At 38.7% G+C, this 111,252-nt stretch overlaps 1 protein-coding gene across 1 annotated transcript; it reads right to left on the reverse strand.

Moving 5' to 3' along the window:
* Positions 1-1,954: 1,954 nt before the first annotated feature.
* Positions 1,955-89,331, reverse strand: pasi2 (Protein). Its single transcript, XM_067135118.2, has 6 exons — positions 89,271-89,331; positions 88,543-88,755; positions 80,568-80,697; positions 70,472-70,566; positions 44,129-44,365; positions 1,955-2,746 (listed from the first exon to the last, which is right to left on the reverse strand). Exons 2-6 carry the CDS (start codon positions 88,738-88,740, stop codon positions 2,639-2,641), a joined length of 768 nt encoding a protein of 255 aa, XP_066991219.1. The 5' UTR covers positions 88,741-88,755; positions 89,271-89,331; the 3' UTR covers positions 1,955-2,638.
* Positions 89,332-111,252: the final 21,921 nt, after the last annotated feature.

Consider the following 111,252-nt stretch of genomic DNA (forward strand, 5'->3'; position numbering starts at 1 on the left):
GTAATGGTAATTTTTGATGCCTACATACTCTATAGTTTGAACACCGACAAACCCCTTGAACATGAGGAATTTATGGTTAGTATTGTTGAAGGTCTCGTAGATGAAGAAACTCTTCAAAACATTCCACCTGGACCTTCAGGAGAAATGGGACATCAGCTGGTACGCCTCCCAAGGAAGAAACTGCGGTTGTACCCTGTCTATTCGACTGCAGAGAAAAGTCACGTACCCACTTCTGGTGCCCAGGATGTAATTGTGGTGTCCATAAACAGTACTACCATCAATTAAAACAGTTTTGGAGGCCTATGAAAGCAGGAAGAAAGAGGAGCCACCCTGAAGGTAGCGAGGATGAATCTGACTAAGTAGACTCACGTTTTGGTGCGATGTGCTTGTGTTATTTCAGTTCTATTTTACTTTACAATACTTCAATGTAGTGAAACCTTTCTACATATTTTTAATCAGCATAAAATTGTGAAAATTTTGTATATAATAAAATCTTCATATAATGTTACTTTTTACGTACACGTTGCCCAGAACTTTCGGATTATTTTGGAATACTTAGCGTGTGTTGAATACTTCGCCCATACTGCTTCAGAATACTAAATTAGTAAGTTTAATTTCCTACTACAGTAATCGTTGTCCTTTTCTGAATAAAATGACATGTTATACATGAAAATAAATTGAAAAACAACATTTTTATGAATTTTTTAAAAGTTGCTTGCAAAACTCGCCTAAATGCTTGCCGCTTGAAGGTAAACCGCTTGCCGGTTCCAGGGTTAAAAGGAAGCAGCTCTGTAGTTAGCTTATGAAAATAAAGCAAGGAACAATGTTCCCCATAGATTAAAAGAGAGAAAGAATTCAGACAGAAAAAATTTGTGAAGGAAAAAAAGTGTACTGATCACAAATTTAATACAGATAAGTCAGACATTTCCATGGTTCCAAACTTAGAGCCAAACGTAATATCCCCTAAAGGAAAAACTTGTGGGTAATGTCAAGCCAGGAGAAAAGTGTTATATTTTAACGGTAATTGTTATATGAATTCCATTGCAACTTATTTTCCCCCTACAATGATTCCTCACAGGAAAATGATGAAACCAGATTGTTACAAAGAGGCACCGGCAGGTATTTTAGTAATGGTTTCACATTCTGGGTTTGTTAACTCAGAACTCTTCCTGTCATGGGTGAAACACTACCATAAGTTTGTAAAAACAACCAAAGAAGATACAGTTCTTCTTATAATGGATAAGCATGTGTCCAAATGCACAGTGGAAGCTGTAATGTTCGGAAGAGAAAATTCTGTAATGCTTCTTTCTTTGTTGACTCATGTGAGTCACAAGTTATAGCCCACTGATGCAGTCTTTTTTAGGCTCTGTGAAACAGAGCTGTGCCACAAAGTCTGATGAGTGAATTGTGACCCATCCAATCACTCAATATGATGTAGCCAAAATGTTCATATCTGGTTATGAAAAGGTAGTGAATACAGAAAAATGCTCAGAAGCTTTCAAAGTGACAGGGATCTATTCTTTTAACCAAACATCTATTCAGATGAAGATATTGTACTGTCAGAGGTCACTCACCAATCCAAGGTGACCCCACAGGGCATCTGCAAAACCCTTCAAATTGAAGAATTAAAAACAGACTCCATAGTCTTCTCTACTAATGAAGGCTCTACATTCTGAATTCTGCCATTAATGATTTCCAATTTGCCTAAGGCTAGGGACATATGAAAGTGCAAAAGGGCAGGGGAGAAGTCAGAGATAATGTTAAGTCACTGTACAAGATCTCCCTGATCAGTCCATTTGCACAATTGCACCTTTCAGTCTGTCATACATACAAGTTAAATATAAATATTACACTATAACATACCTGAAAAAAAAAAACACATTAAAAAAGGAATACAAATTCACACTATTAAATAAAGGAGGACATGTTTCATTCTTGAAAGGATATCAACCACAATTGTGAAAAACTGAGCTAGAGAGTAACTAGAATTGAAAGCCACAGTACAGAACAAATTTCACGTTCAACTACAGCTTATGCACAGCATATTTTCTGTACAGTTTGTGATGAACACTACAAAAAGCCAAGTACTGAGGACTGGATTCAGCCATGGGACCTCCAGTTTTACATGGAATACAAACCACAGGTACGCGAGTATCCCATTCGAACTGTGACCGTCTTGGTGAGAAGCCATGACAAAGCTATTTGGCTATCATGCCCCCAGGCATGATCAGTGTATTAATTACGACGGTCAGGGTGACTTCAAGCACAAAATGTGTAGATGTGCACTCCTACAGTCCCAGTGTGCAATCTAAGTGATGATACCAGTAAGTGTGTGTCTTATATTATCATTATTCCATTTTTCAGATGTAACAATTTCAGTTATCTTACATGCTTTAAGTTTCCTCATGTGTTTCCATTGTTTCTACTACTTAAGGCAACTATGCTAAGTGCATACTCTTGGGTCCCTTTACATTACAGATGTATAATTATAGAACAATTTCACAATATTAAGATTTCAGCGCTTGAAAAAATATATTAAATATAATAATGTTTGGTCTCAAAAAATAATACTTCATATGAAAGAGATTCATACAGCTAAATAATCTTAAAACCTGAAAACAATGGAGGACCCTCGTCTTTAGTTCCCCATCACAGGAGCCGTTGAGACAGTGCTGTGTGGAGTAGTGGGTCTGGAGCCCGCCAATGAGTGTGTAGTAGAAGCATTTAGGGATGCCAGAGTTCCCATCTGGAAAGAAAGGCAAACAAGAGTCAATTCCAAACAATTGCAATTGTAATATTTCTAAATATTTTTTTGAATATTTCATATTAGAAAGATACAACACATCAGAGATCATTCACACTGAGAGACACAAGGTCCATAAGTATAGTGACCTTAGTCTCTAAAAACAGCAACAATAACCTTCACCTAAAAAAGCCATAATTACAGGATTAGTAGATTAGTATTATTATTCTTCCTGGCCTTTTCTCTAATTTCTTGGGGTGGGCACTAGATGTGGATTAAGCCCAATTTGATCCTTTCCTGACGCCAGCCCTGTGTGTGGGGAGGGAGAGGATGTATTCAGTATTGGATGTTTCTGTGGTGGTTAGTACAGTGATGTGTTGTAAGCAAATGAAGCTGTGTAGTAAGAGGAACACTAATGCCCAGCCCCCGAACCAGAGAAATTAACCAGACATGACCAAAATTCCAGTCCTACTGGAAAATGAACCTAGTGCCATCTGGACCAATGGCCAGTATGCTGACTCTTCAGCCAAGGAGACAGATGAGATTAGTAGATCAGTGAAGAGGTTATATTCTTCTGAAACTCTACAGTAGATATGATGTAATATTCTGTGAGTATACAGTACACTCATGTAACTTAAAAAACCTTTCAGTCTGTCATACATACAAGTTAAACATAAATATTACACTATAACATACCTGAAAAAAAAAACACATTAAAAAAGGAATACAAATTCACACTATTAAATAAAGGAGGACATGTTTCATTCTTGAAAGGATATCATCAGATTGTATCAAATCACACTCAAATATTTAGAATATTTATGTTTATTTCTGTTTCTGTTTAACACTTAGGGACTTGAAATCTGGAACTTATCTTAATGATGTCTTCCTTTGTCTCTATTCCAGCATTTACTGCAAAGTTTTTGGAAAACCGTTGCTCAGTCCTTGGTGTGGTTCCAAATGGTTGCAGTCCATTGACCTACTTTCATCACGTTATGCCCCTTTCCTTGGCTACGTCAATGACACACACTGTCTTTATTTTTAATGCTTCCTTCAATATTACCGTTATTATTATTTCCTCGTATTTCAATTATTTTTGTAAACTATGCAAGGGTTCTTAATGAGCATCTAATGGGCTGCCTAATATACTGGTAATATTTGTTATTTTATTATTGCTTATTTGACTCTTTTGGAACAGTACATTTGAGTTCATTTAGATTAATATACCATTATCATCATTTGAATTGTTTTTGAAAATTATTTAGGGATAGTCTAACAAGCTTTTTTAATGGGTTGGTAAAGTTTCCTTTAATTTTCCATTATGTAATTTACATTTACATGAACAGCTTTCATGGAACTATATTTGTAGTTTTTATTATTATTATTAACATATATTCTAACAAGCTTTCTAATGGTTTGTTTAGTTTTCCTTTAATTTTTGTCATGTAATTTATGTTTACATGAATGGCTTTTGTGGAGCTATATTGATAGTCTTTATTATTATTATTATTATTATTATTATTATTATTATTATTATTATTATTATTAAGGATAGTCTAATGAGCTTTTTAATGGACTGTTTAGTTTTCCTTTAATTTTCCATTATGTAATTTACGTTTACGGTAACAGCTACCGTGAATATATTCGTAGTTTTTATTATCATCATCTTTTTTTCCCTTGTTTAATAATGTGTTCTTTACAGGTATGTTGTAGACTTATAGTGTAACATTTATATTTAACTTGTGTGCTTGACAGACTGAAAAGCTTACAAGTTACATTTAACTGAGTCATCATTGGAAAGTATGGCTTCCTTCTTAACGAAACATACTCTCATGAGCAATTAAATTAGATACGAGGACGGTTTGAAAAGTTCTCGGAATCACCACTAAATGTCAGTGCTAGAGCAACGAGGTTCCCGCGCAATAATCACACATCCTTTGTGAGTGAACACATGGCACGTCAGTGCTCTAGCTGCAGGAGTGTGGTAGTGACGACTCTTTGTTGTTGTTCCCGCATCGTGATTTGTGACAATGGAAAAAAGTGAGATTTGAGCAGTGATTACATACTTTGTAAAGAAAGGTATGAAAGCAAAGGAAATTCATGCCGACTTTCAGAACACACTGGGGGACTCTGCTTCTTCATTTTCAACTGTTGCCAAGTGGACCAGCGAGTTTAAATTTGGTCGGGAGAGCTTGGATGATGATCCGCGTAGTGGACGGCCAAAAAGTGTTACAACCCCAGAATTTATCGCAAAAGTGCATAAAATGGTCATGGAGGATCGTCGACAAAGTGCGGGAGATTGCTGAAGCTGCAGGGATGTCTTCTGAATGGGTATATTATATTTTAACTGAAGAATTGGGTATGAAAAATTATCCGCAAGATGGGTGCCGCGGCTCTTGACATTGGACAATAAACGCACCAGATTGGAAATGTCCGAACAAAGTCTGGCCCGTTTTCAGCGCAACCAACAAGATTTTTTGCGCCGGTTTGTGACTATAGATGAAACTTGGGTCCACTACTATACCCCAAGAACAAAACAGCAGTCAAAGCAGCGGAAACATGCTGATTCACCACCACCAAAGAAAGCAAAGGCAGTGCATTCGGCCGAAAAGGTCATGGCCTCAGTTTTCTGGGATGCAAAAGGCATTCTGCTGATAGATTATCTTCCTACTGGCCAAACATTATGGGGCAATACTATGCAAACCTCCTAGACCAACTACAGGAAAAGATATGCGAAACAAGGCCTGGTTTGGCAAGGAAAAAGGTCATCTTTCATCAGGACAACGCTCCGTCGCACACAAGTGTTATTGCCATGGCAAAACTTCATGAACTGGGGTACAAATTGTTGCCACATCCACCTTATTCACCTGATTTGGCACCAGCAGACTCTCATCTATTCCACAAGCTGAAAATTTTCCTCGGTGGACGGAGATTTGCTACAAGGGAAGAACTGACAGCCGAATTGGAGAAGTATTTTGCAGGCCTGGAGGAATCTCATTTTCGAGATGGGATCAAGGCATTGGAACATCGCTGGACCAAATGCATTAGTCTACAGGGAGACTATGTTGAAAAATAAAAGCAATTCCACCGAGGTAAGATACTTAATTCTAGTACATTCTGAGAACTTTTCAAACCACCTACGTATAGCAGCCATAGTGGGGAAATGGTACTGTACTCAGCCCGTTGAATTTAATAAGAGCGTGGCATGTCACAGTGGGGACATCAGACCGTGTACGTGCTTTATGAGTAATAGATGACTGCAGGATGGGTAAGACACAAGATGTCAGCTCATTTGATCGCTGCCAGATTGCCGGTGCCAGGGGTATCAACAACTTCATTTCCAAAGTCGTTCAGGCACTGGGCTTCCCAGGGCCACTGTAACAAGAGTGTACCGCGAGTATGTAGATTCGGGCAAACCCACTACCGCCACGGTCAACTGTCATGGTGTACAATATATTGATGACAGGGGTTGCTGTCAGCTAGCTTGGATCGTAAAAGTCAATAGACTGGCCACACGGCAACAGATTACTTGTCAATTCAATGCTGGACGACGACACGTAAGCAGCCATACCAGCCAGAACCATCTCCTCGCCATGGAGTAAAGAGGGTGTGTGTGCTCAAAACCCATCACAAGGTATGACGACAGACGTGGGTAACGGAATACCACCATTGGACGGGCGCTCGAAGCATAAAAAAAGGTCACCTGGTCATACGAGTCACGTACCAGTTGGTACAACGCCCTGCAAGCAACCTGTACCTACAACAAAACAATGCTCCAGCCCATCGCTCTTGAATTATGGCTGACTGATTCGACAAGCACTTCAAGAATGTGAAGATGCCTGCCTGGCTCCTCAAGGAGCCCCGATATGAATCCAACTCAGCACATTTGGGATGCTGTCGAGAGGGATATACGTACCATGGACCCTGCTCCTACAAATCTTCATACCGGGTGAGTTGGCCGTGCGGTTAGGAGCGCGCAGCTGTGAGCTCGCATCCAGGAGATAGTGGGTTCGAACCTCACTGTCGGCAGCCCTGAAGATGGTTTTCCATGATTTCCCATTTTCACGTCAAGCAAAGCTGCCTCCTTCCCATTCCTAGCCCTTTCCTGTCCCATCGTCGCCACTAAGACCTATCTGTGTTGGTGCGACGTAAAGCAAATAGCAAAACAAAAAAAAATCTTCATGGATTATGGGAGTATGGCTCCCTAACGCTTCCGGTGTCTTGTTGGGTCCGTACCACACCAAATCGCTACAGTCATATAGGTGAAAGGGAGTGCTATATGTTACTAGGCAGGTATCTCTAATTTAATGGCTCATGAGTGTAATTTATACATTAGTTCATTTACCTAGGGTCATTAACCAAGCCCAATAGGTGAGTCATTCCATGTCAATTCAATAGTAGACCACCACCTCCTCCTCCTATCACAAGAAATAATACATTTGTGTCTTTAAGGGCCATTTTCTCCAAATCGAGTTAAACCTGGTATAAATTAAACCTGTTTAACTTAAATACCTAGTTTAAATCTGCATCCATTTTCTCCACCAATTTCTGACATTTGTTTCGTTTAAACGACAGATCACCAGTTTAAACTAATGATGTCAAATCTGCACTAGCGGTGGCTGCACTGAAAGAATAGTCGAAGGCATGATCGATTGGAATTGGCTAATCAGAGCCAAGTAATTCAACGACCGACATTTTTGTATTAATACTGTATCAGTTGTTTGTGGCGAATTAATGCTATCATACACAGTGAATTACAGAAGTAGTTCTGCGGGATATTAGTTTTACTGATAAATAAATTGTTTACATTTGTGCGAAGTGCTGTGTGGTATAATTTTACCCATTGTTGTCTACAATTTCTTTGAAATAACTTTTATTTCTTATTTTTCTCTAACATGCTTTACCACAAACAAGCACTGTGGTCCTCGTGTTTTTTTATGTCCATATCTTACGGAACACAAGGAAATAATGAAATATAAAAATCCTGGTCTTTTAGCAATATTTCTTTCCTCAAAAAAATCAAAATTTATGTGAATTTCAAGTAAACAAATTTCAAGCATGCTCGGGATCTCCTATTCAAATCCATCACCCTCGTCCGGGATCAATCTCACAAACATCGGATCCAGCAGACAGACCACTAAGAATGTGTTATCTGGAGATGTATTACTTAATTCCATACTTGTTTTCCATAACCTAGTTTGTCGTATATAGTACTGTATGCATAATATTGAAAGTTAGGAATGTCAATGTTCCATATTGAACTGGGATTACAATGAATTAAATATATATTTTAGATCCACCTTTTCAATACAATAATAGTTTTTGATCTGAATTATATCACAGGTCGTTCACCAAAGAATGGTACTAGTTCCGACACTAATTCTGTGTCATCATCAGCTAATGATGTGAAGGTGTAAATTACAAATAGCCAAAATCAATATAAAACACATGACAAGAACTATACAATAATGACTGATAAGTTAAAAATAAACTTAAAAATATGGCACAAAGACTTATAATGTAAATATGGTGCAATAGACCAGGGCGCAAAATTCTATAAAATCTTGAGTGAAGAACAAGGTACAAGGTGTACACTTATGTACATGTGATTGGTAATCCTGCTTAAAGGATACAAGTCTTTAAAATGTTTTTATCTTGTGCCTTGTTAAGAGGGAAGCGTAAAACATATCATCTATGTGAAGAATATATCACGTTTTGTAAAAGTTGTGGTATTCAACAGTGTTGTTAAAGTCTAAAATCACTCGGTTCCAGAGGAAACGACGTGATCATGTGAAGATCTTACTTTACAAGAGCCATGGTGGAGTCCCAGTTCGATATGGAACAAGAAAGGCCTAATAAGAAACGAAAGCCAAATTAGGTACGATAGATTAAATGCAAGGAAAGAAAAGAAAGGAAGTTATCAAACTCACCTTGTGCAGCATGTTGGGGTAGTTGATGAGTAGAGTGGGACTGGACTTCTGGAAGTCTGTGAGAGTGGAAGGAGAAACAGCAGAAAGGAGAGAGATTAGGGAGGGAAGCAGCAGCAGGGGAGTGGGATTACGGCGGAACAGAGGGGTGGGGTAGTGGGGATAACTGACGTGGATGGGTACTGCGCATAACGTGAAAAATCGAGCTCATGTTTGGAGATCTAACACTTTTAAAAAGATTGATGAGAAAATCAAAAAGATTATTAGGCTTCTCCAAAATTTCATTTAGATTAAAATTGGGGTTAAAGTACTGATCGAGATGAATAAAGCAATTTTTGATTGTTAAAGAGAGGCCCCTTATTAGCTGTTTTAAGGATTTCTAAGTCATGTTCTATGTCAGTAAAGTTGTGATTAGAGTCACTTTTGACCTACCGCCGAAAACCGATTATATTTTGAGGCGTTAAATGTTCCAATATCTGATCGTAAAACTGCGCCCAGTCTGTCCCGCTTACGAAGAATTGCAGTCATTGCACTTGAATCTGTAGACTCCAGATTTTGAAATAATTAATGGAATTATTTACCGAGAGGGAATTGTGTACAACTTCTGAATTCTTGTTGCTGGTTCTGAAGGTTATTTTTACGTTACGCTTTCTGAAAACATTAGTAATTTTGTAAACATCTTCCTTAAAAGTAAAAGTGGAAAAAGTAGCGGCTTTGGATTTTTCTTTAGTAAGTGTGGTCTTCAGGTGGTGTCCAAATTTATCGATTATCTGTTCAATGAAGGCTTTATTATAACCACTGAATTTAGCAACTGCATGTATAGTATTAAGTTCGTTACTCAAGTCTTTCTTTGACATAGGTAAAGGCGCGATAAACTAAACCATTGTAGGTTGCACGTTTGTGTGCTTGTGGATGTGTGGAGTCCTGACGGATAGTAGTACTGTAACTGTTTGTGTAGGTTTCCCAAAAATTTTGTAAGATAAGAAGAAAGGAATTAATAATACAACCTCCACCCTTCAGGCTCTTAATAACATCGATCCCCATATTAAGTTCACTCTCGAGTCCGAAACGGATAGTGTAATCAATTTTTTAGATTTGACCATTCAAAGACAACCTTCCTTCTTATCTTAAGTAGTTCACTGTGTGGAGCACCCATGTGAATTGACTGTGTTGGCCAGAAACCTTGTGTTTGTATCCAACTGCATGAGGCGGCTGAGTATGCGAGGCGAAGGTGAAAGATGGGTTGTCAATCATGATTAATGCCTTCCAGGTAATATCTGAGAGCAAGACTATCTACGGTGAGAACAAATACTTTGTAAATCAACAGCAATTAGTGGAGTGTAGGCATTCATGATCGTGTGTGCGCACGTATGCACTAATTGGGTCATCCTGATATGAATTAGATCGATAAAACAGACAAGGTTTTATTTATAACAGTCTGTTTCCTCAGTTATTACTAATTCTAAATAATGTTAAATAACAAATCTTAACACAGTGTCCCACCCCATTTTTCACTCAGGCTTTTTTAGAGCGATTTCAAATCATTTTGAATAAGACTTTCGTGAACAAATTCAAACACCATTACCATATTCTGAAAGAATGAGGATCAATGGTGTTTTAGGAGGTAGGAATTGTCAACACCAATATTTATATTTTCTAAATATATTTGAAAAAAATGTCAAACACTGATTAGAAAAAAAATATGCATTTTAAGAGTGATCGGAATAATAGATCATTTCTTCTACAGCATATATAATTTGAACAATTTTTGGTATTTGTGGCACATTTATGAATAAATACATAATATGAATAACATGAAAACACATAGAAAATAGTTACTTCCACTTCTATCAAGATGGCACAAGGATGTCTTGCCACATGATACCATGTCCTATATACTGTATTGTAATAATTCTGTAACTACAGTAGTTAACAAACGGTGACACAAATCAACGTCAAGTAGAAAAGACCAATGAACGTATCTAATATAACCCAAACAAGAGTTCTGGTGGTACACGCAAACTTACAATACAGGAAACATTTCTCTGATCTACTCGGGCACAGAGTGCACAAGCATTTTACATGGCCGGAGTCAGAATCAGTGTTGGGTTTAAAATAAAAATACTGCTGTTTCAAACACTTTTTGTCTTATGTATAATTTTTGTTCAGATTCGAAATAATAATAAGAAGAAAAAGGATTAAGTTTATTGAGTTACCCTAACACACTAGCTGCGTAATTTCTACATTAATGTGAACATACTTAAATTAGTATTCATAATTTATAAAACTCTAAAAGACATTTATCTCAAATCAGACATCAGATTTGTTGTCACTCGAATAAATTTTTTTTTTTTGCTATGGGCTTTACGTCGCACCGACACAGATAGGTCTTATGGCGACGATGGGATACGGAAGGCCTAGGAGTGGGAAGGAAGCGGCCGTGGCCTTAATTAAGGTACAGCCCCAGCATTTGCCTGGTGTGAAAATGGGAAACCACGGAAAACCATCTTCAGGGCTGCCGATAGTGGGATTCGAACCTACTATCTCCCGGATGCAAGCTCACAACCGCGCGCCTCTACGCGCACGGCCAACTCGCCCGGTGAATAAAATTTTAAAATCCAAAGACAGACTAGAGTTTTACAGGAAGAACAAAACCATTATAGCATGTTTTCTGAGTTGTTGCTGGTGTACATAGTTTTTACTTCAGTTGTAACTGAATACAAGCAATAAGCATAAAAGATGTTCACAAGTGTACGAATAATTTTTGTGCTGCTTTGATTTGAGCTCTGTGTAGATGAAAAATAATTCTTTAGTAGTCACCTTAACATCAGGAGGCACAGGACATTAGACTGAATCGTCTCATACTCTTCCTCTCATTCCGATTAAAGTGGTAAGTTATTCTGCAATCAACATCCGCAGGTAGTCAGAAAACAAAATAGTTTATCTCATAATATCCCCTTCTTTTAATAGTCGTTTCATCTACATTTTTTCTGCATTTCCTTCTCTTTTTTTGGTATTTCATTCTTGGTTTACAACTGACGAATCCACTCTCACAGAGAAACCATGGAATAACAGAAGATTGTACTCATAGCATCACCATTACCCATCATGTTGTTTTTCGTACCAGTATATGTAAACAAATTGGTGTCAACCTGGTTATTTTTATTAAATGTTTCTATAAACAGGATGTCACTTACACAGAATTCCACAACTTCAAAGTTACGATAAAAATATTCTTGAAATGCATTTCCTTCAATTTACATACCTGTTTATGTAAATACTAGCAGAACTAGCCAGTTGTTTAATATGTCAATGATTTAAATCTCAGTAGTTGACGTGCTTGGTCTCAAGACAATGGCTGGCAATGTCATTTTGTTCTTGGAATTACTTCAATACCAAATGACATAAAAGATTCTTAGTTTTAATAATAATAATAATAATAATAATAATAATAATAATAATAATAATAATAATTCCCACGCGAACCATGTGACCTTGCCGCGGCGCGCAGGCTTGTGCGCCCCAGTGAAGCAGGTAGCCGAGCCGCAGGTGCAACCATATCAGAAGAGTATTAACATAAAGAAATAAAGAAATGAACTGGATTAAAGCCACTATATATATATATTTATTAATAATAAAGCCAAGCTTTCGGCCAAATTGCATTGCCCTTCATCAGGGCGTGTGAAGTTTTGCCTCCGACAGTGAGCAAAGAAATTATCTGAAGGAACACGGAAGTCATGCCCGTACTCAAGGATCGTGGCGCTGTGCTGTGGTGGTTGGGAGGGAAGTTACTGATGCACCGCCCTCTGTCGACAGTTTCGAGTGCGTCCCGCTGTGCCATGGTGGTGTTATGCATGTATTTCTGCAGTACAGGTCTCCATGTATTTGATAACTTGAAGCCGTCTTCCCTGTTGATGTTATTTGGGCGCAGCTCTATCTCTATGGCTTCCCTCACAAGACGAGCATAGAAGTCTTTTACAGGCGCGATGACCTTCGCCTGGTCAAAGAGGATTTCATGGTCTGTACTGTAGAAATGTTCTGCTATGGCGCACTGGCTTATAGCGTTCTCCGTGGAGGATGAAAGAGTGACATTCTTTACCGATCTGATGTGCTCTTTCACCCTGGTGCTAACAAGCCTTTTTGTCATGCCAACATATGAACAACCACAACCACATGGAATTTCATATACGCCCGGTGTTTCAAGACGTGGCTTCTCTTTTACTGGTCAAAACAGGGATTTGAGCTTCCGGTCTGCGGTGAAAACTGGAATTATATTGTACTTCTTAAGAATGCGCCCTATTCTGTCAGTTATACCTGCCACGTAAGGAAGGAATACTTTTTTCTTTTTGCTGTAGTCCTGGTTGGTGCTATTCAAGTTAGGCTCCTTGATCTTCACAGCTCGTGTTATGTCTCCAGATGTATAGCCGTTTTTCTTCATGGATGTTGTCAGTTCTCTCATTGCACTCGAGCAGTTATCATCGTCTGCAACAATATAATTCCAGTTTTCACCGCAGACCGGAAGCTCAAATCCCTGTTTCGACCAGTAAAAGAGAAGCCACGTCTTGAAACACCGGGCGTATATGAAATTCCATGTGGTTGTGGTTGTTCATATGTTGGCATGACAAAAAGGCTTGTTAGCACCAGGGTGAAAGAGCACATCAGATCGGTAAAGAATGTCACTCTTTCATCCTCCACGGAGAACGCTATAAGCCAGTGCGCCATAGCAGAACATTTCTACAGTACAGACCATGAAATCCTCTTTGACCAGGCGAAGGTCATCGCGCCTGTAAAAGACTTCTATGCTCGTCTTGTGAGGGAAGCCATAGAGATAGAGCTGCGCCCAAATAACATCAACAGGGAAGACGGCTTCAAGTTATCAAATACATGGAGACCTGTACTGCAGAAATACATGCATAACACCACCATGGCACAGCGGGACGCACTCGAAACTGTCGACAGAGGGCGGTGCATCAGTAACTTCCCTCCCAACCACCACAGCACAGCGCCACGATCCTTGAGTACGGGCATGACTTCCGTGTTCCTTCAGATAATTTCTTTGCTCACTGTCGGAGGCAAAACTTCACATGCCCTGATGAAGGCCAATGCAATTTGGCCGAAAGCTTGGCTTTATTATTAATAAATATATATATAGTGGCTTTAATCCAGTTCATTTCTTTATTTCTTTATGTTAATACAATGAGCCACAAAAACATGCGTTCATTAATTATATCAGAAGAGTATCTGTCGAGAGACCAGACTAACGAATGGTTCACTGAATGGGGGGGTAGCAGCCTTTTGGAAGTTACAAGGACTGCAGTCTAGATGATTGACTAATATGGCTCTGTAATAATACTTAATGTGGCTTAACAGAGTTGAAAATGCTACACAGCTAAAAGCAAAGGGTAACTACAGCCAAAACTAACTCCCAAAGGCATTCAGCTCCCTCTGTATGAATGATGTACTGATGATGGCTTCCTCCCCGGTAAAATATTACATTACATTATCATTATAGACTGTTATGCCTTTCAGCATTCAGTCTGCAAGCCTCTGTGAATTTACTAAACGTCGCCAGAATCCTCGATTTGCAACTAGTGTTGTGGCCTCATTTAGTTCTATACCTCATATCTTTAAATCGTTAGAAACCGAGTCTAACCATCGTCGTCTTGGTCTCCCTCTACTTCTCTTACCCTCCATAGCAGAGTCCATTATTCTCCTAGGTAACCTATCCTCCTCCATTCGCCTCATATGACCCCACCACCGAAGCCAGTTTATGCGTACAGCTTCATCCATCGAGTTCATTCCTAAATTAGCCTTTATCTCCTCCTACCGAGTACCCTCCTGCCATTGTTCCCACCTGTTTGTACCAGCAATCATTCTCGCTACTTTCATGTCTGTTACTTCTAACTTATGAATAAGATATCCTGAGTCCACCCAGCTTTCGCTCCCGTAAAGCAAAGTTGGTCTGAAAACAGACCGATGTAAAGATAGTTTCGTCTGGGAGCTGACTTCCTTCTTACAGAATACTGCTGATCGCAACTGCGAGCTCACTGCATTAGCTTTACTACACCTTGATTCAATTTCACTTACTATATTACCATCCTGGGAGAACACACAACCTAAATACTTGAAATTATCGACCTGTTCTAGCTTTGTATCACCAATCTGACATTCAATTCTGTTGAATTTCTTACCTACCGACATCAATTTAGTCTTCGAGAGGCTAATTTTCATAACACACTCATTGCACCTATTTTCAAGTTCCAAGATATTAGACTGCAGGCTTTCGGCACAGTCTGCCATTAAGACCAAGTCGTCAGCATAGGCCAGACTGCTTACTACATTTCCACCTAACTGAATCCCTCCCTGCCATTTTATACCTTTCAGCAGATGATCCATGTAAGCTACGAACAGCAAAGGTGAAAGATTACAGCCTTGTCTAACTCCTGTAAGTACCCTGAACCAAGAACTCATTCTACCATCAATTCTCACTGAAGCCCAATTGTCAACATAAATGCCTTTGATTGATTTTAATAATCTACCTTTAATTCCATAGCCCCCCAGTATAGCGAACATCTTTTCCCTCAGTACCCTGTCATATGCTTTCTCTAGATCTACGAAACATAAACCCAACTGCCTATTCCTCTCGTAGCAATTTTTAATTACCTGGCACATACTGAAAATCTGATCCTGACAGCCTCTCTGTGGTCTGAAACCACACTGGTTTTCATCCAACTTCCTCTGAACGACTGACCGCACCCTCCCTTCCAAGATGCCAGTGAATACTTGGCCTGGTATACTAATCAATGAGATACCTCTATAGTTGTTGCAATCCTTCCTGTTCCCTTGCTTATAGATAGGTGCAATTACTGCTTTTGCCCAAACTGAAGGTACCTTACCAACACTCCATGATAATTTTACTACTCTATGAAGCCATTTCATCCCTGCATTCCCACTATACTTCACCATTTCAGGTCTAATTTCATCTATTCCTGCTGCTTTATGACAACAGAGTTTATTTACCATCCTTTCCATTTCCTCAAGCATAATTTTTCCTCCTCCCCGCGAGCTTGGCTGTTCGCAACACCACCAGGAAGATTTCCTTTTACGCTGAGAAGATGTTCAAAATATTCCTTCCACCTCTCCAGTGATTCCCTGGGATCTATTATGAGTTCACCTGAATTACTCAAAACACTGTTCATTTCATTTTTCCCTCCCTTCCTAAGATTCTTTATTACTGTCCAGAAAGGTTTCCCTGTTGCTTGACCTAGCCTTTCCAGGTTATTACTAAAATCTTCCCACGATTTCATTTTGGATTCAACAACTATTTGTTTCGCTCGTTTCTTTCATCTACGTACAAATCCCTGTCTGCCTCAGCCCTTGTTTGGAGCCATTTCTGATAAGCCTTCTTTTTACGTTTACACTGCTCTCACTTCAACATTCCACCAAGATGTTCGCCTTTTCCCATCTTTACACACAGTTGTTCCTAGGCATTCCCTTGCTGTTTCTACTACAGCATCCCTGTATGCCACCCATTCACTTTCTACATCCTGAACCTGCTTACTGTCTACTGTTCAAAACTTCTCACTAATCATATCCATGTACTTCTGTCTAATTTCCTCGTCCTGGAGATTTCCTACCCTTATTCGTTTGCAGACAGATTTCACTTTCTCTACCCTAGGCATAGAGAAACTTAGTTCACTACAGATCAGATAGTGGTCTGTATCATCGAAAAATCTCCGGAAAAATATTCCAAAGGTAAAATAATTCCTCATTCGGATCTCCAGGTGGGGACTACATGAGAGGAGGAAATCATCAGGAAGATGGATACCGACATTCTGCATGTCAGAGCATGGAATGCTAGAAGTTTAAATCATCGTGGTAGGTTAGAGAATCTGAAAAGGGAGATGGATAGACTAAAGTTAGATGTAGCTGGTATAACTGAAGTATGTTGGGAAGAAGAGCAGGATTTTTGGTCAGGCAACTACAGAATTATCAACACAAAATCAAACAGAGGAAATGCAGTTGATTTAATAATGAATAAGAAAATAGGGTAGTGGGTAAGCTACTACGAAAGGATTATTGTTGTCATGACAGACACTAAGCTATGCTTACTAGTTCAACAGAAGATGAAAAAATCAAAAGAATATAACTGAAATGAAATGTCATATGGCTTTTAGTGCCGGGAGTGTTTGAGGACATGTTCGGCTCACCAAGTGCAGGTCTTTTTTTATTTGACACCCGTAGGCGACCTGAACGTCATGATGAGGATGAAATGATGATGAAAACGACACATACACCCAGCCCCTGTACCAGAGAAATTAACCAATGACGGTTAAAATTCCCGACCCTGCCGGGAATTGAACCCGGGGCCTCTGTGACCAAAGACCAGCACGCTAACCATTTAGCCATGGAAATGGACAAGAATATAACTTATATGAAGAGATGGAAGATTTAATACAATATGTAAAAGGTGATGAGAATCTAATTCTGATGGGAGAATGGAATGCAGTGGTAGGCAAAGGATGAGAGGGCAATACAGTAGGAGAATTTGGATGGGAAAGAAGAAACTGGCTAGTTCAATTCTGCATTGATTACGATTTAGGCCTTGCTAATACTTGGGTCAAACACCACAAACGATGGCTTGGATTTACTCGAAGGCATCAAATAGACTTCATTATGATAAGGCAGAGATTCAGAAAAAAGGTGTTGGATTCCAAGACTTTCCCAGGAGCAGACATGGACTCTGACCACAACTTGTTGGTCATGAAATGCCATCTGAAGTTGAAGAAAATGAAGAAATGCAGATGGGATATCGACAAGTTGAAAAGAAAAAGTGCGAGGAATTGTTCAAGGAACATATTGCACAAGGACTAAATGAAAAGGCTGAAGAAGTCAGTAGGGCTGCTAAAGAAAGGTCAGGAAGAAAGGAAATATCAACGGAATCAATGGATAACTCAGGAGATACTAGACCTGACTGACGAACGACATAAGTACAAGAATGAAAAAAAAAAAGAAAAATGAGGAGGGCACAAACGAATACAGGTGATTAAAGAATGAAGTAGACAAAAAGTGAAGGAGAGCTAAGGAAGATGATGCTTGTTGTTTTAAGGGGCCTAACATCGAAAGTCATCGGCCCCTAGCTAAGGAAGAAAGGCTGAAAGAGAAGTGCAAGGATGTGGAAGGTTGCATGGTCCTAGCTGCGTACAGAAAAATCAAGGAAACCTTTGGAGAAAGGAAAACTAGATGTATGATTATTACAAGCTCAGATGGAAAACCACTTCTAGGAAAAGACAAGGCAAAAAGATGGCAGGAACATATTCACCAGTTGTATCAAGGTATAGAAGCAGATGATGTGGTTCTGGAACAAGAAGAGGCTGTTGATGCTTACGAAATGGGAGACCCAATTTTGGCGTCAGAATTCGACAGAGCTTTGTGAGACCTAAATAGGAACAAGGCACCAGGAACTGATGATGTACCCTCAGAATTACTGAGTGCCTTAGGAGAAACTGACATGGTGAGGTTATTCCACTTAGTATGTAAGATGTATGATACAGGAGAAGTGCCAACCGATTTTGGGCAGAATGTTGTTATACCTATTCCCAAGAAAGCCGGTGCTGACTAGTGTGAAAACTACCGCACCATTAGTTTAGAATCTCACGCCTGCAAAATTTCAACCCATATTATTTACAGAAGAATGGGAAGGCAAATTAAAACCGAGTTGGGACTTCAGAAGAAATCTAGAAAAATGTGAAGCAATCTTAACTTTATGTCTGAGCTTAGAGGACCGAATTAGGAAAGTCAAGCCCATGTACATGGCATTCGTAGATCTAGAAAAAGGCATTCGATAATGTTGATTGGACCAAGTTATTTGAGATTTTGAAGATGATCGGGATCAGACACCAAGAAAGAAGGATTATCTACAATCTGTCCTCGAGCTAGAGGAATTAACAAATGCAGTTAAAATCTCCAGCCCGGCCGAAAATCAAACCTAAGGCGACTGCCCTAAATGCAGATCGGTGAATAATTTATTTTATTGAATAATTTTACATGTATTGGTCTTCAACCAGTCTAAAATATGTTAAAAAAAAAGATCAAACGAAACAAACAACCTTTAATTTATAAACCGTATTTACTGACATAACTCTTGCCCTGGCTTATTTCACACACCCCACTTTCTCAAGGATGAAAAGGGGGAAAAATTATTCCTGGAGTATTTCACGCTTCCTATCTATATACAGTAGAACCTCAATAATTCGAAATCGGTTAATTCAAAATACCGCCTAATTAGAAGAAGCTCTCATTCCCGGAAACATGATGTACGGTTTTACCTGCTATTTAAATTGTTTAATTTGAAATACGGATAATTCGTAATTCGAAGAACGTCGATCCCATTACTGAAATTCACATGTTTAATTCAAAACAGCCTTTACATTTTAAAAATAGTATTTTACAGAGTAAATTCAAAATTTATCCGCGCCATCATAGAATCCGTCTTCTGGAACGTGCAGGGGTAGCTTTCTGCGCTTTCACTCACTTTGGTGTGTCTACAGTGTGCTTCATATATGCTAAGTTTGAGTGAAATCATAATTCTGTTGTATTCAGTGTTTTAAGGAACACCTCAATTACACGTAGCAGGCAGTGTGCGGAGAAGCAGAATCCAAGAACACTGGCAATGCTGACAGTTGGCAACAAAAAAAAGCATGCCTCATATAATCAATTCGTACGCACCGAACAATATTACCAATGCTGATGAAACTGCATTGTTTTTATTTTAACGTCGAGCCAAAACGGACTTGTGGTTTTAAAGGAGAGAAGTGCCAGCTGGGAAATTATACAAGGAGGGGTCATTGTACCATGTTGCAATGCTCACAGAAGTGAGAGAATTCCTCCCCTCGTCATAGAAAAGTTTGATAAGCCACGATGTTTTAAGGGCATCTGGTACTTTCCGTGCAAGTACAAGGCATCTAAAAAATGCAAACAGTACAGTATTCCAAGAGATAAAGCATATGCACAGGGGCACCAGCATAATTTGTCCTCCTCTTTCAATAGTGTGTTTCTTTCCTTTCGTTGCATGAGGTTATGTTTGCCAGTGATTTATCCAAGTGTATTATTTGAATAATGTAAATGCACCTTGTTGGATACATTCTGGAAATAGTTTACTCCAAGGTATTTGAAAGGTTCAAACTGTGAATCAAGGTGATTGCATGCATTAATGGGTCTTAGAATACTTTGTGACGTGGCAAGGGTTGGCATTTCTAAATTACAAGAGAAGTGCAATAGCGGAAAATAGTACAAGGATAGAGTCACTGTACTGTGTTGTAATGCAGACAGAAGCGAGAGACTTTCTCCCCTCGTCATAGGGAAGTTCGCCATGATGTTTTAAGGGCATCTGGTACTTTCCGTGCAAGTACAGGATGTCTAAAATGAATACAGTACAGTAATAAGGGCAGCAGGTACTTTCCGTGCAAGTACAGGGTATCTAAAATGCATACAGTACAGTAATTCAATGAATAAAGCACCTGTACAGGGGAGCCAGCATAGATTTCTCTTCTTTGAATCATGTTTTTTTTCCCCTTTCGTTGCGTGAAGTTATGTTTATCAGTGAGTTATCCAAGTGCATTATTTGAATACTGTAAAGGCACCTTGTTGGATATGTTTTGGAAATAGTTATTTTTCCATGGCATTTGAAAGGTTTAAACTGTGAATCGAGGTTAATTGCATGAAGTAACTGAGTGTTAAATATTTTGTGACACAGCAAGGGTTGGCATTTCTGAATTACGACTTGGCGGTTAATTCAAAATCACATAATTCGAAGTCCGATTTTTGCATCCCAACGACTTTCAAAAGCATAATTGGTACCAGTTATAGATTTCTATGCCACCTTTAATCCATTTGCATTCTATTTAAATACCGTCGTAGAAGTTCACTGAGAAAACACATTTAAATCCCGCACTACAGCAGTCGTCTGCATAGTATTACTTAAAAAATCATACAAAACTAACCAGTAAAGATTCATTTCTGAAAATTTGCTTGCATATTAACGACGGAATAAGCTTACCAATGCCGCTTTTCTAGTACATCTGCTGAGTGTGTACACCTCAAAACATTATTCTTCTAAGTGAAGTGCTACACCACCTTTTGCACTGCCAGCAAATTTCACTTCTCTTACCCCGGCTGTAGCACACAACACGCCTTTCCGTGACTTTTGTTTTCTTCTCTGTTGAGAGAATATGCATGGGAAAGTGGGCCCATGATTTAGCTGGTAATCTGGTAGGGATGGTGCTCGCTGAAGGTCGACCTCGAACAGAGTACTCCGGCAACTGAACAGTTTCATGTAGCTGCTTTGCAATGCTAGTTCTGAAGTCAGTGTAGCTCGTCTTTCTGTTAGCAGTGATATTGTGATACACAGTGAAGGAATTGAAAATGCATATGTCTAGGAGGTAAAAGAATATTTTTCTATATCCTTTTACTGTGCGTGACATGACAGGGAACACAGAGCTGTCACCTGATCCTGAAGGTCAACCCCACCCATTCCCTTCTGGTATTCAAGGCCACACTTGGGCTTTATCACTTCCTCCCTAGGCGTTTGTCCTCTCTTTCGTCTGAGTCTGCCTGTCCCTGTCATGTCAGCTGATTTGTGTTTAGTGGTGAGAAAGCAAACATCCTTGTTATCTTTCCACTTCACACATATACTGTTGGCAGCCCATATCTCTTACTCTCCACGTTTGAGTTTAGTTTTATTGATATTGCGAGGTATCTCTTTTCGGTTCTGTCTAACAGAAGAGTTAAACTAATGTGTTATTAAGGTCCATTCTATTGTAATCGCAGTTCAATACGGATCTATCATAATGAAACTTCTGTCTAACAGTTCCAATTTCATTTGTCTTCTTGTCATGCAGCCTTTTGAATAAATCTGGGGAGGAATACCAGTTAGCTAAAAACAATGTATGCACTCGGCCTAACAATGGTTCACACATATTGAGCACAACGTTTGTACTTGCTGGCAGACTTGGATCCGTTACATCATCAACTACATAAATTTTGAAGGCTAAACAGTAGCCAGAACTAGATTCGCAAATTTTGTAAATTTTTATTCCAAACCTTGAACGTTCAGACCTATTGCGCTGGACATATGATAGACAGCCTCTGAACTTCATTAGACTTTCATCTAGAGCAATGTCTTGTGAAGGTAAATATAATTCAGAAAATTTGGAACAGAAATGTTGTATTATAGGTCTAATCTTTCTGAGTTTGTCACTACTATCAACTCGTTCACTGTCAACAAAATGTAACAATCGTGAAATTATAATGAATCTTCGCCTGCTCATGGCTTCACAAATAATGGGAGTGTCTATACACCTGTTTTTACTCCAGTATAACTGAATTCTTGATTTTCGCACTTGTGACATTCGTATAACTAACGCAAAATATGCCCCAATTTTGTTGGGTGTAGTTTCAAACCATTTGTCATCATCTTTCACTTTATTTCTGTCAGGATTGCTCAACTCTCTTGCTGCATAAGCATTTGTCTCGTCAGATATTTTGTCAAACAAAGGGTTCATGTATTCACAAAAAACTGCAAGTTCTAATAGTGGCTACGTATCAAACTCTTTTAATAAGTTATCACTAACCCCGCTGTATTCACTAAACGTATGTACAACAGGGATATTGTCACTTTTTGTCCAGTTCCAGTCATTCAAGTTAGTCTGCGCCGAGGTACGAACTCGTTTCAAAAGACTTGGCCCACCGTCGTCATTTGTATCACTTTCCGTGGTGTCATCACCACTATTACACACATCACTCGAACTGATACCTTCAGGGTCTATATCATCGTCACAAACATCACTGTCTCTATAATCACTCTCTAAAACACTATCTATTAGCTTTCGTATTCCATCTTCATCTTCATCAACACCAACACATCTACTCGACGCCACAATTGCAACTGATGTGAGCAAAAAAATATGAACGAAGATTCTTTTATCTCTTGTTCCAGAAGTGTGTGATAACCTGGAGCATGGGAAATAACCGAAGCCTCATGTCCAAACTTCAGCTCAGAAGTTATACAAGTGGCATCTGCGAGTTAGTAACTGAACTACAGGTATTGATATACAGCAGTGCATCGCCGCGATCTGAGCTTGTCATTGGATTCATATGCCACGAATAACTTTTGCAAGCTAGGGTCGTCAAATTATGTGATTGGGTTAAAAGTAAAATACAGTAAACCTCACACGGTCATGACTTTTGTACTTTCTTAAAGAAAAATATGTTTCTGTCAACGAAGTTATTGTCTCATCGCCATGATGACATTAATACACAGCTATATATATCGGCAGGATTTGGAACTACGTACATTCTGACTTCTGTTGCCTTCCAACTGGTACCAGATATTACTTATAAGAATAATGCAACGTTAACCATCGTAAGGTTTAGTGAAAAGTGCTATCTTTCAGTAAAATAAATCTATCATTCTTTCCATTTTGGGGTATGGAAACACATTAACTCCATCGATAAGCAGGAAACCGAACAGTTTGTCTGTGGTTGTGGTCGTTAAAGTGTTAAATTTATGGTGTTACACCATGGTTATCTGGTTCAAATCCCACTGGTTGAAATTTCTTTTTACCATCAGAATGTTAGCCAGAAGGGAGGTGGTGGTATACTATTTCTAAGCAGTAGATTGCGTGCCAAAAGCCTGGATTATATTCCAAACCTCTCTACAGTCCTCATATGGAGTGAGGAGATCTCTCTTGTCTATTTATATATATATATAATACTTAATTCTGTTCATCATTCACAGCAATACTGAGACAATGAGAATGATTCAACAGTTGAAACTGGTACCAGTTATAGATTTCTATGTCTTCTTTACAAGAAAAATACAATGAACCTCTCATGACCACGACTTTTGTACTTTTTTAAAGAAAAATTGGTTTCTGTCAGCAAAGTTATTCTTGCATTGCCATGACGAAGTTGGTACACAGCTATAAATATCGGCATGTTGTTGAACTGCGTCAGGCTTTCCACATATACATTGAGAAAACAATAACATTTGACAGACTTACACTGGTACAAGGTATGGGTTACAAGAACAATACAAGAATGACCATAATTCTTGAACTATTTAGTGAAAAATACTCTCTTTCAGTGAATTGAATGAATAATTTTCTTCCATTCTGGAGTATATCTATAAGCAGACAATACAGCAGTCAGTCTGGTGGCCGTGAGCATGAAAGCACGAAGTTATTGTCTCAGACCGTCCTTCAACGGTTCTTGTCCCATTCGTCAAGAATATTTTTACCATCAGAATGTTGGCTAGGAGGGTAGGGGAGGTGATGGTATACAATTTCTAATCACTAGATTGCGAGCCAAAAGCCTGGATTAAATTACAAACCCGTACAAAGTGCTCATATGGAGTGAGGGCATATGGCGCTGTTGATGGTGATTCGTCCATCGGATGGAGATGTAACTCGTTCAGTAGACCCCCCTTGGTGCTCTTCGACAAGAGTAGGCTCTACACCAGCACCAGCCTTCACCCTCCCCATTCCTACCATCATATATCACGTTATTCATTTCAATCCTCGATCATCAAAGGCTGTATGAATTTTGTGTGTTAAATCAATTGTTTTTAAATGCTATGCACTAAAACTCTACAAGGAAGACGAAAAGAGTAAACAAAGGCATAATTGGCTAAGATAAAATACAATAGAAGTTCGTTATAGCGAGAATCACAACCGCGAAAAATTTACTTGTTCTAGTGGATTGTCGTTATACCCGATTTTTGTATGAAAGTTGGAAAAAAATCCATACACGTTAAAATCGGTATGAAATGGCAATCAGTTTGTTCAAAACTTGCATTTCCATGGATGATATCCACACTACAACTTACTTGTTTGTTATTTTTCGAGGAAAGTGTTTAATTTCATTCTGAAAAATTATAGTACCGTATTTCTCCGAATCCAAGACGAACCCCACTTTTTCCTTCAAAAAATTTTAATCGGGCTCAAAAAGTGCTTTATAAAAGGCTTTATGAAAGGCTTTGTTGTACAGTATGCATTATTAGATGCTGAAAATTAGCTTTCGTTATGCCATACTTTTTTTGCGGCTGCACAATTATTCTTTATTTCCGTGGGTTTAATGACCGTTAATTTAAAATTGGCATCATAATACCGAAGAGAACGAATGGTATACACAGGTGTTAAATCTATTCTTGGATTAAAGCACTTTCTCCCTGAAGCTGAGTCCGTCTGATATTTTTCATGAATGATATTTTCTGTCTAGCTTCCGTAAATTCAATCTCGTTCCATTGCACAAACCAGCTTTATTAACTTCATTAACATTATGGAGTCGCTGATGTACGTTGAAAATTTGCCAGCAATACCTATTCCATGCGTCTCTACAATACGACGATCAATCAGGAAAATATTCTTGCTGTTTATAAAACTGTTACTTTTACTCAGCGTCAGATATAACCAGCTACCGCTACACGCACATCTCGCTTGCCAGGTTCGGCCAATTTCAGCGGCTGGTGATGTATAGGCCTAATCGTGGATGTTGAAGGTCAACGAACGAGTTTACTGTGCTATGGTATGGCCATTCTAACCTTGAGCTTTTCACATAACTCACAATTGCATCTTCGACTTATTTAAAGCGTCCTTGTTACGGACAACTGAATGCAATTTTGTACAGTACGCATTCTTTTAGCTACCTTTGTCATCAGGTTAACGTCAAATATTGGCTTTAGTTAGGCTTATGCCGTATTTTCTAGTAGCTGCACAATTATTCTACATTTCTGAGTGTTTAATAACCATTAAATTAAAATTGGCATCATAATACCGACAAGAACCCGTTGATAATTTGCTGGCAATACCTGTTCCACATATCTTTACAATACTACTATCCATCACGAAAATGTTTCTGCTGTCTATAAAACTTAATTTTACTAAGCGTCAGGTACAGTAGAGAAGTTGATGGATCAATAAAAACCACCTTTCCAACACAAAGTAATCCTTTATATTTAGGATAAAACCATTAACAGATATTAAAATTAGGACATGTTTCGCTCATACTTTGTGAGCATCATCAGCCAGAATAACCTAATTCAAGGTAGGTCAAGGCCCTGATCCCAATACATATAACGTAAAAACTTCTAATAATACAATGATAAAACTAATTACAACAATTTAAAAATGATCAGTAAAAATATAATATGTCTATTAAAACATTTAGTGACCATTAAAATATCTTGAAGTGTAGGTGAATGATAAGAAATGTTATTGGTGCGTTGCTGTGAATGATTGTTATTATGGAACAATGAACGTAAACCTCACACGATGACATTAAACTTGTTTATACTGTAGTTGTGAACACTTTTACACCATAAGAGTGAACTATTGTGGACTGCTATCTTGTTACAGGTGTCTTAAAATCACATGTGTTGGTTGAAAAACAAATTGCACGGATGGATAAAACATCGCCTGATCAGCGTAATATGGCTTTAAGAGACTCCCTCATGTTATATTTCATCGTAGTGTTACTCAATATATACTGTTCGAAGGTTAAAAATGAAATATAACACGAGCCAGTGGCGTTCATTACTGTTAGGCCACGAATGCAAGACAACCCTTGATTTTTGCATGCGATTCTGAGAAAAAAACGTCATTTTGGATTCAGGGAAATACCCTATCACTCCCGAGGCTTCTGTGGCAAACATTTCAGTTTTCATCTTCAAACAGCGTCACCTAACCTAACCGTATATGTATCGTGAAAACATATTTCACACGCATGTAGAGAAATTATAACCTCCTCGCTAAAAATTTACTTGGGAATAGCCTTTCCGAAATTTAACTAGACGCGAGAAAGTATGAACTGTCCTCTGAAATCAATGATGTACTCTGCCTTTTCTTGAGGTGTATCACATTCTTACCGTACTTAATTTCAGTATATAACATTAAAATTAAGAGATCGTTTTCTTCAGCCTTTATTTTTAATGAGTTAACAACTGCTATCGGCCACGTTATTTACGCAATTATTACGAAAACGTGTTATTCTCTTTGATTTTGAATTTTCTTTAGAGAACAGCAATCGACGGACATTACTAATCGACTCTAATATCGCTTTTGAATGTCGACGAGAGAGCTCGCAAATGCACACAGCGAGAAAACTATACCATAAAAATGGGTTAACTTCGGCCACTTTTTCGTATATTTTTAAAAATAAAATGTGAAATATTCCCTCTAATTTTCTGAAAAATACAATATAAATTCTGCCATGTTTGTTCTTCATTTTTAAATATGAACATAATTCTCATCATAATTCAGTAATGAATAATGATTATCGAAAGAGTGGCCGGAGTTACCCCGTGTTTTGGGGTAACTTCGGCCGCCAAAAACATAACTCAAGAAATGTTTTCTTCGATGTAGTGTTACTTCGGCCACCATGAATATTTTTTAAAAACCTGCAAACCTATTAAAAAAAAACCTGTATCAACAATCACAAACAAATTAAAACTATTTATGCTGAAAAAGACGTATAGTGATCAAATTCACTTTTTCCCAAAAGAAGAAACTATTTTATTTAGCCTAAGCATACAAGCATTGTATGATATTACAAATTACATGTTGCAATGCGTAAATATTTGTAATGGTACAAAATATAATAAATAAAAGGTACTGAAATCATAAAGCCCAATTGTATGGAGAGAAAAGGTGGTCGGAAAAGAAGCAATCTTGTAGACTGTTCTCATAATACACTGTCTTATAAATTAGAAAATATCTGGGCTGGCGTCAAGTTCTTAAATGTGTATCGTCCATATCAACTGATATCCATCTATTTATCATTGAAAATGCAAACTGTCTTTCCCCTCCCTGTCGGGATAAACTTCCCCATTTATTGTTATTGTACCAAGCTCGAAAGCTGCAGTCGCTTAAGTGCGGCCAGTATCCAGTATTCGGGAGATGATAGGTTCGAACCCCACTGTCGGCAGCCCTGAAAATGGTTTTCCATAGTTTCCCATTTTCACACCAGGCAAATGCTGGGGCTGTACCTTAATTAAGGCCACGGTCGCTTCCTTCCCACTCCTAGCCCTTCCCTGTCCCATCGTCGCCATAAGACCTATCTGTGCCGGTGCGACGTAAAGCAACTAGCAAAACAAAAACAAAATTGTTATTGTGCCTTTATTAATTTCTTCTAAAGCGTTCTTGAAGTAAACAGGATTGTAATTACAATATCCACGCCCGCGCACTGTTTTCCTGTTCATTCTTGGTATGGCCGAAGTTACCCCGGAAGAGGAGAACTTTTATCGCAAAACTATTCCCTGAAAAACCTTTTTGATTAAAATGCATCAAACTGTGTTGATCAGTTACCAGAAAAACTTATATTTTGACCCCATAAACCACTGGAATGGAGAATCGAATGCTGGGGCTAGAGAACAGTTTGTTTTCTGCTGTTACCAGACAAGACAATAGTCGGGGCTGCGAAAAAAGTCGATTGACTCAACAATGAGCCCGCCAATGTTATTTGGACTACCGAGTGTATTGTATGTGCATTTTAGTTGTTGCAATTGGTTCATCTTTTCCAGTATAGAAGGTAGGAGGAAATAAGTGTTGCTATTCGTCAGTGGCCGAAGTTTCCCTGTATGGCCGAAGTTACCCCACTTTACGGTACCGTACCGAAGACGATCGATCACATTTTGTGTCAAACGTTTCAGTTTTCTTATTCAAACAGTCACCTATCATAACTTAACCGTACTATACGTATGATGAATCAAGTGCCAGTAGAGAAATGATAACCTTCTTGCTATAAATGTACATGATAATAGCCTTTCCGTAATTTAACCAGGCGCGAGAAAATATAAACTAACGTCTGAAATCAATTATGCACTCAGCCATATCTTGAGGTGTATCCCATTCTACTAAACTGCAGTATTTAGCATTAAAATTAAGTGATCGTTTAGTCAGCCCTTACTTTTAACAAGTTAACAACTGTTATCGAACATGTTATTTACACATTTATTACGAAAACATGTTCCCTTTCATTTTGAATTTTCTTTATGGAACGTCAGTCGACGGGTATTACTTATCGTCTCCGCCGTCACCTTCAAATGTCTACGAGAGAACTCGCTAGCGGACAAAGCGAGGAAACGATACCGAAGGTTATCGATCGCATGCAATATAATAGCTGGGGTGCATAAATATCGGTAATGGAAAAATCACACGTGCTCAGTCGCTCGTAATAATGGATGGGTCAGTGATAGGACTCTCGCTGTAACCGAAGGATAATACACAGTTTAATAAAGGAATTTTGAAGGGACAGACAGCAATTGTCATCTCTGTGATATGCCGTACTTGCTATAGCGGGCTCCTACGGTATGTGAATAGCCTTTCCGAAATATAACTAGACGCAAGAAAATATGAACTATCCTCTGAAATCAGTGATGTACTCAGTCATATCTTGGGGTGTATCACATTCTTACTTAATTTCAGTATATAAAATTAAAATTAAGCGATCGTTTACTTCAGCCTTTATTTTCAATGAGTTAAACACTGCTATCGGCCAGGTTATTTACACATTTATTACGAAAACATACTATCCTCTTTCATTTCGAATTTTCTTTAGACAACAGCAGTCGACGGGTATTACGAATCGACTCTGACATCGTCTTCGAATGTCGACGAGAGAGATCGCTAGTGGAAATAGCAAGGAAACGATACCAAAGGTAATCGATCATATGTAATATAATCGCTGGGGTGCATAAATACCGGTAACGGAAAAAAACGTGCACGCTTAATCACTCGTAACAACGGATGCATCAGTGATAGGGCTCTTGCTGTAACTGAAGGATAATACACAGTTTTATATAGAAATTTTGAAGGGACAGCAAATAATTGCCATTTTAAAGGGGTTCTCGTTATATGCCATATTCGCTATAGTGGACTTCTACTGTATGCCGTTAGAGAGACAAAAAATTAAAGCTTAAACGAAGCGTTTGGTGAAAAATGAATTGAGTAAAGTTACAAGAAAGACAGAGATATGACTATAAATTCGCAGGGATCTACGTGTAACATAAGAACGTCAGAAGACGCGGAGTAAATGAGATAGAATGAGTTAATCACGCCTTTACGCTCTTTCAATATTAGGCCAGCTACTTTCGCTAGAAATGTGATCTTGTTTGGTGCAGGCTTCAGACAGTGTCTGGCAGTAATTCCTCACTGTTACAGAACAGGTATTACCCAGTCAGGTTTTAAATACTGTATTCCACTTTCTTGCCCAGAATGAATTAAACTCAGTGAATGGCTTCTGAAACTTGAAAACCGAGGACTCGATCAAATGGCAGTATTGGGATTCTTTAAAACAGTATTTCACGAAATACTGTACGAGATCCACCTGGTTTTTCTTTTCGTCCAAGTCAGAGTTCAATTTTTTCCAAAGTAGCAATTTTTTCCCCCAAGAAATGAACAAGTTCAGACGGACTCAGCTTCAGGGAGAAAGTGCTTTAATCCAAGAATAGATTTAACACCTGTGTATACCATTCGTTCTTAAATGGAGGCAATTACCTCTAAATTTAGCCTTCTCTGTCACAATAAGACATCAGCATAAACATTAAGGTTGGAATACAGTATATCCCCCTACTCCAGTGTTTTGGATAGTTGCATGTTGCTTTTCCAAGAGTACGCAGATCCATAGATATCAAAGTATAACTCCGAGTTACAACTGCACACAATATGGTTCATAAGGAAATACTACAATACCTGTTTTGATTCCATTTGAATGCGGCATAAAACCTGGAAAGTGTAACTTTTATCCATAAGATATATTAATAGTCCATTTAGAAATTCCAATTACTTTACAGATAGTAAATTTGACTGTCGAAGATAGGCTTACGTATTAGTTCGACAATAATATCCATTGTAGTTATCTCTACTTCTCTAAACCTTGAAAATCATCTTTATTTCTGCCCCTTCTTGGCTCCCCTAATAAATTACTTCGAGGTAATTAGCACCGGAGCAATGCTTTGTGTAGGGGTGCCTTCGGCGTCCTACCCCTCTTCCTGTTCTCCCGAGTGACTTAGACTTGGAGGCTTGCAGTTTCCAAATTAACAATGCTTTCCAGGTTGGTTAGCTCCTGTATGTGAATAGAAGCAAGTAGAAATTATATACAATTATGGAGTTCTTGGTGCGGTATTCTTCTTTTGAGCATGATGGGCAAGTGTTCAAACAATACAGCTAGATCTAAACTCTCTGTAGTAGAGTACGCTGAGGACCACGGAAACAGGCCAGTAGATCGTAAACTTGGAGTGTCTGAATTTAATGTATGATACTGGCATATACAAAAGAATGAACTTCAAGAAATCACAAAAAGCTTCTTGCAGTTTAAAGAGTGGAAGGTTTCCAAAAGTTGAAGAAGAACTGTTGGAATACGTTCAGGCTCTACATAGTGTTGGATAAGTAGTTACCCATGAAATGATGCAATTTAAAGCACGTGTGATAGCCACAAAGCACAGCATATTTCTCAAATTTAAAAAAAAGCAGGGACCGGATGACTGGATTTCTGAAACAAAATAATCTCTCACTGAGGCAACAAACATTATTGTTCCAAAGAATGCCTTAGGACAGCAGTGGAAAAATTATAAACTTTAATTGATCTGTTATCAGGAAGAAAACAGAGAAGACGTATTTGTTTTCACAAACAGACAATGCCAACTAGACATCAGTGAATTTCAACGTGCTTCCGACATGAAGAGAAGGGAAAATCGAGTGGACTACAGGAAGTGAGAAATAAAGATGCATGGTCATACTTGCAGTAGCAGATGGAAAGAAACTGCCTCTGTATGTTACATTAAATGAAAAATAATGTTGAAGGTTAAACTTCCAGGAGGGATGGATGTATCGTTTGTAAATGATTGGATTCGTACAGTTTTAAGAAATCAACCTGAGTCATTTCTTCGACTCCTGGTTCTACTTGTAATTATATTTAGCAGATAACATGAAGCAGCTGTTGACCAACATGAAGACTGCTCTGGCAGTAATTCCTGGTGGTCTAACATATGTATTGCAGCCATTGGATATATCCATAAATAAGCCATTCAGCAACAACCGGCATAAAGTGTATCATAGCTGAATGGATGAAGGTGCGCACGAGCTTACTCAAGGAGGCAAAATATGTAGGCCATCAGCAGAAATTGAGTGTGACTGACGGTACATGATTCCATCAAACACTGTTTCTAGTAAACAGAAATCTCACGTGCGCTTTAGGGAAGTAAAGATGACTACTTTTGGAAAGGCACATTCAGGTGACGTCGTAAGCTTCCACGATTCCAAAAGTAGTGATGAACAGACGTGGTAAGTTATGCACGAGACTTTAATATCACAGTAATTTAACCTGTCAGTACTGGGTATCTAATGTGCTAACATGTTGAGCGATTTCATTTTGTTTTAGTACAGATACCCATCAGTGGAGGTGTGCACACAGTTCACAGAGTCTTATTTTATGCAATTTACAGATCAGCTTAACTGAAGTATTGTGCAGTAAAATCGAGCTTATCTGTTAAAAATATCACGTAACAAATTTAAATAATCACACAATACAATACTTCATTTTTTCCATCACCCAAATGAAAATGAACTGATTGACTGATTGATTAATTGACTGAAGCTGCATGGAGATTATGTTATCGACAGGGCACCTTCTTGTGATGCAGACCGGGCCGGAGGTGTTCTCAGTGACGATTCTTCTTCAGCAATATTATGTTTTTTTTAAGTGCCGGATCATCCCAGAGGCATTTCTGCTCATGTATTTTACTTCTTTTGAATAAACAAACAGTGGGTTGTGCTATGTGGCATCTCTTCAAAAAAAATCCTATGTCCGCAATTTACACTGCATTTCGGACATTATCTTAAAAGTTATCGCATACAATTGGAAGGCACAATTACACACTGTGCCATCATATACTGAAGTACCTAATTATGATGCAAATTATTTCCTTCATCACCATATGTATACTGAATGTGGGGTCTGATAAATATTGAGTGATAACAATGTACACCTACATTGGCCATCAATTTCTGTACTTAGCCTACTCATTTGTGTACGTACCGCTGTATACAATGCCAGAATGCATATCCTTTATAATTAGGTTATACTGCGTCAAAACTGACCTCGGTAGAAATGAAGGAAATTAACGCCCTAGTCGTTTGTTGACACGTATTTACGGAATGAAGAAGGCCTGTGGTTGGCTATTCACATACTTGGCACAAACAACATTCAGCTCCGTCTACCTGTAGGCCTACAACACGCTGCTCGCACAGAGTTCGGGGACAACGCTCTCGAGATGTCTCAAAATTTCTCGCGAGAAACACTGCCTGACCAAGTCTCAAGATTCTCAAGACCTAGTCTCAGACAGCCCATCACTAGTTGAAGGATCTGACTCAATAGAGGATATGCCTTCCAGTGTCAACCAGTCAACCGTGAGATCTTAAAGAAAAAAAATTTACTTTGTCAATACAATTTATAATACTGAAGTTCATTACATAGTAATGACAACAATTATAACGAATCATACTGACCTCATTAATGTCTTGCATGTTATTCACTCTTTAAATATATTGTTGAAAACTTCTGCTTATATTCAACTAACTGACTGTTTCTTCCACATTCTCATCGACAGAGGTTAAAATCTTGCAGGCACATTATTTGAATAGGAGTTAATCAGATCAATTACAGCAGTGCAAGCAATAACCCTTTTTGGTATCTATCAAGACCTCATAGACCAGATGTAAAAAAATATTTACTGTAAGAGTAAGATCAGGTAATCAATGTAGGTTTCTTAGATTCAGAATGACTCCTGCCGCTGACCAACATTAATTGTGTTGACATAATAGAGAAGTACTGTACCGATATCAGTGAAGTCCAACTCCATAACATATATGATGCATTTTCTATATAACTTCTATAAATACAATTTTTTTAAATGTGAAATGTATGTTGTATGTATGTTGGGTATTCAGTCCGAAGGCTGGTTTGATCCTCTGCAGCTTCGCCAACAGCTGTCATCAATAGCCTAGGCGTCACTGAAGAGGCGTACTAGGGAAATGAGGGGTGAGGTAGTTTCCCGTTGCTTTCCTCACCGAGCCAGCCGTTGCTATTACATATCAGTCTGCCAAGCCCACTGAAATGCATGCACCAACCGACCCTATGAGCGATATTTTCACACCATTCATAACAGGGACTGGCTGCATAAGGAATGGTATTACTAGCATCACTCATACCTCAGTCACTTTCATATTGTCAAAGCCAAGGATGAGACTAAGACAGGTCAATGAAAGTAACAAATTTGATATAGCCCATACCAGAAGACATAGTGCACTGTAAACACTACATCTTGCCGGCATTATTTCAAAAATACATTTTCTTAGAGGAATCTTGAATTTATTAAATGAGACCATCTGTCGCTCTAAATACTCTTAGCTTAATTAGTCCCAATTCAATACAACCTATACAAACCTATGTACTGTTCTTAATTATCATACCACATTTCATTTAAATATGAAGAATAATTAAATCCTGCAATTAACACTAGGATATTTTGTTCAAAACTACACTGGCCGACAAAAAAGTACATCACTTTGGAAAAACTGAATCAGAAACAAATAAACACCAACATACAGAGGTAGCTTCCATTCAGGGAGGTTTTATGAGCTAAGAAATGTGTCTTCAACAGAAGGGTGGCTTTCAACTCATTTGAATCCCAGTCGATCCTGGGTTGGAATTTTCATTTGAAATACATGTTGCATCAGGAAGGGCATCCGATCTTAAACCTCCAACCATAACCAAAATGGGTCTGGGTGGCTGTTCCAGCAACCCCAGAAATACGTGAAGAAAGTTGCGGTTATATGTATTCAACAGTTTTTCAGATAAGAGATCACAAATGCCACTCCATCAGTTGTTTTTCAACCCTGAATGCTAAGCACTGATTTCATGGCATCTACAGGCAAAGAAGAAAAAGTTTTAAAAACTTTTACGGTACTTGAGTGGAAGCTATTGCTGTATTATCAATAGGTAAATATGGCATAATTTTTTGTCACAAGCAGTAGTTAAACTGTTTCAGTTTTTCTTTCACATTTGTTGAGTAAAGATGCTTCTTAGCCGAGAAGATGTTGCGAAAGCTATCACATTAATCAAGGATTGATGGAGCATTTGTTTTGCCACTAACGTGCTTGGTGCAAAATAAGAAGTGTCCAGTGTGCTCAGACAATTCCATGGGATAGGTACCTACCAGAAACGATGAGGATCAGACCATTGGAGGTCTACAACTGCCAGGAATGACAGGTTCCTGGTCCTTCAGATCTTGAGTGATCACCACACAACCGCAGTCCAGGCCAGAAATCATCTCGAGGTAGTAAGAAACGTTGCTGTAAGTGAGAGGACTGTTAGATGAAGACTTCCGGAAGCCAATTTGAGGTCAAGAAGACCCACCACCAGTGTGAGTGTGCAGCTTACTCCTCAGCACCAGTAGCCCGATTACAATTTGTGCATCAATACCGAAAATTGACTGGTGGCCATTACTGCTGTTCACGATGACTTGCCATTTTGTCTCTGATCTGATAGTAGAGAGAGTATGGAGAAGGACCCAGCAATATCCCCAAGACAGTACCATTTGGAGATAGCTCCAGGATAATTCGGGGGATATCAACTTTGAAGCACAAATGGAGCTTATCATCATTGGTAGAGGTGCTCTGAATGCACACTGATACATTGCTGAGGGGTTAATAGAGCATGAAATCTCCTTCATACCACATGTATATGACAGCACCCACTGCCATGACCTTCACTGTGTGTAGGAATTCTTTTACAATGGGATACAAACTATGAACCAGCTAGCATTTAGATCGACTTCAAAACCACTGAACACTCATCGGTAAAGGGTAGTGATTTCAGGCATTTTTAAAACAAAAATTTACCACTTTGTAGCGCTGATATATTTGTAATTTAGTGCTTTATAGCAGTGATGGGATAATCAAACACTTCTAATAATCAAGTAACTTCCATCCAATTATTTAAATAATCAAATAAATAATTGACTAAAATAATCAAATGAGTTTCAAATATTATTCAGTTGTATCATATAGAATAACTGGATGCATCATGAATGGATTTTTCAGTTTAAGTGTGTCGGATGGATAATAGATTGAAAACAAACAGATGAACTCTTACAAAAAGAAACAGAAATATGCCTTCTTTTTTTTTTCCAAATGAATCTCCAAATGTTGAAAATAAATGAGTGAATTACCAGTAACTGATTTAATATCCGTAAAATAAAGTTCCATATTTAAGTAGATGCCGATTTCTGGCCACATAATGGAACTAAGAACCAGCCTACCAATTGACAATTTCTTTTAACTAGCATCAGCCAAGTCCATCCCTGCGGTGTAGGGGGCAACGCGTCCACCTGTCACCCGGCGGCCCCGGGTTCAATTCCCGGCCGGGTCAGGGGTTTTTAATTGTAAAGGATTAATATCCCTGGCCTGGGGATTGGGTGTTTGAGTTGTCCTTAACGTTCCTTTCCTCACATTCAACACTCTACACTTCCGCAATTCCAATTACACGCAGGTTCATTCGTCCCCACTCTGGCAAACTAGCAAAACTGACAAACTAAGGAATCTGTAGTTCTGAAGTTCTGGTCTAGATTTTGTTATTTATATATTGTCTACCCTCTGAAAAAGTCTCACATCTGCAGCTCGTTCTGTATGCCTAACACATAAAACCAATAATTAAATATAAAAATTGATTTGACATGAGTAATCACAACTTCTTTCAGCTCTCCTAACCTTTTGACAATTTGCAGATTCGTTAGTTTGCCAGAGCAGGGACGATATCATATGCTGCAAGTAGGGGCAAAAAGAACTCTATAGGTCGACGCCCCAAACAAATGTAAAAAAGCGCATCAGCCAATATACTGTACAAACTTTAATCTTATGTTGTTCGGTTCCATGGAAAAATGGTTGCCATGCTGGCCTTTGGTCCAAGGGGCCCCGGGTTTGATTCCCGGTCGGATCGGGGATTTTAACTCTAATTAGTTAGTTCCTATGGCCTGGGGACTGCATGTTCGTACCGTCTTCAGCATTTACACTCCATCCTCACAGATGCGCAGGTCGCCTATACAGCGCCAACTCAAAAGACCTGCACCAGGCCTCTCCGAAGGCCACAGCCATTATTCTAAATTTATGTTAAAGGTAAAAAATATATTATAATAGCTTTAAGACCACAGCAAAATATTTTAATAATAATAATAATAATAATAATAATAATAATAATAATAATAATAATAATAATAATAATAATAATAATAATAATCTGTCTTTCATTCACCAACCATTATTTTTCCCCATGGGTTGGAGTGGTAGAATAACATCCACAGTATCCCCTGCCTGTCGTTAGAGGCGACTACAAGGGCTGCAGGGGCTCTTAAAGTATTCCAGAAAAGACTACGTAAACACCTGAATTGCAATCTGGCATCTGGGTGACAGCCCTAAATGCATATCAGTGGCGACTGCTTGACTGATCGATCAAGTGAGTGAGCAAGCGAGAGAGCATGGGTTGGCTACCACAGGGCCCTTAGCTAAGTCCAGGCATTGCTTCCGCTCACTTGTGCCAAGACTCATGGCTTTCATTTATCCTAACCAATCTTCTTTAGTCAACTCTTGTTCTTTCACGACCCTGATGGTATTATGTTTCCAAGGCCTAGGGAGTCTTTCATTTTCACGCTCTTTGTGGCCCTTGTCTTTATTTGTCCAATACCTTAATTTTTTGAAGTGTCGGATACCTTCCATTTTTTCCCTGTGATTAGTATTAATAGAGGATGACTGCCCAATTGTACTCCTCCTTTAAAAAAAAAAATCACCACCACCACCTTTTCCTTCATTGTTTTCAACTCTTATTAATTTGTATTGACCATATACACATTTCCTTGGCTGGGAGAAGAACCACTATCATAAAATATCATCATCATTAGCAATTTGGAGTCCTTTTTGAAGTCATTTGGCAACAGAATTTCAAAGATAGCAACAAGCAACTTCACCATATTTTATAGAAAATTCTGACGACTTTTAATTTATGACTTGATAAATTTGGTAGCCAAATAGTCAATACTATGGTATTGTGATTCATGGAACTGTGTGATGCAATATATTAATCTATGCATTTTAAGTAATGGGATCCAAGTGCATGACTCATTCATACGTGTGGAGCAGCAGTTGGTATTATTTTCAGAAGAGACTGTTCGTCCTACCTATACACTTCCTGTAAGGGAATGGAGATAGGTCATTTTAAGTTCCCTGTGATGAGATTGATGAGTTAATGATAACATTAGGATTACTTTTCATTTGATTATTTTGAAAACATTCACTATTCAACTGCCACAATCATTCTAATAGAATTTCAAAGGAATAATTTAAAAAAATAATCAAATGGAAAAAGTAACAGAATAACCAAAAATTAATCGAATAAGCGATTATTTTGTATTTGATAATCCCATCAGTACTTTCTAGCGTTTTGAAGAAAAACATAGAATTTGAGTGAATTTTGATAAATAAGTAGTCTTTTGATAATATTAATGTAAAATTAAAATTGCACTTGCATAGAGCTAAAAGTAAAATAAAAATGCATGAAGTATAATAAAATTTCATGCTGCATTCACTTTTAATTTATATAGGCTAAAGCATAAGAGAAAAAAAAATACAAAATTAAAGTAAGTCTTGATCATGAATCAGTGACATTGTTCAAGGAAATCATGGAACATACCACAACATGTTGTTCTGTCATTCATGTTTTCCTATCACTTACAATTAAATTGTATTTACTGAAATATCTTTCAGCAACAACACTCTTGGTAGGACACCAAGTACATTATGTAGCTGCTTAGGTAAACAGCAACAGCATTTGCAGGCAGTCCAAGGGCATATAATCTCCTTGGTTTAAGTTTCCAAAAGAAAATTTAAAACATGGTTTATTTGAAGAAAAACCTGTTAATTTTGCATTTATATCACATTTTAGTATAAATTTTGCATTTTAATGCATTTTCAACACATGCCTTCTTAACACATTTTGCATATTATCGATATTGCAAACAATCACCACCCCTCTCCATGGGATATGCTTGGGAAAAATATCCAAATATCAAATATTTTGACATCCTGAATGCAACAAGGGCAATGGAAGAGCAGATGTGCAACTCTCAGGAAACAGTCCAGAAACTTGTGGCAGTGCATAGATTCTGTCCCCATCGCCAGCAACACACAACACAAGAGTGAGGAAAATGGTGAGTGACAGCAAGAGAAAGATATGCTTCAAGATTGTGAATTACGATAAGCCAGTGTTCCTTTAATTCTATTCAGTGACATCTCAAAAATATGCAATTTTTTCAAAAATTGTCATAAAATATTGTTTTATAAACAACAATGAACTTTTACAATGAGAATTCTTAATATTTACATAGACAATGCTGTGTGTTGTGTAATCAATTGAAAAAAGAAGATTTCAGGTAAAAAAAATTTAGAAACATTTATAATGATCTACATTTTTTGTCGGTCAATTTATGTTTGGTCAGAGACGATGTACAACATGTTTTAAAGAATCCTAAAACTTCACCTGGAGTTACTCTTCCCATGGATTTGTATTTACTGAAATATCTTTCAGCAACAACAATCTTGGTAGGACACCAAATACGTTATGTAGCTGCTTAGGTAAACTCACAGTATCTGCGCTGAACAGCCAACAGCATTTGCAGGCAGTCCAAGGGCATATAATCTCCTTGGTTTAAGTTTCCAAAAGAAAAAAAATTTAAATACATGGTTTATTTGAAGAAAAACCTGTCAGTTTTGCATTTATATCACATTTTAGTATCAATATTGCATTTTAATGCATTTTCAAAACACATTAAAAAGTTAATTACAAGTCGTGAAAAGTGAAATTACAGGAAGTACAAGCCTTGATAACACATTTTGCTTATTGATATAGATGTTGATTCCCATAGGGAATCTGAAATATTTGTCCTGAATGAGTAAATTTATAATACCAATATAAATGGTCCATTATTGGACATTATAAATTTTCCAGCTAACTCATTCTTGGTTGCCAGCGTTTTGCCCTCGTGTGCTAGGGTGGGCTCATCAGTTGGTACCTAGCACACCTACCAATACGCTGGCTAGTGCATACCGTGGAGGCCACTGCGTAGGCTAACTGGAGCCACCAGCAGTGCCAATGCACCAAGAGACTTTGTCTCATTATCAAAAATTATGCCTGCTTGGCTATCAGATGATATAGATGTTGATTCCCATAGGGAATCTGAAATATTTGTCCTGAATGAGTAAATTTATAATACCAATATAAATGGTCCATTATTGGACATTATAAATTTTCCAGCTAACTCATTCTTGGTTGCCAGCGTTTTGCCCTCGTGTGCTAGGGTGGGCTCATCAGTTGGTACCTAGCACACCTACCAATACGCTGGCTAGTGCATACCGTGGAGGCCACTGCGTAGGCTAACTGGAGCCACCAGCAGTGCCAATGCACCAAGAGACTTTGTCTCATTATCAAAAATTATGCCTGCTTGGCTATCAGATGATATAGATGTTGATTCCCATAGGGAATCTGAAATATTTGTCCTGAATGAGTAAATTTATAATACCAATATAAATGGTCCATTATTGGACATTATAAATTTTCCAGCTAACTCATTCTTGGTTGCCAGCGTTTTGCCCTCGTGTGCTAGGGTGGGCTCATCAGTTGGTACCTAGCACACCTACCAATACGCTGGCTAGTGCATACCGTGGAGGCCACTGCGTAGGCTAACTGGAGCCACCAGCAGTGCCAATGCACCAAGAGACTTTGTCTCATTATCAAAAATTATGCCTGCTTGGCTATCAGATGATATAGATGTTGATTCCCATAGGGAATCTGAAATATTTGTCCTGAATGAGTAAATTTATAATACCAATATAAATGGTCCATTATTGGACATTATAAATTTTCCAGCTAACTCATTCTTGGTTGCCAGCGTTTTGCCCTCGTGTGCTAGGGTGGGCTCATCAGTTGGTACCTAGCACACCTACCAATACGCTGGCTAGTGCATACCGTGGAGGCCACTGCGTAGGCTAACTGGAGCCACCAGCAGTGCCAATGCACCAAGAGACTTTGTCTCATTATCAAAAATTATGCCTGCTTGGCTATCAGATGATATAGATGTTGATTCCCATAGGGAATCTGAAATATTTGTCCTGAATGAGTAAATTTATAATACCAATATAAATGGTCCATTATTGGACATTATAAATTTTCCAGCTAACTCATTCTTGGTTGCCAGCGTTTTGCCCTCGTGTGCTAGGGTGGGCTCATCAGTTGGTACCTAGCACACCTACCAATACGCTGGCTAGTGCATACCGTGGAGGCCACTGCGTAGGCTAACTGGAGCCACCAGCAGTGCCAATGCACCAAGAGACTTTGTCTCATTATCAAAAATTATGCCTGCTTGGCTATCAGATGATATAGATGTTGATTCCCATAGGGAATCTGAAATATTTGTCCTGAATGAGTAAATTTATAATACCAATATAAATGGTCCATTATTGGACATTATAAATTTTCCAGCTAACTCATTCTTGGTTGCCAGCGTTTTGCCCTCGTGTGCTAGGGTGGGCTCATCAGTTGGTACCTAGCACACCTACCAATACGCTGGCTAGTGCATACCGTGGAGGCCACTGCGTAGGCTAACTGGAGCCACCAGCAGTGCCAATGCACCAAGAGACTTTGTCTCATTATCAAAAATTATGCCTGCTTGGCTATCAGATGATATAGATGTTGATTCCCATAGGGAATCTGAAATATTTGTCCTGAATGAGTAAATTTATAATACCAATATAAATGGTCCATTATTGGACATTATAAATTTTCCAGCTAACTCATTTGTTGACTGAGTTAGCTGGAAAATTTATAATGTCCAATAATGGACCATTTATATTGGTATTATAAATTTACTCATTCAGGACAAATATTTCAGATTCCCTATGGGAATCAACATCTATATCATCTGATAGCCAAGCAGGCATAATTTTTGATAATGAGACAAAGTCTCTTGGTGCATTGGCACTGCTGGTGGCTCCAGTTAGCCTACGCAGTGGCCTCCACGGTATGCACTAGCCAGCGTATTGGTAGGTGTGCTAGGTACCAACTGATGAGCCCACCCTAGCACACGAGGGCAAAACGCTGGCAACCAAGAATGAGTTAGCTGGAAAATTTATAATGTCCAATAATGGACTTTTTATATTGGTATTATAAATTTACTCATTCAGGACAAATATTTCAGATTCCCTATGGGAATCAACATCTATATCATCTGATAGCCAAGCAGGCATAATTTTTGATAATGAGACAAAGTCTCTTGGTGCATTGGCACTGCTGGTGGCTCCAGTTAGCCTACGCAGTGGCCTCCACGGTATGCACTAGCCAGCGTATTGGTAGGTGTGCTAGGTACCAACTGATGAGCCCACCCTAGCACACGAGGGCAAAACGCTGGCAACCAAGAATGAGTTAGCTGGAAAATTTATAATGTCCAATAATGGACCATTTATATTGGTATTATAAATTTACTCATTCAGGACAAATATTTCAGATTCCCTATGGGAATCAACATCTATATCATCTGATAGCCAAGCAGGCATAATTTTTGATAATGAGACAAAGTCTCTTGGTGCATTGGCACTGCTGGTGGCTCCAGTTAGCCTACGCAGTGGCCTCCACGGTATGCACTAGCCAGCGTATTGGTAGGTGTGCTAGGTACCAACTGATGAGCCCACCCTAGCACACGAGGGCAAAACGCTGGCAACCAAGAATGAGTTAGCTGGAAAATTTATAATGTCCAATAATGGACCATTTATATTGGTATTATAAATTTACTCATTCAGGACAAATATTTCAGATTCCCTATGGGAATCAACATCTATATCATCTGATAGCCAAGCAGGCATAATTTTTGATAATGAGACAAAGTCTCTTGGTGCATTGGCACTGCTGGTGGCTCCAGTTAGCCTACGCAGTGGCCTCCACGGTATGCACTAGCCAGCGTATTGGTAGGTGTGCTAGGTACCAACTGATGAGCCCACCCTAGCACACGAGGGCAAAACGCTGGCAACCAAGAATGAGTTAGCTGGAAAATTTATAATGTCCAATAATGGACCATTTATATTGGTATTATAAATTTACTCATTCAGGACAAATATTTCAGATTCCCTATGGGAATCAACATCTATATCATCTGATAGCCAAGCAGGCATAATTTTTGATAATGAGACAAAGTCTCTTGGTGCATTGGCACTGCTGGTGGCTCCTGTTAGCCTACGCAGTGGCCTCCACGGTATGCACTAGCCAGCGTATTGGTAGGTGTGCTAGGTACCAACTGATGAGCCCACCCTAGCACACGAGGGCAAAACGCTGGCAACCAAGAATGAGTTAGCTGGAAAATTTATAATGTCCAATAATGGACCATTTATATTGGTATTATAAATTTACTCATTCGGGACAAATATTTCAGATTCCCTATGGGAATCAACATCTATATCATCTGATAGCCAAGCAGGCATAATTTTTGATAATGAGACAAAGTCTCTTGGTGCATTGGCACTGCTGGTGGCTCCAGTTAGCCTACGCAGTGGCCTCCACGGTATGCACTAGCCAGCGTATTGGTAGGTGTGCTAGGTACCAACTGATGAGCCCACCCTAGCACACGAGGGCAAAACGCTGGCAACCAAGAATGAGTTAGCTGGAAAATTTATAATGTCCAATAATGGACCATTTATATTGGTATTACATTTTGCTTTTTATCGATATTGCAAACAATCATTACCCCTATCCATGTGATATGCTTGGGAAAACGCAACAGGAGCAATGGAAGAGCAGATGTGCAACTCTCAGGAAACAATCCAGAAACTTGTGGTAGCATGCCGCAGTGCATAGATTCTGTCACCATCGCCAGGAGTAGCAACACACAATACTAGTGTGAGGAAAATGGTGAGTGACAGCAAGAGAAAGGTATGTTTCAAGATTGTGAATTATGATAAGCCAGTGTTCCTTTAATTCTATTCTGTGACATCTCAAAATTATGAAATTTTTTCAAAAATTGTCATAAAATATTGTTTTGTAAACTACACTGAACTTTGACAATGAGAATACCTAATATGCACACAAACATTGTAATGTGTTGTGGAATCAATTGAAAAAAAAAAACAGATTTCAGGTAAAACTTTTTTTTTAGAAAAATTTATAATGAACTACATTTTTTGTTGGTCAATTTATGTTTAGTCAAAGACGATGTACAATATGTTTTAAAGAATCCTAAAACTTCACCTGGAATTACTCTTCCCATGGATAGTCTAGTCTATAGTATATTCTATGTATAGGAGATTTCATAACTTACCCTAAGATGGGCAAGATCTTCTAACTTGGTGAGATCAGTAAGTTCGAGGTAGAGAGAATAGACCAGCAACCAACCATATACACTGATCACAGTGTACAAAATCCACAGCAGGCACATAGCAACATTGTAGCCGAATATCATGTCGTTAACAATGGAAGCAAAAACAAATGCAAACAGCCGAAACAAGGTGAACACAGCAAAACAATACAGCCATGGTGGCATCTTCTTCTCATGCTCCTGTAAAAGACAATATTAATTATAAGCACATCACAAAAAGCATTCTTGCTTCTCACAAAGGATATAGAAAATTTAGGGGAATGTTGGCAGCACCACACAACAACTGTCCTTAAATGATGTAGATATGAACAAAAAAAAGCATGTACAAAGTACACTGTTTGATAACACTGCAATTCAACAGTCTCCCACTTGCATCAATTTGCTAAATATTTACTTAAAAAACATGCAGAGTAATACAGCTTGCCTGATGGGCAGTATAAAGAAAGGAACATTTAATTAAGAAGTGACCATCCTCACACACACACTCAAATCTTTAAATATCTATTATGTCTTGTACTTTTGGCAGTGAATATACCAAAAATAGCAGCCTACATTTAAAGGTCAATTATCACTGTGAGAAGATGTATTTTTTTCGGTAACACATGCAAACAATGAAGTGGTCATTCAATTCCTCAAGACAAATCTCTAGATTGTCTTCCTTAATTTATTTGTTTACCTCGAATTGACAGATTGGTCTCCACAAAATAACTGGTATTACATTGTATTACGAGATTACACCACAGGAATACCACAGTTGTATTTCTTACTGCTCAGACCATATTACCATGAAGTGGTTTGGTTAAAGATTTGCCAAGTTGGGTATGAGCTACACATTACTTAACCGTCCGGCTCCATGGCTAAATGGTTAGCGTGCTGGCCTTTGGTCACAGGGGTCCCGGGTTCGATTCTCGGCAGGGTCGGGAATTTTAACCATTATTGGTTAAATTTCCCTGGCACGGGGGCTGGGTGTAAGTGTTGTCTTCATCATCATTTCATCCTCATCACGACGTGGAGATCACCTACGGGCGTCAAATCAAAAGACCTGCACCAGGCGAGCCGAACCCGTCCTGGGATCTCCCGGCACTAAAAGCCATACGCCATTTTATTTACTACTTAACCACTACCACTCTGACATCTTCATTTAACCATGTAAGTAACTTTGAGACATGTGCTGACCATAAAGGAATATGTTTGTCAAAAGTATGCAACACAATGGGTGGTGTGAATAAAAATGAGTCTATGCGAGTGAACGTGTGCTCGCTGAGTGCCTGAGTGTCTTCCTGCCGATGAGCTTCCACTCCGCATTTGCAGTGAATAAAAATATAGAGCGGAAGCACAGCGTACACTCGAGTGTCTGGAGCAGCCTCTCAGTGTCACTGATCAAGGTCGTGCACATGCCATGTATATAATACCTTAGACTGTGATAACACTTCGATAACTTCCGGGAAGTTCAATACTTAACATGGCAGGCGACGACAGCATGGAATTCCAGTCCGCTTTTATCTCCATTTTAAAGGAATAAACAATTATATTTTCAGAGTCACAGTTACCGGATAAGAAGCACAAGAAAATAAGTGCAATAAATACAGTTCAGTGTGAACTACTCGCTAAATTTAACTTAAACATTTCCGTCCAACAACTGTCTGATTGGCTGAATGGTCAGCATTGAGGCCTTCGGTTCAGAGGATCCCAGCTGGGTCGGGGATTTTAATCGCCTCTGATTAACTCTTCTGGCCTGGAGACTGGGTGTTTGTCCCAACACTTTCCTCTTCATATTCGCAAAACAGACTACGCTACCAACCATCACAGAAACACGCAATAGTGTTTACATCCCTCCATGTAATGTTGGCATCAGGAAGAACTTCTGGCCGTAAAACAGGGCCAGACGCAATTCAACCCAGGACCCCGCAGAGGTGGGAAAAGCAGTAGAAAAAGATTTTCCGTCCAACTGTTGGTAAAAAATTACAAAGCATGAAAACAAGACTGAAATATAAAGTAGAATTAAAGCATACGGGAAACAAATGCATATCGTTAAAATAATGGGAGAAGCGGCTGATGAATCTCATGCAGCGGTAGAATAACCCTACCATCGGCCGTCTGAAAGGTAGCCTGAATATTACGACATTAATACATTGAGGAAAATAGTAGGCCTATAACGTAAATAACAAACATCAATTATGTTGAAAAAAATATATTGACAATTGAATGAAATTTTTAAGGAGCCAGATCTGCAGGACCGGATGAGTTGGCCGTGCTGTTAAGGGCACGCAGCTGTGAGTTTGCATCCGGGGGATAGTGGGTTCGATCCCCCACTGTCAGCAGCCTTGAAGATGATTTTCCTTGGTTTCCCATTTTCACACAAGGCAAATGCTGTGGTTGTACCTTAATTAAGGCCACGGCTGCTCCCTTCCTACTCCTATGCCATTCCCATTCCATCGTCGCCATAAGACCTATCTGTGTCGGCGCGACGAATGCAAGTTGCAAGATCTGCAGAAGTTGTCATCCCTTCGACTTCCCACAGAGGCGTCATAACTCTGCAAACGTCGGAGTTTCTCCAAATTCTGGAGTCAGAGTCAGGTCGTGATACATCTACACTGGTTGAATTCTTCCTTTCCATTGCAAGTGGCCTGTACATCAATGCTAGGGACGCCTCTTCTGTAAATATAGTAATTCGCATGAACATGTACCTTCTGAATTTGTACATGAGTACAGTCTACAGTTACGACAGCATAAGGGAAGCTCAAACGTTCTTCCCACTTACCCTGTGCTTCCTGCATCTAAGCAACATTTGTTGGAATTTTATCTAATAATCTGCTTTCATTTCTGTTAATGTCAAAACCTGCGAAAATGTTTTTGACACAGTTCCCCGAGATGTCTTCACCAACTCCACTCTGAAACCGAGGCTCCGCTAACCATTCAGCATGTTCCTTGAAAATCCACAGCCTGTTTCCAGTCATCTGACCAGGTTAGGAATGGAATGAATGAAGCAGTGAGGATAGAAATCGTGCCGGCTTCCAAAGCCTGTCGCACTCCTCTGGGGCAATCATTAATGACTGACAAATGAAATATGATATTGGAGAGAGCTGCTGGAATTAAATATGACAGGAAAAACTAGAGTACCCGGAGAAAAACCTGTCCCGCCTCCGCTTTGTCCAGCACAAATCCCACATGGAGCGGCCGAGATTTGAACCACGGAACCCAATGGTGAAACGCCGGCGCTCTGCCATCTGAGCCACGGAGGCTCTTCAGCATGCTCCTTAGTACACCTTTATAACACTCTGTGATCAAGTTGAGATGATTCTCTGCGAATTTATATAATTTTCTTTTCCGATTAACAACCAGCATTACCTCTGCCATGCTATTGAACTTGACACTATCATTTGGAGTCACCTACTGAGTTAGCTCAAGGAAACATGAGCAGGCGCTTACCGGAAAGAGTGCCTGCTTTATCTTTATTCACCAGAAATCTGGAGCGCCCACTCTGCTACTCGAGCGACTGGAGTGTGTGCTCAAGGTCACAGGTCTGCTGTGAGCGATTGCTTCCGACAGGCAGTTTTTATTCACCTCATTGCGAGTGCCTGCTCTAAATTCGCGAGTAAAGAGTGCTTGCTCATTTTTATTCACACCACCCAATATCATTCAAAGTGGCAACCACATCATTGACATTGGCCTTGTACAGTATAACCCAGAATAAAGTACACCGAAATTATGTATTTGAGTTTGAGTTTACACAGCAGTTATCGGTGAGAAAATATCTCAACACAACAATACAAACATCATCATTATTGTCATCACCAGATATGTTTTAGATAGGAACCAGCCAACTCAAGACATCTTTCATACCTGTGCTGAGGTTGGCAAACATTCCTGCTTTTGAGTTTCTGAAAATGTAATGGATTACACATATGATGTTGGTATTAAGCTGTTCAACATTACAAGGCAGTGGATCTCTGTACACTTGTTCTTTTAAAATACCCTGCAAATATGCAACCGGTGATGTAAGGTCAGGAAAATATGCCGGGAATGGATAATCAGTTCGTAAGGAGCTGATGCAGTTTTAGAAATGTGGATGTGCATTTCCTACAAAAAGAACCTTTTCGCTGGCACAGAATGGATCAGATACATCAATTCTTTTGCACCAGGTGTAGTACTGTTTGCTTCGTGGGAGGGGATTTATTGAATTCCTCTTAAAACTGTTTCAACACATTCCTTATACTTGGTCCCACTTTCAACCATTTCCATATGATTGGAAATAATACTCCACAACAAATGCTTTTTGTAGCACACAGCCATTGTTGTCCACCGCGCACTGTGACCACTTTGGTGACGAGCTAAGGTCAACTGCAGCCTGATGAAACACCTGCACGCCCGCCTGTATCACGATTCAGTGTTGTCACGTTTATAGATGGTAAACAGTTTTATGGCTGTCCTTTCATTTATCAATTCACGTCTATTGATCTGCCCTTCTTTATCACCAGCCAGCAGCCCCACAATGTGAACATAGTACACTCAACGATTATTAACCCATTATTGTTATAATGCTTGCAGTAGTTGGTTGTGTTGATGACAATGGTTCTGCAATGGATATTAAGTTGAAATATTCAAATCGCACATCAAGTTTTACAATGTTGTTGATGCATCTTATGACTAGCCCAGATTCCAATCCATCAGCTTTCTTGTTTTCCAGTATAATTGAGTGCGATTTCCTCAAGTTCTGGCTATCACATCAAGTTTGTTGCAATGTAGCAGGTGTTCCTTTTCCATTTTGCTTCCAGGGTCATGGCAAAGTGTGCATTTTTCACATCTCAGGATGTTGATTTATTTCAGATGAGTTGCAAGACAGTCATGGTACGTGTTAAGTCTGAAGAAGGCTACAGCTTCTCTTCTTGGTTTTATTTTATACTGACCCCATTTAGCATCAATATCCTTCCATAATTTAGTTTCTGCTGTTTTCTTTGCCATTTCTTCATGCCTGTTTTTAATAGTAATTTTCAGAATCTTTTTTGTTGACATACAAAATCAATCTGACTGACAGGATGTTGTAGTGTGGTACCTTTTTTTGGCTAATCTGTCTGCCTCATCATTACCTGTTATACCAACATGAGAAGGAATTCACTGAAATGAGATCTGTTTGTGGAGTCTTGGAGGGTTTTTATCATACATAGAATTTCTTTCAGTTCTTTACTTTGAGACTTATAAGTTTTACCACAATAAAAATGATTTTACAAACCCATGACTACAGCTCTTAATGTGCCTCGGCCTACCAAACATCCGCTGGTAAACCCGAAGGTCTGCGGATTACGAGATGATGCACGGTAAGCAAGAGACAAATCCTTTCAGCCGTTATTTTTAATTTTCTAAGCCAGGGCCGTATCTCTTAGTCAGACAGATTCTCAACTGTAATCACATAGGCCAAGTGGACCTCGAACATTCCTCAGATACAGGTAAAAATCCCTGATCTGACAGGGAAATCAAACCCAGGACCTCTGGGTAAGAGGCAGGCATGCTACCTCTAGACCTGGGGCCAGTGTCCTACCATAATAGTAGCAATAAAATATTGGTAACATTTTGTTTTACCCAGTGCATTTATTTTTTTCCCAGCAAAAGGGGTGCTGGAACTCTCTGGAGGGATACAAAGGGAAGTCGCAGGATTTTTTAAACAACTTGCATAACTTTCAGGCAGTTAAACTTACATCAAATTTAAAATAGCTTTTTGACATTAGACATGTCACCATCCTTCTCAAGTCATGTTTTTGGTGCCTACTGCAGAATGGTGACCTTGAGGCAGCCATGTTTTAACACACTTACTCAGATCAAACACAGTAAGAGGAGGTCCAACAATTTTTATGAGCAACAATGAGGTTAATGTTTTCAGTAACATGGATCTTTCTGAGTTATGATAAGGTTCATCTGGTAAAAATTACTGTATTCAGAGTGCACTGAATCTTATATACATATTTCTTTGGACATTTCTTTCCTGAATTTCACATTATCTCTGAAGGCTCGAATGGCACAAAAGCATGCAGACAGATGCCAGGTGAAAGAACGTTCTATTTCGAAAACCGAAACACAACTGATATGCAATATCTCAAAAAAATTAACTTTCATCAACTTCATAACAAATGGAATAAAACATATTTTAGCATGAGAACCTAAAATAGATTTTCATTTCATTAACCTGACAAACCTAAAATATGTTTTCATTTCATTAATCTGAAAAGTATTTTTATGAATCTATAATTTTTTCAGTTCTGTTTTCACATACAGATTCCAGAATGCTGTTCTTATGTGTTCCACCAGAATAAAGCCCTGCTTTTTACCAATAATTACTGCTGCACATTATTTCTCGCTTTAAGTTACTGTATGCTGTAGGCCATGGGCTTTGTTCCGTAAGTTAAACGGCTGTTTGAGTTATCAGTTTATCGGTTGTACACTCATTTGCAGCGGGACCATCGATACATCATTTGTAGTCATTATTGGTTTGCTATATCACTGTTGAGTTACTGATTATTTCACAATTTGAGATGGAACATATTTTAACACACTGCTAAAGGGACCAGAGTCTACTTGTGTTTGGCTGGCTGAATGTTGCTGACGGGTCCCGAGTTTACATATGTTCATGAGACCTGTACATTTGGTGATATCTGTTGGAATTTCTGAAACTAGATTGTGGTCAAGGTAGATAGAATCACGGTGTTGAAGGTTTTGTTTATTCCATGCTATCTTTACTTCTCGTTCTTATGTTTTATGATTCATTTTCTTAGTTTTCTGACCTCATGTTTATATCATTCAAAGAGCCATGTAGTGGGTAAGATGGCACTTTCCACACTGACCATGTGTTTAGATCTAGACAAAATATTTAATGAACTGTATGTGCATAAGTATTCGGAATGGCAAAGTGACGTTTAAGACTGCAAGTTCATATTACAAGAGTGTGCAGTGTGTGTACCAGCAAAGGCAAATGGAGTGAAATGAGGTACACCTGTAAGAGTTTCTATATGCTTTAGCGTTAAGTTACTCAGGAAATGGCTGAGCACAGGGGATGTGCAGTGTGAGGAGCACCCAGTAGCAATGTGTTAATACAGTAAATCTAATTGTTTTCGTTATAGATTTCCCCTGCATTCCATATTGACTCTGACTATCTCTTAAAAAGTTAACAGATTTTCCTCACACAAAAGATGCACCTTAATTTTTTAATAAAAACTAGATAAAAAAGTGTGCCTATTATATTGATAAATAGGTAAAACTTTAATATTTGCCAATGATACTGTCACTTTATTCGAGTCTGTGAATGACCTGAAGAATATGTGAGTATGCAAGCCTGATATTCCCGCCCTAGTGGATTACTTTTGTATATACCAAAAACTTTGGATGGTGTACTATATAACCTAAAGAAATAAAACTAGATAAAATAGAAGGAAAATTCATATACACAGTATTACAAATAGAGTAATAGAAGTACTTTTAGAATCTGATTGATTGATGGTTGTTGTTTAAAGGGGCCTAACATCTAGGTCATCGGCCCCTAATGGTACGAAATGAGACGAAATGAAGTGACAACTTAAAACTCCAAAATCCTCCACTGACCAGAATTCAAAGCGTGGCGGCGAAGAATGAATGGATGGATGGATATGAATTTAAAACGATCAGTGGATCCGACCCACAGTGCCTTACATGCACAGAAGCTGGCACAAAACAATAGTATTACTGACCAAGGGACTGCTTCTATAGCACGCTGCTGAATCGATTATGCTTATAGTCGAATCGGGTCCAAAATCCAAGTCATCAGCCCCTCATAATGCTATTTATCGCTAGGGAAGTAGAACCATGCTATGTGTAATGTTGCGGTACTAATCAAAAGTAGCGGAGATATTCCACACATTATGGTACAATTCACAGGTAGTGTAATGCGCACATGTAACACAGACCTATGGTGTTTCGCACATTGCGGCGCTATTTACAGGCAACGCAAACCTATGGCGTTCCTCATGTAAGTGGACTAACCACAAGGACTCGTACTATCCGGTGGAATTCCTCACATAGTAGGAACTGAGCATAGGTAAAGCAGAAACATGGTGTCGCTCATATAGGGGGTATGAATCACAGGTACTGTAGGACCTACCTCCTGATTCACATGTTGTCGCTACTAATCACAAACCTATTGCATACCTAACACAGTGGTAGTACGCGCAAGTAAATGTGACCCATGTTGTTCCCTGCGTGATGGTACTAATTACAAGTAGTCTCATGGTTCTAATTGGATCATCCCTTGGTCGCCCCTTTTAGTCGCCTCTTACGACAGGCAGGGGATATTGTGGATGAATTATTTGTCTGCATCCCCCACCCACAGGGGAGTGTGTGTTTGGTCCACGAAAGATATTTTATTTCCCTCAAGTCCGCCGGCAAGCCGGCTAGGACCCACCTATCCGCCACCTGGGAGTATCACTTCTCCCCCTGCTACGCCAGCGTAGTAGGTTCGCGGACTTTGAGAATCTCCGTAACTCTTTCCCGCGGATTGCGTAGTAAAGCGTACTGGAGTCTCACATTGTCTCCCGCGGGTTGCGTAGTAAAGCGTACTCGACTTTCAAACCGACTTCCCCTGCCATCTGTCTGCTAAACATATAACTTTTTGGAACCAGTGAATTCCCTACGCTTCATAGATACAACTGCCATGCAAGGAACCCTAAAATAAAGTGTTCTTTTGTATGTTTTCTCAGATAGAACAGACAGCTGACTGAATGTAAACACATTGCAACAACATGGCTGCTCATAACCAGTCGAGTGCAGAGGACATTTGTTACAAATTAGATCAATATGTTGACAAATGCAATGGTAGTGAGTTTGAAGTTGTAGGTATGATAATAAAAATGGTATGGGAAGCAGTTGGGACAGGATATGAATCTGAGGGAAATCGAAATACTGCACTGGACAGGAAATGTTCATTCAGGTACCGCCTCCTTTAAAAATATTAGGCCTACTTGTAAAAAACTAATTATTACTTTTAATTCTTCAGTTAATTATGTTTCGGACTATGAGCCTCTACTTAATTACATAATATTCCAACTAATGTCAATTTATCTTCCAATCCCATTCAGTAAAATATTGTTTATAGTTTGCATGTCCAAGAGGAAGTACGATTTGCTATCTAAATATCCTCATCCGACTGATCCCGAAAAGAAAATAAATTGGGAGATTCAGGGTTGAATCCTGCGTTCTCTGCATTACCAAGAAAATAAGAGCCACATCAGGTCCAGCAATTCAGACTGACTTCAAGAACAAGCAATTTAACATTATGCACCATACTAGATGCTTCTTGATGTATCATTCTGAACGGGGGGGGTTCCTGCATGTAATTAGGTGATCTCATTGTATCATTTTAGAATAACTATAGTGTATTTTACATTGTTACAAACTTTGAAAGTGGTATCTTAAGTGGTTTTTACAAAATAAATTATTCAGTGAAGGTACTCCACAACTATACATGACAAGCAAATTATTACCCTAGGTTTCACCCGACAGTGAGTCAAATATATTCCGTGGGAAAGGGTTAACAGTGAATCACCTGATACATTCTTTGCTAATCAAGACAGCATCAAGGAACCAAACTCTTGACCACCAACCAAAGAAGTGGTAAAAATCATTCAGTTCTTGAAAACCAACAAAGCATCAGAAGAAGACTCAATAATAGCCGAACTATGGAAGCAGACTAGAGATAGGACTGTCAACAATTTGACGGAGATCCTCCAAAACATTTGGGAGACTGAAACATTACCTAGTGACTTCTGCTTTGATTCAGCCCTTGTACAAGGAAGGAGACTTGACCAACATTGGTACCTGTCACATACGAGATATTCTCGAAGGCATTATTAAACAGAGCTGAACACCAACTAGATCCACAACTTGGAGAATACCAAGGGGGTTTTGAAAAGGGCACTCTTTCCTGAACAGATACTCAACCTAAAATCAGTGAAACATAAGGTAAAAATGGCTGGTAAGAAATAAATCTTTGCCTTTGTCAATTTTAAGAAGGCGTATGACTCAGTTGACAGAAGCTACTCTCATGAAAATCCCGCAGGAACCAGGATTGGAACAGAAGACCCATAAACTTATCCAGCAGACTTTAAATAACACCAGGTCATGAGTGATGTTCAGAGGAATGTTCTCAGGAAGTTTTTAAATCCTAGATGGCCTCTCCCCTCTACTCTTTAAATGTGAACTGGAAAAGGTAATAAGAGAGTTTCAAAAGGACTTGAAAAGGGATTCCATGTGGTATCTCTCTGGGACAGAAGTGCAATGGACTTAATGTTGATTGCCTGGAATTCGCCAACGACCTGGCAATTCTATCTAATTCAATAGAAACTTCAGTGAAACAACTCCATGTTCTCAGACAACAAGCAGCAAAGGTAGGGCTACACATTTTACTTGAGAAAACACAATACATCACAAACATAAATGAAACTACTTATACACACATGCACAGAAATGGTGTTCCGACAAAAACAATCAACACTGCCCTACTCCAGTTCTAAAAAGGAGGGGACAGAGTGAAGGGGTAGTGCTGAAGGCCACTCCAGTACTGAAAAGTAGGAAAGGGAATGAATGAGTAGTACTGAAGGCAGAGTGTGTGTGATGCTATACATCCTCCATTGTGCCCATTTCAATCACAACAGTCTTGTAAGGGGCTGTCTGGCTGCAGCAATGCACCAAGAAAGAAAGAGGGGTACCATCATGCTTTGCTTAAATTGGGACACCAGTTCTGTGCGTGCGTGTACAGTACACTGCGTCTGGAGCAAGGAACGATCAAGAAAACTTACAGGTTTAAGTACCTAAGAGAATGGCTGGAACCCAATCTCTCCAAAGGAGTAGCATTACCAACTAGAGTTAATAAGCTAGAACTGGCATACCAACCGACCAAGAACACATACAATAAAAAGTGTCTCCCGTAACATTAAAATGAAGCACTACCAGACAGTCATCTGCCCTGAAGCCTTATATGCTTCAGAATGTCTAATATTCAATAGGAAAGGACTCATGAACAAGCCCAAAAGCCAGGAGAGAAGAAAACTGAGGACGATATTAGGACCAGTCAAGGAGGGGAATTAATACAAAAGGCAACCTAACCAAGAGCTCCATAAATACTGTGAAAAATTCACAGATTTGATCAGGAAGAGACGCCTAGTATTTTATGTACATGTCCACAGGATGCATAATTCCAGGCAGACCAACCACGTTCTCATTTACTGGCAAGAGAGAATGACCAAGTCACCATGGTTGATGGAAATAAGCAAAGATCTGCAGGAACTTGGAGAAACAGAAACAGTCTTAGATGACCAGACACCTCTCAGGAGGATGCTTAAACAAATGAGATTCCACGACAAACTACCAAGAAGAAAGACAGGTACCCTTTGGACAAAGGAAAGAAAGGAACAACAAAGCTAGAGGATGCACAATTACTGGGCAAACATCAAAACCCACCCCAAACGCAATAGTTAAATATCATCATCCTTAGTCAGCTTATACAAAACAAGAAGAACAGAAGATAGAAAGAAATTAAATATTCCAAACACTAGAAAAAATTAGACAAGAAAGGCAGTCTTATCATTCATTCCTGTCAAAATGAAATTATCATTTAATATGAGTACTTCCTAATCAATGCAAAAGAAGTAATTAAGTTCAAAGAATACTGTAGTAAAGAAGGCCTGCCTTTACCACTGTTAACCTTCCGTCGGGCGCAACCGATCTGACAGGCATACGTCTTAATTCTTACCTCGTATTCGTCATTTGCGGGGACGAAGCTACTTCCACCTTTCAGTAGCTTATTATTTTGTATTATTTTGTTCAGGATTTATACTTTAGGATGTCAAGTTCGGTGAAAGTGTATGACCTGAATAAATCTGATGACGTTGCAGAGGTAATGAGATATCAGGAAGAAAATAGTCCCTTGGATCTTCAAAGGCAATTGAACAAATTTTGCCCAAACCGGGAGGAGGAGAATCAAGATGAGTAAAATTCTCGAGCTTTCCATAAAATGAAGATGATGTGCAAAATGTGGGGAGCGATTTCCCTGATTGAAGAAAATACTTAATTACTTGATTTAAAAAATTCTTAGACTAAAATGAACTACTGAAGGGCCAAAAGAAAAATATTTACTTGAATGTAATGTATTTAATTGTTGAAAAATTTGATTATTTTAATTTTTCAATACTTTGTGCTAAAACGTACTAAGTGCTTCCACACTGTGAAATCAAGATTGTTTCTTCCTAACAGCAAAGCTCTGGTTTTTGTTTATATAGTAACTTTCACCTCAATATTTTAGGTAGTTTACTATCAATCTCTGCCTGTAAATAAATGTTTCTGTATATGTAAATTGTAGACTTACGAAGTTTACATGTACTTAAAAGATGTACAATGGAATAAGTTATAATACTCACGAAATTTTCTGTTATGTTGGTTAGCGCTTTCGAGGGATCAAGTTTATATAGCCTCTCTACAATTACTAAGTGACATAAACGGACTATATTACACTACAATACAGGTAATATTTACAGTATTTACAGTCTTCAGAGTGTTATGTCTTTTACGGCTGTTCATGTTATATAACCTGTCTCGCCTTCGCATAATTTATATAATTCCATTCCGAAACGCGATCGTTTTCTTATTATGTAAACTTTCCACCCTGCCACCCTTTCCATAGCAAGAGGTTCTCATCAATTGACATTTTGCTTCCGAAAATTTTGCTAACAGGTGGTCAAATACTGGATTTATCTCGTATATTTTGGGAGGAAGTTGTACATTATTCACCTCATTGACAGAGAGATGTAAAAAGCTGTGGAGGAAAATCTAATAATAATAAGAAGAAGAAGAAGAATAACAACAATCATAATGACAATAATAATAATAATAATAATAATAATAATAATAATAATAATAATGTTATTGCCTTCACGTCCCACTAACTACTTTTACGGTTTTCGGAGACATTGAGGTGCCGGAATTTAGTCCCGCAGGAGTTCTTTTGCATGCCAGTAAATCTACTGACAAGAGGCCAACGTATTTGAGCACCTTCAAATACCACCGGTCTGAGCCAGAATCAAACCCGCCAAGTTGGGTTCAGGAGGTTGGCCAGGCCACTCAATCTGGCGAGAAAAAATCTTCTGTGTCATCAGCTCATAGAAAACAGGCGTAGTGAAGAAGCGATTGCGAGAAATAGTGTCCTAATTTAGGTTTCTCTACAATCCCCTGCGGCAACAGTATGGCCATAAGAAGCTTTATTTTGTCCTTATTTGTCCGGACACGGTCTTGATCTCGATTCCTTCCTTTTGTCTTACTAAACTGGGTTTTATGTGCGATTTCCTGTCCGGCATCTTTTGTCTGTTCAGCTATGTTCTGGCATATCTCATCATAAAAAAGTAATTAAAATATTTCGCTCAGTTTTGTTTTCTCTAAAAACACCCTCTTTACATCACGATGGAAATTTGGATCAAAGCGGGAATTTCTTTGTCGATTTTCAGTATAAGTTGACGAAGAACGTGCAATGGTTGGATGGTAATCAGTATCATCGCCACAACTGTCACTCTCATGATCGCTACTTGAACTGGAATCGATCACATGTTGTCTCTTATGCGACTGTGGAACATTCGCATCAGCTACGCCCAAACCCTGTATATTCGAGCTTGCAGTACTTATTCCAGGTAATTTCCTGTCACTTCCGAATTCCCCTTCGGCAGAACTTACTTCACTAATGTCACAATTCTCCCCACTGAATTCCAACATCCGGTAATTCGTTATAGATATTTTAGCGGAAAAAAAGTAAGAAAAAGGATCTAATAGAACCCTGGTCTCAGCAGTTTGGACGGAAATCATGAAATATGACTGTATTACGGATGCATACGATAATAAAATGTTGTGTAACTCGCGATAAACACACACTCCAATCGTGAAGGAAGAACTCAAGACTGGGGATAATAAATCAGGTCACAATTCTGAAATGTCATCAGAGAGGTCGGTTCAGTGTCATAATCTCTAGAAATCCCTTCTACAGCAATATTTTTACATCCAAGGGACGATTAGGCGATGAGCTAAAGCTTCAGCGTGGAACTTAGGCCTTAAGTCGTTCTTACCCAGACTCAGCTGCGTTCTTTATGTTGCAACTCATGGATGACACATTAGCATTGGGAGAACATAGCTGAAAAAATGCACATCAGAGGGCCGACTCATCCAGAATAAGCTACTGAAAAGGAAATAAACCTCTGCAGGCAGACAGCTGAGAAAAAAAATATAATTTGAATCGGCGGATATATCTGCGTTCCCCATCGCCCACCGAACGGGTTAATATTGCGCCCGATGGAAGGTTAAAGGCACAGGCCTTAAAAAACAAGAATATGGCATATACCAAGGAGAAGAGGACTACGAGTAAAGAAGGAGCAAAGTTCATGAGATGATGATGATGATGACTTATGGCAAAATACGTATCATCAAACATCAATAATGTCCCAAAACCAATAAAGTAATAGTGTCCAACTGTTATAGGACTGATATAAATTACCTTCCCATCGGTAATCTTATAATAAGCAATTGTAAGCCAACCATTTTTTTTTTTTTTTTTTTTTTTAACTTTTGGTTCAAAAAATGCACCTTTACTTAGAATCAGTATTGTTAACAACTGGTAAAGTAGACAACACCTTTTAGCAAAACAATAGGAAAAGTTCCGAGAAATAATGCTAGAAGCTGCCACAAGTAAGACTACGGCCTGGTTTCATCAACTGTTGTTAAATATACCGGATATCCCAGGAGGAATGGTCAATATTCAGGGATAAGACAGGAACAATCATTTAAGGCAAAAAGACTTCATATAGACATATGCCCTATTCCAAATGGCTTCCGAGATAGAACACATTTAATGTACATTTGTTTTTGGCCTATAGGCGTGCACGTATGTGTCTTACCCACCCAACCTCTTTGACGTTTTGAAATGGGTACAAGTTTTCCGCATGTAACGTTCGCCATACACGCATTCATGGGATATTGATACGTAAAGAAAGTCGCTGTGTGCTGGTAGTAGGACTATGCTGTACCATTTCAACAATGTGTTGCTATTCCTTCACAGGTTGTTGAACTACACGAACAGAAGAAAAATAGGAACTAGGAAGAATACCTGTTTCACGCAATGTGCTGAAAACTCTGGTAAACATTCTACGATCAGGAATTTGATGTGTCAAAGCACTGACGGTATTTGACAGCAGCAGGAGCACTACCATCGCAGAAGCCATAAACATACACCATATCTGCATATTCTTCATTAGTGCAGATGTGTGGCATTTTAGCCAGGGCATGTACAAACACAATTAACTGATGCTTCTCTCTGATATACTCTGAATCCCTCACGCTATTTCACTCACAGCACATCATGGACAACTGCGCGTTCAACGGGCTAATTTAATGGCAGAAAGATATCCCAAGCAAAGAGATTGAAAGCAACGAGGTAGGTTGGGCTAGAACAAAATGCAATAGTACAGCAGGAGTAGAAATTCATGTCTCTTGATTAAAGTTTCAAGTTTCAACACCAAAAAATAAAAAAGAATCACTTTTTATCTCGAAAAAGATAACAGACAAAGCTAAAAACATAAAAGGTAACGAAGTGAGGCAAGAAGTAGCAGAAGAAGAATTTAAAGGGAGTTAAATTTTATTAACATTCAGGTTTATATCTTATATTTGTTAAGAGAGTTTCTGTCTTTATAAATATAAATGTACTAATGGATGTTCTTCCATTTTTACAACAATAATAATAATAATAATAATAATAATAATAATAATAATAATAATAATAATAATAATAATAATAATAATAATAATAACAACAACAAGAATATCATTTAAAAAGCCTTATAAATTATCATTCAATTTAAAATGCAAGCAGCAAAAGACTGGCCTTCCAGATCTCATTTGAAAAAAAAAAAGCTTGTAACAAATATCAAGCCAGCTCCTAAGAGAGTTAATTGTAGAACATGGGAAAATCAAATGAGCAGAAAAGTTTAAGTACTTAGAGGAGTGGATAGTACCTAACAACTCTGGAAAAGTAGCATTCACATCTAGGGTCAACAAGATGGAAGTGGCATACCAGCTAACTAGGGATATCTACAACAAAAGATCAAATGTCCATGAACACCAAGCTTAGGCATTAGTGTTCAATCATTCATCCAGAGACCCTGTATGCAGCAGAATGCCATGGATTGAACAGAATGGGTCCAATTGGAAAGTTAAAAGCCAAAGAAAGCAAAATCCTGAGAAAAATCCTGGGACCAATCAAAGGAAATGTTTAGTACAGTAGACGGCATAATGAACTGTACCTACACGGGAAAGGATAACTGACACCATTCGGAAACGGAGGGTTAATTTTTATGGCCACATAACACATATGAGCTTGCAGAGCTTGACCAACTGGATCTTTTCCTACTCTGTAAACAAGAAAACTAAGAAACCCTGGTTCACCGAAGTTGAAAGAGACCTTCAAGAATCAGGGATCACACATGAAGACAACCAGAAACGTATACCTCTCCATGAGAAAGTTTGAGAATACCAGTGATTCCACGAAAAACCAAAGTTGAAAACAGGCAAGAAATGGACTGATAAAAGAAGGGAGGCTCACAGAAAGTGAATGTGGAATACAGTGGAACCCCGATTCTCTATGTTTTTGGATGGACCATGGAAAAAAAAAAAAAATTGTACAACACGGGAAAACTGAAAATCCAGGAATGAATGGAAACCAATTATCTGGCTGATCACCAAATGGAAATATGTATAATTATAATCTTACAAACTCTCCTAAAACAAACCAAACCAAACAAAACTACAGCCCCAACGGACCTTCGCCTTCCAAGCGGCTTCTGCTCAACCCGAAGGCCTGCAGATTACCAGGTGAGGCATGGTCAGCGTGATAAATCCTCACGGCCGTAATTCCTGGCTCTCTAGACCGGGGTCGCCATCTCACCATTAGATACCATCTCAATTAAAAGTAATCATGTAGGCTGAGTGGACCTGGAACCAGCCCTCATATTCAGGTAAAAATGCCTGACCTGGCTGGGAATCGAACCCGTGCCCTCCGGGGTGGGGCAGACATGTTAGACCGGGGGGGTCCGGCTTCCCATTAATTTACAAGTACACAAGTTAAAAATCTGTATACTTCTAATGAGGAAACTGTAAGGTTCCCGTGAAATCTTCTTTCAATTGAGCAACTTTGATCAGCCAAACTCTTCGAAAAATCTAATAACACCAAGCCAAACAACAATCGACCATATGTAGTTTTTAATTCTCTAAGCTAATAAAATAAAGCACATTAGATACAAAAGCGCCCAACATGATGACAAATTTCCTTCTTTTTTTAATCTTCCATTGTAATTTGGTCACTGGTATACTGTTCGTAGTCTCTTCTTTTTCTTCCTGATATGTTTCTGCTTATGCAGGTCATTCACAGAGCCTCTTCCAATCTTCTTTTTTCCCACATTGTATCACTGTCTGCTACTGTAGTCCTCTCCGATTTAAGTCATCCTCAACCTGATCCCTCCATCTTGTTCGTGGTCTTCCAATTGTTCTTCTTCCAGATTCTGTCCATTCCAGAGCTCTTCTTGGTAATCTTCCTTTTCCCACTCCTTTGACGTGGCCAAACCATTTCAGCCTATTTCTCTAAATATTTTCTCTTAGAGGGTTGATCTATAGCGTGCTTCATATGGTTTCATTTCTTATCTTGTCCCTCCTTGATTTACCCAAGATCCCTCGCAGAAAGCTCATCTCTGTCGCTTGTAATCCACTCAGATCTTTTTCTGTCCAAGTCCAACATTCTGATCCATAGGTCAATATTGCCAAATAATATGATTTATATATCATGATTTTTGCTTTGGTAGGTACTTTCCAATTTCTAATTATGTCTGATACACAGTAATCAAATTTTCAGCAATTTCCGATCCTCTCCGAAATTTCTTCCTTGATGTTTCCTTTCCATGGTTCTTGTTAGTGGGTTACTGTAGTCACGTCCTAGTTTGTGAACCATGGGCAATGGCTGAGTGGCCAAGTAAGTGGTCCTGAGAGTCGGGATACCAGTTGCGATGGAATGGGAGTGGGCATCTCGGACATATTCTGAGTCGCGGCCCTCCTTGTGCTCAGGCGGCTAGGACTATACAATTCACCGGTGGTCCATAACCCGTTAGAGGAGAGATCCTCACTTGGACTATGTGCAAGTAGGGTAGCATCCTGCTTCATGAATTTACCGAGCTCAGAACATTTTAAGCAAGCCTCGGACCTATGGGAGTAATGGAGTCCCACTCCCATTTGACAGGCGAGGGACTCCATGGAAACAACTTGGCGAACGAATTTGATGGAATTCGATGGGGAGCTATCAATATTAATGGGGCTTATGGAAGAAAAAAGGTAGAACTGGCTGAGTCAGCAAAGAGGATGCATCTGGATGTGCTAGGAGTAAGTGATATTCGGGTAAGGGGAGATAACGAGGAAGAGAGAGATTCTAAAGTGTACTTGACGGGTGTTAGAAAGGGAAGGGCAGAGTCTGGGGTAGGGCTCTTTATCAGGAATACCATTGCACGCAACACAGTTTCTGTTAGGCACGTAAATGAGCGAATGATGTGGGTAGATTTGTCAGTTGGAGGAATTAGGACAAGAATTGTGTCCGTGTATTCACCATGTGAGGGTGCAGATGAGGATGAAGTTGACAAGTTTTATGAAGCATTGAGTGACATCGTGGTCAGGGTCAACAGCAAGGATAGAATAGTGCTAATGGGTGATTTCAAAGCGAGAGTTGGGAATAGAACTGAAGGATACGAAAGGGTGATTGGTAAATGTGGGGAAGATATGGAAGCTAATGGGAATGGGAAGCGTTTGCTGGACTTCTGTGCTAGTATGGGTTTAGCTGTTACGAATACATTCTTCAAGCATAAGGTTATTCACCACTACACATGGGAGGCTAGGGGTACCAGATCCATAATAGACTATATCTTAACCAACTTCGAATTCAGGAAATCTGTTAGGAATATACAAGTTTTCTGGGGATTTTTCGATGATACAGACTACTATCTGATCTGTAGTGAACTAAGTATCACTAGGCCTAGGGTAGAGAAAGTGAAATCTGTCTGCAAACGAATAAGGGTAGAAAATCTCCACGACGAGGAAATTAGACAGAAGTACATGGATACAATTAGTGAGAAGTTTCGAGCAGTAGACAGTAAGCAGGTTCAGGATATAGAAAGTGAATGGGTGGCATACAGGGATGCTGTAGTAGAAACAGCAAGGGAATGCCTAGGAACAACTGTGTGTAAAGATGGGAAAAGGCGAACATCTTGGTGGAATAATGAAGTGAGAGCAGCCTGTAAACGTAAAAAGAAGGCTTATTAGAAATGGCTCCAAACAAGGGCCGAGGCAGACAGGGATTTATACGTAGATGAAAGAAACAAGAGCGAAACAAATAGTAGTTCAATCCAAAAAGAAGTCATGGGAAGATTTTGGTAATAACCTGGAAAGGCTAGGTCAAGCAGCAGGGAAACCTTTCTGGACAGTAATAAAGAATCTTAGGAAGGGAGGGAAAAAGGAAATGAACAGTGTTTTGCGTAATTCAGGTGAACTCATAACAGATCCCAGGGAATCACTGGAGAGGTGGAGGGAATATTTTGAACATCTTCTCAATGTAAAAGGAAATCATCCTGGTGGTGTTGCAAATAGCCAAGCTCATGGGGAGGAGGAAAATGATGTTGGTGTAATTATGCTTGAGGAAGTGGAAAGGATGGTAAATAAACTCCATTGCCATAAGGCAGCAGGAATAGATGAAATTTGACCAGAATGGTGAAGTATAGTGGGAAGGCAGGGATGAAATGGCTTCATACAGTAGTAAAATTAGCATGGAGGGTTGGTAAGGTACCTTCAGATTGGACAAAAGCAGTAATTGCACCTATCTATAAGCAAGGGAACAGGAAGGATTGCAACAACTATAGAGGTATCTCATTGATTAGTATACCAGGCAAAGTATTCACTGGCATCTTGGAAGGGAGGGTGCAATCAGCCGTTGAGAGGAAGTTGGATGAAAACCAGTATGGTTTTAGAACACAGAGAGGCTGTCAGGATCAGATTTTCAGTATGCGCCAGGTAATTGAAAAATGCTACGAGAGGAATAGGCAGCTGTATGTTTCCTAGATCTAGAGAAAGCACATGGCAGGGTACCGAGGGAAAAGATCTCGGCTATACTGGGGGACTATGGAATTAAAGGATTATTAAAATCAATCAAAGGCATTTATGTTGACAATTGAACTTCGGTGAGAATTGATGGTAGAATGAGTTCTTGGTTCAGGATACTTTCAGGGGTTAGACAAGGCTGTAATCTTTCACCTTTGCTATTCGTAGTTTACATGGATCATCTGCTGAAAGGTATAAAATGGCAGGGAGGGATTCAGTTAGGTGGAAATGTAGTAAGCAGTTTGGCCTATGCTGACGACTTGGTCTTAATGGCAGACTGTGCCGAAAGCCTGAAGTCTAATAGCTTGGAACTTGAAAATAGGTGCAATGAGTATGGTATGAAAATTAGCCTCTCGAAGACTAAATTGATGTCAGTAGGTAAGAAATTCAACAGAATTGAATGTCAGATTGGTGATACAAAGCTAGATCAGGTCGATAATTTCAAGTATTTAGGTTGTGTGTTCTCCCAGGATGGTAATATAGTAAGTGAGATTGAATCAAGGTATAGTAAAGCTAATGCAGTGAGCTCGCAGTTGCGATCAGCAGTATTCTGTAAGAAGGAAGTCATCTCCCAGACAAAACTATCTCTACATCGGTCTGTTTCCACACCAAATTTGCTTTATGGGAGCGAAAGCTGGGTGGACTCAGGATATCTTATTCATAAGTTAGAAGTAACAGACATGAAAGTAGCGAGAATGATTGCTGGTACAAACAGGTGGGAACAATGCCAGTAGAGTACTCGGAATGAGGAGATAAAGGCTAATTTAGGAATGAACTCGATGGATGAAGCTGTACGCATAAACCGGCTTCGGTGGTGGGGTCATGAAAGGCGAATGGAGGATAGGTTACCTAGGAGAATAATGGACTCTGCAATGGAGGGTAAGAGAAGTAGAGGGAGACCACGACGACGAAGGCTAGACTCTGTTTCTAACGATTTGAAGATAAGAGGTATAGAACTAAATGAGGCCACAACACTAGTTGCGAATCGAAGATTGTGGCGACGTTTAGTAAATTCACATAGGCTTGCAGACTGAACGCTGAAAGGCATAACAGTCTATAATGATAATGTATGTATGTATGTATGTATGTATGTTTCCTTTCCCAGTTAGCTTACTTCCTAGGTAATTAAAAGCATCTACTTCTTTAAGAATTTTTCCATTACACCTAACATCCTTCATTTTTTGTTTTCTCTACCGATTTTCATTACCTTACTTTTCGTTAAACTTATTTCCATGCCTGCTTCTTCAATTGCCCATTTCCAGGTATTTAGTTGTTCTTCCGATTCTTGTTCATTTTCTGCCCATATCATTAACATCATATGCATATGCTATGACTTTCATATCATTTGCTGTTGACTCTTGGCGAACTTTCCTACATGCTGACCATCACTATATTAAAGAGCACCGGTGAAAGTACACTTCCTTGTCAAACTACTCTGTCTGTTCTAAACCATTCTGATTTTTTGCCATCTATTATAACACAGTTCAGATATTTGTTATACATGTTTCTAATTCCGAATTGCATTTCTCTTGACAATTCCATTCTATTCCGCCCTTGCCATATCTCTTCTCTTCTAACCGTGTCATAAGCCTTTTGTATATCTATGAATGCAACTGCAATGTCTTCGTAGTCAGTTTCTGGAAATCTTCTACCTCGTAAATTGGGCCTACATTGTCTTTTAAAGGTTATGTTGAACTCGAGAATACAGTTTTGAATGGAAGTATCGATTCTCAAGAGTTCTCGAATGCATTATATTCAATTCTGCCCGTCACTAATCACAATCAAACTGGAAAGAGAAAAAATATCATTTGTGAACTTGAACTCAGCTGGAAAGTGCGCTTGCTGCACAAGTCAATACTAGTGGAAAAAGATACAAACTTTTTAAATGCAACGTTGCACAACATTGTGCCTTTGTTGTTACCCAAGTCTCTGAACCATTCAACATGGCTGGCCTAACTGCTGTCTTGTAGGCTTTTCCTTTAACCCTTATTCCAAGTCTTTTGTCACACAGGATGCCAGACATTCTTTTCCAGTTCATCCAGGCAGACTGCACTCTGGTTAATCTCCGTTTTTAGAGTGCGATCCTTAAACACAAAAGATCCTAAATACTTGAAACCATTCATTGTTTTTAAGCATGTACTATCCATCTCTAACAATTCATTCCCCTTACCTCCGAGGCATAGGTATTGAGTTTTCTTTCTATTAATTTTTTAATTTTTAGGCCTCTGTCTTCCAAGGATTTTCTCAAGCTTTCCAGCCTCTCTTCCAATTCTATCCTACTGGTGCTACACAAAACAATATCATCAGAAACATCATGCATCACAGTGCTTTAGTTCGTACACGGTCAGATAAGACATCCATCACAAGGTTGAATATGAACAGACTTAGTGAGGACCCCTGATGCAACCCAACTCCAACTGGTATCCATCCAGTCAACCCTACACTACTGCTTACTCTCGTTCTAGCTCCCTCGTACATATCCTGGATAATTCTCACAAACTTTTCCAGTACTACCCTGGTACTCAAACATCTCCAGACTTCCTGACATACGACTCTATAGGGCTTCTCTAAGTCTATAAAGACCCTGTGTAAACTCTCTGTGTGTGCCTCTCTATGGTTTGTCATATTGCATCAGAGGTACTTCTCCCAGGCATGAAACCAAAATGCTCATCCCCGATTGCTGTTTCTTCTCGAAGCCTTTTCTCAACAATCTTCTCCCAGATTTTCATTGTATGGGACGTTAGTTTTATCCCCCTGTAGTTAAAACAGTCCTGGAGGTCTCCCTTCTCTTTGTAAACAGGCACTATTGTTGTCTGCCTCCACTCCATGGGCATTTTCTCTTTCTCATAAATCTGCTGTATTAGATCCCAAGAGCATATGTGTTCCTTTCTTTCCAAGGCACTTCCAGACTTCCACTGGAATTTCATCAGAAACTGTTGCTTTTCCACTTTTTTTTCCCGGCTAGTGTCTTTACGTCACACCGACACAGATAGGTCTTATGGCGACGATGGGATAGAAAAGGCCTAGGAGTTGGAAGGAAGTGGCCGTGAGCTTAACCCATTCACTGCCAAACCCGTATATATACGATACTGAACGCTGTGTCTCATCCGCCAAACCCGTATGTATATGTATATATGTTTTGGTGTGGTGTGTACTTCACCAATCTCACAAATGAACGCCATATAGTGTCATGCTTTGAGATTCTGTGGAAATGCTCAAAGAAGTTCTGTACATCAGATATACCACTCCATTTTGCACGTTTTGAAAGTGATCTGGTGTTATTTCAGCTTCGTTGGAGTGGAACATCTTTCCCGCTAATGTGTAGCCATCATGGCGTCTTGAAGTATACATTCATCTCTTGTTGACGACGAAATTGAATGTTTCTTCATAAACAGTTATTCCTGAGAGCTATATTTTGATAACGAAGATGGAGAATATCTAACTGGCGATACTGAACTACAAGAAAGTGCGAGACAAAGTAGTAATGATGAACCTCATCACTCCTCAGATAAATTCTTTTTTCCCCAAATGTCAATGATTTTTATAATACCAGTTCTTGGATCAACAATTTTATGTTATATTTCAGTAATAGTATCACCTAACAGGGTAGCCGCGCGTATTAACATGCTACAGCTATGGAGCCAAGCTCTGCACTCGACATCCGGCCGTAAAAATATGGTGTAAAATATAATCTCACTTCATCCCCGACCGCGTATTGGGCTGCGGGGCTAAGAGGACAATATGCATTCCATTAATAGTATCAGTAAAAATGTATCTGTAAAAGTGTTTCTTCCTTTTAAAAAAAACCCAGCCCAGAGGGCTGCCCTGGTCATCAAAACTCGGCAGTGAAAAGGTTAATTAAGGTACAGCCCCAGCATTTGCCTGGTGTGAAAATGGGAAACCACGGAAAACCATCTTCAGGGCTGCCGACAGTGGGATTCAAATCCACTATCTCCCGGATGCAAGCTCACAGCTGCTTGCTCCTAACCGCATAGCCAACTCGCCCGTATTTTTTTCTTTCCCTAAGAGCAATCATGCCTTTGCTGGAAAGATGTAGTATTTACAGTGCACTATGTCTTCTGGTATGGGCGATATCAAATTTGTTACTTTCATTGACCTGTCTCAGTCTCATCCTTGGCTTTGACAACATGAAAGTGACTGAGGTACGAGTGATGCTAGTAATACCATTGCTTATGCAGCCAATCCCTGTTATGAATGGTGTGAAAATATCGCTTGTAGGGTCAGTTGTTGCATGCATTTCAGTGGGCTTGACAGGCTGATATGTAATAGCAACGGCTGGCTCAGTGAGGAAAGCAACGGGGAAACTACCTCACTCCTCGTTTCCCTAGTACGCCTCTTCAGTGGCACCTAGGCTATTTATGACAGCTGTTGGCGGAACTACAACAGAGGATCAAACCAGCCTTCGGGCTGAATACCCAACATACATACAAGAGCAATCATCACTTCTTCTCTAGTAATTTCAGTTGTTAAACCCTGACTGGGGACACCATCCTCAAATACCAGTCTCTCATTTCCTCATTAAGCAGGTGGTTGAAATACTCTTCCCATCTTTTTTTGATCCCGTTGTCATCTTCAAGAACAACTCCTCCTCAATTTTTCATCTGCTTACCAGTACAGTACTTGCTCTAATTATCACAATAATGGGACATTAATGCCAAGATTCATAGGTATACTGTAGCCATCCTTTCTTGAGATACATTTTCTTGAAAAACGCTTTATCGAGGATTTAGCATTGATGGGACTGACATTTCTGGATGGTTGATCCGGGAAATAGTTTCTTCGAGGAACGGATGTGGGATTTTCACAATGTGATTTAATTAGGATGCTCCCGGGACCACATAATCTGAACGAATTATCCGGGAATGGATAATCAAGGTTCCACAGTACTGTCAAGGATGCAAACGGTTGAAATAACATGGTGCATATCCGGCCAAAATGAAGCAGAACAGAAATTATCATTCATACTTCATTTCCACTTAACTAGGGAGTTTCAGATTTGAATGAAGGAAAATTATAAAGAGTCAGTATCGACATAGTGAATTGACAATGTCGGGGGGGGGAAGGAGTAAAGCACAACCTGTCTTTACTTTGGTCACATCTTTTTTCTGTTGTTCAATAGACCCACACAGAGAGCCAATGCTTCGTTCGAGGAACAAATAACATATCAAACCAAGTAACAACCAATCAATTGACAAAATGATTGTACACGTATATCCCATTCATATGGACAATCTTTGAGAAACTGTTATGAAAATATTGTCTACTTTCTTTTCACCCCTTCCATCTGCTTCTGACATGGCCAGCTCTGTCACGTGCTTCTGTGTCAGTAGCAATTCTCCTATTTCTCATTTGAGTAAATTAGAGTAGAAAATTAAACATTTGCCCTGAAGTTCTGAATTAGCATGTCTAAATGACTATATATATATAATCTGACAGTCACATTCTAGTGCCCCTGTACCTTGATTATTTTCAACTTGTCAATGATACATTAATACAGTTAGCAAACAATATGACAAGTTTCCAGAAGATAGACTGCAAATTCTGTCATGAACACCAATTAATATGCTTCACTTAATGATTTTTACAAAACTCAGAGGACACAATTACTTAGATTTTCAAATCTGATCCACAGGTAAAAGCTAGTCAATTACTTATAGGTCCCCATAACTGGTGCAACAGGCAGCAAATCTGACATCACTAATATCAGGTAAGACAAATGGTTTTAAATACCTTAATAGCACAAAAGGTAAAAAAAAAAAAGGAACCATTTCACAATAAACATCTTAAAACATATCCCAAGCATACCCATTACATAAAGAATGGGAGGGAAGAGACAGTAGTACGAAATAATCAACTCATAACAATCAAAATTTATAACACACTCATTTAGATACTTTTCAATTTAGTATGGAATAATACAATTAATATCAGCCATCAGATACATTCAATCTGCATGCTTTATAAACAATAATTTACAATCTATGAGGTTATCTTATAGTATCATTAATATTGGAATTGATTTCTATTCATACTCACCTTTCTCAAAGCAATTATAAGATTGATGCTAGTAACCAGAACACCCACAGCTCCAATCAGTGAAAATAGTGCAAAGACTATCAACGCATTTCGCACTAAAACACAGAGGAAAACACCAACTATTAGTGACATCACTTACAATAACATTCTTTGCAGCATGATCCCAATCATATAACATGATTTTTATATAGGAGTGAGGGTAGAACTCCAGATCGACTCTGAAAGCTATTCTGCAGTCATCAAGAGATCCGAAATTCATGTAAACAAAGAACACCATGTATCCATCCGCGGTCTCCACGCTGACTGGAGAATCGCCAAGCTACTTCCAAACATATGGCAACAGCCATGTGGGGTCATCTAGCAATTATCATTACTTTGCTTGATTGCCGCGATTACATCAGACTGTTGCTGATGTCGTTAATGTCAACATGTAGGTGATATGGATTAAGAGACAAATTTTATTCACTGTCCACGAGGAATAAACAAGCGAATGACAAATCAGAAACATTAACATCTCAGAAAGAAATTACAGGAGGTTAATGGATTTGAAGTCATTCCTAAAACGTAAATACATATCATTCACAACAGCACACAGAAGGAAAAATTCACACTTTTAATATTTAATATTTCAATAAAATTAAATTCTAGAAGGGAAATACAGTTTCGAAAAGGCAATATTAAAGAAAAGTAAAAAGTACTTTACGTACTCCTTCCAAGTCGAATTCCCCTCTCTCCTCTTCCTCACTGCTGCTTGTATCATTCGGATTAATGACAAGACAGTCGAAAGTCATATCACACAGACCATCTGATCCCCAGAATCTCAGCTCTTCCACATGAAGAATAAAGACATGCCACATTTCAGCTGTCTTCATTAATGTCCCGACGTCTAAGAGTTACAAGTAACTATTCTCATTTTGGTTCCGTATTGAAGTTGACGTATGTCTCAAGTATTATTACAATATTATAAGTCCACCTGTTCAATACAATACAATATGATCCACTATTTCATATGGTCAAATATTTTTTATACATAATACATAAAAGTCAAAGGTACATGTTTCACCCTCCTTACGGGCATCATCAGCCTATATCAAAATTAAAAACAACTTAAAAATAGAATTAAACTATATAAGGAACTTGGCCAAGCTTAATGGGTTCAAGGTTGAAATGATTAACCAGTTAATCAATAAAGTTAAATATAAACTATCCACGAATCTCATTCCGGATAAACCTAAAAAAACTAGTTTCGCTACGTTTACATACAATAACCCAGCCATCCACCAGATCGCCAACACACTGAAGAAATACGACACTAATATTGCTTTCAGAACAGTAAATACAAATCAAAGTATATTTTTTAATCATAATAAAGTCAATTATAAAAACAGCCGGTTTTCGAGATCTGGTATTTACAGACTCACTTGTGCTCAGTGTGGATTTAGTTATGTTGGACAGACTGGGCGCAGCTTTCATACGAGATATATGGAGCATTATAATGCCTTAAAGCACAACAAATATTCTGCGATGAGCTCACACATGAGTGAAACAGGACATCAGTTTACATCAATTGATAAAGATCTCACTATTCTAAAATGCATAGGCAAAGGAAAACTTATGAATGAATTAGAAGATCTTTACATCTTTTTAGACCAAGCCTATAACAAAGACCATAATCTTAACGATATCACGGAAGCAAAAAATCCTTTATATGAGCTAACTCCAAAGTTATTAGGCATGGTGAATTCAAAACATAATACAATCCCGCCAACTTTTAGAACTTCTTGTTCTAAAGCTTCCACCACCTCGTCAAATGATAGGCCCGCCCATCTTGCTCCTAACAGCCCGCCAATAACAACACATGCGCGCAAGGATCCACCCACCATTACCCCCCCTCCATGTCCTTCACTGCCTCAGCCACACCGTTATAATACTAGAAGTCGAAAACCCAGTCAAGCTAGCGTTGCTGTAACAACCTGACGTACCTAATACGCTCCGTACGAGTAAGTACCGCATTAGCCATCTTTGACGTACGGGAAGTCTCTTGTACAGTACGGTATTATTCACCAACTTTCTTCTACATTTTGTTTCAGAAAATCCTGAACATTTCTTCCAACAAATGTTTCAACGGAATTATCACATCAACTTGACTATCTTTTAGATCCATTCGACTACCACATAATTTCCGAACTCCGCTAGCTTTGACATACGTTTTATCATAAGCAACGCCTCTACAGAAGTTCCATTTTCTTCTGGACTTTCAGATATCCCAAACATATACATTTTAACTTGTTTATTACATTCACACTTCCGTTTTAAATAACTGACAGCGATTTTACCACCTTGGATTCAACTTGGGAATTGAAGAAACATCCCCCTTTGATGATTGTGTTTATACTCAAGGCCATCACAGTCTTAATGATATTATAAAAATATGGATTCATTTTAGTTTTAAACTCTCAAAATTTCATGTTTAATCACGTTTTAATCTTCAAAACTGTTAATTCACTCTCTTTTAACATACTTTGGTGCATTATCGTTGTTTTAGATGTTATTGTATAATGTTTTACGAAATCATTTTTCAACATTTTAACCTATAATTTCCAAGTATATGTATTATTTTTAAGATTGATATAGGCTGATGATGCCCGTAAGGAGGGTGAAACATGTACCTTTGACTTTTATGTATTATGTATAAAAAATATTTGACCATATGAAATAGTGGATCATATTGTATTGTATTGAACAGGTGGACTTATAATATTGTAAATGTCTAAGAGTTACACGCAACATATCCCTTTACCAGACTCCGTACCAACTCAATGGGATAAAGCTTCCATTGAGCCTTCGCGAATGAAGGTTAGAGATAATATATGGCACGAACGGACGATGTCAAAGGTTAGAGATGCAACGTGGCGGGTCAAGCATGAGGGCATGCGCCCCCGGCACTCTTCAATTTGAATTGCTTGCTTGTATTAACGACAATGAAAACATTGGTTCTTGCAAATTACTTGAGAAATTATATTTTGGACATTTTGCAGGTAGGATTGCATTATGCCATGACCTGGCTAACAAACTACTTTGATGTTTCTGTGTAGGTGTTCTGCGGTAGCATCAACCAATAAATGTTACATGAGCACATGTTCATGTTTACAATGAATCCAGTATAGTTGCTAGGCGCTCCTTTACAGCATACTACATCATGCAGCAGCCATCACTGTCATTTGTTGCTAGAGGCTTGGTTACTTTCTATGAACTGTTGCCAACTGTTCTCAGCTACTGGCGCATTCTTTCTTTATTCATCTGTGTATGTCTTAACTAATCACAAAATCAATTGGTCTAACACATTAGCAAGCGCATAGCACTGAATTTCTTACAAGGAGTGCACCTACACGGAGTGAAAGCATAGTTTTGTGTCAGATGATTGGCCTAAGAGATGGCAGCGGTAGTAGATAGATTATGGAAAAGTTTGCATAATTTATACCAGTGCCCTGAAGGTGAGGGGCACTGTCACAAAAGTGCTATTTTATAGGAGAGCTAAAAGAATGTTTTTCAGCATTTGTTACACTTGCTTGTTTTTAATGAAAAACTTCATAAACATCTTTTAAAAATATATTTCAATTTTTTAACACCCACTGCTCAAGTTTTGAATACTGTTTAATCCCGAATACCATCCGCCACCGATTAAGACCCGCACACCTGAATTTCAAACAATAAAATTTGGAAAACAATAAATCACATGTTTATTTACCAACTTTTTTAATGTCTGCAAATGTGACAAAAAATTGCTATTTTAAAATGCTTTAAAAGTAATAAAAGAACCACAATGAGAAATAAAATTAGTTCAATGTACAAATAAGTCATGATTCAAAGTCATCAGAACTTTGATGAATGTTACCTTCCCATACATAATCGTCCTCACTACCATCCACAGAATTTGAAATTCCACATTGCTTGAAACTTCTCCTCACCCAGTCGATGGAGATGTGATCCCATGCAGTCTTTATCCATTTGCATAAAAGTTCCACTTTGGATCGTATCACTCATCCAACTGGTGTCAGTGCAAGATTGCCAGCGGACGCCACCCACTCTGTGTACAGCTGTTTCAATGCAGCTTTTAAAGGCCAGTTCACACAAACATCCAATGGCTGTAGCATAGAGGACAGCCCTCCTGTAATTATTGCCAGATCAGTTTTCCCTTTACTTACCACTTCCCTTACGGTGTCTGTAGTATGTCTGCGATAACTGCCAAGCCTAAGAAGGCTCTTCTTCTGCAGTAAAGATCCCGGATGACAAAATTACAGAGTTCCTCGTCGGGACTGTCACAACACGACGATAGTAGCAGCGAGAGTGTCCACGCTGACTACTCAGCTGTAACTGAGTGAACAGGCTACAGTGGGCCCTCCTTTTATTCGATCCGGGACATCTACGTCACAATACGGCTTGACTGAATATCTCCTGAATCCCTTGATGGATTTACTTAAAACTCGAGCATTGCGACGTTCAGGTGATCCCAAACAAGATGACATATCGCTCAAGCCGCTAGCATAATTATTACGGGAGTTACAAAATTTTCCCCGTCGAACATTCTGGAGGATGTGACGTGGAATCTAGAATATATGAGTCCAGGCTGGGAACACGTGGTGTGACGGGCGGGCAGTCCAGCTAGCCCCTGTGGCTACGTCACAGCTCACAGCTGTCCTTCACTCGCTTGCTTGCCCCGCTGACGGTAAACAAACCAGGCGTGCTCAGAACATTACGCGTGATAATTAAAGGTCATTTACACTAAAAAAAATACTCATGTACAGGTCGTAACCGGTACAATACGTAGTGGGTTCGAACCCCACTGTCGGCAGCCCTGAAGATGGTTTTCCATGGTTTCCCATTTTCACAGCAGGCAAATGCTGGGGCTGTACCTTAATTAAGGCCATGGCCGCTTCCTTCCCACTCTTAACCCATTCCCGTCCCATCGTCGCCATAAGACCTATCTGTGTCGGTGCGACGTAAAGCAACTTGTAACAAGAAAAAAAAAAGAAAAAATGTACAGCCCTTTCTTAAATTATTTCAAAGAACTTGGAAATGTATTCCCTGGATAAAGTACAAGACATAGGAATAGGACATAGTGTAACGGTTCAAATCCCGTTACAAGAGGTAAATTTAGAGGTCAGACGGAGGAAGAAGAAAGGGAGGTGAATTGTAACAGTTCAAATCCCATTACAAGATTATATCTGAATTATTATTATTATTATTATTATTATTATTATTATTATTATTATTATTATTAGTGTATCTGTATTATTATTTTATCTGTGATATTACTATTGCTATTATTATTGTTCAATTCAATTCTGTAATGATTATCGCTTGCTTATTTGTAGTTAATTTGTTATGTATATATGTGTGCAGATGAACATTAAAGACATGTAAAGTAAGAGTTGCTGCATAATATCAGATATAGACATACTGTCTGAAATAACTTTTGACACTGCAACATTGTGCAATACTGCTACCGTAACTGTTGAGTCATCGCTCTGTCATCGTATGCATTTAGCGATGAGCTCATTTTTAGGATATACCTACAGCCGCCTTAGGCTTTTTCACAACAACCTGCAACAGTTTCAGTTGGGTGGGAGTAACATCATAGTTATTTTTCGAAATTGCGTAGGTGTGTCAACTAATGGCTATATATATACTAGGACCTGTGTCTTTTTAGTGTAGGTCATATAGATGGAGAGGCCTCAGTCGGTCAGTTAGTTGGAAGCAACTGGATGAAGAGACTTACCATGAAGTCAGTGGGTTACAGAGCCTTGCCACACAGAGTACTACTGAGATGGTAGTAGTGAGTCAGGGAGATGGAGAAGCAGCAGTCACATGGATACTTAGTCATCAGTCACCATATGGATTAAATGTTCGGAGTGTGTTTCGTATATCTGATCGGTTGAGTTTTTGTGTCAGTGCGGTGACCGCCAAATATTGAGTTGTCACAATTCAGACTAACAGTTATCAGTGAATTACTTGTAAAGTTGATTGTGAAGTGCGAATCTAATTTCAAGCCATGCTATATCTCGTCAGTGAAACAAAAAGGATACATCACCAAATTAGGCTTGAGATACCTACAGGATAACAATTCAAAGGAATACGTTGTAATAACACTCAAAGTGTTGAAGGTACTGTTCATGAACTAGTGAGGGATAATTTCTTGTACAACTTTTAAATATCCAGTCAATAGGATTTCAAATTTAATGCCTAGTTTCTTTCACTTGTAATGTCATAATTTTATATTCTCATCTGTTTTATTGCAGCAAGTCTTACTATTTTTTGACATAATTTAAAGAATATATTTTGTTCAATATCAAATTAATTTAGAATTAGTTAACCTCAAATTTAATGGGGAAACAAAACGACAATCTCCTTTTCCTGGAACTTTATATGTTATGCTGTTTAAGTAAGCTTATTACCCCACACCCTAGAGATATTCAAGACTCTCATTCTATTATTGCTGCATTGAGTTGTAGCTGGTGCCCATCAAATATTGTATGTGTATGTAATCAGGTAAGAACTAAGTGCAAGTACACAGACCAACAAATGAGTATTTTATTTCATGAATATCTTAGTATTTTTCATTTTAATTCAATTTCATATTCTTATACATGAGTAGAGAAGTCGCAATAGTGCACAGATATTAGATAAAAAGCAAATAAACGAAGGGGGATTGGACATAATTCAATGCGCGCGTCACTCTTGTAGTTCAGGCTTCTCGCTCTAGGTGGATGTTAAGTAACCCCTCCTAAGTCAGCATGCCAAGCGGCGTGGCTTGAGACGGTTGTAGCGAGCCCATCCAACATGTTTTCGTGCGATGTGTTTTTTGACCTCTTCGATATTTGTGATTTTATGAAATGGCTGATATTACAGAACAGCGTGCAGTGTTGAAATTTTGTTTTTTACTGAGTAAAAGTGCGTCGGATGCGGTTGATATGTTGTCTACAGCTTATAAAGAACACGCCTTGAAAATAACTCAAGTATTTGATGATATTCACGATTGAAAAGCAGCAACATGTTGATCGAAGACATTCAACACTTGGGGCCAGCTTTCCAAATTTAGGACTGATGAATACGTGGGAAAAATTTGTGTGCCTGTGTATGAGGATAAAAGGTGTACGATTGAACTTTTAAACTACCTGATCTTTCGTGGAGCTCAGTGTAACACTTTTACAACTGAAAATGAGACATCACTGCAAAACTCATCCCCCGCTTGCTGACTCCTGTTCTAAAGGTGGCTTGTGTCGCTGTTTGCCTGACTTGTTGGACCACTTGGAAGTGGATGAGAATGAACATATCACTCTCCTACAAGTAATACTGTACAAAGTAAAATTTGCATTCAAAATAAACTTTCAAAATATTAGGCGTGTTCAATACATATAATACATATTGAAGAGATGTTAAGTACAGAACAAAAAATGGCCAACCAGACAACAGTGGGATCCGAACCAACAACCTCCTGATTTTGCGTTGGTTGCTCTTGCCAAATGAGCTGAAGTGGCCTAGGTCAAATTTGTTTTATTGGAAAGGATCTTACCTAAAGGTCTGGCACTACTGTCATCAAACTGTAGAGTGTGTGCAAGTCTCCCGTTGTGGGCCAAACCAATGAATAATACTGAATTTTCACAAATGCATTGTACTCAAAATAAACTTTCAATGTTTTGGGCCATGTTTAGCACATTTTACATACTGAAGGGAACAAAAATGGCCCACTGCATACCAGTGGTATCTGGACCCACAACCTCCCACTCAGGTGAAAATTCAATATTTATTAAAATTTGCATCTTGTACATATCACTATATGTAATTTATGTTGTGAAGTAGAGAGGGAGGTTTTCAGAAGATCTGCACCTCTGTGGCTGAGGCAGTATGATTTTCATTATTATTATTATTATTATTATTATTATTGCTTTAATACTAAAGAACTAATTTCAGTGCAATAAGAATCTAACAGATATCAGCTCGGTGTGTAACGGCACAGCCAGTTATGGCTACTAGCTGTGTACTTGGGAGATAGGCGAGTTCAAATTCCCAGTTGGCCACCCTCAAAATGGTTTTCCATTTCAACTTCTGAAGGCCACGGCCACTTCCTTCCCATTTCTAGCCCATACAATTACACCTAAACCCACAGACAATACCCTCACACAGCGGTACATGTAGTTCACCCCCATGGTGTGTACCGGGAAAAGCAGCTACAAAACTGGTGAGCCAAACAAGTTACTTATACACCAAAAATATAAATTCAAAAAAAAAGTGGAATAGGAGTTCAGTTAGCTGTACTATAACCTGATGATGTAATCATTCCCCACCTCCCACCCCCTCCTTCGTTTTTCGTGGTGCCCTACTTATGGAAGCCCTTTGTTGAACGGACATATCGGGGTTGTCATTTCTGCACTTTCCATAGGTATAACTTTAAATTGCCCTACACGTGACACTGGATGGTGCCAAGATAGCAACTACACTGGCTGCTGGACTTAAAGCTTTGCTTTATGGATATCCCAGCAATCAGAGGATACTCCACTATGAGAAAAATATTTAAACCTACTACTAATTTGTACATATTTGTACTGTTGTAAAATGTATCCTCTTGCCATACAAAATAAATAAATAAATTAATTAATTAAATAAATAAATAAATAAATAAATAAATAAATAAATAGTAAACCCCCTCCTTTGGTTGACAATGTCACTGATGCTAGGTAATGAAATGGCATATGGCTTTTAGTGCCAGGAGTGTCCAAGGACAAGTTCGGCTCACTGATGCTAGATTGCGATGTTATACAGGCAAGTAATAGCGGCATTTGATGAAATACACCAGACATTAAAAATCTCATATATTACTAATAAAAACCAGTAAAAAACTAAAAGAATAAAAGTTAACAGGTCAGCTCAGTGTGTTGCAACTCTTAGGGTCGTTAGTTCTGTACTCAGGAGACAGGCGGATTCAAATCTGCAGACAGCCATCCTCAAAATGGTTTTGCGTGGTTTCACATTTCAACTCCAGTCAAATACTGGAATGGTACCTTTCTGAAGGCCTCGGCTGCTTACTTCCCATTCCTAGCTTGTACAATTACACTCAAACCCCCCGACGACACCCTCACATAGCGGTATATGTAGCTCACTCCCATGGGATATACTGGGAAAAGCAGCTGTGAAACTGGCAAACCAAACGTCCTTAGACATACCCAGCATAAAAATACACTGATGAGCAATTGAATCTGAAATACTTGGCTAGTAGCATGTAGTATCTCCTTTCGTCCTAAGACGGCGGCGATGCAGTGGGATATGGATTCCATAAGATACCACAAGCATTGGGGAGACATAACCATTGTACAGTCCGACTCGTTGGCTGAATGGTCAGCGTACTGGCCTTCGGTTTAGAGGGTCCCGAGTTTGATTCCCGGACGGGTCAGGGATTTTAACCTTAACTGGTTAATTCCAATGGCTCGGGGGCTGGGTATGTGTGGCATATTCAACATTAGAAATCATCCTAGGTAGGGCCCTCGTCTTCACAGACATGCAGGTCGCCTAATAGGGCGTCTACTAGAAAAGACCTGCACCAGGTCTCTCCGGAGGCCATACGCCATTATTATTATTACTATTGTACAGCCTTGAATAATGCATGGAAATTGTTTGGAGCAAGGACCAAGGTACACATATCCTTCATGACAACATCGCCGTTGTGCTCAACAGGACCGAGTTGAGTGACCTTGAGGGCCAGGCAAGAATCCTCACATCCATTGCTGTAGGTACAAGTCTTCCACAGGGTGCAGTAGGTGAACAAATGGATGGATAATATCTGGCGATAGGTTTCTGTATCGGTCATTGATGACTAACAGTGGTGGATGTACAGGGGTTCCATTTCATCCCATATAAATGGTACCCACACTATTACATTCACCTGGCCTACCACAGCACCATTTTGCCAAAACACAGCTCTCTAATTCAATTACTCATCGGTGTAATAAGATATGGATGGATGGTTAGGTGTGGGTTTGTTCTCCTGCTACTGACGGGGATACTTTCCTGTTATATATACAATGAACATAAACTGACTTACCATGAACATTACCAACATAAACAAATTCAAAACTGATGATGTAGTATCCATAATGTGTCGATCCTGGTGCAGCTTGAGCAAGGCAGTACAAGTCAAATACAGATGTGCAGATGGTAAAGATGCTCAACAACTGAAACATACAATTAAAACAAATCAATACATTTCAAACATAGACAGAATCCTGACAATATCCAATGTTCATGTTATATAAAATTTTTGAAGTTGATAAACACTGGATAAGGCAGCAAAGGACTCCCATCTCATGAAAAAGGTAGAACGTGGAGCAATTATCATACTGGCTTAGACAGTTTGATTTAGCTCTCCCAAGTGTTTTCATAATACCGCACGGGAAACATTGAAAACTAAAGCCAAGTTGAATTTTGCACCTATAAAACGAGGTTATACAACAGAAATTTCAAACTATTAAGTGAAAATGAACAGATGATGATGATTATATTATTATTATTATTATTATTATTATTATTATTATTATTATTATTATTATTATTATTATTATATACTTCTGTTAACTTTACGAATCAGATTCAGTTAGCTGATTTTGTTCAGCTATTTTGTCTCACATGGTATCTCTTAGACACAGAACAATAATCATGTCTATAAGTACAGGCCGTGAAAGCATCAATGGCAACAATAATAATGTTATTGTTTTATATTCCACTAACGACTTTTACCGTTTTTGGAGATGCTGAGGTGCTGAAATGTTGTCCTGCAGGAGTTCTTTTATGTGCCTGTAAATCTACTGACACAGAGCTGATGTATTTGAGCACCTTCAAGTACCACCGGACTGAGCCAGGATCGAACCTGCCAACTTGGGATCAGAAAGCCAGCACCTTAACAGTCTGAGCCATTCAGCCGGGCGACACAGAACAGGAGTATAGGATAAGTTTAATATTATAAAGGTGTGTCCATTTATTAACACTCAGTAGAAATTAATTCATCAATTACGAGTCCTTAAAATTTACACAATATTAATAGTTTTTGCTACTCTATAACCATTCTCTAACTTGAGAAGAATTTTACTGGCAGGACTTCAGAAAAGCAAGAGAGAGAGAAATGCATTTATTTCTGCTTCCCCATTTGGAGGCTGCCAAAAAGACAAAGCTTACATAAAAAGTTGATTGACAACTACAAGTATCGTGTAAAATATATCTATAAACGATTGGTATACCATATTATAGCCTACCTATTACTTTTAAAAAATCGTATCAATCAATAATTTTGAAACCCATGAGGAACTCCTTATAGGACACAAGAAACTGTGTTTACACTTAGAGAATACATTAATTCATCATTCCTCTAAATAAAGACATTTACAATAAGATACAAAAGTTGAACTAGAAAAGCAGCTCGAATTGATAAGATTTCTTGGGATATACTACAGGCAATGGGTTGTGATATAGTACCATATCTGAAGTACTTATTTGATTACCGTTTGCATGAAGGAGTTACACAAGAGCAAATAAAAAAATAAGTTACACTTCCAAGTTATGGCCATTTATGAAACCACCTACACATAGGCAACACGGCTATGACAACGTACAATGTAAGTTCACTTTTCTACATAGTCCCCGAGAGACTGTAAAGATTTCTCGAAACGGTCAACCAACTTTTCGATTCCGGATGTGTAGAAATCATCTCCAGCGCTATGTAACCACCCAGAAACAGCTGCTTTCACCTCCTCATAGTTTCGGAATCGCCGTCCACTGAGATCCTTTTTCAGCTTTCCAAACATATAATAACTGCATGGCGCTAAGTCTGGACGGTATGGTGGATGTTGTCAAACCTCCCACTTGAATCGCTGCAGCAGTTCACACGTTTGGCAGGCCGCGGGAGGTGTTGCGTTATCATGCAACAAAATCACACCAGCGTTAAATTTTTCCCCGCTGCTTTTCTTTAACCGTCTTACGCAACCAGTTCAATGTTTGAAAATACGAAGCCGAATTGATTGTCATGCCTTTTGGCATAAATTCCATGTCAAAGAACACTGTCACCATTACCTTTCCTGCTGAAAGTTTGACCTTGGCCTTCTTTCGTGGTGGTGATATGGTGTGCACCCATTCCATTGATGTTCTCTTTGTTTCGGGGCTGAAGTGGTGGACCCACGTTTCATCCCGTGATGATTCGCCACAGAAACTCATTGCCCTCCACAGAATTTTTTTTTATGTCACACCGACACAGATAGGTCTTATGGCGACGATAGGATAGGAAAGGCCTAGGAGTGGGAAGGAAGCGGCCGTGGCCTTAATTAAGGTACACCCCCAGCATTTGCCTGGAGTGAAAATGGGAAACCACGGAAAACCATCTTCAGGGCTGCCGACAGTGGGGTTCGAACCCACTATCTCCCGGATGCAAGCTCACAGCTGCGCAACCCTAACCGCATGGCCAACTCGCCCGGTCCTCCACAGAACACCATTGCAAAAATGCCAGTGACGATTGGAAACGTTGTCCCTTGTGAACATCGGTGAACAGACGTGGGACCTATCTTTGACAGAGTTTACGAAATCCAAGGTGCTGGTGAACAATGGAGAACACACTGCCATACGAAATGGATAGCATGTTGGCAATTTTCTGTAGTGTTATGAACCGATTCTCTCTTAATGATGCCATCCACACGGTCAATATTTGCAATGGTACTGGACGTTGAGGCCTGCCTTTACGATATTCGACCGTGAGATCCATGCATTCGGCGTCAAATTGCTTAGAACACTTTGCAATACCTGGGAGAGAAACTGCACGCTCACCACATACAGCAGTGATTTCACGATAAATGTCCGTGCAATTGAGCCGTTTAGACCACAGAAATCAAATTGTAGCACGCACCTCCAATTTGGAGTGAACATCTAGTTGACGTGCCATTGAGCCCAGCCCGCTCTGCACACACCACACGACGGGACACAACACCAACCTTCCTATCGGACGTAGCAGCAGTTACTGTAGCTTGCTCCGCAATGGCCACGGTCACAACACACAGCATGCTCTTGCAGCGAGCTAGTGTAACTTGCTTTCTCATTCGCCCTCGTACCAAATGAATGGAGAGTTGCTATAGTAGCCCCTGTGTATAAAAGAAAGGGTGATAAACATAAAACCAATAATTAGTGGCCAGTCAGCTTGAAATGTGTTGCATGTAAGCTTTGGGAAGGCATTCTTTCAGATTATATTAGACATGTTTGCAGAATTAATAAATGGTTTAATAGAAGGCAGTTTGGGTTTAGGAAAAGTTATTCCACTGAATCTCCACCTGTAAGATTCCAGCAAGATATAGCAGATATTTTAGATTCAGGTCAACAGGACTGTATCATTTAATTTATTTTCCGGGTTGAACCGTGTTGTACTTGTACGCATATCACGTACAGTTTGCCGACGTTTCGAATACATTGCAGTATTCATTGTCAAGGCGACTGAAATACCCCTACTCGATCCGAGGTAATCAGTCTCCCAGGCAGAGTATCGAGTAGGGGTATTTCAGTCGCCTTGACAATGAATACTGCAATGTATTCGAAACGTCGGCAAACTGTACGTGATATGCGTACAAGTACAACACGGTTCAACCCGGAAAATAAATTAAATAATTCTTCACACCGTGGAAGCTTCACTTCTAAGATAGGACTGTATCATGTTGACCTATCTAAGGCGTTTGAAAGGGTAGAACATGGGAGACTACTAGAGGATTCGATCCAAGGATCCCGAAAACCAGGATCCTGCTGACCGCTTTTCAATCCCGTAGTTTTCGGGGTTTTGGGATCCTGGGATTTTCAGGATTTACATCATTTTTAAAAATTTGTAAAATAGACTGCGTGAAAAGAAACTCTCAGTGCGTTTGAATAATCCAGTGCAGTTGGAAGAGTCTGATTTCGAGTTCATCGATGAAATCATTGAAGTCTTGGCTCCAATCAAATTAACTGTAGAAGCACTCTTGTCGCACTGATGCGAATTTATGCACAGCTCATGCTGCCCTTAAGTTTCTTTTTAAGCAGTTAAATGACAATAACACCGAGTTGGCTTCTAAATTCAAGATACATTTACAAAAAGCGCAAGAAAGATTGTCGAAGAAATGAGTTGAGTGGCGTATTATGTTACCTACAAAATCCTCATAGTGACAATGTGGCGTTGGCGTTCGATGATGAAATAAAGCTTACATTTTCACGTCCGAGCAAAGTCCTGATAAAAAAAAAAAAAAAAAAACAGATCGTTTCTTGAATTGAAAGATTAAGTGGTAAAACGAATGATGAAGAGGAAGAAAAAAATATGCAAGTCGAGCCTACAAATACAGAAAAATGTGATTTGACGCTCAAAGAAAAGCTTCAGCTGGAAAAAGAAAATAGCATGAAAATTATGTCTCCTGAAGCATTAAATCAAATTTAATTTTCCAGAATTGTTAAAAAGGAAATGAACCTATACAGGTCTTCAAATTCTACTCGGAGCTATAACCTAGAGCAGGCTTATAAGTATTTACTAACGATTCCTCCAACTTCCATCGAACCTGAACACGCTTTCTTAGCAGCTGCATGTATGTGCATTAAATTGAGAAGCAGGCTTGATGTTGAGACACTGGACGCGTTGTTATTTCTCAGATCATATTTTCGCAATTCAAATAAGAATGTTCCTATTAAATTAGTTTTCTTTAGATTTACGAGACATGTGAAATGTGATTGATTAAAGTTCTTTTTAAATACTTTTTGCTAATAAACTATCTACCTACTTATTATGTTGTTACATAAAAGTAGTCTATTTAGTCTATGTTCAGAGAGACTGTAGTTAATTTCCAAAGTTTATTTGCATAGTTACATAAGGTTCTTTAATTTATGTAAGTTTAAAGAGATCTCACTGATTCTTGGAAAAGAATAATTTTAACATAGGGACTGAGTGATTTTAAGTCTGATTAGTCTGACCCTAAGTCTGATTAATTAGAGTGATTACATTAGCTAGGTGTATACCGTAAAATATGTTGATTTTGTCTAAATTTCAATTCGCTAATTAAACAGCTGATTACTGTAAGATGTTCTTATTTTTATTTGTAACCTTCAATCCTGGGACTGACCAAGCGTAATTCCAAAATTCCAGGATTAGAAATAAGGGCCGGGATCGAATTCCCTAGAGACTACAGACAAAAATGAATGCAACTGGACTAGACAAAAGAGTGACTGCTTCCGTGGCTATATTTCTATAAAATAGAACTTAGAGAATTAGAGTACGTGAAAGCATTATCTCATCCTGTAATCATTAAGAGGGGAATTCCTCAAAGCAGTATTATTGGACCTTTATGTTTTCTTATATATACATCAATTATATGAGTAAAGAAATGAAATCAGCAATTTTGCAGATGATGTTACACTGTTTTGAGTTGAGTAATAAATGTGTTTCAGATCGTAAACTACTGCAAAATGACCTCGACAATATTGTGAAATGAACAGCGGGCAATTTTATGATGAAAAATGGGATGAAAAATCAGATTGTGAGTTTCACAATGAGGAAAAGTCCTCTCAGTTTTAATTACTGTGTTGATGGTGTGAAAGTTCCTCACGGGGATCATTATAAATACCTAGGTGTTAATATACAGACAGATCTTCTTCAGTGGGGTAATCACATAAATGGGATTGTAAATAAAATTTACAGATCTCTTCATATGGTTATGAGAATATTTAGGCATTGTAGTAAAGATGTAAAGGAGAGGGCATAAGTCTCTGGTAAGAGGTGTAGGACCCTCACCAGGATTACTTCATTGAAGCCCTGGAAAAAAAAAAAGCAGCTCAATTTGTTCTGGATGATTTCCGACAAAAGAGTAGAGTTACAACTTCAGTACCAGACACGTGCCATTTTTAGAACTTTATATTGACACAAACTATCTTTTAGACAAGATTTTAAATTAGTTTACAATAATTTTAGCATGTGTTGTACATGTCATGTCCCAACAGCATATTTTGTAACCACTATTCTGTAAAGTTAATATCATAAGAAATCACAGTTCAACTTCTACAAATTAAGAAGTGTCATTGTCCTCTAAACAATGTTTGTTTTAAGATGAAATTAATATGGCTGATGATGCCCAATAAGAAGGGCGAAACATGCCCCCATAATATTAAGAGTTTCTATGTCTAATTAACCACATAACGTGGTACTGATTGTATTGAATAGGTGGAACAATAAATGTACTCCTTTTGTAAAAATAAGCGAGATCGCTGTTTTCAATACGGATCAAAAATAAGAGTGATAGTTTGTAACATACTACTTAATCGAGCAGCTCGTCTCCTTTCTCTCAAGTCTTCCCAGCCCATACTTTGCAACATGTTTGTAACGCTACTCTTTTGTTGGAAATCACCCGGAACAAATCAAGCTGCTTTTCTTTGGATTTTTTCCAGTTCTTGAATCAAGTAAGGGTCCCATACACTGGAACCATACTCTACTTGGGGTCTTACCAGAGACTTACACGCCCTCTTCTTTACATCCTTACTACAACCCCTAAATACCCTCATAACCATGTGCAGAGATCTGTATCCTTTTTCTTTTTTCTTTCTTTTTTTTTTTATTTTTTTTAATTTTTTGCTAGGGGCTTTACGTCGCACCAACACAGATAGGTCTTATGGCGACGATGGGATAAGGAAGGCCTAGGAGTTGGAAGGAAGCGGCCGTGGCCTTAATTAAGGTACAGCCCCAGCATTTGCCTGGTGTGAAAATGGGAAACCACGGAAAACCATCTTCAGGGCTGCCGATAGTGGGATACGAACGTATCCTTTATTAACAATCATATTTATGTGATAACCCCAAAGGTCTTTTCTTATATTAACACCTAGGTACTTATTATCCGCACACTTTACCTTGGTGCATTTGTGTACGAGGGTGAGGAGTAAGGAGGGAGCTGTCCCGGTATCGATAGTGCTGCCTGGTGCTGCCAACTGAATGAAAATGAAATCTGAATTGAATCGAGAATATGATCGATCGATACGAAATTTCTAAACCGTTATCATCTTAAGCCAACAACTATGTCACATACACATTATATAACATGATAAAACATTTCTCGATGCGAATCTTGTTCCTAGCATGAATTCTATACTTTGGCTTTGTTGTGTAAACAACAACAGTACTAGTACGTAAAGTGTACGCTAGATGTCGCACAACGATGCTTAAGCGATTCATAGTTTGTGTTTCAAACGTTGCCAGTACGAATCTCGAAGATCGCCGAGGTCGACCGATTCAGCACTAGGGTGTAAATGCACCAAGATAAAGTGTGCGGATAATACAATGATCCCCAAAAGGAACTTTCACCCCATCAACACAGTAATTAAAACTGAGAGGACTTTTCGTATTTGTGAAACTCACAACCTGACTTTTAACCCCGTTTATCATCATACCATTGCCCACCGTCCATCTCACAACACTATCGAGGTCACGCTGCAGCCGCTCACAATCTTGTAACTTATTTATTACTCTGTACAGAATAACATCATCTGCAAACAGCCTTACCTCTGATTCCACTCTTTGCACATATCATTGACATATATAAATTAATGACCGGTTTGACAGAAGGCATTATCGAATAAGAATGCAGTGTTTTTACACCTTATTCGTTACTCGTACCTTACTGAATATATCTAATAGCAATTAAGAGTACGGTATCTATAAGTCAAATGGCAACAGCCTGCTTCCTTACCATAACCTGGACTACTAGTCCACTGAAGAGTTCCCTTGACATAAGGGTTAAGTCTGTAGAAAACATGTGAACATGTATAGGCCTACCTGTATGTTTATGTATATATTATTTAAATTTTTATATAATTTTCTATCATATCATCTGTAATTGGGGCATCCTATAGCTGATAAATAAATATATATATTCTATTCTATATGCAAACCATACACTCAGAGATGAAGCATGTGCTTGGTATGCTGTTTCCAAAAGAAACATTTTAGCTTGGTAAGTCCCTGTTGTTTTATCCATCACATTTGTCATACTTACCAAAGAATATATTGCTGCAAGAAGAGAAGCTCTCTGAATATCAAGGATTATAGCATCTTGCAAAATTGGCCTATAATACCATGGCGTCCTTAATGACCTCACTGAGCGTGAAGATTTCAAATTGGCAGATGACCTGTTAGTCATATGCGAGTACACTGAAGGTGTCCCCATGCTCGGGGTTCGTCTTCCATGATTCATCTTGTTATCAAATCACTGCAACAACATAAATTACAAATGCTTCTCAAAATAAAGTATAAGTAAACTAGGTAAAATTACTGGCATGTGCATTTGAGATACTGTGTACGCCAAATCAGCAATAGCATAAATCAATAACCTACAAAATACCAGGCACATGTCCTCATTTTTACCAGAAGTTGTGAGGTGTTTCTTTCTCTCTGTTCACTGTGAATTCTATTAAATTAATGAGTTAAGATAATATTTGGTTTTGGCACATAAAAACAACGTATGAACAACCCGTTACCATTCAGGATTATGCAGCGAGATAAACCACGTATAAAAACACAAAATGAAATGGTTTTTTTGCGATCCCCGATAACAACAAATATAAAATAGTATAAGAGTATTATACAAAACCGTACGCAAATTTCCCTAACAGGTTAACGATTACTAATTTATTTGCCACATTCAACTTTACAACAAGTAAACGAACACTTTGTCATGACACATTTTTCTTAAATATAACAGACTGAACATATACAATAACAAACCTTTTACTACTTATCTGTTTTGTCAGAAAACTAGCCAGTAATAACAAAATTAGAGGTGTGGCCAAAGAGTGGCTATACAAATATTTCAAAAATCATAACAAGAAATATGTGAATTCGGAACAAATAACAGGGCGGCCAACTATGACATTTGATATAATACTAGTTACTATATCACAGATAAATATAGTTCACGACATTACGGCATAAAATTGTTTAAAAGCAAGGAGATATCAATAATACACTTATAAATATGCTACTATGTATGAAATTTACAAAAGTTTCTTTATATCATGTATTAGTTTGTGTTGGGAATGCACGGAGGATTGCTCGGTTGTTTGTCAAAGGACTCCAATGAATGTGCTTCACTCGAGTGACAGGTATGTTTAAACAAATACAGTAGAGACTGTATTTGGTTTAAACCAGAACTAGAAAACCTAAAGGCGCGCGTTTCAAAGAGAATTCTACATTGAAATTCTTCATAGCATGCAGTATTACAATAGGCAAAGAAAAGTTCTTCTAGTCCTTTAACACGGTAGAGGTTAATTTTCAATACAGTAAAATATACTGAAAAGAAAGCTTCTCTGTCTGTCTGTCTGTCTGTCTGTCTGTCTGTCTGTCTGGTCATTAGTCCAGGGGCTGGTTGGATCCTCAGGAAACACCATGAGGTTACAGGGAAACAGCAAAAACTGGCGGTGCCAGAATGAGGCATATTAGGCAAGATGAGGAGCAAGGTAGATGGCCGTTCCTTTCCTCACTGGGCCAGAAATGGTTATTGCAGCACAACTAACCCCGTTGGTAACACCTTTCATGCTCAGATACACTAGTTATGCTCCAATGTCGTCTCAGCTCCACCCTACCTCAGCAGCTTCCATATTGTCACAGCCATGGGTGAGACTGAGACTTCAGTTGAACCTATATTTTGTTCGTCCGCATCCGGGAGATAGTGGGTTCGAATCCCACTGTCGGCAGCCCTGAAGATGGTTTTCCGTGGTTTCCCATTTTCACACCAGGCAAATGCTGGGGCCACAGCCACTTCCTTCTAACTCCTAGGCCTTTCCTATCCCATCGTCGCCATAAGACCTATCTGTGTCGGTGCGACGTAAAGCCACTAGCTAGTATATTTTGTTCTGGCCTGTGCCAAGAGACAGATGCAAAAATATCTATTGCATCCATCAAGAAATTGCACCAGGCAGTAATCACTCGTCACTCCTACGTTACAAAAAAAAATTCAGAATTAGTTTCTTCCAACCGTATAAGACAGAGAATGCTCCGTGCTTTTTAATCCTTACTACAATGTCCGAACTTGTAGCAGCTTTCTTATTACTGGTATTAACATTATCTGTTGAAATGCAAGTCTACTGATATGATGATAGCTGGTTGTCTATTTTGACATCGTCGCAGAAAGGTTCATGCTATATTATTTTATACTGAATGGTTCACCAGTCCCACCACGTTTACTACAATTCTGAAATACATCAGTCCCTCCCCCTAAACCGTGCTAATATAATGAGATGTGAGTTTATGGGCTAAAACCCAGCAGGAATCTTGAGTGCCACTATTAATTCATTGTGAGTACCCCAAATGAACCCATAAAATAAGCACAGATATGAAGAATATGTACCTTACAACAAGAGCTACACACACATACAGCATCTGCTCAAACTGACGACCTCCGTGGTCAATACAGAGCTGCATGCGATGCTGTAAGGACCGTCTGGCATCTTGCAACATCTCTGGCATAACTGATAGGCATGCCTCAGTTATGTAAGGTGACCAGGATTGCTCGGTTCCTGTGCACACACCTGTTGTTTTACATGGTCCCACAGAAAACAATCCAGGGGTGTAAGATCGGGAAATCTGACAGGCCAGGGAACAGGTCCTCCCCTTCCTATCCATTTGGGTATCAGGATACGTCGCATGGAGATGTTTCCAGACAGCCACCTTCGCATGCAATGGAGCTCCATGATATTCAAACCACATCCTGTAGCGGTCAAGGAGTAACACGTTCCAAGAATGGCAGTAGGTCATCTTGGAGAAACCACAGATAGCATTCTCCCATATGAAGTCCCTCAAAGAAATGAGGACCATTGAGGTGATCACGCATGATGCTACACCATGTGTTCATGCCCCACTGTACCTGAAAAGCTGCCAGTCATACCCAATGGGGATTATCCACACTTCAGTAAAGCATATTATGTCGATTAACGGTTCCATTGTTGTGGAATTGTGCTTCGTCCATGAATAAGATGGTCGCTAAAAAGGCAGGATCAGTGTCCACATGCCTGAATTACTTTTTTTTGCTTTAGGTTGCACTGACACAAATAGGTCTTATAGCGACAATATGATAGGAAAGGCCTAGGAATGGGAAGGAAGCGGCCGTGGCCTTAATTAAGGTACAGCCCCAGCACTTGCTTGGTGTGAAAATGGGAAACCACGGAAAACCATCATCAGGGCTGCCGACAGTAGGATTCGAACCCACTATCTCCCGATTACTGGATACTGGCCACACTTAAGCGACTGTAGCTATCGAGCTCGGTGTGTGCAGAATTCAACCAGCAAACTTCCTCTTTCATTCCTTTGTCCCAATCCAAATTTTCCTACTACTTTACCTTCTCTTCCTTGGCCTACCACTACATTCTAGTCTCCTTTCACAATCAGCTTCTTGTCACCGTTTACATATTTTATTAAATCTTCTATCTCTTCATATATAATTTCAACTTCTTCATCATCCGCTGAACTAGTAGGCATATAGACCTGCACTATTAGGGTTAGCAATAGCTTGGTGTCTACAGTGACAACAACAATCCTTTCACTATACTGGTTATAGTAGCCTAACCACTGCCCTGTTTTCTTATTATTAATCCAACTACTGCATTTCCCGTTTGATTTTTTGTTGATAATTCTCTAGTCACCTGATCAAAAATTCTGCTTTTCTTGCCAACGTACTTCACTTATACCAACCACATCTAACTTTGGTCTATCCATTTCCCTTTTCAGATTCTCTAACCTACCACAATGATTCAAAGTTTCAAAATTCCATGGTCCGACTCGCAGAATGACAGTATCTATCTTCCTAATGATTGTCCCCTCTCGTGTACTCCCCATGCAGAGTTCCGAATGGGGGACTACTTTACCTTGGAATATTTTACCCAGGAGGAAGTCATCATCAATATGTCATTCATACAGAGAGAGCTGCATGTCCTCAGGAGTTAGTTACAGATGTAGTTTCCCGTTGCTTTCAGCTGGGCACCAGTATCAAGACAGCTAAGCTATGTTAAATATTATTACAAGGTCATATCAGTCAATCATTAAGACTGCTGCCCTTGCAAGTTCTGAAAGGCTGCTACCGCCCTTTCGGTGAACCATTTGTTAGTCTGGTCTCTTGACAGATGTCCATCCAACATGGTTACACCTATGCCTTGGCCACTTGCTTCATTGGGACACACAAGCGAACCCTCACTGCAGCAAGGTCACATGGTTCACTGCATGTGAAGTCCAAAATATTTCACATGGTAGTATGTCCTATTTCTTTATACGGTGTTGAATGTTGACCAGCTGACAAAGCTACGGAGTGCCAATTACACAACGTGGAAATGCATATGTTCCATTGGTTGATAGGCATCACACTCCTGCATCATGCCCAAAACGACACCATTCACCAGCAAATGGGAACGGCATCCATCACTGAAAAGGCACAGAAATAGTTGCGTATTTCACCTAGTCCTTTAAAATTAATGGGCAACATCCATGTGGACGTCCAAAGCAGTGCTGGCATGATGCTGTGAATGTTGATATGAAGACTCTCAACTGAAGACCACATGATGCCCAAAGATCATGCAAAATGGCAAGCCAAGATTAAAACAGCAGACCCTGCACCCATGGAAAAATTCTAGGAAGAAGATGAAGATTGTTTTTACCAAATGACATGAAAACCCGTTATTCTAAATCCCTCTTTGTAATGAAAACTCCCTGTACAACTTTTTTTTCTGTCTACATGGTATCGTATCAAGATTTCATCATCTGTGGTTAATATTATAGCTTAATTTAAAATTTTATAGGATTTTAAGGTGATCCTCATTCTCTCAATTACTGCACTCTACTAAGTAGCAAGAGTAGACACAACAGACCTCAGACTATTTTTTTAAAGATGTTTTTAAAAATTTAGGAAAAATATGTTTTTAGGAACTGAAGTCATGAGAGGAAACAAATTATTTAACAATCACAAATTATCCTCATTTTAGTTAATGTATATCATATTGGAAATTTATGCATCAGAAATATTTTAGGTTTATTATTGCAAACATTTACTTAATCAGTAGCTGGAAGCTTAAAAAATCTGATCAATTCTTTCTAAACTTACCTCCATTAGGTAGAACAACTTACACTCCTGCATGAACATACTGAAAAATAGAACAAACACTGAGAATTATACAAAACTACTACAGTACTGTACTAGGAAAATGTTTGGGTTTTTAAAAGTAGATTAAAGTCAGTACTTCCCAGCAGATTCAATGGTTTTCGTACAGAATCATTTTCACTATCAATTTCACTAAAGTTACTACCCTCATCAAAGGCTTGTAAAATATCCGATTTAGTTAGCAATGTTTTTGATTTCGACGCTGCCATGTTTATTTACTACAGTCACGTGGCAACTACTAGCTATGAGATTTGTATAGACATGAAACTCTAACAAATACTACCAAAAGCCACAATAGTGGTGATAAGAGTGAACTAGAGACATTCAAGTTGATGTAGTACAAATGTTTCACCAACATATGACATAACAGTCAAGAAAACACATTTGCTGAGGATCTCAAAAAGCGATCCTGGCACCACAGGAAGGCGCAGTGAGCCACTTTTAGAGATCCTTGGCACTTCTAGGGTTAATATTTCTATGTTGCTGTGCTAATTATGAACTACAGTCTAAAATATTCACTACTTAAAACACAGTTGTCTGACAGAGTCCATTCACATGACGTACAAACCCTCATTTTGGTGACCTTAGTTAAAATATTTCTACATCAAATTTTTCAGGTCATAGCAGTTAAGATCTATGTATTTTTCATATTCAATTTTAAGTCCAACTAAGTTAGTTAATGTCTAAATGTTTATGTTGTTTAACCATAATGAGAAGTAGTAAAGTAGTAGTATGCTTCAGCAAGGTGCAGCAGGATAGCGAGCAGGGAACGTATAACTCACCAACGATACTTGATATGCCAAGCTGGATGTCATGTGTCTATGATGCAATCCCGGTGTTTCCCCACGCACACTTGGGAATTAGTGTTGCCAATCGTGCTGTTTTACACTAAACCTAGCAGGTTCAGATAATCAGAACAATAGCACCTGATATTCCCTTACCAACACAACCTATTTGAACATGCTGGAGATCATGGCTTGAGGCTGTGCTCTATTATTCTGAACATTTACTGAAAACTATAGTTGTAAAAGCATTAGATCCTAATGAAGCAGCATCTATTGAGCTGGCTCAGCACGCTTTGTCAAGCAAAGTATTAGAAAGTAACCTTGTGTTTATAACAGCTCATTTTCATTGTATTCCAAACGTACTACTTTATCGGAGGCAGTTGGGATTCCTTTATACAAGTCATTTGCAAAATTAAAAAAAAAAAGTGTCCACTTTAGAAACAGTTCCAGGGGTTGTAGAAGAAACAGTGGAATCAAAAGTAATAAATGTTCTCTCCAAAAATCTTGGGTATAATGTACTGCTTGAAATCGTAGATGTTCTAGAAGGCAAAGCACACAAAACACCAACAGAACAATCATAATCTACAGAACAGTTAACAGCAATTGTGAATGCCCGTGTCGCTTGTAGAATGAAGTTTTTCACGCTACAAAGCTTCGCTAAGGGACAACAAATGAAGATTGACCATGGAAAGCATCTGTCACTCCCTAGTTGTTAAATGCAATAGTAAAGAATTCACCAATGATGAGGTTGACACTCAAAATCCATGGAATAATGACATAAGTTACATATATCAATTTTATGGAAATACGCTCAAATTGATGATGCATATTTTGTTGCAAATTTAAGTACCTGTTAGGGAATAAATGCATACATATTTATACAGTTTTTAGGGCATGAACTTCCAATCCCTTGTTATAATCCATCATAAAATTCAGAAATTATGAATATCAGATAAAACTTTTTTTAAACTTGAAATACGAGTATATGCTGCAATCTCTCTGCTCAGTGTAATCAAATTGCCTCCAGTGAACTGACTTTTCATACTGAGGATAAATAATAGGTTTAAAAAAAGAGAATACCTAATGAAAGAAAAGTTAAATATGCTTTCTTATAGTTTTCTGAACAGAAGTTGAGTTTATTTGCCCACATAAAATTACCATTCACTTAACGTATAGTTATTCTAGAAGGTAAATTATGACTTTAAAGTTAAAAATAGCATAAAATGCCATGAACTTACAAACTTCAGTTTTTTTTAGCTGTTTAATATCCTCCCGAAGGTATCACCACCTTGATGAAGGCAAAATACATTCTGCCGGGTGTTTGAAGGCTTGCGTGCTCAAATGATCCTTAAGAGATATGCTGTCGGAAGCACATGTTCCTGGTATGGCCACCCAAGCCGGACAGTCTAAGGTGATGATCCAGACTAAGAGTGATAGAGTGATACCCTGGTCCTCCAGCTTGGGGGTTGGGTGTAGGGTTAACTCCCCTACCTCATAAAAAGACAAATGTTACGGATACCTTAAGACATACTACAAGAAAAGCAGATAACTTGGTGATGACGCAGCAAGAAAAATGGCTTAAGAGAAGGAAAATTGATATCAAAGTAACAACGTGGAATATAAGGACATTAAAGAGACCTGGCAATTTGAAGGAATTAAGGAATGAACTGGATAAGTATGGAGTGAAGATAGCAGCATTGCAGGAACTAAGATGGAAGGGGCAAGGGATGATAACGTCTCGTCAACATATCCTGATGTAGGCACAGTGGAGGAGAAGAAGGCAGCAATGTCACAGGATTCCTCATACAAAAGTCTGTAAATCAAAGTGTGATTGGCTTTACTGCAATCAATGATAGGATGTGCTCTTTAAAACTTCGGGTAAAATTCTTCAATGTTACAATGTTTTGTGTGTATGCTCCTATAGAGGAGGCAGAAGAGGAGGAAAAAGATGCATTTTACACCAAATTGGAGTAAGAAGTTAATAAAGTTCAAAGACATGACATGAAAATGATCCTTGGAGATCTAAATGCAAAGATTAGAAGAGAAGAAGTGTACAAAGTATAAATACATAGTATGGAAAGAAAGCTTGCATGAAGTCAGTAATGATAATGGTCTGAGACTGATTGACTTTGCAAGTAGGAAGCAGATGATAATCAAAAGTTCTTGGCACCCGCGGAAAAACATAAAGAAGGAGACATAGATATCACCAGATGGAGTAACGAAAAATCAAATGCAATAGACCATGTTATCGTAGACAGGTGGCATGCATCAGACATCATGGATGTTAGAAGTTGTAGAGGTGCTGATGCTGATCCAGACCATTATCTTGTAAGAATAAAATACAGATAAAAAATAGACTTTCGGAGGATGGTAAAATTAAGAAGACAAAGAGGGTATTACAAATGAGGAATTGCAAGAGAAATACAAGAAGAAAATAGCAGAATCTTTGGAAATAAGAAAGGAGTTATGGGAGAAAGGAGAAGTGGAAAGTAAGTGGGAGATACTGAGAACAACTATCAGTGAAGTTGCAGATGATACTTTGGGAAAGAAGGGACATGTAAAGAGAGCAGAATGGTTTGATGAAGAATGCTTCACACTAATTCAAGAGAGGAATGAAGCTAGGAAAAGAATGCTTCAAAGGCGGACAAGACAAACAGTGGAAGAGTACAGAGGGAAGCAGAGAAGAGCCGATAAGTTATGTAGATTTAAAAAAAAAATAAAAAAAAAAAGCTTTTGAGAGAAAGAGAATCAAAGAACTGGATGAAATGAAGGATAGAAATGAGGTATGAAAGTTTTATGAGAGAACAAAAGATCTGAGGATTTCAAACAAGAGCTGTTTTCTTTAAGGACGAGGATGGAAACCTCATCGGTGACAAAAGCAAAGTGCTCGAAAGAAGGCAGGAGTATTTTTACAAGGTACTCAACAGAAATAATGAGGATGATAGAGAAGAGGAAAACATCAGTTATGATGGGGAAGAAAGAGAATCGAATGAAGAGTTAATAGAGCCGCCATATTTAGAAGAGGTCAGGATAGCAATTATAGCATTAAAGAACAACAAAGCCCCAGGTGAAGATGGGATGGAGACAGAACTGTTGAGATATACGGGAGAAGGAGTAGAGAAGGCTGTTCATGAGTTGATAAAGGAGGTTTGGATGAAGGAGGAAATGCCCAAGGATTGGACAGTGGACATAATATGTCCAAAACATAAGAAAGGAGATAAGGCAGTATGTGGAAATTACAAAGGGATTACCTTGCTGGATGGAAGTTACAAGGTTTTCAATAAGATATTAGCCTCAAGACTGGAACTCTGGATGGAAAGGATACTAGGGGATTACGAAGCAGATTTTTAGAAAAAACTGCTCTACTCTGGATCAGATTTTTATATTGCGACAATTACTGGAGAAGTTGTATGAGTATGACAAGTAGCTGCACCAGCTGTATGTTAATTTATAACAGACATATGACAGTCTAGATAGAGGCAAAATTTATAAAATTATGAGAGAGTTTGGAATACTGAGGAAATTGGTTAGGTTGACAGAAATCACCTTGAAAACAACAGTATGCAAGGTGAGAGTGGAACAGGATCTGTCAGAGGCGTTTTTAGTTGAAAAGGGGCTGAGACAGGGGGATGTTCTCTCCACACTTCTATTCAATTTAGCACTGGAAAAAGTGATATGCCAACCTACCCATCAACCCAGGGGGAAACATCCTGAACAGATTAGTACAAGTGATAACATATGCTGATGATGTGGCAATTATTGCACAAAACAAAAGACCTCTTGAAGGGAACTATGCTTTGTTAGAAGAGAAAGCACAGGACTTAGGGCTAGAAGTGAATATAAATAAAACAAAGCATATGAAGATGGGAGATACAGAGGGAGCAAGAGGAAGAACCACAGTGAGAATACATGGGAAGGAATATCAAAGAGTTATCGGTACAACTTTCAATTATCTATGCTCAGTAATAACTACTGATAATAAAACCTCTGGAAATACAAGAGAGGATAATAAGTGTGAACCGGTGCTTTTATGCCTTGCAAAATATGTTTAAATCCAGGAATGTCAGTAGGAATATGAAAATAAAAATATACACAACAGTACTAAGGCCTATAGTGATGTATGGCTCAGAATGCTGGGTGATGACTACTAGAAAAGAACAGTGGCTGTTACGGTGGGAAAGGAAGATATTGAGAAAGATATTTGGAGCAGTTAGAGATGAGGATGGATGGAGAATGAGAACAAATGCGGAGCTGCAAGGATTGTTTGGCCAGCCATATATTTTCGTTAAAATTAAGCAGGGAGGAATTAGGTGGGCAGGTTATGTTCAGAGAATGGCAGAAACCAGTACAGTCAAGAAAGTATTTATAGGAAAACTGAAAGGAACGAGGACAGGAAGGTCCAGGAAGAGATGGAATGATGATTTTGAGGATGACCTTAGAAAGATGGGAGTTAAATGCTGGAGAAGGAAAGCCGAGGACCGGGACGAATGGAGGCAGGTGATTACGGAGGGCAAGGACCTATATGGACTGTAGCGCCGACCAGTAAGTAAGTAGGCTGTTTAATATTGTACCAACGTTAGGCTTAAAAGTGTTGGGATAAGAAAATATTGCAACGAGAAGGTAGCAACTGTGGCCTTCAAGTATAGGGTGTGCAAATGGGAAACAACAGAAAACCATTTTCAAGGTTGTCATTTGTGGAGTGTGAACTCCCAATTTCAGAATACAAGCTTACAGCTATACAACCTACATTGTATAATCAACCCATTGTAAAAAATCTTGATGCACCCTAGGGGGTGATTATCTTACTGTCCACCTGCTATCTGTCAAGTCTTAAGTATGGAGGTAGATTGGATCCTCAAATACTGCTACCAAGCATTATACGATTATAGATAATGCAAATATATGATGGCAATGCCATGAAGAAGCATACTAGGCAAGATGAGGTGTGTGGTAGTTTGCCATTACTTTCTTCACTGGGCCAGAAAGTGCCATCGCAGTACTATTGGCCGTATGAGTACCACCTTTCATAACATCCAGATGCACAAATCATGCTCCGAATATTATTACTAGACTTCGGATTTATATGCTGTATAAATCACCAATATATGCATGCAGCTATGCTGCAAAAAGTGATGAAATATGCATTCAGGTATGCACTTATGTTCGTGCTATTATACACTTGTGTGAAATGCAAACTATACTCACATGATTCATCCACACCAATACATAAAATCATGATCATGAATAAACAACTGAATGAAAACCAAAAAATCATGCTACTCTCAGCTGCGGCTGTTCCACTAATAAAAACAATTCATGGATGGTTTGTGAGATGTATCAAATAATATGCACGTCTCCTAGATAAGTCGCAGTGTATTAATTAATACATATGATAAATCAATTAGTAAGGTTGTAAGAAAACAGTGTAAAAGAAAAACACACAAATGTGAAGAAACACTCTTAAATACACATTCCTCCTTCATCTTACACTGCAAACCCTACATTTTCTGTCTATAATTTGCTTAACAGTACACTACAACAGTTTTCAGGAGTGAGTGTAGGCGTAAAAACATTCCCGTAGATCCTCATTATCAGTAACAGCCAAATATTGTTTATAGCTACCATGATGTCATAGCCCAGATTTCGTTTAAGGATATCGCAATATTTTGACTGCAGATGAAGTCTGAGGTTTCCTGGGATGCCTTCCAGTTTATGCTTCACATTCTCCATAATAACCAGCGAATCACCAAGACGCAATTCACATGTTCCTAGCTGGTACGATTTGAAAGTGTGTCTTGAAAAGTGCCAGTTTCCTTTGAACTGTTTCATTGCTGAAAGAGTTCACGGCATTAATTCCTTTACATTTTCTTGCAGACTGCTCATTAAAACGTGTTAATATATGTGTAATAAAAGTCGAAAACTTGCACAATAAATCCGAAATGTATGCACTAATCTGAAATATATGCAAATATGCATATATATATATATGCACTATTAAACTTAATAATTCGTCCAATTTCACATTCAAATTCATTCCTTGTCGGTTTTGGAAGTGTACATATAGGCAAATAACATGTGCATTTCCATACAAATCCAATGTCTAATAATTACTCAGCATCACTACCCATACCTCAGCAGCTTCCATACTTATACAGCCATAAATAAGTCTGCAACTTCAGTACGAGCTAAATTTTGTGTACTTCCCTTAAAATAATAATCACTACCAATAGAATATAAACTTCAAAAGATTACAAAAATAAATTACTAGCACTGCTGTTAATAGTTCACTGGAATGGAGAAGAGTATGTTAATAAAAACTCGTCAGTCCTATATACTTGTGAATGTAGAAAGAATTCAGTGATGTATTTCATTATGAGATCCATAGTAGTGTAAACGTGTAGTGTGCGACTGTAAACACTTGGTTCACGAACACAATTTGAAATTAAGAACTATCTCAGTATTTGAGTGCAGCAAGAGAGAGAGAGAGAGAGAGAGAGAGAGAGAGAGAGAGAGAGAGAGAATCCACAAGGGCTACCACACAGTAACAGCATCAAAGTGGTAGTAAAGTACTTAATAATGCCATTCCAATTTTCACACTGGTTATCTTAGGATAAAATGAGCTTACTTATTTTTAAATTTTAAAATTCCCCTGTTATACAGCTATCTCCAAGGAGGAATAATTTTTCTTTGCATATATTGTATAAATCGTGATTCACTATTGACAGTGAATTATGTAAAACATCTAAACCAATATCTTATAAAAACAAAACAGGAAAACCAAAACAAAGGAAGAAATTAACTGAAAATTTTGTGATAGACCCTCGTACACCAAAGAGCAACCCAATCACCTCCCAGCATCTGACTACTTCAGCAAGAAATTTAATTCAAAATTTTCAATTCAATACTTGGATCTTTAAACTGTAGAGCTCCACTTATTATGTGATGTAACACACACTGTTCTACCAATGAAACAAGGGTTCTATCATAAATATTTTTCCAAATAAAATTTAGATTAAAACAACTGTTGAATTGATCATAATTCACATGTCACTTACCCTAAGAATAATACGACAGAGGTAGTTTTAAAATTTACATGATTTTTGACAATTTAAACACGCTTCAACCTTGATATTTTTTGTTTATTCATCACAAAGTAAAGAAGTGAGGGAAATACTTGCTTTTTTTTACACCCCACACCACCACAGATTGGACTGTGCAGATCCTCCAAGAGAACAAAATAAAAATGTGGGTTTTTTTTTACACTGACCAACAAATTGTTACGGTTTGGACTTTACGGTTTCCGGAGATGCCAAGGTGTCAGAAGTTTGTCCCGCAGGAGTTCTTTTGTGTAGCAGTAAATTTGCCAAATCAGGGCCGATGTATTTGAGCACCTTCAAATACCACCGGACTGAGCCAGGATTGAACCTGCCAATTTGGGATCAGAAAACCAGCACCTTAACCATCTGAGCCACTCAGTCCAGCTATGGTGAATGACTGTGTACTTATTGCATAATTTACATTGAGGAAGCATGCTAATCCACTAAAATTCCCATCAAGGAAACAAAACAGACAATAGCTAACATGCCCTACTTTCAAGTCTTTGTAACATGTTCATATCATATCATATATCAACTCTCCGGCTCCATGGCTAAATAGAATGCTGGGCTTTAATCATAGGGGTCATGGGTTCAATTACCGACAGGGTCACGAATGTAACCATAATTGATTAATTCCGCTGGCACTGGGGTTGGGTGTATTTATTGTCTTCATCATAATTTCATCCTCAACACAACGCGCAGGTCACCTATGAGCATCGTTTCAGAAGACCTGCATCCAGCAAGCCGAGTTTGTCCTCGGACACTCATGACACTAAAAGCCATACACCATTTCATCATATCAATTGGGACACTGACAATCAACTAAACATTTTTAAAACTGTGTCCTCTGTAACTTAAAAAAGGAAAAGAGTTCTGAGTATATAAAAATGTGATCACAGGGAAAGATCTGAACAAATGTAATTAATTTAGTTGTGTACTTCTGTTTACTGAAGTATATGAAACTGTGCTAGATTTTATGCCATAAGAAATGATAGTATGGTACACAATAAGAAAACTATATTTCACATTTTCACCCCATTATATACTTGTCTTTACTATCTTACCACTTACTTGCTGCTTACTTCCTTATCCTCTTTACACAGAACTGTTTTCTCTTCTCTCTCCGTCCCTAATTTACTTGAGATACGCTATGCATCTTTCCTCACCTGCCTTATGAGACTCTTATTCTCTCTATCTAATTCCATCATAAAAGGGTACTGACATTTTTTATGTTAGTTTTTAGTCTGATGTCCTTGATATCTGCTGTTCAAATTTACAAGCACCCAACCAGCACTCTGCTGAAGAAACAGCTGACCTTTACAGAACATACACTATCTGCTTCAAATAATTCAGACATCTCTTTGTAATATAAATCCGAAGCCTGGATGTCACTATGATTACAGATACCAGTATGAAAGGAGGCAGAGTGATATGTTTTGTCCATTAATAAGAAGTATGTGGTGAATGTGTAGGTCAGGGAAATGCAGCAACTATGGGTGTTGACTAGTTGTTGGTTGTCACAACAGTTGTATATCTATCAAAGGTATAAAAAGTGACAGCACTGGACAGAATAAAATTGAAAATGGAGGGATGAATCATGCCATGGCATGCGACAGTCCAATGAGAGGGGTCGGATGAGGCAAATTTTCTGCTGGAATGTTTAATGCCAATAGCAAAATTTTGAGGTGAATTATAGTGTGGGGATGTTTTTTCATGGAATAGACTTGCTCCTCTTGTAATACTGTATGACAATCTGGATGTAGGAAAGTACAAGAACAGTAGCATATCACCTATGGTAGAAAACCAATTTGATGGTGTGTCCATATCAACATGACCGAAGCCCCTGCCATAATGCAAGTTTTGCATGAAAATGTTTTGTGGACAAAAAGGGTTGGGAAATGGATTACCCATCCTGAACTGAATTCCTTACAAAGTCTTTGGGATGAATTAGAACAATGACTTACTCCCAACTACATCAGACTTCTCTAGGTACAGTGGCGTATCCTGGAATCTCCACTGAGGCATGCAACTAGTAACCATGCAGTTAACACAATGTATTAAGTAAATTTCAATTCTACTCACCCTAATTACATGTAAGTGAACTCGAGCCAAACAGTTTTACTGTAAGTTCCTGGATTGAACGTGCGTACACAATTCTTGTTTTCTATTTTTAAATTTATGAGAGTCCGCCTCTGTGGTGTAGTGGTTAGTGTGATTAACTGCCACCCCCGGAGGTCCGGGTTCGATTCCCGGCTCTGCCACGAAATTTGAAAAGTGGTATGAGGGCTGGAACGGGGTTCACTCGGGAGGTCAACTGAGTAGAGGTGGGTTCGATTCTCACCTCAGCCATTCTGGAAGTGGTTTTCCGTGGTTTCCCACTTCTCCAGACAAATGCCGGGATGGTACCTAACTTCAGGCCACGGCCGCTTCCTTCCCTCTTCCTTGTCTATCCCTTCCAATATTCACATCCCCCGCAAGGCCCTGTTCAGCATAGCAGGTGAGGCCGCCTGGGCGAGGTACTGGTCATCCTCCCCAGTTTTGTCCCCGACGCAGAGTCTGAAGCTCCAGGACACTGCCCTTGAGGCGATACAGGTGGGATCCCTCGCTGAGTCCGAAAAGCCGAGGGAAAAGCCAACCCTGGAGGGTAAGCAGATTAAGAAGAAGGAGAAGAAGAAGAATTTTTTTGCTACGGGCTTTACGTCGCACCGACACAGATAGGTCTTATGGCGACGATGGGATAGGAAAGGCCTAGGAGTTGGAACGAAGCGGCCGTGGCCTTAATTAAGGTACAGCCCCAGCATTTGCCTGGTGTGAAAATGGGAAACCACGGAAAACCATCTTCAGGGCTGCCGATAGTGGGATTCGAACCTACTATCTCCCGGATGCAAGCTCACAGCCGCGCGCCTCTACACGCACGGCCAACTCGCCCGGTAAAGAAGAAATATACGAGGGAAGGTAGAGGTCTCCCGGCTTGAACTATTTGAATCTTTTCATCAAACGAACGGCCAGTAAACTGATTTAAAATTATATCCATTTTAGACTCATCCATCGTTAATACCACAATAAGCGCAAAATATAATAAAAGACCGAAAACGATGAATAGCACAGGAACAGCACACACAGAATGAACTCACTAATCAGCAAAACACACAATGAATTAACTCACTAGTTAGCCACAACTGAAGCACTGGAGGAAAGTCACCTCAGTGGCATTGGTCAGTTTCGTCACGTTGGGTTCTCACTGGGGGATAATCTGTGGGTCCTGTTCGCTGTAAACATGTCGACTTTCTCCAAGTTGCTAACAGATGGCAGAGGGTAGCACGGGTATGGGGTGACAAATTCTGACCAAGTTTCAATTGCAGCGACATCGTTCAGAGGGTTTCAGAACTACGTCTGCCACCGAATGCAATCTTAAGATTGAATGCCTTGCATCCTTAACTCCGCCATGCTGTCTCTTTCTTCCTAGAGAGGAGTAGATGGCGAGACTACACCAGCACCACACGTAGTCAAGCAACGGAACTAGTACAGTTGCGCGGACCTTTTGAACTTCTGAGAGATGAAATCGTTAATATTTGACTTAAAACAACCTAAAATCGTACATCAGACAGTTCTTTGTGTTATCATAACGCATGCAGTGAATGCCTTGCATTCTAGGAGAATACGCCCCTGTCTAGGTAAGTTCTTCAGGAAGAATGATGGCCTGTCATTCCCCAGAAAACATTCAGATACCTGGCAAAAAGTGACCCTGGTAGTGTGAAAGCTGTCATACATGTAAACTGTATACTGAACGTAAATAATCCCATTCACTAATTTCAGGAAAGGAAATTTGAAAAGAAAAAAAGTGTTTTTCTTGTATTTATATAGTATTGTTAAAATTTCATATTGAAAACTCATTAATACAGTCCAATAAATTGTGAAATAACTCATGCTAAAATATTCAAAATATTCCAAACTCTAATCTGCATTATCAATTTACAAGAGTAAATATTAATTCTCTGGAGCCAAGCGATAGCAAATTTCTGGAAATCTTCTCTCTATACCTCTTCCTTCGAAAAATAAAGTAATTTTGTTTCCAAACACATGTGAGCCATCCATGACTAGCCTTAAACCCATTATGTTTTATTCTCTTGCTATACCTTTCAACAGACACAGGAGACGTGATGACAAATCTCAACTGTGTCTTTTCAGTCATATATTTGCATATCCTGTTTTCAATTTCTGGAAACTTTGCTTTTTATCCATGAAATGCCGTGCGGTTACAGTTTGTATGTTAAAGACAAGCTTTATTTTTTCTCCAATCATATACTGCAACTTTTGTCCCCATTGTATCTTCTTCCTGCAGTGCAATTGCCAATTTGCTCTGTCTTTAGCTGTGAATGACTTAACAGTATAATGAAAACTCTAAAGACATGCTACTACTTAAACTGACGCCATGCAAATAACATGATATGTATGCGGCACACTTCACGCTTGTGCCTGGAATATAGTTGCCAACAGAGTGGATGGAAAAATACTCTTTTCCAGATTTCGCCATGTCAGGAGCACTGTTTCAACATTGATGCAAACAATACCCAGACTTTTCACTGACAAATTTTAAAGAAAAATATGTTGCAATTATTTGTGTAGGTATGGTGATTGGAAATTGTGTCACAAGGACAATGCTATTAGTAGGGCCCGGATGTTTATGACATGTCCCTTTTTTCTTTAAATTATTTCCATGGAAAATACAAGTTAAGCATGATTTTATCGATGGTGATTAAAATGATGCAATTTTAACAGGTCATATAAAGTCATATTTTGGCTCTTTTAATGCTTTTTGTAATTTTCCTGCAACTTTTCATATTATGGTCATATTTCCTCGTTAATTTTCGTGTTTAGTTATATTTTTATCTTTTTGTTCCATTTTCGCATACCTGCTTTCAGTCATCTCAAATATGGATTTTTCACATCACCTAATCCTTGTCTGTAATTTCTTACATTATCTTTCTTAGAAATATATATTTATGTGAATTAGGAGGGTAAGCTGTATAGAAAGAGACAAATGCGTATAAAGCGAAAGAATAGTGAGCCTCAATAATTGAACTCTAATGATTTGATGCGTTTCAAATATGGCCTAATAACATCCTGCAATGTTGAGCATCTTTTTCCCGTTGCAAGTCAATGTTGCGTTAAAATAGAATATCGTTCTTATTTGAAAACTTTAAAATATATGTAATTTGCTATTGTAATTCTTTCTGATTGCCCATCAAAATGCGACATTTTTTTTCATTCTGTGCAGAGCCGTAGTTACCTTTGGAATGAGTAATTAAATAAATTCAAAATATAATAATTTAATATTATTATTACTTATTTATTATTATTGAATGTTCTAGATTTTAAAAGTATATTGTCAATATAATGTTAATTTAAACAATGGCAAAATGTTTGACGATTTCAAAAATGTGACCAAAAAAATTTTAAGTCATATTTTTTGTCATATTTTAATACATTTTTAGGTCATAAATGCTTGCACATTTCTAATATTTTTAGGTCATAAACATCCGGGCCCTAGTGATTACATTTTGTGTAAATCTCTGTATGTAGTAGGCATCACCTCATGAAAAATGAAAGCATTTCTATGTAGTGTACAACGGCAACTTCTAATTCAAACCTTTTGACAATATTAGGATCATTTTCAGAGGAAGTGAAACATAGGTCTTTGCAAAACTTCCAAGACTAAACAAAGTGGATATTGATATATTTAACTGCTCATTGTCAAAATTTAGAAATCACTTACATATTCTCCAAAATTGACTATTACTTTCCTGTGATTACTTGTAATATAACCTGTGTATATATCTGTACATATTTTTCTACTTATACTCCATTGAACTTTCTTTTTAGTGTGTTTTGTTTTGTTTATTATTCTCTACTGTTATGTAAAATGGTATTACTGTTAATAAAGTATTATTAAAAAGACTTTCAAGGATTTTGTCACATTCCACCTAAAAGCCTATTCACAACAATTATTCTAGGCTATGAAACATTAATCAAAACCTAGCCTTGGTTTTTTACTGTATATATGTGAATAATCCCCACCATCACATAACCCATGCACCCTTATTTTAGGAAGGGAAGTTTAAAACTTTTTTGTGTTGAATAGTTTTGTTAATTGTTTTGATAATCGTATGTACTGCAGTATAACTAACTAACTAACTAACTAACTAACTAACTAACTAACTAACTAACTAACTAACTAACTATGCTTTCATTCCCCACCCTGAAGGGGTGGGGCTGGCCACCTAGAGGGTAATGTGCTCTCTCTGGCCAAGAGATGTGGGCGGGTTGGGTAGATGTGACGGAAGAGGGAGGTGGGTAAAGGATGTGAATATATAGGAGATGGGAGGGGAATTTTGCCTATGCCTAAGTATGATTGAATAAGTTAGGAGATGAGCTTAAGGTTGTGTTAGTTATCTAGTGCTTTATTAACCCTAGAAAGCTAACGGGGATTACAAGGAACATTAAAGCTAATGCATAGTCATTTTGACGAACAAATTCATTGGTATGTAAAAATTACTTACTGCTACATATTTATGTATTTTACATGATGCATTTCTTTGATAGAGTCTTGTCAGCATACACAAACATTTTAACCACATTCATCGCCGATTGTTGCATTCTAAACAGCATCATGCTTGATGTTCCTCACATATAGCTCTGGAACAATGACAACAATACAGTTTTGTCATCCTCCGTTTCTTGCTTGGACAAAAGGCACATATTTTGCATTTTCTTGATTTAGAACTTTCAGCTTTATCTGTAGGCATATTCATGTGAAGTATTTCTGCCATAGATGAGTGCAGCATGCGCGACAAGTTGCGCATTCCAAGGCGATGTGTCACTCATGGCTTCATAAGTTCATTCTGCAACTTTTTTGCAAATTGCCTCCTAGTCAAAGGCTTTTCTTTATTGTTGAACTTATTGTGAACATAGATCACATAAGAGTTCACTAGAATAATATTCAACATACCAAAGAAGACACAAAGTGGCCATCATCTTGTCTTTCTACTACAATTCATTTGATTGTTCATCTGGTCTAGCGTGTCCACACCACCTTTCGTGTCGTTATAATCCTCAATCGTAATCGGCTTCTTCGATATTGGATTGATCTCTGCTCGTTCCTGAGTGGTCGAAAGAACTAAGACCACATTGTTCGGCTTGGTTTTGTACGACAGAAGTGTTTTCTCTTGGTCAAAACAAAACTTAGATGTGCCTACTTTTTTTGCCGTATGATTCAGTAACGCAGGTGGAATTTCTCGTTCATTCTTACAAATAGTGCCTAGTATTGTCAAGTTATATGGTGGTTTCAATAGGTCAGTTACCAAGGGAACAGAAGTGAACCAATTGTCCATTATATTGTTACGATTGCTTCGATGGACACTCTTTGTTAACAGGAAATTCAGATGAATACATCCAAAAAATGTGTGATTCAATGCCTAGACAGAGAGCAGAAAGGATTCTTGTTAACTTGGTTCAAATAAAACAACAAACAAAATCCTGTAACTTCAGTCGAATGGATCCTTCAGTATCTTCATTTGTCCTTGAGCTGTGGATGATGTTACATCAGTCTCATCGGAGAGCTGTCTCGTTAGTGAGTTATGTGCTTTGCGTAGTCTTTCTGACGAAGCCTTAGCGGCTGAGGTTGCGAGAACGGGTGGGGGAGAGAAATTTTATCATGGCCGTCGTCATTTTGATGAAGCATTAGCTCTCTGGGGTTAACAGATTTACAAATGGTAAATACAATGATGTGATTAAAAATACATCTGTTATCAACATACAAGGATATGCGTGTGGGAAGAAGTGAAATGCAAGGGAGGAAGTGGAGTTTAGAAGGAAGTGCTGGTGAATTCCTTTTTCTCAGGCATTCCCATATCTTCTCTCTTGCAATGCTGTTATATGCCTTATCAAGGGTTATGAATTTCATGTTGTTGGTCCGTATTGAACTGAGAATAACATGAATAGTAACACAGTAAAGGTTTCCACCTATTCAATACTAATATGTATTTACAATATTATAAATTACATGGAACTAGTTTTGACCCACCTAGGGGTCATCATCAGCCATATTAAAGCATACATAAGCATACATAAGGATTCGACAAAAACTTATGTATGCTTTAATATGGCTGATGATGACCCCTAGGTGGGTCGAAACTAGTTCCATGTAATTTATAATATTGTAAATACATATTAGTATTGAATAGGTGGAAACCTTTACTGTGTTACTATTCATTTGTTATATGCCTTCTCAATGTCAAGGAAAACCATAAACAGATCTTTGCCTTTTTCCTAATATTTTTCCATTAACATACGGACACTGAAGATTAGGTCTGTTGTGGACCTGTTAGGCCTGAAACCATGCTGTTCCTCTTCAAACTGTGGCTCTAAGATGACTCACAAACTGAGTAAATTCCCCAGGAATTGATGAAGTCAGCATGAACAAGATTAAAGCAGCAGGAGTCCAGGGATTACAGTGGCTACACAGAGTGCTCAATGCAGTTTGGAAAGATGGCAAGATACCTACTGATTGGAGCAAGGGTGTCATTATCCCCCTGTTTAAGGAAATCGCTGAAAATGCTCCAACTACCAGGGAATAATGCTCCTTTCTCATGGGCTTAAGATTCCTGAGAAAATCGATTCCCGGGGATTTCCCTTGCGGCATCTTCTTAAGGACTGCTTCTGCTTCTGCCCATGTAATAGGAGGTACCTCTGTGCAGGTTTCAACAGCTGGTTCTTTTGTTCTCTGATCTTCTTCTGTCCTGTTCAATAGGTGATCAAAATGATTCCTCAGAACCTCTCTGATGTCCTTTCCTTTCCTGGCGAGATTTCCATTAGGATCCTCAGTTGCTTTGATGGTTTTAACTGAATCCTTTTTTGATCACTCTGAACAATAGTTTCATATTGCCTCTGCTGTCTTCCTTCAGTTTTTAGTAAATTTCTCCCAGCACTTTATCTTCTCTTCTTCTACTACTCTTTTAACTCTCAATTTCTTGTCCCGGTAAACTTACTCGAGGTCTCTGATCTTCCCCTCATCCCTTACCTGTTTTGACTTGGATTTCTCTCTATCTCGTTCCTTTTGTACCATGTTCCTTTTCTTTATTGAGGATCTTACTCTATCATTCCACCAGGGTGTCTCTTTTACCCTTACTCTCGCACTTGTCTTCCCGCAAACCTCTATTGCTTCTTTTATCAAGGTGTTTTTAAATCTTGTCCACTCTACCTCACCATTCTTCACTTCTTCCGTAGGCAGTTGTCCTCTTATACGGTCCTGATAATCGGTCCTTTTTCCAATCGGTTGTAGTTCCCACACCTTAATCTTAGGTAATTTCCTGGTTGTTATCTTACGCACATTAATGTCTTTTGGATCTGCTACTAATAACCGGTGGTCACTATTGAGATTCTCACTTGGAATTACCTTGACATCAGTCACAAATCTACTTCTTTCTTTATCTGTAATGACATAGTCAATGACTGTCTTGCGCTTTCCATCCCAGCTGTAATGGGTAATCTTGTGACTGACTCTCTTGTTGAACCAATGGTTTTTTACTACCAAACAGGTTTGTTTTTTTTTTTGCAGCATTTGCCTGGTGTGAAAATGGTAAACCACGGAAAACCATCTTCAGGGCTGCTGACAGTGGGATTCG

The sequence above is a fragment of the Anabrus simplex genome, chromosome 1 (genome assembly GCF_040414725.1).
Source record: "Anabrus simplex isolate iqAnaSimp1 chromosome 1, ASM4041472v1, whole genome shotgun sequence".
In the NCBI taxonomy this organism is placed as follows: Eukaryota; Metazoa; Arthropoda; class Insecta; order Orthoptera; family Tettigoniidae; genus Anabrus; species Anabrus simplex.

Excerpts from the sequence above, each read along its gene's own strand:
- pasi2 (XM_067135118.2), bottom strand. The coding sequence starts at position 88,740 with ATGAATCATGGAAGACGAACCCCGAGCATGGGGACACCTTCAGTGTAC. Across the intron at positions 80,698-88,542 it reads TTGCAGCAATATATTCTTTG|TTGTTGAGCATCTTTACCAT; the intron begins GTAAGTATGACA and ends TGTATGTTTCAG. Across the intron at positions 44,366-70,471 it reads TTATAATTGCTTTGAGAAAG|GAGCATGAGAAGAAGATGCC; the intron begins GTGAGTATGAAT and ends TGTCTTTTACAG.